The sequence below is a fragment of the Notothenia rossii genome (assembly GCF_949606895.1).
Source record: "Notothenia rossii genome assembly, chromosome: 4".
Classification (NCBI taxonomy): Eukaryota; Metazoa; Chordata; class Actinopteri; order Perciformes; family Nototheniidae; genus Notothenia; species Notothenia rossii.
In genome coordinates this window covers 55,785,557-55,912,206 of record NC_136902.1, presented here as the reverse complement: position 1 = coordinate 55,912,206, position 126,650 = coordinate 55,785,557, and the positions used below count along the sequence as shown (strand labels likewise).

General features: G+C 41.2%; 5 protein-coding genes and 2 long non-coding RNA genes across 14 annotated transcripts; 4 read left to right on the top strand and 3 right to left on the bottom strand.

Annotated features, from left to right (window-relative positions):
• Window positions 1-10,275: 10,275 nt before the first annotated feature.
• LOC307037412 (uncharacterized protein) lies at window positions 10,276-15,524 on the top strand. Of its 2 annotated transcripts, XM_079678262.1 has the most exons (6): window positions 10,283-10,702; window positions 11,717-11,762; window positions 11,944-12,035; window positions 12,929-13,039; window positions 13,299-13,575; window positions 14,407-15,524. In XM_079678262.1, exons 2-6 carry the CDS (start codon window positions 11,724-11,726, stop codon window positions 14,614-14,616), a joined length of 729 nt encoding a protein of 242 aa, XP_079534388.1. In that variant the 5' UTR covers window positions 10,283-10,702; window positions 11,717-11,723; the 3' UTR covers window positions 14,617-15,524. The 2 variants fall into 2 exon arrangements, with proteins under 2 accessions (XP_079534389.1, XP_079534388.1); XM_079678263.1 differs by lacking the exon at window positions 12,929-13,039 and having other exon boundaries at window positions 10,276-10,702.
• Window position 15,525: 1 nt separating this feature from the next.
• Window positions 15,526-17,105, bottom strand: LOC307037413. Its single transcript, XR_013807669.1, has 2 exons — window positions 16,554-17,105; window positions 15,526-16,223 (listed from the first exon to the last, which is right to left on the bottom strand). It is a non-coding gene; the product is annotated as an uncharacterized lncRNA (long non-coding RNA).
• Window positions 17,106-25,033: 7,928 nt separating this feature from the next.
• Window positions 25,034-31,059, top strand: LOC307035803 (uncharacterized protein). 6 transcript variants are annotated; one of them, XM_079675510.1, is made up of 14 exons: window positions 25,034-25,141; window positions 25,489-25,684; window positions 25,867-26,068; window positions 26,272-26,348; window positions 26,617-26,897; window positions 26,978-27,028; window positions 27,118-27,171; window positions 27,278-27,352; window positions 27,464-27,535; window positions 28,367-28,529; window positions 28,689-28,792; window positions 28,951-29,095; window positions 29,988-30,114; window positions 30,421-31,059. In XM_079675510.1, exons 6-14 carry the CDS (start codon window positions 26,997-26,999, stop codon window positions 30,819-30,821), a joined length of 1,173 nt encoding a protein of 390 aa, XP_079531636.1. In that variant the 5' UTR covers window positions 25,034-25,141; window positions 25,489-25,684; window positions 25,867-26,068; window positions 26,272-26,348; window positions 26,617-26,897; window positions 26,978-26,996; the 3' UTR covers window positions 30,822-31,059. The 6 variants fall into 6 exon arrangements, with proteins under 6 accessions (XP_079531636.1, XP_079531638.1, XP_079531637.1 ...); XM_079675512.1 differs by lacking the exon at window positions 27,278-27,352 and having other exon boundaries at window positions 25,489-26,068; XM_079675511.1 differs by having other exon boundaries at window positions 25,489-26,068; window positions 26,272-26,897.
• A 132-nt stretch (window positions 31,060-31,191) lies between these two features.
• LOC307035804 (uncharacterized protein) lies at window positions 31,192-33,401 on the bottom strand (the record flags this gene model as incomplete). The annotated part of the gene is made up of 6 exons (XM_079675516.1): window positions 33,002-33,401; window positions 32,835-32,880; window positions 32,351-32,442; window positions 32,134-32,244; window positions 31,709-31,985; window positions 31,192-31,398 (listed from the first exon to the last, which is right to left on the bottom strand). Exons 1-6 carry the CDS (start codon window positions 33,376-33,378, stop codon window positions 31,192-31,194), a joined length of 1,110 nt encoding a protein of 369 aa, XP_079531642.1. The 5' UTR covers window positions 33,379-33,401.
• Window positions 33,402-43,235: 9,834 nt separating this feature from the next.
• Window positions 43,236-48,155, top strand: LOC307037411. Its single transcript, XR_013807668.1, has 2 exons — window positions 43,236-43,723; window positions 45,580-48,155. It is a non-coding gene; the product is annotated as an uncharacterized lncRNA (long non-coding RNA).
• Window positions 48,156-55,950: 7,795 nt separating this feature from the next.
• kcnk6 (potassium channel, subfamily K, member 6) lies at window positions 55,951-119,796 on the top strand. 2 transcript variants are annotated; one of them, XM_079675517.1, is made up of 4 exons: window positions 55,951-56,419; window positions 68,382-68,774; window positions 111,841-111,997; window positions 118,500-119,796. In XM_079675517.1, the coding sequence occupies exons 1-4, from the start codon at window positions 56,104-56,106 to the stop codon at window positions 118,738-118,740; spliced, it is 1,107 nt and encodes a 368-aa protein (XP_079531643.1). In that variant the 5' UTR covers window positions 55,951-56,103; the 3' UTR covers window positions 118,741-119,796. The 2 variants fall into 2 exon arrangements, with proteins under 2 accessions (XP_079531643.1, XP_079531644.1); XM_079675518.1 differs by lacking the exon at window positions 111,841-111,997 and having other exon boundaries at window positions 55,983-56,419.
• A 1,609-nt stretch (window positions 119,797-121,405) lies between these two features.
• Window positions 121,406-125,304, bottom strand: sertad3 (SERTA domain containing 3). Its single transcript, XM_079677053.1, has 2 exons — window positions 124,768-125,304; window positions 121,406-124,297 (listed from the first exon to the last, which is right to left on the bottom strand). The coding sequence occupies exon 2, from the start codon at window positions 124,288-124,290 to the stop codon at window positions 123,277-123,279; it is 1,014 nt and encodes a 337-aa protein (XP_079533179.1). The 5' UTR covers window positions 124,291-124,297; window positions 124,768-125,304; the 3' UTR covers window positions 121,406-123,276.
• Window positions 125,305-126,650: the final 1,346 nt, after the last annotated feature.

Here is a 126,650-nt window from a genome sequence, read left to right as displayed (position 1 = left end):
AACATGCTTTAACCACTAGACGGTGCACACAAGGTACACACAGCATACTAATAATAACTTTGTATTATTAGTGTAGGACACTTATGTAAGTATAACATCTGAAGGTGTGTAGTTTACTAGTTTTATTCATATTTTTACATATCTTTACAGAATATTGCTATACTATTTCTCATGTTTTACTTCTACACATTAATATCTGATTTGTAAAACATCACAGACAGAAAGGTATATCCGTCATTTAATGTTAAGCTATTGAAATTGTGATTCCAGATCAGTCTCCCATCACCCAAAACCCCTGACTATTCTCTCAACTCAGTATTTACATTCTTATATTCAAAGAAAATTAGTAATATCTTTAAAAGCTGATAGAAAAGTCCTTTTCTATCAGCTGTGCACCGTTGTGGTGTAAATATAACCTATCTACCAATTGGATCAAATATAAAAGTCAGCCAAATTACTATTGATACTGCAAGGAGACGTATTTTTGTGAAAAGAAATGCAAGATGTTGTTTAATTGTTGATATATTTATGATCCACGTCACATATTCAGTTTTGGCGGCAGTTCTCCTGTTGGTCCAGAAGTCTTCTCATCAAGGCTCTATAAATAAAGAACTACGGCAGATGTGTAATATTTAATGCAGCCGAACCGTGTATTACAATGCAGTTATGTGATGACTTCCAAAGAGAAAAGCAAGAACACTCGGAATAAAGTATTATTTAATTTTTTTTAAATGTTTTCGGATATCATATCGCATTAACGTCATATCCCAACATGCATTGCGGCTAAAACATCCAATCAACGAGCTTCAAGCTGAGGATCTTGGGTAATCTGTTCAGTGGGTGGTTTGTGGTGTGTATCGCTCGAAATGTCCCTTACGGTACGTCCACACAGCAGCTTTAAAAAAATCTTCCAACGCTTCCAACGCTTCTCTGCCCATTGAATTTGAATGGGGATGACGTCACTTTGCCTCGCTTTTCGCCGAACTGCATTGTGGGGAAGCAAAGCGAAGATTTCCAGGTTTTCCAGGATTTTCAGGATTCAAAAGTTGAGCAATGTTCAACTTTTGAAGCGGAGCTGGAAGCGTCAGCCAATCAAATCCCGTTTATGCAAATCTGACAGTACAAGCGCTAGCCAATCAAACCGCGTGCAAGCTGGGAGAGCCAGACCCATGGATGTATAATAAGAGGACAGACCGCAGTTCATTTCCTCATATTCCAAACGAGAAATTACGGTAGCAAATCACCCGGTTCTTTACGACCAGAACTATTTACCGGGATACAAACCGGAGGAACCAGGCATGGAGGGAGGTGGCAGAGACAGTGGGTGAAACTGGTAGGTTTTCGCCTGTTTGAACAGATAGTTTTCATGGGTGATGTCGAGGGGATGTATCATCAGGTCAAGGTGGCTCCTGCCGATCAAGATTATCTTCGCTTTCTTTGGTGCCCAGGAGGAGATGTCAGTTTACCTCTTGCTGAGTACAGGATGACAGTACATCTATTTGGTGCCACTTCATCAGCAAGTTGTGCAACCTATGCTCTCACTAAAACCGCTGAACACAACAAAGATGATTTCTCTGCAGAAGCTGTTGACACTGTCGGAAGACATTTCTATGTTGATGAATGCTTAAAATCTGTCGCTTCTGCTGATCAAGCTGTGAAGTTATGTGAAGAACTCAAGTATCTTTGTTCAAAGGGATGATTTAATCTGACAAAGTGGACAAGCAACAGTAAAACTGTGCTGGCCTCCATCCTAAAGAGTGAAAAACCCAAAGAGGTAAAAAACCTGGACTTAGAGACCCAAGACAATCTTCCAATAGAAAGAGCCCTAGGGATACAGTGGCATGTGGAGGAAGATGTTTTCAAGTTTCAAGTCTGCTTAAAATCTCAATCAGCCACAAGGAGAGGCATCCTTTCAACAGCCTGCTCTGTGTATGACCCACTTGGATTTCTTACACGATTTATCTTCATTGCAAAGAATGTCCTACAAGAGTTGTGCAAACTCAATTGTGGGTGGGACGAAGAAATCCCGGAGGCTCTCAAGAAACAGTGGCAAAGATGGCTCATGGGATTAAAGCAGATAGAAAGCTTCAAGATTGATCGATGTGTCAAACCAAATAATTATGGACAAATTAAATGTGCACAATTGCACCATTTCAGTGATGCAAGCGAGATTGGATACACTGTTGTCACCTACCTTAAGATGACAAATAAAGATGAAGACGTTCACATATCCTTCATGTCAGGAAAGTCACGTGTCGTGTCTCCAATAACTACAGTGTCAAATGATCTAAATGACTTGGAACCTCTTGTAGTGGCAATTTATTGTGTTACCTTATATGCTAAAACTAAATTCTTCTGAAAGCATTGTCTAACACTACTGTACCATTTCTTCATATTTGCTCTTTCCTCTGCATACTCTAAGAGGTTTATTATTCTCAAGCGCTTCAAGGCCACAGGGCTGATTTGGGAGACTATGTTGAAACTACTCCTTTTCACACTAAGTTTGAACTTCCATATTTTGATGACTGTTGTACTTTCTATGGCTCAAGGACACAGGTGTCCAAATAGCAATATGAGACCGTGTGAAAGTGGATTTCTGAGGAGTTCCGCCATGCTACACAAAACTTTGTCTGCCCGCCCTATATTGTATATAAGCTTTGCTATTTTGTGACTATTGTGCACACTCCTGCAGACTACTCTACTCTGTGAGACTTGTACCTTTGTAGCTTCAAATAAATAACCAGAAGACAACGCTGCCTGCTTTCACCAGTTTATTATTGATTAATCTCATTGTACATCTTTATAGTATTGACGAGTTTAAAATATCCACAACAAATTGGTGTCAGAAGTGGGATCTCTGAAAGCTCCGTCGGGGACACCCAGGGACGCTGGTGGTTGGCCGCCGGGATCCTCGGATTCTCCTCTACCTCGACAGAAAGTGTTACGGGACAAGAGGACCAGCGCCTGAGTGAAACTGATTGACTTCACGAGATCCAACGAACTCAATTCCTCTAAAATATCTGGTGAGATGTACAAATTCTAATTGTTTAAAAGTAAAAGTTAAATAACCTCCATGACATTTATTAAATGGGTTGCTCAAAAGTAGGATATTTGGTATATCCGTAGGATATTTGATATATCCGTCGTAAAAGGTTTTACGATCAGTTTTTGTGTGATTTGTACTGAGGAACAAATATCACATCACCGACGGGTGAAAAATAGTGTTTTGGTAACACGGGTGTTTTGGTAACACTTAAAGACTTTCTCCATGGGGACAAAGCAAAGTAAGGGGGCAGAGCTTCCTGAGGGCCCAATTGTAGATGTCATGCGAGCAAAATATGGTGAAAGCAGTCTGTCTAAATTAAATATATGGACGGAAATGTTCGGATTTCCAAAGGGAGGATCTTTGAGTAAATAAAAGATCAAAGACCTAAAGGACAAATTACAAGAGTGTGAAGATGGAATGAGAAAGAAGAGTACAATTAAAGTAAAAGAGTTAGAAAAGATAGAAAGTCACGGAAAGTGTTTAAAATACTGGGAGGGTGAAGCAGAGCGCCGTGAAAGGAGGCAGTTGGCCTCGGCAATAAAGAAAATAAAGGTGGATGATGAAAGTGAAGGAAAAAGGGAAAATAAATGTCCGAAATCACACAATCCATTCCACCAGACATCCACTTCTCTGTATCCGTCTCTTACAGGTACGAGGGACCCTCTCCTCGACCACGGATTTCCGTTCCACCCTCAGGTCCATCCACCTCCCCCGGCGTATCGAGACCCAAACCATCTGGACGCCGGTGCCGTGGGTGGGGATCCAGCAGAGGCAGTTCCACCTGTCGGGGCATCTCCATTTCCACCACCCAAAACGGGGACACAACTCAGCCCGAACACCTTTTAAAAAATCATAGAGAAGGAAGAAAAACGACAAACGCCGCGACCGAAAAGACAAGGCCCAACTGACCATGGTCCAAGCTGTTACAACCGCCTGGTCACACCAACCCCAAGGATACGGCCGTGGCAGGGGGGGCCAAAGAGGCAGGAGAGGTGTCCGAGGCCGTGGAGGTTTCAGAGGAAAAGGCAGAGGACGAGAAGGCAACCACACTGGCAACAATGGTGCTTGTTTTAACTGCGGTGAAATGGGTCACTTTATCGCTGAATGTCCGAAGAACACCCAAAAGAAAGACACCCAATCTGCTCAAACCAATGACAATTCTTCAAACTGACATTGTCCGCGGGAGGAGTTGGAGGAAGAGGAGGGAATTCGGTCGACTGAGACAGGACCTCTGCCTGCAGCATCAAAACAGGGAAGTGCCACACACACACACATCATGCAAGCTATTGATATATTAGAAAAATTAGAAAACATGCCTGTGGTTAAAGAGGGTACATATTTGAAATATGACACTGAAACAGCATTTAAGAAGTTTCCCACACTAACTCTAGCTATCATGGGTGTTGATGTTACATTTTTGGTTGATTCTGGGGCTACACATCCTGTGGTAAAACTGGCAGATTTGCCAAATTGTAAATTTAGTGGTAGATTTATCCACTCAATAGGAGCTGCTGGTGTGACTGTAAAGGAGAAGTTTTCTGTACCAATTCAGTGTAGAGATAACGGTGATGCCAGCCATCCATTTCCAACATCAGTAAAACACAGTTTTCTTCTGTCATCTGTCTGCCCTATACATTTACTGGGCAGAGATCTTATCCTCCGGTTTGGCCTTGATCTAATTTCTACAAATGAGGGTCTAAAAGTCAGACGACCAAAACTCTAATTTGACGAAGAATTGTTGTATGTGTATCAATGGCTGGCAACATTTCCTGATTCTCAGAAACTGTTGCGTTTGGCCCGTCAGCGTGTCTCCTCACTGGCTGTGTTTATGGAAGCTCCTCATTTGCATTGCACTGCTAGTGTTTCTGATGATAAATGCAAATACTATGATGAACAGTTTCTGTTGGAATGTGTGAATGATGAAATCATGCTTAAAACGATGTATTGGAGCTCGCTGCGCAGCGCTATTTCTGTCACACTCACACCCACACAACACAAGCTGTATCAAATCCCAGGGGCGGTCCCACACATTTCACTAGCAAGGGACCCCACTGATAAATGGAGGGATTTGGGTCCATTCGTTAAAGATTGGGAATCTATTACTGATTGGACAGCCACACACACACCTCAGATCATGTACTCTATGTCACATGATGTGTTTAAGTATGATGTCAACTGTAATGTACACGCGCTGCGTACTCTGGCTCTGATTGGGGATGATTCTGTTAACCCTGTGCCAGGCCCAGGGGAGCCTGTGTTTTCAGGTTACTCTCATATTTCTGAGCTTCCTGCCGCGCTAAAAGATGTGCCTCCGACACTCTGGGCAGCTCACAAATCTGATGTAGGTTTAATCCGTTCTGCCAAACCTATTGTTATCACCCCAAAGTCTACCTACCGCCCAAATCAACCCCAGTACCCATTAAAGCGTGAAGCTGTTGATGGCATTCGGCCAGTTTTTACCTCTCTGCTTAAACAAGGGATCATTGTTCCATGTAAGGATTCTCCGGTACGTACTCCAGTGTTTCCTGTTAAAAATATCCGGGACAAACCTCCTGACGAATGGAGATTTGTGCAGGATTTACGAGCTGTAAATGAAGCCGTACATGCACTCGCGCCGCTCGTTCCAAATCCTTATTGTCAAGGAGTGAACTCTGAGGCATGAACTCAATTGCATGACTCAAAACTCAGACTCGGATAGTGTTTCAAAATAAAGACTTTATTGGGATTTGCACAGTAATGAAAACAAGGAAAACAAAACACTCTTTCGAGGAAAACTAGAACAGTGATCAATAACATAGATCCCTGAGAAGTCCGTGAGGTAAGCAGGAACGTAGGTCATAGAGAGACAACAAACTGACAATGAACAGGAGGGAGCTAACACCATATATACACAGGTAAAGGGGACACAGGTGGAAACAATCAGGGCGGGGGAAATAATCAAGGACGAAGGAGACAGAAGGGGGCGGGGAGCGTGGAGGCCTGAAATGAGATGGAGAATTAATTAAGGGAATAAACATAAAGCACAGGACAAAGGGACATGACAAAACTAGCATAAACAATAAACTTTCACTATAAGTTTCTTAGACATGACAGTACCCCCCCTTCTAGGGACGGCTCCTGACGGCCCAGGCTCCTCTGAGTTGAGGCGGTCAAAATCCTTAATGAGGCTTTTATCTACGATGAAGCGGGAAGGAATCCATGCCCACTCCTCAGGACCATAACCCTTCCAGTCAACCAGTAGCTGTCGCCCTCTACCCCTTTTCCGACTAGCCAATAGTGTCTTGACTGTGTAAACCGGACCTCCATCGATCATCCGGGGGGGCGGGGGGGGTTTGGCGGTGGGAACCATAGCGCTCTCCTTCAATGGTTTTAGTTTCCCTACATGGAAGGTGGGATGTACCTTCATGGCCCTGGGAAGCCGTAGTCTCACTGAAACCGGGTTGATGACCTTGGTGATGGGAAAAGGACCCACAAACCGGGGAGACAATTTACGGGAGAGTACGTGGAGGGGAAGGTCTCGTGTAGAAAGCCAGACTTTTTTGCCTGGCTGGTATACAGATGTAGCACTCCAGATAGGACTCACATGGGTGTGTCCCAGTCAAAAGCAATGCGGATCCCAGTGGCTGGGGGTGTTGCCAAATTGCTAAAGGGCGTTGCCAAATTTCCCCATTTGTTCAATTCATTCACAAATACACAAAGACAACTGGGTGTTGTAGAACTTATTCTGTTTGCAATGTTTGCAGCTCTACAGTTGTGTTTGCTGAATACTGTAGCATTTAATCACTTATTTCTTATGGTTTTCACAGGCTACTATAATGAAAAAACATCAATATTTTAGATCAAATAAAGTATATAGTTTGCTTTATGCAGTATATTTTTTTGTAATATTGTTGGGGTGTTTTTACACAGTACAGTAGATTGAAGTAAATCAATTTATACATTAAGATAAGATAAGATGGACCTTTATTAATCCCTGTGGGGAAATTCAGTAGTTCAAACAGCAACAGGGTAAGAGTGAAAAACAGGATAGCACAGATTCACACAGATTAATAAAATCTAAAATAAGATGAGCGATAAAAATAATAATAATGAGAAACTATGAAATAAGAAATGAATAAAACTAAAATATAATTATCATATCATATATTAAAATGTATTGTATTATTAAGTAATATCATACATTAACCCCATTATAGCAGATGCCACATTGAATGGATGAACACATTTATGCATCAATAATTACAACAGAGTATTTCTAAATACAAGTTGTAAAAATACAATATGTATTTAATATGAATAACATAATGATTAATTTCAGATGATAATACTTTTCAGGGTTAGGTCCGGTCTGACAGCGCTTAGCTCTCTGCTGAAGATCACTGCTGCTCTAAACAAAGTCAAAAATCCTACATCCAAAGGAATAAATATAATTAATTATTATTATTAATACGTTAAGTCTTGTTCATTGTTTTTCACTTTTATTAAATGTTTGATATTTCCGGCACAGACCCTTTCATACCGGTGTTACAGTATAAGTTGAGTCATGACAACTGGCGACATTCTATTATTTTCGTCATAGGAATCCGGGGCGTGTACATTGAGGACCCATTGTTGACTTACCAGGAAAGAAACATCGTTTGTCGTTTACGTTCATCTTTTGCTATATCTGCCTTCCTAAGATCACTTTGCTGCACATTCAGTACTCGTATGTGAGGTTGTGGGTGAGAGTCCGATATCGTGACGCTTACAGGGAGGTATCGAACATTACAAAGTAGGTGACTGTGTGGATGCCTGTTCAAAACATTGCAAACTTCAGTAATCATTTAAATTATATATTTGTTTCCGAATTTCATTTGTTCATCGTTCTTAATGTGATGTATAATAGCTTTGATAGCTGTCCATACCTTCAGACAGCCTAAAAGTAAAACACAAGTTGTTTATTCACAGCCCGAACGCTCATCGAGATGACTGGATCAGTCATGACAACTTGTGATCAGCTCCGATTAAATTGTGATATCAATTCTGTAGCTAACCTCCAGGGAGCACGTTTATTTTATGAAATACCTGTATCCCTCTCATCACAACAAGACTCTACACTGTGCAGGAAAAACAATTACATACATGAAAATAACCTTGATGCATGGGAATTAAACACACAAACTATCTTCCGTGGCTATACTGATATGTCACAGTAACGGTAAACCACAGAAAAGTAAGTCCAGCGGGGCACAAGTTGAATACATATAATACGGTAGTTCTATTATGCCTTTAAGCCTATACGTTTAACCCATAAGAACCCCGACCCATTTCTACTTTTGGGGAAATTAAGGGGAACGTCATTTAGACTAAATAGACACATTTCTGACAAGTAACCTCCCTAGTGTCAAATATCTGGGCTTTAATGGTAAAGTAACTTTTATTTATAACTTAATTAACAAGGATGATGTTTTGGTTTGCATTTGTTTGAACATACTATGAATTGAAGAATAAAGCATATGTTAACTAAATATAATTGAATCAGCTAAATTAACTGACCAGACCATAATCATATTTCTAATTGTGCATATATGTCACTCCGGGTTTACTGTGAATGTTTAGGGTTAAAGTCCCGATGTGACACCATGTGTCACAGCAATATTTATGGCATTTGTTTCATATCAATTTCATCAAGAAATGTTTCCATAACAGGTTAAATGTAATCAGAATCAGAATACCTTTATTCGTCCCACACAGGGGACATTTACATTTGTTCCAGCAGAAAAGAGCCGAAGACAGCTTAAAGTTTAACAAATGACATGTCATGTAAGCATTTTTATTCTTAAATGGCTTGAATATTAACTTTAGCAACAAAAAACCTTTCCAAATCTAGCTAGTTCTGTCACATGTTTTAGCCTGACACATGGACATCTTGGACATGTTGTTATGGGAAGACAAAAGCAAATGTCAAGGACCATGATGACCCCAGACTGTTCAGTGTGTGTCACTTTGGGACTTCATGAGATAAAAAAGGCTAAAGCTGTATAAGGAACTTTCCAGAACATTTAAATTTCATGTGACACCCGTGTCTAAGCAATTCTGTCTGCCTTCCGTGTTTCTGTTGTTATTTACTTCCTCTCTGCCTTCTTCTGATGATTTATCTGTTAGTTTGTGTGTTTAATTCCCATGCATCAAGGTTATTTTCATGTATGTCATTGTTTTTCCTGCACAGTGTAGAGTCTTGTTGTGATGAGAGGGATACAGGTATTTCATAAAATAAACGTGCTCCCTGGAGGTTAGCTACAGAATTGATATCAGAATTTAATCGGAGCTGATCACAAGTTGTCATGACTGATCCAGTCATCTCGATGAGCGTTCGGGCTGTGAATAAACAACTTGTGTTTTACTTTTAGGCTGTGTGAAGGTATGGACAGCTATCAAAGCTACTATACATCACATTAAGAACGATGAACAAATGAAAGTCGGAAACAAATATATAATTTAAATGATTTATTGAAGTTTGCAATGTTTTGAACAGGCATCCACACAGTCACCTACTTTGTAATGTTCGATACCTCCCTGTAAGCGTCACGATATCGGACTCTCAACCACAACCTCACATACGAGTACTGAATGTGCAGCAAAGTGATCTTAGGAAGGCAGATATAGCAAAAGATGAACGTAAACGACAAACGATGTTTCTTTCCTGGTAAGTCAACAATGGGTCCTCAATGTACACGCCCCGGATTCCTATGACGAAAATAATAGAATGTCGCCAGTTGTCATGACTCAACTTATACTGTAACACCGGCAATGCGCGATAGAAACAACAGAAAGTGCGACAGTTTAAAGAGCCTGTGACAGCATCCCAACAACTGTTGTGCAATGAAATATTGGGCTACTAGTCATCTCGAACCGTCAGTTTAAGAAAGAAGGTGCGATACAGTTCCGATAAATATCAATAATTTCGAACATTGCGGGTAAATTCCTTCGCCTCATTTTGAAGTTTTGGGGGAAGCCGGAAGTGACGTCAATGCGGGAACGCTTCACTGTGCGGCGAGAGAACCAAACACGGACAAAGTGTGTTGTCATGCGTAGAAATGGTGAATTACTGAGTTTAGTATGGAATCAAATTAGGGTCAATAATATTCACAAATTATTTCACAGTCTGCAGTTGTATATCACCTGTTGTGCGCATGTGAAAAGATTTGGTGCATGTGTAAAAAAGTTTTGTGCACCCAGATATAATTTGCTCGTGTAAAAACATTTTGCAGCTGTAGAAATATTTTGTGCGTGTGTGAAAAGTTTTTGCAGATATAATTTGCACGTGTAAAAAAGTTTTGCAGGTGTAGAAATATTTTGTGCAAGGATATTTACAACAGTGAGGTTTCACAAAGTCTGAGATACGGACACACAAATTTCCTATCTGTGTGTGCGAACCTGAAGTTACAAGCTACAAGCTGCTATTTACGAGTACGAATTTTGACCCTGTTTTTACGCCTGAGTATGCTAGCCAATCAGCACGTTGCCCACTGACTAGCCAATCGGGACGTAGCCCACTGACCATCCAATCATAGGACACAAGGTTCTAACGCGTTCGTTTTGCTGACCTGCGCCACTTGGAGCGTGCTTGCGGGAGTCAACATGGAGGAGCCCGAGGCGAACTCTTGTGGGACACAGGTGGGTTGACGGAACATGCCACTACAGTTTTAATTAACTAACGTTACATCGTAATTAACTAAATATATCAAGACAGCTGTGCGTGCATCCCTGAGTTACTTATATTTTATATTTAACGCTAGCTAGTTGATGTGGTCTTTGCTATTGTCTTAGCTAGCTACAGTCTGTTGGCTAAATTAACGTTTGTTGTTGTTGTGCCGTTTGAATGAGTAACGTTAATGTTAAAGAAATTAATGCAACACTTTTGTCGGGTGCTTCCTGACATAATGCCCCGGGCATTTAATATGGAGAGGAAGGTAACGTAACGTTAGTTAGCCAAAGGTCGAAAAGGTTCAGTTTCCAATCCGACTTGTGTTCACGTCAGCTGGAAAATAAGTGAACAGAAAAGGAACGGTAAAGTGGGCTAACCATACGATCTTCATAATCAATAATAAATAACTGTATGGCCTACTCAACACAAATGCTCCTTACAACCCGCTGCAATAGACGATGAGCGATTCATGTTTTCTTAAAAATCAATCAATCATATTATTATTATTATTATTATCAATCTAATTATTTTATTTGTTTAAATATAATTGTATATTTTTTTCATATACTCTACAGTCCATGCATTATACTTTTTTGCATGAAAAGGGTAGAACTTCAAAAGCTTTAACCTGAAACACATGCCTCACTGCTCGAGTTCAGGCCAAAATTAGCCTTACTTCATTCATTTAAAAGACCAATCAGCAATATTTAGGACACAAATAACATATTTATAACAATAAATGCTCTTCCTCAGCTTTGTTTTATATAATGTAAACACAAGCAGTATTGTAGCCAAAGATAAACATTTCACTATACATTGTGCGGGTCATCTTATGTAGGCGCCGATCACATCATGTTATTCAGCACAACACCACAAAAAGGGGTCTGGCGATGGACACGAAGATTATTTCAATCATCAAAGGACTTGGTGGGACAAGATGTGGTGTGGATACATCAAGCAATTAATACCTTTTTATTTTGCAGATATGGTATGGTAATATTTGGTGGAATTGATGGATTTTCAAGAAAGGTTAGTGCTTCCTGGAGTTTATTTTACAATTGACCAAAAGTGAATTGATATTAAATGCCATTTTTTAAAGTTAATTATCACGCACATACAGTATGGGGTCAGTATTTAATTCATTAATAGGTTATTTGAGTACTGTGTTTCTGTGGTGCTTACTTTTTCCTTTCTATAAATGCTCTCATAGATCATGTACCTACAAGTAGCCAATAACAACAAGGCTTCAACAGCTCTGCAGTTCTTCCTTGAGGCTGTGGACAAACACGGATTTCCATCCAGGTAACAGGCTATTTCTTGTTTTGTGTGTGTTTTTTTTTACATGTAAACATTGGATTATTGGAAATAGTGAATATGAAGAAAAATGTCAGGTGCACTTGATACAGTTAAAAGAACACTGATTTGTATCAGTCTAGGCCATTTTATAAAAATAAGGTAGACTTTTGTCACGGCAGCCGTATTGACATGAACTAGCAGGTAAATACAGGTTAAATTAATTAAGTTGATATAAGGTTCCATTCTATTTAGTGCAGTAGAGCCTTTCCAGTGAGCCAACATGCACAATAGCAGCACCCTGACTGTTTGATCTGAATGGAACAGAACATTAATTAGTATCACTGGTAACACCTGTGTTTACCCTACTATTTTATGTCAAAATGGCTGCTTTTCAAAAAGGTCTATAGGCCTACATGATCAACAGATTTTTCACTAAGTTTTACAAGAAAAGTTGTAAATTGATAGTTGGGGATATAGTGCCTATTAAGCAAAGGCCCAGGAAGCCCTAGCACCCCCTATATGTCATTTCTGAAACAACACTTTACCAGTGATGACACTTATGGGGATGGCCTTAGAATGAGATTGGATTATTCATTCCTTGTTTATATTACTTTACATGACCTCATGACATATTCCCAATATTATGTGTAGGTCTTTCCAGTGATGTGCCCATAAAGAATGTTTCAGTCTCATACTAAAACCTCTTGTTTCTGTGGTAACAAAATCTTTCAAACTGCTGGTTCCCTGGGGGATTAGCCAGGAGCCAATAGTGAAGCTTGTTAAATGGCTATAGCTGTACTTAGAAAACTGGAGATACAGCCAGCTCTAAGAGTACAGAGATTCAAATTTCACATTGTCAAATTACTTAACATGGTATCTGTATGGTTGTACATGTCAAGGGTCAGAGGAGACCAAGGTGTGGAAAATGTGGACATTGCCAGACATATGTTTGACGTTCGTGGGTGCAGCAGGGGAAGCATCATCTCAGGGAAAAGTGTTCATAATCAAAGGTAATATCAGTGTATGGTTGTAGCTTCTGTCATAAAGCTTTCTTTGGTCAAAATATCTTTTGCTAGTGTATCGCTTAATAGTGACGTGCTGCCATTAATTATGGTGCTAAAAGTTGTTGCTGAGATTAATGTACATATTAGTGTTATTAGGGATGGGGAAAAATCCATTGAGTTACTATTTGCATTTTTTGCAACGTAAAGGTGTGATAATTGTTTACGGACTGCATTTATTCATTTATTTTTGTCAACTGTCTTTCAGGATAGAGCGCCTGTGGCGTGACGTGTGGAATGTCGTGTCAAGTATTTATTACGATCTGCTCCACAGCCTAGAGGAGGATGGCCTGCTCGACCCAGCAAATTGCACACACCTTTTCTGTGCTCAGTATGTCTTTCTGCCCCGAATTCAGGAAGATCTTGACACATTCACAGATGGCTGGAATAACCATTCACTCCGAACAGAACGTAACCTCACTCCTAACCAGCTGTGGGAAATCGGGAAGAGTCAGAGCCCTGTCAGCCCTCCTGACAACTTCGAGGTAAAGGGGAAAAACTGTTTTGTAGTTCTGTGTTTTATTCACCATTGTGGAGGAAGCCAATGTTAGCACACCTTGCTTTCTTTTAGAAGTCATAACAATGTTAGTATTTGGTTATATGTTTATTTGACAAAATCCTTACACTGTTCTTAATATTATAATGAAAATGCAACACACGGGAACTGGAATTTAGCCTACCAGGACCACTGTGTTTCACTTTACCAGGCATCTTCCAATAGTACACATCAATAACCATATGCATAATCAGGCTACAGCAGAATTACAATTTGTGTCAAAGCCAACAATGGGCTATGCAACACAATGTAACATTGAGTTTCAGTTGCATAGAATAGTTTTGTTGATATACAAAGACATAGGCCACAATCCGAAAAATGTAAAACTAATGAAAACAACTACTGTTGTTATTTTTCTTTGAATTTGTAGGCCTCAAAAATAATATTGCAGGAAAAAAAGATGCTGACTTCTTTCACTGGTAAATTAACACCTGAAAACTGCAATGAATATGCAGTGCACTAGTCTATTTAGTCTGTACAAGGATAACATTTAAACTAAATAAATGGCTTAATAAATTACAGTTCAGTAATGCATGTCAAGTGATTGAAATCTAGTTTAGTGTTCATGTCAAGATTGACAAAACAACAATTTAATCAGTGGGGTGGAAATAATTTAATAATAAATAATGGACTGTATTAGTAATTTAGAATTTGTATTTGTTGGGAGCCAAATGATTTCTAGAAAAGGTTCCTGACCACTGTTTTAGGGTGTCATCCCATGTAATTATTTTTAACTAACCCGATTACTTTTTTATTTCAGGGGATCCATTTTCCAGATGTGGAAATTGCAGACATGGATCAAATTGGAGTACAGGTTCCTGAACTGGCATCTCGCCTGGGCATCGAAGAACTGGAAGGACTGAATCAACTTTTTAATCCTACTGCTCCTTCATTGTGTTTTGGGGCAGACATCTATAGTGCTGTAGTTCACTACATAGAGGGTGTCCTTGAATCAAGTCAGGAAGCATAAGGCATAATGCATACTAACTTTCAGCAGTGGAAGAAGTATTCAGTAATTAGTTGCATTTAAATCCTTTATATCCTGTTGGCTAGTTTAATCTCCATCAATGCATCATATTCTATAAGATCATCATGTGTTTGTATCTTTGTCTCTGTCCTGTGAAAACCACGTATCTCTACAAAGTCAGAAAAACAGCCTGTTTTCAGCTTTGTGACGACTACTTTTCAAGCTGATCCAAGAGGCTTTTTAAAGAGTTTATTTAGCTGAAGAAGAATTTAAGTAACACTTCATCCTTCAGTTGATCACAAACATTCAACACCAACACATCTGGAGATACGTGGTACTTTTGTGGGGGTGGTTGGGTAGAGGATGATGGAATATATATATATATATATATATATATATATATATATATATATATATATATATATATATATATATATATATATATATATATATATATATAGGGCATGACTGTTATATTCTCATTTTGAAAAGGGAAAATAAATGTATTTCAATTTTAGAGGCCTACTTTATTTGTAGTAACCTGAAATGTTACTCTTAGAATAACATGGCTTTCCACTAGCTAATGCAGTTCCTTGTTACATGAAAGATACTACAGTAGTAGTATAATGTTCTATTTTAGAACTCACAATAATGTCCCTACCTTTCATCCTGACATTGACTTCTGTTCATTCCGCTACGACTTGAAAAAATCATTTTCAGAGACTTCAACCTGCATTCAAAATAGTCCCCGGGGAAATGTTTACACAGCAAATGATCAGTTCTGTGGTTTATGAATGGAAATTACTTTTTTAGCCGCAGAACATTTTAAGGTATATAATATAATAATTCACATTTTGATTGTTGTGAAAAATGTAAAATGTGGGTAAATTGAAATGAAGCAAACATCCAAAGTCACTGGTCAATGGTTTATTTCTTAGAATCTTTGGATACAAGAGCTGTAGGATTCAAGTAAATACATCAGCAATAACAAGTACTGTAATAGACCATTTTCTAAATATTGACTCTATTAACAGAATGAATGATGCCATTGGTTACAACTACCTGAACCAGGTGCCAGAACTACATATGGCACAATCCAAACAGCCCTTCCAACAAAATGCAGTACAAAAAGAGTACCAGGCAAAGGTTATAGTATCTGTCACAAAATGTCATGTTCAAGTTCAATTTTGAGCTGACCACTGGAACAAATGAAGTAGTAATAATCTCAAAAGGTTTCGTTTCTGTGAGTCGATATTCTTAAAATGGAGATCTCTTTTCAGGTAAAAGAATACCAAAGACAAAATCCCTTTTTACACCAATGAACAAAAGCAGAAGCTCCATAACACTGAAACAATGTTTTTTTTGCAACAGAATCATACTGATGAGCAGTATCTAAACTAGACCAAAGCCTGTAACATAGGTTGCAATGCAGCTCTCCACATGCTTGGAAAAGTCCTCATAGTTTTGGAAGTGCCCAGGTACATGCAATGTGCCAAAACATGTGGAAGACTTCAGGTACGCCCCCTTCACAACTCGGACCTTCAAGGTGTCTGTAGGGATTTCCCACCCTACCCAGAATTTTGTCAGCTGTTCGAGTTGGGATGGAGAGGCTGCATTCAAAGACAACAAGAGGTTGTGGAAATACATCAAATAAATGACATTTGCGTTTTTAAAGATGAGCTGTATTTTACTGCTTTACCATGTTGTTTTATATATAGGTAAATGGAAATACTTTGTTGGGATAGTAGTGAGCCCAAAAAAGGAGGGTGGCACAAAGTAGTATTAGCAAAGACCACATCAACTAGCTAGCGTTAAATATACAATTTAAGTAACTCCGGGATGCACGCACAGCTGTCTTGATATATTTAGTTAATTACGATGTAACGTCAGTTAATTAAAACTGTAGTGGCATGTTCCGTGGTAGCATGTAATTAACCCACCTGTGTCCCACAAGAGTTCGCCTCGGGCTCCTCCATGTTGACTCCCGCAAGCACGCTCCAAGTGGCGCAGGTCAGCAAAACGAACGCGTTAGAACCTTGTGTCCTATGATTGGATGGTCAGTGGGCTACGTCCCGATTGGCTAGTCAGTGGGCAACGTGCTGATTGGCTAGCATACTCAGGCGTAAAAACAGGGTCAAAATTCGTACTCGTAAATAGCAGCTTGTAGCTTGTAACTTCAGGTTCGCACACACAGATAGGAAATTTGTGTGTCCGTATCTCAGACTTTGTGAAACCTCACTGTTGTAAATATCCTTGCACAAAATATTTCTACACCTGCAAAACTTTTTTACACGTGCAAATTATATCTGCAAAAACTTTTCACACACGCACAAAATATTTCTACAGCTGCAACATGTTTTTACACGAGCAAATTATATCTGTGTGCACAAAACTTTTTTACACATGCACAAAATCTTTTCACATGCGCACAACAGGTGATATACAACTGCAGACTGTGAAATAATTTGTGAATATTATTGACCCTAATTTGATTCCATAGTTTAGGCACGTTAATAACGTTTTAATGAAGTTGACTACAGTATATTCATATTTGTCAGTGCTTTCATTGCACTTCGGGGAACATAAACATAAATGATCGTGGTGAAGATGATGATTAAATTAGGATTAAAAATCGGTAGTGAGAGCTGCTGAATTTCCTCCCGTAGGATGTGATATAAAAACAAATCGATTATTTTTGTAGTTGTAAACTCAAGTGGATGAAACTACATTTATTCGTGCTTTCATGTCAATTCGGCGAACATATGAGACATTAAATGATCGTGAGGAAGATGATTTAAAAATCGTTTGTTTGAGCCGGTCTGCATTTCCTGATCAGAAAACAGTTGTAGTACACCAACATGGATTAAACGTGTGGTTTTTTTTACCACAATGTTGGGGAAATTAATGGATAAAATGCATGGATTATTATTATTATTATTATTCCCACTCCGGTCGGGACACTAGGTCCACCGTTCCCCCAGCAGCGAGGCTCCCCCCGTTTATAGTTTACGTGGGCTGGGCTGGGTGCAGTGGCGGACTGGCCATCTTGTCTGTCAAAATGCCTCTTACGTTTCTAACTTGCAATATCATTATTTCCGCTCTCTTCACTCCAGAAGAGCGATCTCCCTTTGTCTCTCTGTGTGCGGGGGGCGGGGCCTAACAGACATGCTGCAGCGAACACAAACCTACAGACTGGGGGTTGGGAGATCACAGGGGGGGGAGCTGTGGAATGTGAGCATCCCCCTTGGGAGACTTACTCCACACATTCCGATGGCCAATTAGCTTTAAACAAAGAGTTTGCAACATGGGGGGTGGGGGCTTCTCAAAAGAGAAAATGCAGATGTAATTCACTCTCTCGATTCGCTGGTATCTCGAGCTGAGCGCTCATTGGTGGTTTGTACCCGCTGCTGATGAAACTCTCCATTGGCTCGGCAAAAGCTTCTTTTGTGTCAGTTTTCCATTTTCCACTTCCATTCACATTTTTCATCATTGTTCCACAATGTTTATCATGAAATTAATATCCATATATTTTATACTATACTACATGCCAACCCTACCGATTTGGGCGGTACTCTACCGCTTTTGACATGTTTCTACCGCCTACCGACTTAGCTGGCTTTCCCTACCGATTTTCAATCTTCCCAAACTATAACAAATAAAAATGACACTCCATAGACACTGAACTCGACTTTTGGTGGATATCGTTTGCAGCGTGATCGCATCATACAAACAGTAGTCCTCTGTGTTTCTGAAAGAGAAACAACGTGCAGACCGGGGGTAACGCTGCGGGAAAGGCAGCGTTACCCCCGACGAGGCATTTGAGTCCTGCAGGATTTCCCCGTTAATATCAGTGTCTCGAAAACACATGTTGGCGACTGAAAGACATCCAGTGTTTGGTCTTTTCCTGAAGCATCCTATAGTGTCTCAACTGAAAGAGGACCACAAACACACACAAAATATAATACAATTTTGAGATTTGGGGATATTTATCTCCCATTCTTTCACTTTTTATGACATTTTCAACACCAAACATGTCGTTAATGTGTTTAGTGAACTCCAGCAATCTGAAAGCCTGTACATTATTTATATCACACGAGGGCATATGAGATCCACGCGAGCACAAGTCAAGCAGCCGCGGACATATATTATTTTCGCGAGCACTAAAACGGCACTCGCGCGAGAGCAATATTGAAGCCTGCTGGGGAGAAACATGCCTTGAGCATGTGCAGCATCTACATGAGCTCTCCTTGGTCTCCTGCGCTCTCGCGAGCAATTCCTGCTCTTCTGCTCGTGAAACTCTGGCCTGCTCTCGCGCGCGGAGAAATGTTAGGAAGTGGGCGTACCGTGTCCCAGTAACGCCAAATCTAATTGGTTACACCCCTCCTCTTTTATGATTGGCCGTTTTCAAATGAAGAGGGATATCGGAGCGGGAAAGCCCCGCAGAAGAAGAATGGCTGACGACAAGGAGGTACGTACAAAAACCTTACTTTTAGCTATGTATATAGAAAACAATGGTTTAACATAACTATCATTTTATCTGCTTGACGGGCATTTAAGATATTGACATTGCATTATTTACAAGCCACGGTATAAGAAGAAAGTGACACAGCTGTCTGCCCGCAATAATAAAAGTTAGCTAAAGTTAACTGTTAGCAGATCTGGATAAACAAGACGACATGTCTTTGCACTGTGATTGTGACAATCAATTTGACTATTTCTTGTTTGTGTCTGTTTTAGATAGATAGATAGATAGATAGATAGATAGATAGATAGATAGATAGATACTTTATTTGTCATTGTAACAAGGACAGCGAAATTACATCGACTCAAAGTCAAAGTGCCAGTGCGCAACAACAAGACAATAATTTAAAAACAGCAAGACAGTATAGACCAGGGGTGGCCAACCCGCGGCTCTCGAACCGCATGCGGCTCTTTGCCTAGTTTAATGCGCTCTTCAGTTCATATCGAGTCGTATATGTGTGAGTTTGGGGGAGTGACACTGACTCCTGACTAGTGTTGCACGGTGTACCGATACTTGAAAGGTATACCGCGATACCCTGCCGTTAAAAACCTTACGATTCCTCCGTTTCATTAGTATCGGCAGACCCGGCGTCATGGGCCCTATGGGGCCGGGCCCGCCCATCCAGGATTTGGGCCCGCTGTTTTAATCAGGGCTTAATACCACATTTTTATTGTTTTATTATTATGTTTATTGTTGTTATTTGTAGTGCTTTGTCCTAATATTTATTTTTGTCTTAGTTTAATATCATTTTTTTATTTTGCTAGGAAATTCTGAATGAAAGGCTGCACGCAAGACTGGTTTTTCGCTGGGTTGAGTCGTGTGGGTTTTTGAGTGAGATGCGGCACAGCAGCCTGTCAGTTTACTCTTGCTAGGTTAGTGGTTCACGAAAGGAATATGGCAACTCAGCACCAGATGCAGGCACATTAGAAGAAAGCAGTTACGTTACCAACGAGCAAGCAAGTCAACTGGCAATCAATTATAATTTGAAGAGAAATTGACTCTCAAGCCGGCTCTCTCACAAACTCCTGCTCTGTGCGCAAGCAGACCGCTGCACAGGCTCTCTGCCTTGCTCAATCTCCCTCTCTCCCTTTCTCTCCATCGCTCAACCTCACTCCACCTCTCCACCCTGTGTGCGCTCAAGTTTGCCTGCGTGCTTGCCCAAGTTGGCAGATCATTACAAATGTGCCACAAAACCAACCAATGGATGTATAAGACCGTCAACAGCCTTATGGCAACCTAAAACCCCTCTCTTTCCATAACAACAATTCTCACGAGCGCCTCCCTCCTCCCCCCCCCCCCCCCCGTTGACAAATCGCGAGCGTCTAACAGCCCCCCCCCCCCCCCCCCCCCGCCCTGGTAAATCAAATGCCCGCCCAGAGATGTATGTCTGCCGCCGGATGTGAGTATCGGTACTTTAAGAATGACGGGGGAAAGTACTCCGGTGAGAATGCGCCGTTTTAATAAGAGCCGTGTGTGTTCAGCGCTCTGCTTCCAATCCCTGCACTGCAGTCGTGCCTGCAGTGCCTCCCCTCTCGTGCACGCTAAAGTGCCTCCCCTCTCTCGTGCACGCGCTAGCTGGCTGCAAGTGGGAGTGCAACTGCCGCTGCGCCTCGGCTTGTTGACAAAAAAGATGCCAGAAGCGACATTTTGATGTATTTTAGCTATATCTCTGACAGTGAGGGCAAGCCTACGGACACCACGAGGCCTGTCTGTAAGAAATGTATTAATTTTATTTAATAGGAATTCTTGTCATTTATTTTATTTATTGTTCTCATTGTTTAAAAGTGTGTGTTATGGTTATGGTTCTGGTGTGAAATAAAGCACACTAATTACATTTAAGACTGTTTCCCTTTTTTAAAGAAAAGTATCGAAAAATAATCGGAATCGTAATTCTTGACTTGGTATCGGTATCGAAACCAAAATGTTGGCATCGTGACAACACTACTCCTGACAGTTAAACCTGATATTTAGTAGATCTGTTAAGTATTGAATGCTGACCATTCTGACGTAATTTGGCCGGTCAAAGTTGTTTGGGCTCGGATAAAATCGCTCCGTTACTTTCGTCCCGTGTTACTTTCGTCCCGTGTTACTTTCGTCCCGTGTTACTTTCGTCCCGGCTCTCCCTACGTGTGTATGTGTGGTGTCAGGTGTCAGTATGAGAGGATGACAGCGCGTCTAATTTTGATGTGGCCCAAGCGCCAATCACAATAATACCTGGATGCAGAGAACCAATCACCTTTGAGGGGGGGAAAACCTATCGTTGATTAAACACTATCCAGTGTTTCCCCTACCATTGTCTTGGAGGGGCGCCAACAGAGCCCTGCGCCCCCCCCCCTGAAATTCAAGGTGTTTAAAAAATATATATATAATTTTTTTTTTTTTAAATATATATATAGCACCAAATTGCAAATAATCTATAACTACTGTCACTTTTCACATTGAACATCCATCCATCCATCCATCTTCTCCCGCTTATCCGTGGTCGGGTCGCGGAGGTAGCAGTTCCAGCAGAGAGCCCCAAACTTTCTTTTCCCTGGCCACATCAACCGGCTCTGACTGGGGGATCCCAAGGCGCTCCCAGGCCAGTGAAGAGATATAATCCCTCCATCTGGTTCTAGGTCTACCCCTTGGTCTCTTCCCAGCTGGACGTGCCTGGAACACCTCCCTAGGGAGGCGCCCAGGTGACATCCTAACTAGGTGCCCGAACCACCTCAACTGGCTCCTTTCGACGCGAAGGAGGAGCGGTTCAACTCCGAGTCCCTCCCGTATGACCGAACTTCTCACCTTATCCCTAAGGGAGACACCAGCCACCCTGCGGAGAAAACCCATCTCGGCCGCTTGTACCCGCGATCTCGTTCTTTCGGTCATGACCCATCCTTCATGACCATAGGTGAGGGTAGGAACGAAAATGGCCCGGTAGACAGAGAGCTTTGCCTTCTGGCTCAGCTCCCTTTTCGTCACAACGGTGCGGTAAAGCGACTGCAGTACCGCTCCCGCTGCTCCGATTCTCCGACCCATCTCACGCTCCATTGTTCCCTCACTCGAGAACAAGACCCCGAGATACTTGAACTCTTTCACTTGGGGTAAGGACTCATTCCCTACATGGAGTGGACAGTCCATTGGTTTCCTGCTGAGAACCATGGCCTCAGATTTGGAGGTGCTGATCCTCATCTCAGCCGCTTCACACTCGGTTGCGAACCGATCCAGTGAGTGCTGAAGGTCGCAGACCGATGAAGCCATCAGAACCACATCATCTGCAAAAAGCAGTGGTGCAATCCTTAGTCCACCGAACTGCAGACCCCCTCCCCCACGACTACGCCTCGAAATCCGATCCATGTATATTACAAACAGTAATTCGACAATCGGCCTGACCCTCCTTTCGAGTACCTTAGAGTAAACTTTCCCGGGGAGGCTGAGTAGTGTGATGCCTCTGTAATTGGCACACACCCTCTGATCCCCCTTTTTAAAAAGGGGAAACACCAGCCCGGTCTGCCACGCCTTCGGTACTGTTTCCGACTTCCACGCAACGTTGATGAGACGTGTCAACCATGACAGTCCCTCAATACCCAGAGCCTTCAGCATTTCTGGGCGGATCTCATCCACCCCCGGGGCTTTGCCACTGTGAAGTTGTTTGACGACCTCAGTGACCTCCCCCCGGGAGATTAGTGTCGATCCCCCATCATACTCCAGCTCTGCCTCTAACATAGAGGGCGGAGTTGTCAGGTTCAGGAGTTCCTCAAAGTGCTCCTTCCAACACCCTAACACTCCATCAGTTGAGATCAACAACGTCCCATCCTTACTGTACACAGCTTGGATGGTTCCCTGCTTCCCCCTCCTGAGGTGTCGGACAGTTTTCCAGAACAACTTTGGTGCCGCCCGAAAGTCTTTTTCCATGTCTTCTTCAAACTTCTCCCACACCCGCTGCTTTTCCTCGGCCACGGCTGAGGCTGCTGCCCTTCGGGCCTGTCGGTACCTTGCAACTGCCTCGGGAGTCCCCCGGGATAACAAATCCCTGAAGGCCTCCTTCTTCAGTCGGACGGCTTCCCTGACCACCGGTGTCCACCAGGAGGTTCGAGGGTTACCGCCCCTTGAGGCACCTAGGACCTTGAGACCACAGCTCCCCGCCGCGGCTTCGGCAATAGAGGCTTTGAACACCGACCACTCTGGTTCAATGTCCCCAACCTCCACAGGAATGCCCGAAAAGCTCCGCCGGAGGTGTGAGTTGAAGGCCTCCTGAACTTGGGCCTCCTCCAGACGTTCCCAGTTCACCCGAACTACACGTTTGGGCTTACCAGGTCTATCCAGAGGCTTCCCCCGCCACTCGACCCAACTCACCACCAGATGGTGATCAGTTGACAACTCCGCCCCTCTCTTTACCCGAGTGTCCAAAACATACGGCCTCAGGTCCGATGATACGATAACGAAATCGATCATGGACCTTCTGCCTAGGGTGCTCTGGTACCACGTACACTTATGAGCGTCCTTATGTTTGAACATGGTGTTTGTTATGGCCAATTCATGACTAGCACAGAAGTCCAGTAACAAACCACCACTCCGGTTCGGATCAGGGGGGCCGTTCCTCCCAATCAATCCCCTCCAAGTGTCTCCATCATTGCCCACATGTGCGTTGAAGTCTCCCAGCAAGATTAAAGAGTCCCCTTCAGGAGCCCCATACAGGACTCTCTCCAGGGTCTCCAAGAAGGCCGTATACTCTGAACTGCTGTTGGGTGCATAAGCACACACAACAGTCAGAGTTTTCCCCCCCATAACCCGCAGGCGTAGGGAGGCAACCCTCTCGTCCACTGGGGTAGACTCCAACAACGAAGCACTCAACCGGGGACTTGTGAGTATCCCCACACCCGCACGGCGCCTCACACCTTGAGCAACTCCGGAGAAGAATAGAGTCCAACCCCTATCCAGAAGTAAGGTTCCAGAGCCGACGCTGTGCGTAGAGGTGAGCCCAACCAGATCCAACTGGTAACGCTCCACCTCCCGCACAAGCTCCGACTCCTTCCCCCCCAGAGAGGTGACGTTCCACGTCCCCAAAGCCAGCTTCTGTCTCCCGGGTCTGGTCCGTCGAGACCCTCTGCCTTCACTGCCACCCTTCTGGCAGCGCACCCGACCCCATCGCTGTTTCCCGTAGGTGGTGGGCCCGCGGGACGGAGAAGCGGAGGTGTTGCCCACGTCGCCTTTTCGGGCTGTGCCTGGCCGGGCTCCATGGCAAGCCCGGCCACCAGACGCTCGCCGACGAGTCCTCCTTCTGGGCCTGGCTCCAGAAGGGGACCCCGGGCTTCCTCCGGGCCGGGTATCCTCACTTTGTGTGTCGTCTTTCATGAGGTCTTGTGAACCAATCTTAGTCTGGCCCCTTGCCTGAGACCAATTGCCATGGGAGACCCTACCAGGAACACAAGGTTCCAGACAACACAGCCCCCAGGTTCATCAGGGCACACAAACCTCTCTACCACGGTAAGGTGCTGGTTCTTCAGAGAGGCACATTGAACATGTGCTCTTTTATTAAATAAACTAAACGCTTTCATTTTAAGTTGTGAGTTTAGTGTTTTTGACCCTAAGAAACACTGATGCATTAATCAATAACACTAATCCACAGCTCCTCTCTCTGCTTCAGAGGATTTAAAGAATATATATCCCAATGCCACAAAAATGCATCAGTGACGTGGTTGAAATCTTTTCTCCAGAAAACAAAAAACTGAAAGATGACGTATCAGTGACTGTGTTTGATGTGGCTCTTTGCAGTAACATAGAAAAAATGTGGCTCTTAACCTCTGACTGGTTCGCCACCCCTGGTATAGACAGTATAGGAAGACATGATCCACTTACACTTGAAGCGTTATTTGTCTAAAGTGTTCATTTATATGCATTGTCCCTATTGAAATAAGTGATTAAATGAAAAATGCTATCTATTTTAACAGATAGAGTTACAAAATGCTGCCAGGCGTGTCGTTGAGTTGCTGAGAAGTGCCTTGGCTGAACCAACTTCTCAAAATCGTAAGTGAAACTAGGGGGAGATCACTTGTCTTCACAGATTCATCTAATGGTCAGTCGTTTACAAAGAATTACAGCTGCAGTCTTGGCCGGCGGAAGCACGCCGAGGTGTTTCAGTGACAGTTTTACCAACCTATATTAAAACCAGAGTGAAAAACTGAATTTCCCCATGGGGGATAATTAAAGGTTCATCTTCTTCTTGTTCTTCTTCTATTTATTTTCAGGGCTTGTGACTATCTGGGTAATGTTTAATTAATGAAGCCTTTATATATTCTAATTACTTTACGTATTTAGTACTCAGTTTATTTAGATTCTAGGGAATCATAGACATCTTTAAATTGTGTTCACAGATGAAGTACAGGTTCAGGGAGAGCAGGTGGAGGTGGGCAACAGACAGCCTACTATACAGGGACAGCAGCAGTCTGCTCTTGGCAACAGGCAGCAGGCTGGGACAAGGCAGCGTCAGGCAGTCCAGGGGCAGAAGCAACAAAGGACCCCTGGCTTTCCTTCTACAGCAGGAAATACAGTGGACCAAAATATGGCCAGGTTTGGATCCGTTAGGAAACAAAGATAGTTCTGAACTGAATTGCCATTGTAATAACTCGGCAATTGACTATAATTCAGGGTATTTTTTCATAGAAATTAACGCTCTTCAGATTGTTTAGAATGAATATATTGTATAACAGCTTCTTAAATGCCTCTCTTACACATTGTTTTCAACTCCTCAGGACTTTCCCCGGCCTATTCAAATCGGGTAAAAGTTATACCCCATCTCCCAAAAGAAGGGCTGTTAGGTCAACCCCAATCCAGTTCTTTCTGCTCAATAAGAGCACAGAAAGAACACCAAAGTCATCGGATGAAATGGTCCTTCTCCAGGCTGGACTTGGCAGGAGGACTCTCAATATCCCCGAAAATGCTGACCACTCCCAGGTAAGATAGAACAAATAATAAGGGAAGGAGTCGAGATAATATAAGAAGCACTTTATTGATCCCAATTTGGGGAAATTTTTTATGTATTACTGTAGTTTCCCAATCCACTGAAGTACTACTGGTCACAAATCAGCTTCAACAGTGGTGACATGTGTGGAGGGTTATAGTTCTAACTGCACACTTGTTTTGCTCTTCCCACATAGATATCATATATACTTATGGAATCATATTCCAAAAATGGTACCATTGGAAGGGGCCTGGATGCTACATAAAGCTGCTGGTAAGATACAATCTCCCTTATTAAATTCAACTGTGGTCTAGTATTTCTGCAGTTAAATCCTATTTATACCCTCTATCTTCTCCTACAATAGCTGCTCTTATAATAGCTCATTAATGCCCTTGATGGTTAGCATATTTACCTACCCTCTTGTTTTTAGCAATCCATGAGAAAGCCTAACACTGCAAGTGTGCATCTTGTTAAAATCAACTGCCTCCCCTAGAACATTCTGTGCATTAAATAACATCAACTTGTTTGTATTCCCACATAGGAGGATCAGGTCAGCGGAAATTAAGTGTTTTGGCACCTGAAGCAGAGGGTTACACGGGGGCCTACCTTGCCAAAGCTTTAGGTGGAAAAGGCTGTCTCTATATAATGCCCATCCAGGACACTTTGGACACCTCCCCCTTGCCCTACTCATCGAAGGAGTTCGAAAATATGCCAAAAGCCAGATGTGCCACGTGTCATCTAAGCATGCCTATCCAGCTGTTGGCTTTACATGCACAAGAGTGTGAACCAAGCAGCTGTTCTGACCGCATGGATCTGGAACCGGTAATGTTATTCCACAAATAACTATGCAGGATCATTATCATCCTGAATCGACAGCTTTTTTAACTGGTTACAATTTTCAGGATCTGGACCCAGATTTAGATGAGTCTCCAGCTACAAGCAATCCTGGGAATGTAAGCTCACTAATATTGTAGGTGTTTGTTTCTAAACTATTTTCATTGTATGTGTCATTAATTGGCAGTCTTTCTACATTTTATTATAGGCTTCTCCAAGTGTGCTCCCGTGTAGGACCTCCTGTTCTAAAATCGATATTAAGGTAAAATCAGGGCATTATTTATCAATTACATTATTGCAGATGATGAAGGTTTCTGCGTCTCAGTAGTTCACTTGAATATTTGCTCTGCTTTTCTGTATTTTTAAAGGTGGCCTGTCCATTGTGCTCAAGAGTTATTTCCTGAGTATTTGGTTGAAATACATGCCAGCACTTGTAGAGAAAGGTTTTTTTTTCTCCTATTATGCACATTCTTTATATACTTTTTTCTTGCAGTGTTAGATATTGTAAAACATGATTAAGGCATGCCCCATTGAAATATGTTTTCCCTCATCAGTACATTGCAGTCGACACAAATTATCGATTTGGAAGAACATGCCAGTGAAGAACTGACAGGGCGAGAGAAAAGGTAATATGCTTAAAATGTACCTGTAATTGCTTATTTTAAACAAAAACGTCCTGCAGTTATTGTGTTCACTATTCGTGTTAATTGTACTGTTCATCAGTTGCCCTGCATTGTTATTGTTATGCCTTGAATATCATTTAAAAGACGCTACTTTACATCAGTCAGGGGTCGTCAGTTTACTCAATGATACAAAAGGGGTCTCTTAAGGGAAAACGTTTTGGATCCAGTTGTCTAATCAACTTCTAATTGTTTCCTTCAAGTCTTGCTGAAGCCATCGAAACACTTAGTGGACGAGTGGACACAACGACACTCTTTAATTTTAGTGTCACTAGAGAGGACATGTTTGAAAGGGGTTTAGGGCAGTGGAGACGTCAGAAGAGGTCTTCTCCCAAAAAAAACCTCAGAGTGGCTTTCATTGGAGAGTCTGGAATTGACCATGGGGCTCTCAGGAAAGAATTCTTAACAGGTATATTATACCTCCTTATAATAAATGAAAATATTCCTCAGTGTGTGGCGGTTCTCTGGTTGCATGCAATTTCTGTGCTTGCACAGGTTAAGGGCTTTGCATGACGCGTGCTGTTCTTTAACACATACAGTGGTCTAATTGAGATTATCAATGTATTGATCCACTTTTCCTTTCAATTATAGAAATGATGGCAGGTGTTGAAAGGAAGTTTTTTCAGGGAGGGAGTACAGGGAAAACCCCCAAGTACTCAATTACTGACTAACACAAAGAGCATTTCAAGTATGTAGAATTGTGTTCTGTAATGTCTTTTCGATGTTTATTTCATTTATTAATAATGTCTATGCATTGATTAAACTTTGTTAATGCAGGACAGCTGGAGAGATTATGGCAGTCAGTATAGTACAAGGTGGTCCTCCACCTAACTTTTTCAGAGAGTGGTGCTATGGATACATATCCACTGGGGAGATTGATAGAGATTCCATTTCCAAGGAAGATGTGACTGATCCAGAGCTCAGCCAGCTTATGGAAGAGGTAATATTTGTCTTCTCCTGATACTCCTTCATATAACATGACGTTTGTTTTAGTATGGTTGACACACACACCTCTTTGTAGTGTGAATATTTTCTAATTCTTAAAATAAGCTAAGGCTCCTATGACTTACTGTGTGATACTGTTTTTCTAATTGCAAAGGTTGAGATAGCTGAACCTGAAGCTATGTACGACCTTCTGGATCGGATAACAGCATGCGGGTACAGTGGTCCTGCAACGTGGGAGAGGAAGGAAGACACAATAAAGTATGTACATATGCTAAGTGATTTAACCCATAACAACCCATGTTTAAAACCAATCAATTATTCCTTTACACTCATACTTCATGCTGAGTGTGCAGTCACTCTTTCCCTTTTTTATGTATGATTTTATATTATTGCTGTTATCTGTTACTGAATTATAGGGCAATTATCTTGCACTCATCGGTCCGCACTCTACCAATGCTGCAGCAGATATGCTCAGGCATGAAGCTGTATGGCTTGTGTGAGATGATAGTACAACAACCACAGCATTTCAGGGATCTGTTCGTCGCTGGCCTTCATGAAAAGGTCAGTATTATGTCTCTAGCTGATTTTACCACTGAATTTCAAACCTTAACCCTTTAACAGCCAGCGCCACCATTTGGTAGAGCACATTTTGTGTCTTGATATCCTGTTGAAAAAATGTTTTAAAAGTTTAACTCTACCTGATTCAGCCATCTCTACCATTTGGTTGACATGTTATGCACAAAACAACCTCTAGATGTCACTGTGGTTAGAACAGAAAGCCATTCAGCTTTCCACTGAGAAAGTTGGCATGCTAAAAAATCACTGCTGAAGAAATCAATCTTTTTGGTCAACTTTTGTAAGGTAACCATATCATTGACATATTTTAATGTCAGAGCACTGACTGAACATAATTAGATAACTTGATGCACAAAAAAAGTTTTAACAAACTAAACTAGCAATATAACTTTTTCAGAGTTTCGGAGATGATTTCCAATACAATATGGTAAATAGATAGATTCATGGTAATATTACTACATCTTATATTACATTATTACTACATCTATACTGCCTTATGAGTCTCAGAGTGAAAGAGTGATAATAATGTATATAGCAGCTTTCATGCATGGCATACAGCCCAAAGTTGCACACAGATGAGCAAGTTAGGCCAACACAGGATATAGACATTTGCTGTTAGGCCAGTGGTTTCCTGTTAGGCCAATTCAGCATCTACAGTAAGATGAGCACGTTTTTTTTTTATCATGAAAAACACTTAACATTACTTTTTATATCAATATTGATACCTTTTTTTTTTTAAATGTGCTATGTGTGTCCCATTTGATAAAAAAAAGGAAACAAATAATTTTTCCATCGTTTTTTTTCTTGGTCTGGCAATTAAAGGGTTAAGCTCAACCAACTTTGAGCATACATCATTTTGTTTTTTCCTCTCTCCAAGCCGGATGCTGAATTCCTGATGGGAGCCATATCTCCAGTCTTCAGCGAGCTGGGCTCGCTGCGACGCCAGAGGGAATCGAAGATTGTTAACTTTTTACAAGACTTCATCCAACACATTGAAGAAGAAGGTGATACTACTGCCCTGACATTTTATAAACGTATTTGTTCTTGAATTTTACCCCCGATTACGACAGGCAACTCAATGACAGCTTTGCATACCCTTTTTATTCATGTTTACATGTCTCAGTTTAAACACAACTTTGCATCATGATGGTTGCGATGAAACAATGATAGCTAAAGCAGGACTGGCTAATGAAGTTTTCTTCTTCAAAATATCCACATAAAAAAACTATTTAAAAACAATAGCCATATTTATTGATATTGCTGAGGTGAATATATGCATTTCTTTGTATTCATTTTCAACTTGTTTTTAGAAGAAGAAAAGAGCTTCGTGGTTGAAGAGAGGGGGACCCCTGTGAAGATAACAGAGAGTGATGAAAGAGACTCAAGAGAGACAGAGTCTACAGGTGAAGCGACAAAAGATGAAGAGGAGATGAAGGAAAAACCCAAGATCACTGTTGGTTGCTTCCTTCAATGGCTTACGGGGCAGGCACACGTCCCCATCACCTCAACAGAGAGAGAGATGTTTAAAATCTTAATTGAGTTCGACCATGATTGCAGCGTAACCTATGGTACACACACGGTATGCTTTCCCGTAGTGAATGCATGCTCCAACTCCATTACCTTTCCGACAAGGCACCTCGGCTCATATCCAGAGTTCCTGAGCATCATAACACAGGCTGTTATGAGTAGCAGGGAGTTTAGCCGCTCATAAGAGTCATAGAATCGATGTTTTCTGGGTTAGGGTTAGACAGTCTTTATTGCACTTTATTTGACAAGGTTTTCATTTGTCTTCATTTGTTCAAGATGAGAATACAGTCAAACTTTCAAGTGACATACTGTTCTAGTCAAAATGTTTTGGAAACAAATGGTGAAGTTGGGGAACCATTATAGTTTTGAGCTGTATTTTGTATCAATTGTTTCAATTTAATGGAATAAAAACCCAGTCACCAGTTGTGCCAAGTAACTTTACTCTATCCTGAAATCGGCATCATGACTTATTTTACTCTTGGTACTTAAGTAACACTTTGAACACAGGAATTTTACTTTTACCTCATCTGTGTCATTCAAGGGAGCTGTATTTCTTAAGAGCCACATCTTTCAGCTACATACTCACGGCAGAGTAAGTACAGTTCCTTGACCGGAGTGTTTGGGTCAATTTGCTGAAATACTGATTGAAGTTCAGTTGTGTCTTCTGGACTCAAAGGGCAGTCGAATTCGGGGTCGACAATCCCTGTATCCTCTTCTTCTCCATCGTGGTCAGCAGTAATTTCCCAGTCAACATCTAGCTCCTAATAACCATAATAGAGGTTTTGAAGACTTTGGTGAAATAAATGTCCTATAAACAATGTGGAACAATGACATCAAGTAATAGTTTGTGTTATTTTTGCAGTTAAAATATCACAAACTGAATAAAATGCCCAGAAAATGGTCATGCCAAGAGTAGGGAAAGAAAGTAATCTTTTGACAATGTATATTACACAAAGTAAATGGTAAGTAATTACTATCGTGGGATTGCCCACAGTACTGAGTATGTAAGTCGCTTTGGATAAAAGCGTCTAGCAAGTGACATGTAATGTAATACTGAAACGAGATCAATACCTCTGGGCTCTCCGGCTGATCAATGTTTGTCTGCATCAGTCCAAGTTGCCATAACTGCTCTGGACATTGGTTCCGTTCAGTGCTGAGTGGATGATGGTTCCAGCCTTCGGTAAAAATCCCCAAGTCCATCTGAAGTCGGGGAAGAATGATGTAGTGCACACAGAAGAGGTCGTCTGTTGATGAGATGTCGAGCAGACCATCCTCTTCGAGGGAAAGCAGTATTGCAGAGTACTTCCTGATGACAATGACTCGTACATCACGCCAAAGACGCTCAATCCTATGGATGAAAATACATGGTTTAGGGAAAACCAGTTCAAGTGAACTATTTTCATGCTGGCCTAGCATGGGTTAAGTGCAAGGTGCTTGGTCTACACATCAGATAAGTTCACCTCACTAATTGAGTTACTAAAGATGCTGCAATTTACCTCTGGTTATGAACACTTTTACCAGAGATTAAGCTTCCACGGTCGGTGCCGCGAACCGAAAACATGAATCTCGCGATCTGTACGTTTTCTACTCCTTGGTCTCCTCTGACCCTGAAATGTACACACTTGACCAAAGGACTGTCAAAGAAGATACTCATCCAAAAGTGTCACAGTATTGATCTAGTTCTCCAAAGAGTGCTTTTTTCTGTGAATTCACCTTAAAGGCACTCCATGTCTTTGTGTTGCCTCTAAGAAGAAGCCATAGGCTGTTGACGCACGGTTGTTGGTCGAAGCACCCAAGTACATTACCTGCAAAAAAGCAGAGAATATTTAAGAATAGGGCAATTACACACAATAACTAGGCAACATTCTGTTAAACTGTGTATTATAGGGAAAAAAAGGTAGAGATTAAAGAATTCCTGTTGTATTAGAAATAAGCAAACAATACTGACATACAGTATACTGACTCATAATACTTGTGCAGCAAAAATAGGCAATGCACAAAATCTCCTTTACATCTACTTTGACTTTGCTGCTTCCTTTTTAGTCCATACACTTTCTCCATTTGGAACAAATTCCTTAAGCAAAGCCAGGACACAGCGTTGGGACCTCTTTTGTGGTTTTAAGTAGCTAGTCGTAAACTCGTACAAAAAATACATGTTTGTTTAATGTGTGTCTACTGAAGTGAAATGCAGTCTTACCTTTCTCGAATACCCGTCCACTCCACCAAAAAAGACAATGTTATAACTGGAAAAACCAAAGAACAAGCTGTTATAGCACTCTGGAATTGAAACATATGATTCTCCAAAACTGGGACATTACAAAAAGATTATTTCTTAATCACTTAGCGAAATATAAATACCACTACCGTATCAATTTGTGGTTGGTATCCACGTGCACAAGCGACAGAGGCCCTTGCACTGAATATGTTCTCCTCACAACACAGCCCAGACCAGCCAGTCTGGAGAGGATGCCTATGGAATCCACTCGATGCATTGAGGCAGCCATTCTTGTCCATTGTACACGTAGACCAATGGATAACAACCGTCCTTTGACCATTCGGTATCCAGCAGTGGGCATGTCATTCTTGATGGATATGACCACGTTATCCAACTCCTCATCACTGATGGAGCTATACATTTCTGAAACAGATAAGCCAAACTCTCTCATCCTTCTAAAGACTGTGCTGGAAGAAACACCTAGCAGCTTAGCAATGCAAGGCACCGATAGGTTTGTCCCCAACATCTCAACCAACTGCTGCCTCTCAATTTCAAACTTAGGACGTCCTCTTAGACCAATAACTGATCCCACTGCTGTATTTGGGGCTTCTGAATCTAAATATTGCCTAAGTAGTCCAAACAGCTCTTGAAGAGCTTGGATTATTCCTTGCGGTATGTCAACATATCTCGAAAGTGCTTGCAGGAGGTACAGCTCCTGGCGACATGCAAACTCCAGGAAATCCAGGTCAAGTGGTGCTCGAATGAGTGCAAGCTCAAACTTCGACAGGAGTCTCTCCAGGATCTGCCGTTTCAGAATATGCTGTGAAGAAAAATAAAGTATTAAATAGTATTTAATTATATTTTTAAGAAATGTGGTAAATCTTTATTGAAACAATTATGTCAAATACAGAATAAGGCACATAAACATCATCATAAACATTCCAAAAAATAAGCTGAGGGCATTTGAACAGAAAAAAAAGAGGTCATTCAGAAATGAAAGTGACTAGAAACTTAGAAAATTCTTGGGCTTTTTTATATTTGCATAATTTTATACTTTTTTTGTATAGTATTATTTATTTGAGAAAGGCAATAAAAACTGGGGACATTTTGAAAAAGCGACATTTGCGAATAAAATATTTTGCTAAAGTAATCAAAATTATTAATTCCAAATTCTGTTTTTGAAAGCTACATTTTATATTATCATATGTCAAGACCGAAAAGTTAATTGGTTCTTATCTTTATAATAGAATTGTTTGAATACTTTTGAAAAATATGTATAAAAATGTATTATCTAAAAAACTCAATCCATTTATAAGTAAGGACGGCTCTTGTGGAATAACCACAGAATACAGAAGCATGCCTTTTATTAAAAACAATCATTAGTAAAGTAAAGTAACTTACGTGAGACGTTTCCACAGCCATATTTCATCACGTTGGAGGTTGGAGGGACTTCCTGGTTTAGGTTTAAATCCAGACAACGGCCAATCATAAAAGAGGAGGGGTGTAACCAATTAGATTTGGCGTTACTGGGACACGGTACGCCCACTTCCTAACATTTCTCCGCGCGCCGAGAGCAGGCCAGAGTTTCACGAGCATAAGAGCAGGAATTGCTCGCGAGAGCGCAGGAGATCAAGGAGAGCTCATGTAGATGCTGCACATGCTCAAGGCATGTTTCTCCCCAGCAGGCTTCAATATTGCTCTCGCGCGAGTGCCGTTTTAGTGCTCGCGAAAATAATATATGTCCACGGCTGCTTGACTTGTGCTCGCGTGGATCTCATATGCCCTCGCGATTTATGACAGAGATTTGCCGCCAAACTCCTCTGGTCACTTTCACTTGTCCATGGTACTGTGAGAGGACATCGCTGTATTCGCCTGTAAATTACATCCGCAGGGAGATTCGGTTCAGTTGGATCACATAATGTAACGCAGTAACGCACAAATTTAAATCACAGTAACTATAACGGCGTTACTGAATGGGAATAGTTAACTAGTAACGTTATTAGTTACCACAAAAGGTAGTTGTGTGCGTTAGTTTGTAACATGTTAGTCCCAACACTGATAAACACACACCTGATCACCTGAGAGCTGCCGTTTCATTCAGACTGTTTAAAAAAAAACAACGGTCTGATTTTAACAACTCAATGTGTGATTGTTATAGCAGTAATATTAGACACTAATAATACAGTAAACTATTAACACTGTACATATTATTGTTTGCCCGTGGGATTAGGATTATCGGTAGTGAGAGCCGTGCTGCATTTTCCTCCGGTCGGATGTGATATAAAAACGAAGCGATTATTTTTGTTGTTGTAAACTCACGTGGATTAAACTACATGTATTAGTGCATTCATTTCAATTCGCAAACATATAATACATTAAATGATCGTGAGGATGATGATTGAAAATCGTTTGTTTGAGCCGAGCTGCATTTCCTGATGAAAAAACATAGCGATGGTTTTGTACTTACACCTACGTGAATTAAACAACATTATTTTGTTAAATAAAAACATGGTGATGTTTTGTAAATGATTACATGTCTCTTATTTAGCACAGAATATGATCCTATCCGTGACATATGGATCTTAACAAATATCCGCTATATCAGACACCTGTAGATCTATCAGCTGTTTATTTCACATGAGTTCCAGTGTGGCAGCTTTTCACGGCTCCCCCTGGTGGATCCATGATCCATTGCAGCTGGTTTCATTAAAATTACATTTATTTATCAAGGGGGCGTATCAAGTCCTGCGGGGGGGTTTTCCTTTTCAGCAGGGGCCCACCCCGTGCAGATCACGGACCCGCACGGGTAGGCGTCTGAAATGAAACGCTACATCTGTAGGCCTACAGGGGCTGGTCTGCGTTTTCGGTCTGCTGCTCTTTTTTATCAAGGGGGCGTATCAAGTCCTGCGGGGGGGTTTTCCTTTTCAGCAGGGGCCCATCCCGTGCGGGCGTCTGAAATGAAACGCTACATCTGTGCAGGGGCTGGTCGGCGTTTTCGGTCTGCTGCTCTTTTAACCAGTTGTGAATTCCTGCAGAGGATCTTCCTAGCCGCAGCCCACACGCGCCGACAACGCCTGACCAGAGCGTGGGCAGACGGGACCGTGACCTCTCTCTCCGTGGCTGGGAACAGTAGCGGCTGGTAGCCATAAACACAGTGAAACGGGGACAGGCCCGTGGCAGAAGTAGGGAGGATGTTGTGCGCATACTCAACCCAGGTGAGGTGCTCGCTCCAGGAGGATGGATTCTGGGACACCAGGCAGCGCAGGCAGGTCTCCAGTTCTTGATTTAGGCGCTCTGTCTGGCCGTTAGACTCCGGATGGTAGACCGTGGCACCGATTAGGCTGCAGAACTCCTTCCAGAAGCGTGACACCCGGTCGGAGACAATATCCTTTGGGAAACCATGAAGCTGAAACACATTATGCATCATGACCTCAGCCGTTTCTTTAGCTGAGGGCATCTTGGGCAGAGCAATGACATGTGTCATTTTAGAAAACCGGTCTACTACCGTGAGAACTGTGGTTTTACCTCTAGAGAGGGGCAGGCCAGTGACGAAGTCGATGGAGATCTCTGACCAGGGTCTGTTGGGAATAGGGAGTGGTTGTAATCAGTAGCGTGGCGTGGGGAAAAATGTAGGGGAAGCCAATTTTTTTGGAGGGGGGGGGGGGGGGGGGGGGTGGTCAATAACGTAACCAGATGAGTGATTTCAGCGCCCGGTAACATTTTACACACATTTGTATCATACAGATGCAGGACTTTTACACGCCTGTTATCTGACCGACAGGTCCGCACGCACTCTCCAGCTGAAACTCTCTCGTCTTATTAATTTAAGCATTTCTTATTAATGTATGCAGTCAAAATCCTCAAGTTTCTGCTTCAAGGAAGCACTCTGTGCAATGGTCTCTTTGTCCCATCCCGGCTCTGTCATTATCCTGTCAAAAGCGATACAGAGCGACCCGCGTCCTTCATGGATGGCCTGTACTGCGCGGCTTTTAAAGTTTCACCTCACAGCAGAACCCCCTGGTACACGCACAGCTCGATCAACTTCAGACAGTAGTGCTGATCTCTTACATGAACGTGAGAAAAAATTGTGGAAGGCATCGAGATTGGCAAAAAACAGTTTGGCTGCTTGAATGTTGTTTGTGCCTTAGCATAATGGATGAATAGCGCATTGGGGCAGTGTGCTTTCACTAAAGCCTGAACGCCACCGTGCTGTCCGCTCATGCAGACATGAGCTCCGTCATAAGTCTGACAAATCAATTTGTTTGTTGGACTGTAGTTCCCGATGGCTCTCATGACAACTGATGTTACAGCTTTTGCGTCTCTTTCTAAGCCGACATCAAAAAAGCAGAGGAAACGTTCACACACACTGCCTTTTTCATTCACGTATCTGATTATGATAGTGAGTTGGCACTTATTGGAGATGTCTGATGTGTCATCCACTTGTACAGCAATGAAAGGACAAATCTTTATTTCTTTATCAGTCTCATCCTTGATACAACGAGCTATGCTCTCAATGATGTCATTTTGTATGGAGTTTCATCTGCTTTAATTTGTAGTTGCTGCTGTAGCGGAAGTTTAGTGAAGTTATGCTTAATTAAGTATGCCAAATCTCCTCCCTCCATCATGCTTCATTTGCTTGATCATTTCTAACGGCGGTGATGACAGTTACAGTACTACGTAGTAAAACTGATGTCGATGCGATTTGATTGGATTGTGAGGAAAGGGATTTTGCCTCACAATCCAATCAAATCGCCAGCCTCCAGGGGAAGCCGGAGGCGGCCTGCTTCCCTTGGCATGGCCCTGACCAATCACAGATTGGCAGGGGCATGACGTGAGCCTCATCTGATTGGTCAATCCCTCCATTTTTTTTCACCAAGGGAAGCCAGATTTGGCTGGCCTCCTCTCGCAACACTGAATGCAATCTACTGTTTCACCATAACATCTAGAGGGGCGCTGTTTCACTCTTTGTAAAATACTCAATGAGAATGGGAGAGAGACGGAGAGACGGTCCGGCAGGAACACACAGTAAAGGAGAATTACCGAAACAAAACAAAGTGTTTTTATTTATTTATTTAAATTATAACTACAATCAGAAAAAACAGGGGAAGCCTGGCTTCCCTTGGCCTCCGGGAGAAAACGCCACTGGTTGTAATAGTCCTATTCGCGCCCTGGAAGAGGTCTTGTTTCGAGCGCAGACAGGGCACGCCTCCACATACTCCTTCACCTCCTTCTCCATGGATGTCCACCAGAAACGTTGTTTTATAATGAACATAGTTATGTTGCAAAACTGTTGCACTTTTTTACGAGAGTCAGGGGTAGGCCAAAAAGCTACTGCGCTAACATTCTCTGGGTCCATCCTAACCTGACCTGGAGAAATGATGAAGCCCAAAAAAGTGACTGTCTCTGCATGGAATTCACATTTTTCTGCTTTGACAAACAACCTATTCTGGAGCAGCTCTTGTAGGACCTAGCGGACATGTTGTTTATGGGTATCAAGGTCAGGGGAGTAGATCAGAATGTCGTCAAGATAGACAAAAACGAAACGGTTCAGAAACTCCCTCAACACGTCGTTGATCATAGCCTGGAAAACAGCAGGAGCGTTCGATAATCCAAATGGCATTACAAGGTATTCATAGTGGCCTGAAGGGGTGTTAAAACCCGTCTTCCATTCATCGCCCTCCCTGATCCTGACCAAATGATAAGCGTTACGCAGGTCTAACTTGGTGAAAACCTTGGCATCCTGAAGCTGCTCGAATGCTGACGAGATGAGAGGAAGGGGGTACCGGTTTTTAACCGTAATGTCATTGAGAGGTGAGTAGTCAATACATGACCAAAGAGACCCATCCTTTTTGCCAACAAAAAAAAACCCCGCTCCTGCTGGTGATGAGGAAGGGCGAATAAGGCCTGTTTTGAGGGAGGCATCAATATAGTCCTTCATGGCCTCTTTCTCAGGTCCTGAAATAGCATATAATCGACACTTAGGAATTGGAGACCCAGCAATCAGGTCAATAGCACAGTCATAAGGGCGGTGAGGAGGAAGAGTCAGAGCCTTGGATTTACTGAATACTTCACTTAAATCGTAGCAGGAAGGGACTGAAAGTACATCAGGAAAATATATTTCTGGGATAGTTCCCTGCCTAACACTCCCAGTGTTACCTCTCCTGTCAATCTCCGCTACCGGCTTAACACAGTGATCTATGCAATTCTTTCCCCACCCCTCCACCCTCCCAGATTGCCAATATATGTGAGGGTTAGGAAGTTTCAACCAGGGAAACCCCAAAATGAGTGGATGTTGGGCTGAGTTAAATAAGTGAAATTACATTGTCTCGCGATGGTTATCATTACATCTTATTTCTAAAGGCTCTGTTTGGTGAGTCACTTTAAACAACAGCCGCCCATCGAGAGCACTCGCTTCAAGAGGCTGGGGTAGAGGTTTAATTTTGATGTCCCATTTTTTAACTAAACCCCAATCCATAAGACTTTCGTCTGCCCCTGAGTCAATGAAAGCACCCTGAGTAACTACATTGTCTCTGATTTTTACCTGGATGTGGGTCAGGGTGCGACAGAGGAAGAGACCCGGCTCACCAACGTACTCCTCTTTATTGGTGAGCCTCCTCTTTTACCGGGCAAGCCGCTTGTGGATGTCCGCGCTGTCCGAAGTAGAAGCACAGACCCTCCTTTAATCGACGCTGACGTTCTGCCGTCAAAAGTTTGGCGCGGCCCAACTGCCTTGGCTCCTCCACGGAGCCAGGGGGCGCTGTTGTCCGGAACGCAGGTGGTGAGGGGTGGCGGGGCCTCCAAGAAGAAGTAGTATCCAGCGGCGAGCGTCTCCTCTGGAGAGGCGGATCAACCGCATCCTTGGATTTATTCCTTCTCCTCTCCGTCAAACGATTGTCTATCCTTATTGCCATGGATATGACAGAGTCCAAGTCAGTGGGCAGATCGAGAGGCGCCAGCTGGTCTTGTAGAGCAGGGGTTCCCAACCTTTTTCACCCAGGGCCCCCCTAAATGACTCCTGTTGGAATTTGCGACCCCCCAAAACTTTGAAACTTTAATTATCGCTGTTGCCGATCTGCCCCCCTGCCCGATCTGTACTGTGCATGTGCGAGATGGTCTGCCATACTAGACAACTCCGTACGGCAACCCAACTAGGACACTTGAGTGTCAGTGGCGTTTGCCAAAGCACAAAAAGAAAATGGATTTAACTTCTGTTTGGCAGTTATCATACTGAATAAATATTTACTGTGAATGTATGCAAAAATGTATGGCATATAGCTGTCTAACAGAAGTTAAATCTATGTCTCACTTATTCTGACAATGTACTTAACCCCAAATAAAAGAACCCAATAAAAAGAGTTGTTAAATAAAAGTGAAGTCACGTTGTCATAACAATAACTCATCTCTCCCGGTTTTTTTGTGTTCTTTTTCTGCTTTGCCAAACGCCACTGTGTGAAGTGTCCTATTACAGTTGCCGTATGTAGTTGTCCAGTATGGCGGACCATCTCGCACATGCGCAGTACAGATCGGGCAGGGGGGCAGATCGGGTAGTGACAGCCGTGCCTGGTAACAGCGGAAAGTTTAAAAGTCTCAAAAATGCTACAACTACTGTCACAAACTGGATGAATGTGAAGTATTTCATTAAAGGAGGATGAAAGCGTAATGAAGGAGCACTATTGGAGTGACTTTATTGGTTATTGGACTCAGGATTAATGAATTTGGATGCCCGCTGTATCAAGAAATTAAAGGACGGCGCAAGTGGAAACAATTCACAAAGGGATTCAACTGTTTAAAACACATGCTCAAAGTAAGCCGGATTTTGGCGATGTGTTTATGTGGATTAAAAAATCGTAAATAATCTACAAAATGGAGGAGACCGATCTGATCGGAGCAACTGTGACAAATAATCCAACTGAAACCGGCACTTTACGCGCAGAAGAAACATTTATATTAAAGAAAAAATGATACATTTCTGTCTTTGTATGCTTTTATTAGCTACTAACTTGCAAATGTATGCATCATATTTATTTCAAATGTCGAAGAACAGGACACTTCAAAAGAATATACTATGTCTCATAAATAAATGGTAATATGGTTGCATAGGCCTATATAAAAAAAAATTAAAAACTGGCATATTAAACAGGTAAATCAAATGCTTGTCTGCCATGGAACAGGTAGCAGAGAGAAGACGAGGTTCAAGTAGGTTCATTAATGTGAACCTTGGGCTTGCACGCCCGCAGCCAGGGATGGAATGTCCGGTGTAATGTGAGTGACAGCCAGTCTAAAGTCGTTGTGAACGTCCAGTGTGTTGCGTGCTTTTGTCTTGATGGCAACAAGTGCGCTGAAGGCTGTTTCTGATAGATATGTCGTACTGAATGGGAGTATAATCCTGGTCGTGGCATGCAGTGTGATCTTTGGAGCGAGGCTTGGTCCTTTGAGAATCCCAAACTTTTGTAATCCTTTTTCCTGGAAGTATTTCTTTGACAGCGAGTCAGCTTGGATGTCGGTGAGCTCATCTTCGCAATCCAGGTATTCCACATCCTCAACTTTGGCAATAAAGGGATCTAAAACCCACAATTCCTTGGAGACATACTCGTCTATGTCAGCGAACCGTGATTGCATTTCCGTTTGCAGTGCGTTCATATGGCGGATGAACTCGCGACGTACAGACACAGGCACCGTTTCAGGATTGTTTTGGGATTGTTTCAGCAGTAGTGGAAACTGTTGCAGCTCCCCCCTCTCCATTTTCCCGACCCTGTACTCCAGTTTGCGCACAAATGCATCATTGGAGAATGTTGGACTCCACGCCTTGCAGACGCTTGTTTGTTTCATTGTAGAGACTGAAGGTGTCGGCCAGGTATGCTGTTTTAATCCAGAATTACTCAGTCACTTGCTCTGACAGTGCTCGGTTACGAGTTTGTAGGAACTCTTCAATTTTTTCCTTCAGTTCTACAAAGTGTGCCAGCACTTGGCCGCGTGAGAGCCAGCGCACCTCGGTGTGCAGGAGGAGGGTTTGGTGCGCTTCATCCTCGCACAAGTCTGCGAATAGACGCTTGTTGGTGGGGCGACCTTTGATGAAATTGACTATTTTAATAACAGTTGAGAGTGTTTCGCTGAGGTCTTCTGACAGTTTCTTGCTGGCCAGGGCCTGGCGATGTATCACACAGTGAAATATTGTGCAGTGTGGGGCCTTTTCTTTCAAGCGACTGTTAAATCTCTTGTTTTTCCCCATCATTGAGGCAGCTCCGTCTGTGCAACATGCAACTAAATTCTCATAGGGAAGCTTGTGGGATGAGAGGTAAGAATCCACTGCAGTAAAAATTTCCTCACCCCGGGTGGTATTGGTAAGGTTGACTGACATAAGAATGTCCTGCTTCAAATCTTCCCCATCGATATATTGCACAAAAACGATCAGCACAGCCTCGTCGGCTACAGTTGTGGTTTCATCAAGTTGTATGGCAAATGGCCCCTTTCCAAGCTTTTCGAGCAGCTGCAACTCGCAGTTACTTGCCATCTTCTCAATTCTGTCTTTCACCGTATTGTTTGACAGTGGTACAGTTTTTAGCTTCTCCGCCACCTGCGGGCCGCACAGTTTCTCAACCATCTTAATGCAAGCTGGCTTAATGAGCTGCTCGCCAATGTTGTGCGGTTTCTTTGCCTTTGCTATTACAAGTGCACATTCAAAAGAGGCCTCGCTGCCAGCCCTAACAAACGCTGTTCTAATATCCATTGGCTTGTTTGCCTTTGCAAGGTGTTGTTTCTTTATGAAAAAGTCCCGATCACGCCCGACTGTTTCTGGGTGCATGGTCTGTTGGTGTCTCTTCATTTTGCTGGGTTTCATGCTTTCGTTGGCTAGCTTCTCTCTGCATATCACACACTCTGGGCGGGTTTTGTCCGTTCCCTCCATGAAACCGAAGTTAAGATAGCTCTCTAGGTAGGTCCTCATTTTCATTTTGATTGCAGATGAGCTGTCATCTCCATTACGTTTTTCAGACATTTTAAGACAAAAATATTCACCTTATGAAGTCGGTCGCTAGCTAGCAAGCGCAGCAAACTGTTATTATTATGAATAGAAAGCTGACACAGTAACGTCAATGTTGGCGCCAATCGGAGGAGTATTAGATGAATTTTTTGAATTTTAATTAATCAATTAATTTCTATATTTTATTGTAATGTAGACAAGGCTTTTAGCGCCAATCATGTATTGCGTTACAATATGTAAAAAAAAATATTTAAAAAAAAATGATATGTACATTCTTTTTTTTTTTTTATTCTAAATATGATATTAGGCCTCAAATCATCTGAGGTCTGGCGGCCCCCCTTCGATCTTTGGCGACCCCCCAAGGGGGTCGCGACCCCCAGGTTGGGAACCACTGAGGATCCGAGAGACCGCTGACGAAAGCGTCAAACAATGCAGCGGAGTTCCAGCCGCTGTCGGCTGCCATAGTCCGGAACTCGATGGCGTAGTCAGCCAGACTCCGCTGATGTTGTCGCAGATTGATCAGAGCCCGAGCTGCTTCCCTGCCCGGCGTGGTTTGATCGAAGATCTTTCTCATAGCATCTATGAAGTTTTCCAGAGACCCGCAGATGGGGGAGCCTCGGGACCACTCTGCCGTAGCCCGCGCTGCTGCTCGGCCGGAGAGATGGGAGATCATGAAAGCCACTTTGGAACTGTCCGTGGGAAAAGCAGCCGGTTGGTGGTGATCGTGTAGCTCACACTGCACGATGGACGGCCGGCAGCCTTCCGAGTCTCCGGAGTACTTTTCGGGTGGAGCCAGACGCATGGAAGTACTGTGCGGCTCAGTAGCCCGGTTGGGATCGAATCCGGTCGCCGTTGGAACCGGAGGAGTCTTAGGAGGAGAAACAGCCTGCAGGTGAGTGAGCACACGCTGAACCTCTGCTGCCAGTAGATTTACTTGGGTCGTCACCGATGTTTGTAGTTCCCCATGGCTGTTGGTTAGATTCTGCACTCCCTGCTGCATGGTGGCCATATGCTCCTCTTGTTGCCCAAGACTTTGGCCCTGAAAGCGGATGGCGTCCTTAATCTGATCTGAGTCGGCTGAGTTCATTTTGATGGTCAGTTCGTACTGTCAAGGAGTGAACTCTGAGGCATGAACTCAATTACACGACTCAAAACTCAGACTCGGATAGTGTTTCAAAATAAAGACTTTACTGGGATTTGCACAGTAATGAAAACAAGGAAAACAAAACACTCTTTCGAGGAAAACAAGAACAGTGATCAATAACATAGATCCATGAGAAGTCCGTGAGGTAAGCAGGAACGTAGGTCATAGAGCGACAATGAACAGGAGGGAGCTAACACCATATATACACAGGTAAAGGGGACACAGGTGGAAACAATCAGGTCGGGGAAAATAATCAAGGACGCAGGAAACAGAAGGGGGCGGGGAGCGTGGAGGCCTGAAATGAGATGCGGAATTAATTAAGGGAATAAACATAAAGCACAGGACAAAGGGACATGACAAAACTAACATAAAGAATAAACTTTCACTATAAGTTTCTTAGACATGACACTTGACACGCATTTTTCACTGTTGTAGACCTCTCAAATGCATTTTTCAGTGTCCCTGTACACAAAGACAGTCAATTTTGGTTCGCATTTGAATATGAGGGTAAGCCATACACATTCACACGTTTGTGTCAAGGCTACTGCGAATCTCCCACTGTGTACAACCAAGCATTGTGTACAAGTTTGGCCTCTCTACAAGTTTCCAAAGGCACCGCTCTCATACAATATGTTGATGACCTCATGATTTGCGCACCCACAGCAGAACAGTGTGAAGCTGATACCATCTCCTTGTTACAACACCTCGCAGCTGAGGGACACAAGGCCAGTTTGTCTAAACTTCAGTGTGTGCAAAAGACAGTTACATTTCTGGGTCACATCATTTCAGGAGAGGGAAAAACGCTTTCAGATAAGCGTATTGCATCATTGGCTGCTCTGCCAAAACCTGTCACTAAGCGACAGATGATGTCATTTATGTGTTCGTTCATACTGCAGGTCATTCATTCCTAACTATTCTCCGCTCGAACAGCCACTCCGTACCATCACGCATGTCACCGGTTTGAAAGCTGCAGATCGCCTTATATGGACGCCGGAAGCCGACGAAGCCTTCATTAACATGAAGCTGGCTCTCCAATCCCCTCCGACGCTAGGTCTACCTGATCCTACCAAGCCTTTTAAACAGGCAGTGGATGAACGCGATGGGTGTATGACCTCAGTTCTCCTTCAAGATCATGGGGGAAAACAGAGGCCTGTTGCCTATTTTTCCTCCAAGCTAGACCCTGTAGCTGCTGGCCTGCCAAAATGTCTCCGTGCAGTTGCTGCAGCTGAAAAAGCTCTCAACTCCTCACGTGACATTGTATGCACCTTTAACACTGTTGGTTCAAAATGCTGTTTCTCTCATCCTCTGCGAACAGAGAACATCACACCTCTCTGCTGCACGTTATCTTAGGTATCACACAAGCCTGTTAGACATGCCTAGTGTTGAAGTCAAACGCTGTACCACTCTGAGCCCAGCATCTCTTATGCCTCTCCCAGAAGACGGTGACGAACACGACTGTGTTGCCGAGCTTCTTATTGTATGTACTCCCAGATCTGACTTAAAAGATGTACCCCTGACCAACCCTGACCTCATTTTGTATGTTGATGGGTCCGCCTCTCGCGACCCTGTGGGCACTAATCGGGTGGGTTTCTCTGTTGTTTCAGATTCTGCTGTCCTCTGTTCCGGACCGCTCCCATGCCACCTCTCAGCACAAGCAGCAGAGCTCGTAGCACTCACTGAGGCCTGCACTTTTGCAAAAGGCAAATCTGTAAATATCTACACTGACTCACGTTATGCCTTCGGGGTAGTACACGATTTTGGGGCTATCTGGAAGTGTAGACAATTCCTGAAATCTGACGGTAAGCCAGTGCTTAACCATGTCCTAGTTGCAGGCTTATTGGACGCCATTCTGCTCCCGTCTGAGGTTGCAGTATGTAAATGTGCTGCACACACCAGCAACACCGACCCCGTTTCATGAGCAAATGCTGCTGCTGACTCAGCTGCAAAGGCAGCCGCTCTGATTCCTCTCGCACCACACGCACAATCGTTTGTTTAACATCCCTGTTTCCTCCATCACTGACAATATGTCGTCACTAACTGCCATGCAGCAGTTAGCTCCACCAACAGAAAAAGCACAGTGGAAAACTGCTGGTGCTACCTTTGACCCCACCTCCAGCATCTGGGTTGGTCCAAATTCCAACCCATTTCTCCCGAGGCCTTTTTTCTCACATTTTGCTAAATTGACACATGGGTTGGATCATGTGTCAAAAGGGGGTATGTTAGAGGCTATCAATCAACATTGGTAAAGGTTACAGGAACAGGTGCACACCCACCCCCAACTAGACCATTTGAGCACCTAATGCTGGATTTCATCGAACTTAGTCCATCAGAGGGTAAGAAACACTGTCTTGTAATGGTTGACATGTGGCCCAAATGGGTTGAAGCATTTCCGGTAAACGCACAGACAGCAAATGCTGTGGCTAAAGCCTTACTAAGGGAAATTATTCCTAGATGTGGGATACCAAGCCAGATCTCTAGCGACAATGGTTCACATTTTGCTAAAGAGGCCAATGCACAGATAGGAGAATACCTTGGCATGGACATCAGAAAGCATTGTGCTTACCATCTACAGAGTGGTGGTGCGGTGGAAAGAGAGAACGGTACAATCAAAAACAAGCTAGCAAAATGCTGCGCAGACACAGGTTTATCCTGGACACAAGCCCTGCCCATTGTGCTGATGTACATGAGAATGCGGAAACGAACACGGAGTCAACTCAGCCCTTTTGAGATCCTTTTTTGCAGCTCCTCCACAGATTGGGATCAAGGCGCCAGGATGTCCTCTCCCCTCCACAACTTTGTGTGAGGATGCTATGTTGTCATATTGTGTTAACCTGTCATCCAATTTAGCAGATATCAGACGCCAGGTAGCGGCAGCTCTACCTACCCCGTGCTACTGGTCCATCCACCGTATCCAACCAGGCGACTTCGTGCTGGTCAAGGACTTCCGGAGAAGGAGCTTGAGATCCAGCCGTTGGCAAGGTCCCTACCAGGTGCTTCTCGTCACCCAGACAGCGGTCAAGGTCGCCGAGAGAGCCACGTGGGTCCACGCCAGCCACTGCAAAGCTGTCATCTCCGCCCCAGTCTAACCGGTCCAGTAGAAACAGACGACGACAAATGACGTGCCAAGTCACCACCAGCACCACACACGCAGCACATACACCCTAGTACCACACACAAGAATCATGGTCGACGGCCAGCTGTGCTTTTTCATATGCCTCTGGTTCCTCGTCTGTGCCGTCATGGTGTGGGGTTTAATTGACATGGTCATGAAGGCACGGGCTCAGTCAGACTAGACACATCCACTAAGCAGACGACGACACCAACATAAACTTTGTGCCTGATCACTGGCGAGTGATTGAAGATGGAGCCCCTCGGACAAGAATTAGCTAACGCCCACCTGGAAAGTATGATCTCCTCTGCATTTTTACAATGCACCGCTCTCCCTCAAACCACTGACAATGTTATGGCCAACCCAGATTCAGCCCCCACTGCTTCCGACACTGAAGAGTCGGACACCGAACTGTAAAATTGTGTGTAAAGACTGCCATTCCCTCGTTTCAGTATTATTTTGCTTTCTACATACGGAGTCTGTCCTCCACAAAAACAGCCACTTTCCATGATATTTTTATGATGTGTTTACTTAAACCAGCGATGGAGTGTATTCATTGATGTGTTATATCAGTCTATCCTTTCATTTGTTTTATTTTCTTGATTGATCAAATATGATCAAAAGGGGGGGAATTTAGTGGCAATTTCTTGTGTTACCTTATATGCTAAAACCAAATGCTTCTGAAAGCATTGTCTAACACTACTGTACCATTTCTTCATATTTGCTGTTTCCTCTGCATACTCTAATGAGGTTTATTATTCTCAAGCGCTTCAAGGCCACAGGGCTGATTTGGCAGACGATGTTGAAACTACTCCTTTTCACACTAAGTTTGAACTTCCATATTTTGATGACTGTTGTACTTTCTATGGCTCAAGGACATAGGTGTCCAAATAGCTATATGAGACCGTGTGAAAGTGGATTTCTGAGGCGTGCTACACAAAACTTTGTCTGCCCGCCCTATCTTGTATATAAACGTTGCTATTTTGTGACTATTGTGCACACTCCTGCAGACTACTCTGTACTCTGTGAGACTTGTACCTTTGAAGCTTCAAATAAATAACCAGAAGACAACGCTGCCTGCTTTCACCAGTTTATTATTGATTACTCTCATTGTACATCTTTACAGTATTGACGAGTTTAAAATATCCACAACACTCTCACACCAAACCATTTGCTGCAGCTCAAGGTCAAACCTTCGTTGCCCCCAGGCTTATTCCGTCAGCAAGATACATACTCAAGACGCCGCTGGCGACAAGTGCAGTACATAGCAAATTTATTTTGGAACAGATGGATCAAAGAATATCTACCACCTTTGCAAGAAAGACAGCAATGGAATCGCATTAAAAGGAACTTCATACGTGGAAACATCGTATTAATTATGGATTCAAATGCACCGCGTGGATCCTGGTTAATGGCAAGAGTTATGGAGACGCGTCCTGGATCTGGAGGACTGATTCGGAGTGTTATTCTTAAGATAAAAACCAACACGCTGGAAAGACCAATAAGCAAAATATGCCTACTGGTGCCTGCCTTAGAATAAGGAAATAACTGAAGATGGACAATTAAGACACCCTGTCTATCTCAAATAGAATATGAAGACTGACTTTGTCTGGCTCTTTTTGAATTTGTGTTTATTGTTATTAAAGATGCCCATGACAATAGGGGCCGGTATGTTAGAGCCAGTATCTTTGCTTTTATAAGAAAGGCCACCTAATTGTGAAGTCTGTAGTCAACGCACTATAAAGGACTACAATTCCCACGGCGCCTGGGCTAACACCACAGTGATGGGCAACCTGTTGAGAGACGCCGTCGAGGAACAGTTTTTAATCGTACTCGTACCGTACACGTACATACAAACCGTAAAAATACCCTTTAAGTTGTGAAGGTATAAGCATTATCAAGAAAGAAAGAATACCTAAGTTGTTTGTGGTTTTATTTGAGTTTTGCCTATTTCTTTTGAATATTGTAAAGGCCTATTTTCTTTGTTGCATGTGCAAAAGTTTGATATTTTATTTTGAGCAAACACATCGCAACATCTTCTAAACCATCAGAGGCCAAGCGACACTTCAAAATGTGAGTAATTTAAAGGAAAGAAACAAGTTACAACTGTCTGTTTAAGGCGTCTAGTGGCTTGATGGAAAAACAAGGAAGGAAGCCACGACACTTAGTGTATTTTGCTCGGCTCAACGATCCGTCACAGCTGCGGAGCTGTGATAATGCAGAGCTGTGTGTTCTCCATCAGCAGCAGCTGATCTGCTCTCTGATATCTCTCCCGTGTCCGGTTATACTTCACTCGCGTCTATGTCCAAATCTATCAGATATAGCTAGTTCTAGTTAATTATATGACTGTCTGCTTTTCAAAAGGACCTAAACAATAAGCGTTGCTTGACAACGGCGTGTGGCCTCAAAGTATAGGGCAGCATGTTTATATTAGGGGTCAAAATCCCATGCTCATAAAATGCTCATATATTTTTTTCTCTTCATTCCCATAGCCCCAAAATAAATAAATATACAAATATACCAATGTTAGGAAAAGTAAGGAAGTTTGAGCAGTGTGGGTTTTATATGAACAGAGTTACACATATTTCAAAACGCGAAGTGTAATAACTGCAGATAGAAACTTTATTATTCACTTAATCACTGATTGAGATATGATGAAGCCAACTTAATCTCATACATTCATGGGATTTACGTATGTAACAGTAAAACAAAGAATGTAAGTGTGCACCCACACTTTTTTTGTTTTTATAATGCTGTTGTAAATACTCCTTGTTGTGCTGTGTTCAGACTTAAAGGGGACCTATCATGCAAAATGCACTTTGTGATGTCTTTTATATAAATATGTGTCCCCGGTGCGTCGGGGAACTCACGCAGCGTCAGAAAATAAAACCCTATCTCTTTTCCTCCGTACCCAAATCTTTTTAAAATGGGTGTACAAGCGGATACAGATTTCCATCCGCTGTGACGTGTCCATCCGCTGTGACGTCGGGGACCCACAGAAAGTTGCTATCAGAAACAATGCCTGACGTGTTTTGGGCGTAATCTCGTCTTTGTTTACATTAGCAAAATTCGCTAACACTCAGAGCTAACCAACCTGGTCTCACCAGATGGATCTGAATCGTGGACTTCGAGTCGTGGCTGAACCTGTCTCTGCGGTCCTGCCGGACTCTCACCAAACTACTTCCCTGATGGCTCCCACAAGATTGCTGACATCCTCGTGGATTCATCTTATTATTATAGACACATGCATTTCCAAACATTTGGACTACCTATGTTGTAAATGTATTATCTTTTCGATTTACACACGGCATTGCACGTCTGTCCGTCCTGGGAGAGGGATCCCTTCTCTGTTGCTCTCCCTGAGGTTTCTCTCATTTTCCCCTTTACACTGTGGGGTTTTCTCTTGAAGTTTTTCCTTGTAGATGTGAGGGTCAAAGGAAAGAGGGTGTCGTATTGTCATACTGATATTCTGTACACACTGTTAAGACCACTGAGACAAATGTAACATTTGTGATATTGGGCTATATAAATAAACATTGATTGATTGATTGATTGATTGATTGATTGATTGATTGATTGATTGATTGATTGATTGTTTGATTGATTGACCAGAATGCGTGACTCCACCACGACTCCTTAACACCGCATTGCGTGGTGGAGTCACGAACTTTGCTACATTTACGTGTCTGCACCACGCAAATAACGCTAATGTAAAGTGAATGAGGCTCCTTTGTCGTGGTTCACACAAGCATTTCCACAACGTCCAGCAGTGAGCTTTTATTCTATAAAACGTTTTTTTTTTTAAATCTACTTTATAGCTTGTAGTAACTCACGGGAGGCTTCTTTTATTTTATTTGTATTCATAATTATTTTTATTTTTCGTCAGAATGTATTATGGTGTATTAGTTACGAATTTTTGTTCTCAAAAAACAGTGCATTGTGTGTAATACAACTTTGATTTTTACTAAATTAGTTTTTAAGGAAGGCCAGAGCTTCAGCTGTGTCAAATAGATTGTTCCCTTTAGTTAACGTTTTTTAAAAGAACATTATATTCCGATTTGATCATGTCCCCTTTATTGTATTACGGAGAGCAATGTGAGCGTCCATTCCCATTGTATAACGCAGGATTTTACACACGGAAGTAAGTATTCTCTTTACTGTCGATTGATTTTACAGTGATATCTGCACGACTCATCAACTCAAAAACACCAGATTATCCTTGTTGATTGCACAACAATGATTGGTTTAAATTGTGTACAATGCTTATGTAATTTTCCCCTTCAATTCGGAAAAACGAATATTTGTTCAGTTTAGGATGTCCGAAGACACACTACCCAGAATCCTCAGCTATTGTTCCGCTTTGCCTCAAGCTCTGTGATTGGTTGACCTCCAACTGCATTCCATATGAAAAACAACGTTTCGTAAAAGATAAAATCATACTTTATTCAGCAGTGCTTGCTTTACTCTTTGAAAGTCATCACATGAATGCATTGTAATAAATGCTTTGGCTGCATTAAATATTACACATCTTTCGTAGTTCTTTATTTATCTACAGAGACTGCAGTCGAATAGTCCATTTAGCTTAGGAACCTTCCTAACCGAGTGAAATTACCCGGAAGTCCCTCAGTGGCAGCCATGATAAGTGCCGTTCGAATTCTCTAGAATGATAGGAAAGGAGGTTTCAAACTTCCTTTATAACCTCCTTTAGCTAAGGAACCAGTGGACATCCCTAACCGAAAGGAGAGGAGAAAATGCTGCCCCACAATGCCTTGCAGCCGCAGCATTTGACGTCACACAACAGTCGGCCGTTCACGGACACAAACGATTATGACGGAAAATTGTATCATGAAAGTTACGGTGCTTATTAAGCATTTTAAAACGTATGTGGTAAGTTGCCAAAGTGCTTTGTTTTGAACGTTCATCAGTATTATAATCAAAAAGAGAAATATGAACGTTAGTTTTTACTGAAAATGATCAAATAAAGTCAACATTTCACTGAGCTGTGTGGGGTTTGTTCAACTTTTAAAAGATGTTTGAATGGTGATATACACAGTGATAGGTGTTAAAGACTAACGTTTATAATAAATACATTTGTATTGATTTTAAGATCTTTTCATAGTTCATACAATCATACGTATTGGGATCATTTGTATTAATGTGGACCGGAGGGAGAGGTTGATGAGCATAAGTTTCACTTTTTTATTTCAATTCCAACTTTGGTCATGAAGAATATGTTTCTCTGTTGTTCATAAAGCATACAGCAACAGCATCAGAGCACGGTGCAGTCTCTAGATGAGTCCGTCGTTCTTATTATACGTCCATGTTGTAGTCCGCTGTATAGAAAACTGTAGTTTCCATAGTTTCCCCACAGCAGCAGACGCACAAAATGACGTCCGCTGGCGCATCATAAACACGTCGGATAGTGAAAGTGCAGTCGGATTCTCTAAAGTACAGCAGTCTCTCCTAAAAGCCTCCTAAATCCTTTTGAATTCTCCTATCCACTATCCCTTAAGCCCATGACATTTCACTCAGAGGTCAAGGAATAGGAGATAGGGTTAGAACTTAGGAGCTGATTTTTAAACTATCCGATCGCAACCCTGGCCTCAGAATAGACCGGAAACTATTCTTTTACCGCTCTGTTTTAATTTCAAAATAAAGTTAGTAGTAATAATTTTTTTTGATATTATTGTTTTATATTAACTACTAGACCGCTGGGTCATGTTAAGACCATCTTTTCTGTGTTGCTGTGGGTTTTTTCCATCGCTTTTGTGTTACAAATATCAAAACAATAACAGAATATATCCGTGGTAAACTAAACCAGAAACAGCAGTATATTTTATTTTGTAAACACTGTAAACTTGACAGCTTTTTAACCCGCACCTCCTACTGGTTAAAGCACGCTATTACACGTTTAGAGTAATTACAATGCAGGTAGATTGTGTTGCTTTTTAACCTGTTAAACGCATGGAACCAGTAATCACTAACTTTGTTTCCCCCGGCCCCTTATTGGAGAACACCCAGCTAGTAACCTAGCAACCAAGCTTCAGCTAGCGGCAGTCAGAAAGTCATGAATCTTCGAATCTACTTACAAATTAATATGGGGAAGTGTAAGTTCAACCGTATTTGGTTGGAAAACATCTAATTTAGTGATTGGTTGAAACCAGTGGAGGGAACGTGTTTGAAGCCCGCTGCACCTTTTGCAAAAGAAATTAGCGTTTGTTTTGCTAATGTAGCGTTAGCTAGTTTAGCGTTAGCTAGTGCAGCAGCTCCCGCAACAAGACCGGGGGACCTCCGGGCGACGTTTTGGTCTACGTCAACCCTCGCTAAACACCAATCATACAACAGCAACGATGAATAGTGTCGCCAAGGCAGCAGAGCTCTCAGCTCTGAATATAGCTATTGTTACTCTCTCTCTCTCACACACACACACACACACACACACACACACACACACACACACACACACACACACACACACACACTAGGGCTGCTCGATCATGGCAATAATCACAATTGTGTTGGTCAATAATTAATATGATTATTAAATACGATTATTCATTGACTTTGAAAACATCCATTTATTGAACTTTAAAACAAATAATAATTTGAACAGTATCTTTTTAACTGTTGATTACCCTGAACATATAATTCAACTGAAAAACCAATACAAAAATTAATGAAATAAATGATACATTTAAATAAATAATATCAGAATAATAAATACCAATAAACAAGAGCAACACATATTTTGGAGCGCACTTCCACAAGCTATTTAACATATATAAATATGATAAATAAATTAGTCTAAAATTAATTAGATCAAATATGTTGTAGTGCACTGTCACAACCTAACAAAGCAAAATAATCATTTTTTGTCATGTTGTTTTCGTAATTGTGGCAGGCCAAAATCGTAATTGCGATTAAAATACGATTAATTGCACAGCCCCAACACACACACACACACACACACACACACACACACACACACACACACACACACACACACACACACACACACACACACACACACACACACACACACAGAGACACACACACACATATACACTTTTTGTCTAACACGCTAAGACAGTTCTGTGTACTGTTATGCTGTTATGTTCAGTCATTGTTCTTATGTTGAACATGAATACATTTACTTTGTAAGTATGTAAGTAATTATGGGACGTATTTCTTCTTTCATAGCAATTTTCCTTCATTCTTTATTTTTTTTTCTTTTAAACTCATAGTTTTGCTTTATTCTGAGAAAGTGTTGCTTTATCTTTATGATACAAAACTAATCCCATAGAGGCATACCCCCCATCGTCGAAGCAGCCAATGAGAGGAGGAGCCAGGAATCAGATTTACACCCAGAGCACGGGGCTTGCTCGGCCCTTCCTTCACCCTCCTCCGAACATGGCGCTGTGTTTCTGATTTGCTCTGTCTGTTTCAAAACCACGTTACTTTATTAAATTACCCATTTGAACCTTTTCGAGACTACATTGTCTCTTTTTAACTTCCTCCTGGGCTTTAGAACAACGATCACGATCTTCACTCGATTAGATTCAACCTAAGTGGGTACACTCCAGCATACACCGCTGGTGGACTCCATGTAGTGCCAGTCCTCTCACTAACTGTGAAAAAGAGTGAATGCACTTATTTTACACATGTGCCATAAGATGCTTGTAAGGTGCTGATTAAGGACATTTATGTGCATTTTCAGTGATGTAGGCTACTTACTGTGGGCCATAATAATATGTGAGACATTTTCGTTTTCGTGGACCTTGATGTGAAGTTAAGATTTTTGATAAGCTTTAGGTATTGCAACTTCACACGTGTTCAAAAGTATAGCTTAATTCAACTGATGAGGGCTATGTGAATAAATGTAAGCGATGTGATGGAAGTAGCTCTTGGCCACTTTCATTTTTTCAAAGTAGCTCTCAGATGAAGAAAGGTTGGAGACCCCTGATATAGAGGAACAAAGACAGCCCACATCTCTCTGCCTCTCCAGGCCGCGTCAGTGTGGAGAGCTCCACCTCAGAGTCAGATGAGACTACATCACAGGAAGGGTGTGGGCCACATCTGGATCTGAAAACATGGATCAGAAACCTAAATGTCCTGAAAGGGCCTGTACAACTGTGCACACAGATACTTAAACAATTACTTAACTCTATGTAGTAATCTGCAACTCTGTGAATTTAACCAAACGAAGATGGCAGCCAAAATCTTCCTTGTTGTTTTGGATCAGGCAGAGCAAATAAAAGTTTATTAAAAATAAGGAAAATAAGATTAATAGTTTGGTAAATAAAACGGAGTATGAGCTTTTATTTTTACTAATGGCTCTTAAAAGAAAAACAAGGACAGAGCGGTGTAGTATATATTTAAGTGCTGTACCTTTTTACTTTTACTCCACTACAATTCAGTGGTAAATAGTTTACTTTTACTACATAAATGTATTACCTTCAGTCACTTTGTAGATATAGATTCATGATAAACAATATATACATAATATAGATTAGTAGAATCAAAACATATAATATATGATTGTGAAATTGGCTAATTTGCCTAATGAGTACTTTTACTGTTTGTACTTTAAGTATATTTTGATGCTAATACTTTTGTACTTTTACTTGAGTAACATTTTGAATGCAGGACTTTTACTTGTAACAGAGTATTCCTACACTCTGGTACTTGTACTATACAAGATCTGAGTACTTCTTCCACATGTGGTTGTCTTTGGCAAAAGGGTGTCGTTTGGGGACATTTGGAAAATAGATCATGTCTTTGAATAGCAGAAGGGTTATTTTCCAGTGGGACTAGTTACAGACTCCTCCAGGATCCAGGATGCAGCTCCAGGACTCTGCTGTGGACACACCCTGCTGTGGGAGGAGGATGTTGGAACAGGAGGGGTTCAAGTTCAATTAGGACAGCCCCCAAAATATGTTCCCCTAGCCGTCACACGGAGAGGAAGAGAGCAGTCAGAGAGGGAGTCCTGAGAGCAGATGTGATCCCTGAGTCCGCAGACATGCATTTTGTGGGAAGGTCGTGGCTGCTGCTGACAGGCTTCATCCTCTTCTATGTCATCTACCTGCTATTCGGAGCCCTGGTGTTCTCCAGCATCGAGCGGCCGATGGAGGACCGGATGCGCACCGAGCTGGAAGTCCTGAAGCAGGAGTTCCTGAACCTGAGCTGCGTTAGTGACGCGGCGCTGGAACGCTTTCTGCTTAAAGTGCTGGCGGCCAACAAGTACGGCGTCTCCGTGCTCAGAAACGCCTCCACCACCTCCAACTGGGACCTGGCTTCCTCCATGTTCTTCGCCAACACTCTGGTCACCACTGTCGGTGAGTGCAGCCCTGATTAAGACACACAGGAAAAGTTTTCTGAAAGTCACTTGTGACACTTGTTTTTTGCGCAGGACGCAGCCTCAGAACAAAGACCTTACTGTCATATTCCTCCATGAACAAAACAACAATCAGCAGTCCGATAAAGGGGGTCAAATGTTTGGAGATGAGACGGCACAAAAGTCAAATCCTGGTCACCCATTTATGGCGTTATTTTGCCACGTGTCGTGGATGTGACAGACAGGGGGAGGCCGGGTTGTTTGTGACAATTTTGAGCGAACTAGCTATTCATTATTTAGTTTGAGGTCTCACATTTTCATGTACAAGGAGTTTCACTGTTGCATCCTGCCCTACAACAACACAATTGCAACAATGAAAATTAAAAATGATAAATTAGATGAATCCACACTAGAACTATGGTCTCAAATAATCCACTTTTAGTAAAAGTCCTGATTTAAAATGTTACCTAAGTAAAACATAATTAGCATCATAATGTACTTAAAGTACTAAAAGTGATTATTCTGCACAATAGCGAATTTAGAATAATCTAAAGTACATACATATTATCAGCTTAATGTACTTCAAGTAAAAGTACTGGTTATGCAGAATGGATCTTTTCACAGTGTTTTATTATTTTGGGTATTATATTATTCTGTTTTTCTACATGTGAGTAACAGCATTTTAGTTTGGTAGTTTTCTCGATGTGGAACCAATTTGAATACTTAGTATTGCAATGATGAAATACTGTGTAGAATGTTAGAACAGTACTGCATTGCACTTTATCAGTACAAATGTATGTTTATGTATATCTACAAAGTAGCTGTTAAACTAAATGTAGTGAAGTTAGAAGTACAATATTTGCCTCTGAAATGTAGTGGAGTGATAGTATAAATTAGCATTAAATGGAAATACTAAAGAAGTGTACACGTGTGTATGTCAAAAGAAGTACTCAAGTGCTATACTTGAGTAATGTTACGTTGTAGTTACTATTCACCACTGCAATATGCACTATATGTTTATCTCTACATGTACAGTATATCTAATTGCTAATGTATCATTGTGGGTCATGTGTGACACTTTGTATCTGTGACCAGCAGCTCTGTAGGTCTCTTTGTCATGAGGTGAGTCTGGGGCTCACATTATAGGAGGCTGAACTTTAGGGTGAATCGGAAGTCTCATGTGTTGGTGTGATCTGTCTTGTTATGTTCATGCTAACTAGAAACCTATAGACAGGTTCACATAGCATGGCCAACCTAATGAACAAGTTGTAGTTGACTCTTGTGAAAGGCCTCATTTGTCTCAGCGGGGTGAGGGTGTCTCAATAGCATCAGTGGATATCAATACCAGGGAAAGACCACATTCTAAAAATTATAATTCAATACCATGGTAGAATACAAATACAAAATAAATCCAATGGACTTGAACATATTCTAATTCATTTTAGTTTGCATTCTGGTTCTTGTTCCAATGTCAAACAGGTCATAATTATCCCTCAAACATCTATTATTGCTGTAAAAATATCTCCTTCAAACAGCTGTCTTTATTCAGGTTTCTTGCCAAAATCTCAATATAACAAGGCTACATTTAAACACAGCATGCATTTACCTCTGACTAATAGTGTTTCTTATTGAATGAAGCTATGAACCATCATCATATACCTTGAGATTCAACCAAGCCCACTTCCGCATGACTAAGCATCAACTTCAGAGCGTCACCCTTGGTGTTTTCATCCCACAAAATATGAATTTGACAGCTACAGTCGCTTCATAGTGTCTTTTAGTAGATTGATGAAAATAGCGCTTTCTTTTTATGAAAGACAATCACAGTTATGCATAGCTGAGGTAATGTTAAATAATCTTTTAGTAACAATTCACCTTGAATTTAAATATAATAAACTAGCAAACAATGTGTAGCCCAATAGCTTGTTTTTAGTACAGTAATTGAGTATGTACTTTGTTACTTTCCAACACTGTCAAGGATAAACAATATTAAGTTTGCCCATGACCGCTGTTACGTTTTTCAGCATGGCTTCACTTGCACTGTCGCCAAAGGTAATTGCCTCAGCGGCCAGGAAGTGTTGACGTGATATAGTTCAGCATTGTTAACATGGGGACCACACGTTCTCTTTATACATCCATGACACAGTCGCGCAGATATACGCTAGTGCAAAAGTCGTGGTGGTTATATCTCAACTGAGTTGGAAAAATGATAGACGCCCCGGGACGTCTTTAGTCTGATGTCCTGGCGTTATCTTAACAACATGATACTGGCAGTACTTTGAGAAAAAGTCCCTTTCGGCATCGATTTGGTACTCAATACTTTGTTGTGAAATACCTACGGAGTTCCTGTGTCATTGGTTTGCGTTAGCCCTGTGCCCTACAGTTAACTTAACTTCATAACTTATGAACTGTTTGGCATAGACTTATGTGGAAGGTGTCATTGAACTCAGCAGAGTCAGACAATGTTAAGCTAGCTGTAGAACTGTAGGTGGTTTGAAATTAGCATTTATAAAATACCACACATCTTACATAAGAAACTACTCTCTAATCTAATACAAGTTACATCATTCTAATTTCAGCATAACAGGTTCAAAATATAGACTTTGTCGAAGAAATTACTTCAGGGAGTGGTCTGATGCCCCTCGTGTCACCCTATTTTGGTAAAGCCACGGTGTTAAAACCACCCCCGATCTCCCCTCCGACACAGTCTGATTCCGTTGTGTATTTTGTCCCAGTGGTCTGAACCCTGTATGTTGAGGCCTGACCTGATTATACAGGAAGTGACGGGTGCAGCTGTGTGAGAGCAGGTTGTTATACATCAGAGGTTTTTATGGTAGCTTCCAGTTCCTCCGCAGCAGTAACGTTGTGGTGTCCCTGAACTACTCGCACACCTGCACAGCCACATATTCCACACCATCATCACATAATCAGTGATCGGTGTTTTTGTTGACCTTTAGGACAGAAAGTAAATGTTCCCCAAGATCACTTCAAAGTATCATCAGTTTCAACTTTTTTTTTGTTTATAAGATTTGAATCAGTTCTTCAAGAATATTTAATTGTCAGTTGAAGTCTGTCTGTGCAGAATGCTGTGAAGGATCAAACATGGGAGTTTTACTGATCCTTCTCCCATTCTTTGTTGATTTTCACATATAGATATATTTTGCTAGGAATTTTGAAGGAGAATTTCCTTAATCCCCTCCAGAGGCTTGAAAGGTGACATTACTAAACCAGCATTTTACAGGAAATTATTACAATACAAAAATGCTGCCAAGTATGTGTGTTATCATTAAGCATGTAAACTTGAAGGGCTTGGAAACTTGAACGAGTGCCTTTTTGAAACGAAATGTTGCTCATGAAGCCAAGATTATTAATCAAGAGGAGGAATACTACCCAAAACATTTGTAAAATGTCTGAGAAAATGACCCTCATGCCCAGAGGCTTCACATTGATGAGAAATTGCTTTATGGAGTGGAGATGGAAAGATGTGGGTGGAATAAAATACGACATCAAGTTGCACCATGGGAATTGTTGGATTCAGTGTTCCTCACAAAAGTGAAATGTTAAATCACTGGAGATCACTGGCATTTTGTGTTAATGCCCTTGGTTACGTTAATACAATCATTAAGATCTAACCCACCATGGGATCGGTTACCATTCTCATCAGATGTTATGGAGAGGTTTATATAACCAAGCCTTGCACTTTTGATAACACTGCTCTGAGATAACCTCTGTCTGAAGTCTTTGCACTTGAGTCCCAAGGGTCAGCGGCATGGTCATAAGATCAAGAACTTTCTCTCATGCAAAATAACCATACGTTTATTTTCCAAATATTGTCTTTACCTAATTTGTGACTGACTATTTTATATTCTTTTGTGTGAGGTGTCCAGTGCAATAACAGCAGCGTGGCAACAGAGCTGTTCGTTGTTACTAATTCAGATTATCATGGCAGAATGTACTCTAATTGACCAGTATAAAGGCATAGCCTGTATCTACAGTATGGCTTTGTTTGTCATCCGAAAGGTCACAATGAGCCGCTACCTATGGCCGCTACCTTACCTTGATTTGAAGCGTTTCCTGTTGAAACAGGATGTTGTGTGAAGCAGAGTGATGCACAGGGCCTACTTGCTAATGTGCACAGTTTGCACAGTGCTTGCGAGAAAGAAAGAGACAGTATTTTTATATTTCTCTTTTCATTACAGAACATTGATTTTAAGTTTTGATTTGAGCCGCATAACAGCTTTGTACATATGAATGCATACAACTACTAAATTCTGTGTATGGATCAATATTCATGTTAAAACAAAAGTGCACAATTGTATCACTCAGAATCAACAGATGATTAGATTTATACAATTAAAGATATAACTAGTTTATATCGGATCTTGTATTTGGCCAAATGCTGAGTCATTTAGAACCTGGTAAGACATGAACTTTGTGGCTTGACAAAAGTTTTGGAGTTTGGGGAGTCCAAGTACCAAAATACTGCTGTGTCTATGTCATGATGACATCACACAGAGAAGATCCTGGAGGCTTTTTTCTAGCTTCTGTGCTATCAAAGCAAACCACTATGAAAAACACACGGCCACATTCACAGACGTGCTGACTCTCATGGGACATGCATGAAAAGAACAGAAGGGACCTTTGTGACCAGGTCAGTGGCGGTTCTACGGGGTGGCACGGGGTGGCAGCTGCCACCTCAGAAAAATGCCTTGCCACCCTAGTTGCCACCCCAGTTGGCAGCTTTGTTTTGAAATAAAAGTTTTGGCTCATCGGACATTTATGAGAGAAAATCTCTAATGTCCGAGTGCAAGTGAATGCAGCACAAGAAGCGAGCTTTGTAACACCTCCCCCGGCCCTGGCGCGAGCGTGGAAATATGATTGGTGGCGATTTCATTTGAACGGGGGGACAGCGCAAAACGAGAAGCATTTCGGATCCAAGTAGACGAAAGGAATGAGGTATTTGCGGTCTACAATGACAGAGAAGAGCATGTCAGGTTTGGCTGTACTCGGCATTGAATCAAAACGCACCATAGCTTTAAATCTTAATAAGTTTGTGAGGCGTTTTGCTGAACAAGATGGTAATTGCCACATTCAGCTGTTATATTATAGGCATGCCAACTTGATGTTCGGCTCACGGATGACTCGATGAGCATAACAAACTGTTAAGATGATGACCTTGCGTGTGTATAACATTTTTCTTCTTTGTGGGGGTCTGCCCCCAAAAAACAGTTTCAAGTCCTGAGAAAATCAAATGAGACTGTAAAACTTCACTGCCCAGCCAAAAAAAGTAACCACTTTGATTTAACTAGGCCAGTAGGTAAGGACTTTCCACTGGATAATAACTGCAGCGATGTTTATGTTTTAGCTAAATACACGTTTTTTTTTTAACCCTAACTGATGCAGTTAGTCACTTCTTTAATGTTTGTTCTTTCTGATGTAAAGTCAAGGTTGTAACTGTTTGCAGTAAAGTTGTGGGGCACTGAACTGTTCCTTTGATTCTTTTGATATATGATATAATTAGTTGTCTTTCAAATTTGAAGGAGGGTGAGCAAGCATCTTGAGGAACATTCATCATTAACTCCTCCAACATTTTTTGTTTATTCAATAATAAATGAATATGTGAATCATAACAGGGATTGACAGCTGATAGAAATAATATGATTGTTAATATTATCATATTAATTCAGACAAACATCGATGAGACAGTTCATTAATTTACTTATTGCAGCAGTCTGCATAGATTGGTACCCCTGCTGGTCTAAGAGTGAAACAAACTCATTCAGTTATTGTTCAGTTAAAATTCATTCAATTATGTCTGCCACCTTATATATGTAAGGCTTTACTGATGTGCCACAATAATGTCACCTAATGTTATTGAATTAAAATCTCAATATTGTGGCTTTCCAAGTTAATATTGATTGATATGACTGCGATTAAATCGGCATATACTTCTGCCAGGGGATGCCACCCCTCAAAATCTCCTGCCACCCTCTTGCCACCCCATGAATGTTTTTGTCTAGACCTGCCCCTGGACCAGGTGCCTCATTTATAAAGCCAAGTTGTGTAGGATTGGTGTGGGAAGGTTGCTTACGTAGGACAAAGCAAATAAATACGCACAGACATTTTACGATTCATAAAAGACTGCGTACCGGCACAGGACTTGCGTACGGCACATCCTACGCCGGTTTCCCTTTTTTACAAATCACAATCAACTCGAAATGAGGCGCAGCTTTTGCGGGCTTCACGTAACGCCCATATTTGCCTATAAATAATCAAAGAAACGTTCATTCATTCATTAGAGGTTTCTCAATACTCAAATTTCCCCTCCTCGACTCCTCGGTCCTCCGGTAGTGACCCGGAAATAAATTTCAGTGCGCCATTTTGAAAGACATCTAATTTCTCTAAATGCACTTTGAGGACCGAGCATCGAGCATCGAGGAGGCTCTCTGGAGGAGCTCTAACCGAGGAGACACTGATGCATCCTCCACGGATGCATTTCCGGGAATGGTGGAGGCATGACACACGGCCGGACTTATCTCAGCCAATGAAGGCTCTGCAAGCATCTGCTGGATATTATTTTAGTAACTGCTTTCATCGCGAGTGAGAACAGCTGTGAGGTCCATGCAGAAAGCAGAACAGTGTGTAAAATATATATCACTCACAGTATAACAGGCCTACATTACTTTCTGTATTTGTATGCTGTAGTTTAGTAGATATCTACAAACAAAGAGTCAACATTTTTCTAAGACCATTTAGTGCTTCACATAATAAAATACACAACGGCTGTAGCCTGATTATGCTTTAGGAGCAGTAGGTGTGTGTGTGGTACAGTGTGTAGGGTGTGTGTTGTACAGTGCATAGGTGCGGCAGACAGACAGGTCTCAGTTGGTTTGGTGTCCTATGCTTACTTTTAATACTTGTACAACTTTTGGCCCTTAATTTCAATTCCCCATTTCAGCGACCAGAGAGAGAGGGGGGGAGGGGGACATATCCAGTCTCTGATTGTGTTACGTTATTATGAGTGCTCTCATATTTGTTTAATTCTTAAATTGTAGCCTGTGTGTGTGTGTGTGTGTGTGTGTGTGTGTGTGTGTGTGTGTGTGTGTGTGTGTGTGTGTGTGTGTGTGTGTGTGTGTGTGTGTGTGTGTGTGTGTGTGTGTGTGTGTGTGTGTGTGTGTGTGTGTGTGTGTGTGTGTGTGTGTGTGTGTGTGTGTGTGTGTGTGTGTGTGTGTCTCTCTCCGCATCTGTAGCCTGTTATTGTCTCATTATATCGCACTGTCAATGAATTAAAAGTAAATATATAAGTCGTCATGAACACATCTGTCCATCAGAGGGCTGCTGTGCCTCCTGTCATCATTAATGGACGTCTCTTTAAAATGACCGCTCAGAGGAGAGGAGTTCTCATTTCTCTAACCGCCTGCTGCTTCCCCTCCTCTCTCCTCGGCTCCCCTCCTCAGTCCTCCGCTCGCATCTCCTGTGGGCGGCACCAAGTCTCGAGGAGAGGAGTCGAGGATAGGAGTCGAGGAGGGGAAATTTGAGTATTGAGAAACCTCTATTCTGACTGACTGCATGAAGAAGATAGCAGAAAATGACGACAGAACAGCTAAGAAAGACATCTCACACTGTGTCAGATTTTGGTTATTTTGGGAAGGTCGAGATAAATTGTTTGGTGGATGCAGTTTGAACCAGAGTAGCAGCATGGAGGTCGGATCGTCACCAACATAAATAAATAAGTGGTCCGAAAAAGTCTAATGACCAAAAAAATACACATAGCCTTCCTCAGGCAGTGTGTTTGTACCGGGGACAGGAGACACCCCCTTGATGAGAAACTGTAAGAAGTGATCGGGGAATCCCTCCGGAGTGGAGTCATGACGACTGGATCTGAATTATTGTTTTGTATTTGGTGGTTTTGGTTCCAGCTGTCGATCAGCAACTATATATCCATAATCCAACAGTTAAAGGAAATACAACTAATGTTTTGTGTTATATTAGCTGTACAATTGACCACATGTGTTTCTTAGTTTCCATACCTCCTGTGTTTTACGAGCGACTTATCAAGTAGGCTATTGATGAACGGCATAAAACATGATTAAACATGATAGTATATAAAACCATGCTATTATCTATACAACCTATAGAAATGCAAAACGGCGTCAGTTTAAAGTAATTCTGTCCTTCTGTTTACCGCATCATTTATGAGAATATACAGTATTTCTTAACAAGAGAACATAATCGAGGGCTGATCAATAACATTTCCGTATTTATTTATTTCTCCAAGTTATGTTTTTGTGTGCACTGAGGAGTCTCAAACAGGCGTTTGTTAAATCATTTTAAGGTTGGCTTTAATCAATTTGTGAAAATGAATTCTTCATAGGCCTAGCCTATATGATAAACGAGAGGTAACATTCTATTTATGGTATTATTTCCACATATTTCTCTCCATTCTTCCTTCTACCAACGGTGTCGCAGTTTCTCGTCCCTCCCGTTTTTGTGCTTATTGCGTACGCATGGGTCAGAGTTTGCGTGGAGGACCGCGACAATTATATGCCTCGGCCCGCGGCAGATAATTGGATGGCCTACCTGCCTGTCAGCCTTCCATCTCGTGCACAAACTTATCTCGTGCCTTCATTAGTCATTTGCGTGTTCGTGTGTGTTGGAGGAGGGGCTCTGTAAGAAAGTCTGAAGGAAGGGGTGGATTTATTTTGGTTGTGTACTTTCAAATTCTAGCGCACTCTAGCTGGTTTCTCCGTTCTTACCTGCCCTACCTTTTTAAGGCTTGAAGAAAAGCTAAAAGAGCATGAAGCTAGAAAGTAGCTGACACAAAAATAAGAACAAAATGTTACGTTTGCCTCTAATGAGAATTAAAGTTGAAAAAAGTGTGTCCATGATACCACATATTTTGCCACAAAGCAAACTTTCATTGGAAATTAGTGAATTAATAAACTGGACAATTTTATCAAAACCATCAACTACAGTAGATGCCATCAGCCACAGAGAGAACTTGGGCCAGGGGCATTAAACATTATATCTCAACTATCCACTTGTGAAGTAATGTGAATGCATATATGCATGTGATTGTCTATTGTGGTAACACATTTGTTCAGACGGACATCAACAAACTCAAAATAGTTTCAGTGGTAGTTCTGCTACAGTGAGTGTTTCCATGATGTTTTCACACACTTCACAGTAATGAATTGTACAAACAGTTGAGCTGAACTTGTGCATGTTTTGGCAGATGACTAAAATCTGCAGTCTCCTTAAAGTACTCCACCAAATGGAGTGGTGCAGGAATTAGTCCTAAAACCCAGAAAAAACTTAGCATTGAACCACTTCCAGTTTTCTAGTCTTGAAGTCAATGTTTTTTGTATATGTTTGCCTGAAATAAGGTCTGTGGTTAACTCAAGCTGAAGAGATTTTCACATTTGTTTTACGTATTAAAACTTCAGTAAAAACTTCACTCATGCATGTCCGATGTTATAAGTGTCAAACAAATGGCGGTTGCTAACAAGAGACTAAATGTCATCACACCGACACAAGTTCGCTTTTAGCTTGTCATTTTAAAGACATACAAGGATTCTTTTTTTTAACAGAGGTTAGGAGATAAATGAAACATCTAACCACAAAGTCTGTCATAGTTAGCAGTGGTTAAGCGCAACCATCTGGCTGTGCTGTAGTTCGTTTATAGCCTCACGTTTTTTTTTTCTTTCTTTTTAATTCTGTTGATTGCATTTATGCTTCAAAAATCATGAAGTGGTGTAAATATGTGGAAGTTATCCTGCTGAACGGAATGTGTTAGCTATCATAAACTTGTATTGGTCACAGACCTTATTTTCTGCAATATACAAAATATGGGGGAATCCCATTACTTTTTGTCGAGGGAGCCCTTGCTAACTTCCCAGTCGTCCTATAGAAATACATCATCAACTGCACCACTCCAATTTTATATTTTTGTATTATTAATGTAGTTAATACTCTGCTGTAAGGGGGCATCACCATCCCAGTCTTTCTCGACTCAAAGTGACATCAATGTATTGTGGCACAGATGTAAAGGACTGGCTTATCTATAGCCAGTTGAGTAGCACTTGAAATGTTTGGTTCTATGAAACTTGATGTACTTATATGATTCTGTTTTCTTCAAGGTTGTATCTTCCTGGTCAAATGTACTTATTGTAAGTCGCTTTGGATAAAAGCGTCAGCTAAATGCAATGTAATGCAAAGTTTGTGTTTGAATTATGATTTCTCAGCCTCACTTGCACAGACGTGTTATCTCCCAGACATGATTCTCAAGGTCAACAAAAGCAATGTGATATAACCATAGACTGTCAAGCTCAAAGTGTCTTGACAATGCCAGTATTCCTGGCTCATCCAAAAATAGGCGGCCGGTTCACTTTTAAAAATGTGCTCCATTCTTCCCCCAGCCCATTTCTGTAGACAAACACAAGTGATCACAGAGTTAGATCCAACCAACATGACTGTCTGCTCCTGTGTGTTGGTGATGACAGACAACAACCTGTTGCTGACTTTGATAAAGGAAGCTTTGTTCTGACTGAGTCTGCTATCTGACTCCAATGAGCGCCAGCCAGCACCGTTTAAACACATCGCCCAAAATCAGTGATGAGCAGAGCTTCATTATATTAAGGATGTCATTGTTTTAATTCTCAAAGTTCTTATGTTGAGTAACATTATCCATCCTACTTTATAGTATTTTCAGCATAGTTCCATTGAGTAATCTGATTTGATCCAGTTTAAAGCGATAATTTCAAAGGATTTAAACTCGCTTACTAAGTAAGCTGATGTTTCATATTAGATCCTATGCAAATCAAATTATATTATGATATCAAATGCAGTGACTCGCTTTGTGCTCTTCTCAAATGTCTCTGTGGCAGTGTAATGTCTTTCTTTCGAAACTGCGGCTGTTTTTGTTTTCATGACTTATTTGTAGTGTGCTTATAACTTTAATCACTTTACCTTAATGTGACAGTAGAAGGAATGACTCCTGGACCAGTCAGTGGACCCTTTTTATTAAAATAGTTTCAGTGCTGTCTGGTAGATATTGTCTACCCAGAATTATGATTGATACTTTTAATTTTTTTCATAAAATGTAAACTTGGAAGTGGCTAATCTGCATATATGAAAATGTAAAAACCGTGAATTTGCAATTACTGCAACCGGGTACACGCATCCATTTATTTATCTGTGGCTTGAACATTTTAGATGATACATAAAGGATATCTCCCTGTAGGCAGGCTGGAAAGGTATTTATGTGTGAAGTAATGTTTGGTTTTATTTTCTTCATCCCAGCATTAGTGTGCTGATAGTGAACAGTGTTACTGATTTTCAGTTGTTCTAACCCGTAAGGCTGCTGGCTGAAGCCTACCATCGAGACACAATTACAGTATGTGCTACTGTTCCAACCTGACTTACAGACCTAGTGGCTTTACTGCTGTGTCAGAATTTGAGTTTACTTGTTTTTTTCTGCTACTACTGAAATCTAAAATAAATAGTTTAGCACTGTACCAGTAATCACATTCAGTGGTACCAGACAGAATATAAATGAAATGTCATGTAACCTTAATCTTTACTATTTTTAATTTAGGACTTGCTTCAAAATCATAGTATTTCCTAATCTAAGGAAGACCTATATGCAATTTGGGCTGTGTATTGGAAACAAATCTGGTGGTAAAAGGATAACCATGATACAAGGCCAGGGTAACAATTTAAAATGTTGCTTTCCTAGATATTGCATTGGTTTAAAAAAAATCTTATGTAGGAAAAGTGTAAATTATAAAGAATGTGTATGCACATTTGCATCTAATTGGAGTAAAACAATTAACAAATAAGGATCCGTCTGTCTGTCTCAGGGCTCAAGGCTTTAAGACATCTACAGATAATTGAAATACTGCCGGATGTTTCACCATTTGAATGTTCTTCCTCTTGTGCTTCTCCTCTTCCTTCCTCTGCAGGTTATGGTCACACCACTCCTCTGTCAGACACTGGTAAAGCGTTCTCCATCCTCTACGCCCTGATCGGGGTCCCCTTCACCATGCTGGTGCTCACGGCTTGCGTGCAGAGGATCATGTTCCCCCTGGTGCTCGCCCCCGTCGGGCTGCTGCAGCGCTCCGGCCTGGAGCCTCGGCCTGCCACCATCGTCCACTTCCTGTTGCTGCTGATCCTGGTGGTGATGTGTTTCTTCGTGGCGCCGGCGGCCGTGTTCAGTGCGGTGGAGCTGTCTTGGTCCTTCCTGGATGGAATCTACTTCTGCTTCATCTCGCTGTGCACTATCGGACTGGGAGATTTTGTCCCGGGAACGCAGCCCAATCAGCAGTACAGGTCGCTGTACCAGGTCGCTGTCATGGGTGAGTGCAGTTGTTAATATTTCCTTCCTACATCAGAAATTGTGTTCGTCCATTTACACAACTATAATCCAGCCAAACTGTAGATATTATTATAAAACGGTACAGGAACAGACTTAACCAAAGAACATCGAAATTGTTACAACGTCATTTTCGGCCACTAGGGGCTCTCAATCTTACAATAACAAGAGTTGTTTTGGTGTCGTAAGGTAGTGTGGGATTGTCAAAGTTTGTCATTGCAGTCTGCTCTCAGTTAGGATTACGTAATTGTTCATGGTTTGGGAGGTTTTTAGCAAGAGCCACATTTTCCGCAGATGTCTCCTCTTTAATGAGTCCACAAACTGACCAGCAGATTCAATAAAAAAAAAGAAGGAAAATAAAGTACTTTCACATAAAAATATCAGGGTTTCAGAGTTTGCTTCTCACAAAACAAACAGCCAGGAGCCCATTTGCTGCTATTGTTAGTTCAGCTTGTTTCTCTGACAACTTCAGATCCAGGCATTCAGGGCAGTGGCGCCGGTGGTAGGGGGGCCAAGGGGCCATTGCCCCCCCCCCCCCCCCCCCACACTTTACAGCCCTGCCCCACATTTTCGCAGTGGCGGATGCAGCAGAACACTACATCCCGTTTCAATAATTCCCCCCTACTCTATAGTCGCATCTAAAAAGAACACGATCTGATCTAGCTGTGTACATTTTTTTATTTTTGCAAATTGAGGAGATAAGACAATCTCATTAGCTACAGGCTCAGCCACGGAGGCTCTCATATATTGCATTAGGTCAAATAAAGCAGGCATACATAACAGGAAGAATATGTACATTTTAATCCAATCAAAGAGGACATTGTCCCACCATTAAAATGTATCCACTGTACATTACAACCAATAAAAAAGCTTAGATTTGTTTCTTTGTTACGTTGATCTTTGTAAGCCCATAACCTATCTAGATAAAGGTAGCTATTGATATCATGTCAAAAGAACCAGCGCATAAGAAAAGAAAGTACAGTCAAACAATACTGAACTTCAACAACTTCCATGTCACATCCCTGACATCCACAACTCCAGAGCCTGGCCCTTCAACCCTAGAACCAGCGCAGCCAGATGAACCCCAAAGCCGCAGCTCTGCGACCACTGAGACTGTCAAAACCGCCGGCATTGTTGAACCGAAACAGGATGGTTCCGACTGCGGGTAGGTTTATCGTCGGGACATTGAGACGGGTAAAGCTCATATTATATATATAAATGGACGTAGTGTCCGTGACGTCACCCATAGGATTCTGCAGAGTTGCCGAGAAGCCCTTAGTAGGCGGAGTCGGGCACTAACGGCTTGACAGCGACGTCAGTCTAAACCCGCCTGCTCCAAATAAGGGCAAAGAGGCGGAGCCGAGGCGGGACCTGGTGCCTCCGAACTGGAAGTAAACAGAGCTAGCTCAGGCTAAGAAGCTAAGCTAACATGAAATACATGCATACCAAGTTACTGCTAACGGTGTAGTTCCCCTATATAAACGTTACATTCATAATCAAATGAGACAATCTGCAAGAGAATTGGCTATATTTTGTTATTCTTAATGTTTGTCATTGACACGTTAAGAAAATAAGTACCGATACATAGCAGAACAATTGTGGCGATGTTCAGCTAAATAAGCCTTGTTCAACATAATTTATTTAGCTAATACTACAGCAGGCGAACCAAGTCTGCGTTTCGCTGCATTTCTTGATCTCCAGTTATAACGACGGACTCCACCGCCCGGACCTAACGAAGGCGCAGTGGGCTAGCTCCGGGACGCCGGCTGGAGCAAGCCCCCTGCGGCTCCGTTAGCTCCGGCGGCCAGCACTGGGATAATTGGGTCCCCTATTAACATTTGCTCCCGCTTAGCATTATGGGCGACATAGCCATAGACTATAAAAGTCTTACCCAAGGCTGAATCATAAACTAAAATGTATATGTATGTATAAAGGGATATGTCCTTAGCTGGCTAATAAGTAACACGCTAAGCTACCAAGCACACAAACACCTGCGAACAGGGTTAACCTGTATAATATTATAATTTTAGACTTCTTGGAAGTTCTGTTAGTACATTCAAGCGCACAGCACGACATTTTAATTGTCTGATATTTGTAACAATATTCCCTAAAAGGCACAATCACCACGAACACGGCTAAAGCTAAAGGGTCAAGTACAGTACTATGACTAACTAACGTTGTAGCCTAGCAGAGTGGACAAGTTGCTGTTAGCTGACAGTGAGGCATGTACAGATGTAGCGTTTCATTTCAGACGCCTACCCGTGCGGGTCCGTGATCTGCACGGGTGGGCCCCTGCTGAAAAGGAAAACCCCACCGCAGGACTTGATACGCCCCCTTGATAAATAAATGTAATTTTAATGAAACCAGCTGCAATGAATCATGGATCCACCAGGGGGAGCCGTGAAAAGCTGCCACACTGGAACTCATGTGAAATAGACAGAGCTAGATCTACAGGTGTCTGATATTCACAAGTTATTGAGCCGTTTCCGCTCTACATCCTGAACTCCTCCCTTCGATGCAATGCACTTCCGTTTTGGCGGACTGGGTTTGTTTTGCTAGCTAGCTCCGTTGTGCCGACAAAGCACTGATATCGCAGAGACAAAGAGGATATAACAATTACAACATGAAGAAAAGTGGTTCGGGAACTACGTGTGCGGTAGTTGGTTGCAATCACTCGAGAAAGCACCTGAACGAGTGGTTAGATAGAGAGTGCTACGACCACAAACCAGCACCCAGCCATGTTGTTCATTAAATACAGATAAACACAACAAATACTGCATGCATTGTATTTTTTAATATTATATATGAATATTTTCATAGTGATGTAATTGTGTGGGCTGCTTTTATATTTTAATTTGTAATACCTGTTAGGATTAAACATGTGATCTTTCTTGTTGAAGCCATTTCTTTAGTTTCCTCTCAACAATTAATTAATTCAGTGTTATTTATGTACAGTATGAGCTTAATATGAATGATGAACTGTGTTAAAAGAAATTGTAGCACTCTAAGGAACATATGAAATGCAATAATGCAATAACAGTGCAATAATGAAATTAAATTACATCAATCAATCAATCAATCAATGTTTATTTATATAGCCCAATATCACAAATGTTACATTTGTCTCAGTGGACTTCACAGTTTGTACAAAATATCAGTATGACAATACGACACCCTCTGTCCTTAGACCCTCACATCGTACAAGGAAAAACTTCCAGAGAAAACCCCACAGTTTAAAGGGAAAAATGGGAGAAACCTCAGGGAGAGCAACAGAGGAGGGATCCCTCTCCCAGGACGGACAGACGTGCAATAGATGCCGTGTGTAAATTGAAAAGATAATACATTTGCAACATAGGTAGTCCAAATGTTTTGAAATGCATGTGTGTATAATAAGAAGATGAAACCACGAGGATATCCATCCAGGACTTATGATCCAGGACCGCAGCCACGACTCAAGATCCAGGATCCAGTTAATACTTTTAGAGACTCTAGGAACAACCAACAACCCTGCATTCTTGGAACGCAATGCCCTAGTAGGACAATAGGGTATAATGAGTTCTTTAAGGTAAGATGGCGCCTGCCCATTAAGGGCTTTGTAGGCGAGAAGAAGAATTTTAAATTCTATCCTGTGTTCTATAGGGAGCCAGTGTAAGGCAGCCAGAACAGGAGTAATGTGGTCCCTTTTCCTAACTCTGGTTAGTACACGAGCTGCAGCATTTATTTATTTATTTTCACTCAAACAGTACAGGCACATATGATATATTGCACAGCATAAAGAGATCATGTAAATTGTGCATTATGTAAACAACAGACAACTGTTGGCTCCTGTGGGCATGACCTAAATAAGGCAGTTTATTTTGGTTTTAAAATGCTGAGATATTTACTGCAGAACTGTAACCTTCCCTCAACAAAATCGTCAACAATTTTCGGGAGCATGTGGGCAAAGTAGAATGTGCGCAGCCTTATGATATGCCTTCAGACTGTCCATTGCTTTTCCATCTATTGCCATGGATTGAACGAAGTAGGAGCAAATTTTGCTGTACGTTATGCTGGGCCACGTCGTCATGTTATCCTCCCAGTTTTGCACTGAATTCGGGTGGGGGAGAGTAACGCCATCTCCAGTCAAAGAAGTAGAATCGTGTTCCCAAGCTAGCATCACTGTTAGCATCGAAATCGCTGTGTTTACACCAGTGCCCATCTGACTGTTTACACCGGTTTACACCGACAGACGCTGTGCAAAAGACTTCCGGCGGAAATGAAGTGCATTTGTGTAGGGTTATGGCGCTACCCGTGTTTTGGCGCGTAAACTTGTCTATAGCGGATATTTGTTCAAATCCATATGTCACGGATAGGATCATATTCTGTGCTAAATAAGAGACATGTAATCATTTACAAAACATCACCATGTTTTTATTTAACAAAATAATGTTGTTTAATTCACGTAGGTGTAAGTACAAAACCATCGCTATGTTTTTTCATCAGGAAATGCAGCCCTGCTCAAACAAACGATTTTCGATCATCATCCTCACGATCATTTAATGTATCATATTTTTGCGAATTTAAATGAATGCACTAATACATGTAGTTTAATCCAAGTGAGTTTACAACCACAAAAATAATCGCTTTGTATATCACATACATGGGCGCGGGAAGGGGGGTGCTGAGGGCGCTGCAGCACTCCCTAGCGGCAGGCAGGGGGTGCGTAGCTCCCCTGTCTGAATTATTATTTGACGGTTATTGCTGCTCCCGCTGTGCATAATCTGTGTAATATGTAGCCAATAAATTCCACATTGTTGGTAAATAATATTTTGGCCTGCCCCGAATGTTTTTTCTGTAGCCCCGGACAATTGTACCTCATTAATATAATACATTAACTGTGCTTTACGTGAACCTCATCAAGACACTAGAAAGGACGGCAGGACTGTAATTTCCCATGTTCAGTGAATGCAACAGAGGCAAGACACCAGACCAATCAGAGAGTTGCATGGAAATAAAAGTGTGCTTGTGTCATTCAAGCTCGCGGCTCTGTGTGTGTGCGGAAATAGCGCATTTAGTGTGTGTGAGAGAGGGGGAGAGAGAGAGGGACTGGTGCCAGCAGCAGGGACCGTGTTGTTAGCATCTGGTTAGCTAGCTGCACTAACGGACATACGGAGCTGTTTGTTCCACAACAAGCTGGAGGAGAGCTCTCCTCTCAGACTGAGAGAGAGTCCTTTAGCTCACCCGAGCCTGAGTGTTTAGATAGTTAACTTTAGTCTAAGTTATCTCAGTGGGTCTCAAACGGTTTGGTCAAAAATTATTCAAAAGATTATTTCTGCGGCACACCTTCATATGATCATTATAGTTATAAAAAAAATAAGAGAATAAAGGAAAAACAGTTATGAAATACTATATGGCAGTAAAACAAGAATACAGTTTGAAAGGGGAGTGATTTGTAAAATATCCATAAAGAAAAAGAACATCTGCTTTCAGTTGTGTTTCATCTGGGTGTTGAGAGATGTATCCATAGATCTCTTAATGTTGCTCTCAAAGTGCACCAGATTGATGCTTTTAACTGCAATATTAAAAAAAAATCTTCCCGGGGGAGCATCCACCCTAACCCCCCTAAAGGAGGTGAGGTCCGCTTCCCACTCGTAAAAAATAGCACTTTACCCCTGCCTAGTAGGGATGTGCATCTCCATCACTGAGGCCGATGCGATGCGCATCTCGATACGTTGCCACGATACGATACATTAACGATACCTTTGAAACACCAGGCGATGCGATACGATACGACTCACCCCTGTTGCGATACAGTTCGATACGATTTGATTCAACATTATGCGATTCGGGGCGATACGATGCGATTCAACACGATGCAAAAATAATGATACTTCAATATGGTACGACAGAGGATTTTTGTTGTATTCCTTATATGCAGCAAATCATACATTAACAAAAAAGTGCTTTACATATTTGGTAGTGCACATCCCATCATGCCATTTATTTTTTTACCTTTAAAAGCTTGTATATTGTATAACACCTCACAGTTAAACAATGTAAGGATGCATTGCTCATGATTAACAATGGGGAAATAACAGCTACCATAGAGCAATGCCCATACAGCTGCCAGCCTGATGTGCTTAACACTCAGAGGCTAACTCACCAGTGAGCAGAAAGCAGTGGTTTCTATCTGAACAATAAAGAAAACAAATAACCTTTCACAAACAGGTATTTCATAACTGCTTACAGTAAGGAAGATATTTAAATTATTATTGGCCGTCACAGGCTGCTGTAAGCTAAACACCTCTCTCTGACAGAACACCTCACTGAGTGATTTAACTCATATGTCTCACTTTCAGGTTTCTCTTTTCAGCCGCAGACCCCACGTCGCCTCTTTATGTGCGTCGCTAAGTTCCTCGTACTACTTGTGTACTTTAAAGCGGCTCGGCATCGTTAACAATTTGCGAGTGATTTTTCAAGTTGACCGTCTGTAGTAATAGGGCCGCGCACATATACCATCAGGACGTTACTGATGGGGTGCGGCTGCGGATTGATACTGTGTGTATGCAAGTCCGCATCTAGGACGGATCTATGTATCATGGCTGTAGACCTGTTAAGTAATAAAGATACCTCATACAAAGGTCTACGGATACCTTATTACTCTCCATGACCTGCGGTCAACTATATAGCATAAATGACTATTACACAGTCTTCCTTGAACAATCCGAAGTGTTACCAAACATTTGATTTGTAGGTATTTTTCGGTGCGCTGTGTTTCTCTTTCTCCTCAACTTCCGTGTGTGTTGATAACTGAGACTCTCGTTCTCCGTAGTGGCGAAGCAAATATCAAAGATCGTCTCTGCTGAGCGTTGACAAGATGAGGGGATTTTATATGAATGAATCGGTTTTTTACCGATGCAAAGACGCTACGCAATCGATGCATCGCGAGTTCAACCCGGTTCAACCCAAACTGTAGCCGATGTGCACTCTTTCAACCGGTGCACTCGCATCTTGAACGTTTATGCCGGTGCACCGATGCGAATCGGTGAATCTTAACATCTCCACTGCCTAGCCTTCATTGTAACAGTCGCGGGTTTACTGTATGTTTGCGTGTGGGGAGTTTTTGTGTGCGTGCTCTATAGTGCCCGTAATAGTGTTCACTGGAGTCCAGCACCTCAGCACCCCCACTCAAAATACCTTCCCGCGCCTCTGATCACATCCGACCGGAGGAAAATGCAGCACGGCTCTCACTACCGATAATCCTAATCCCACGGGCAAACAATAATATGTACAGTGTGTTGTGTATTAGTAGAAAGAAATTAATGAAACAAGGGACAGAGGATACGGGTACTCAACTCTTTACTGTTCGTTATGCTTAACTGCCACAGCATCAACTCCCGGGCTTACTCTTCTTCTCTCAACATTGTATGTATACTCTGGTTACACTGCGCCCCCTATTGGCAGGAGTATATTAGAACACAACATTTCCCCCCTTCTTAAAAAGAGTTACTTCTCCCCTTGAACAGCATGCATAACATTAGCATTTTAAACAGACACTTACGTAGTAACCATGAAACCATCTGTAATGATAATAACTTCACATATCACAATATGCAGAACATTTTCAAACATTAATTCAACCACAGTTTAAGTGACATAGTCCTCAATCCAAACAGGCTGCTTTCTGATTCGCTGGTTCCTGCTCTGAGCACCATGCACTGTAGCTGGCTCAGCAGGCCTCACTTCTTCTGATGGAGGAGTGAATGTTTCTGGAAGCACCGACAGGTGTGAAGCATCCCAGGTTTATCCATTATCAAGTGTGCAACTGTGAGGTCCTTTCTGCTTGGTCACTTTCAGAGGCTCACTGAACTTTGGCTTTCCCTTTTTGACATGCAGCGGGTTTCTCACACGCACCAGGCTTCCCGGATGTATTTTGGGAATCTTGGCATTTCTTTTTGCATCAGAATATGTTTTCATGTGCCACTGTTTCTTTTCCACTCTGTCTCTCAGTTCCTGATCCTGAGTATCCGTAAACTGTGGCAGGATTGAGAGTTTGGTTCGCATTTTTCTTCCATACATGAGCTGGAACGGAGATGTCCCTGTAGTGGCGTGAGGTGTAGCTCTGTAGACCTGAAGAAACTCAGCAACGTGAGCTTTCCACGGAGCGTTCTCTCTCTGTGCCGTGAGAATGCTTTCCTTCAGCACTCTATTTAGCCTCTCCACCGCTCCATTTCCTTCTGGATGGTAGATTGTAGTCCTGATGTGTTGGATGTCTCTTTCTTCTAGGAAAAAGGCGAGTTCTGAGGATGTGAATTGTGGACCGTTATCTGTCACCACAGACACAGGGTTCCCTTTTTGGCTGAACACTGATCTCATGAAGGTGATCACTGTTGCAGTAGTGCATCTTGGGGCAAAACACACTTCTGGCCATTTTGAATAGTAGTCAGTCATAGTAATAGCAAACTTACAGTCCACCGGACCAGTCTCAAATGGGCCCACGATGTCGAGGGCAAGCTTTTGCCATGGCCCCTGAGGCAGAGGGACTGGTGTCATAGGTGCAGGGTTAGTTTTAGCTGTTTTATCATTCATCTGGCAGGACACACAGGCGGCGATAACCGATTGTACCAGTGCATCCATTTTAGGCCACCAATACAAGTCTCTGAGTCTCTGTTTTGTGCGTACAATGCCTTGGTGGCTCTCGTGTGCTAAGGATACCATGTGTGAGTGTAGCTTTACTGGAACAACTAACCTGTGACTCCCTCTCAGAATGAGTTGTTCATGTGCAGAAAGTTCATTTCTCACCTTGTAGTACGGCAACATGTTAGCAGGCAGGCCTTTGGATGAAGCTGGCCACCCGTCTGTCATGTAGTTGCGTAGCTGACGTAACTCTGGACAGGAAGTGCAGGCATCTGTGAAGTCAGACGAGGGAACAGCAGTCAGCAGGGCAGAGACAGCAGCAACCATCTCTGGTTCCGTGTCTGAGGTGCAGTCCTGTCCGTGTGGCAGTGGCAGGCGGGAAAGGCAATCTGCTGCATGGTTCTGAGCACCGGGTCTGTAGACAATATCATAGTTGAAGCAGAGTAGCCTGGCCGACCAGCGTGCTACTCTCATACCAGCTCTCCCCATGCCTTTTGTAGCCAAGAGTGTGGTCAAAGCTTGGTGATCAGTCCTTAAGGTGAACTTTGTTCCCCACAAGTAGGTTCTCCAACGCTCTGCAGCCCACACACAGGCCAAAGCTTCTTTTTCTACCACAGAGTACTTTCTCTCTGCAGCACTAAGAGAGCGCGAAGCAAATGCCACTGTTCTTTCAGTGTTGTCACGATGTATCTGTGTCAGCACCCCACCTATGCCATAGTCTGAGGCATCTGTAGACACTATGGTGGGCCGTGACGGGTCAAAAAGAGCGAGTGATGAACTGTCTGTGATGAGTAGTTTAACCTGCTGAAAACTACTCTGTGCCTCATCAGTCCATGTGAATGTAGCTCTGCGTAGCACATCTCTCATTGGTTCCACCACAGTTGCATAGTTCTGTATGAACTTGGAGTACCACGATGTTAGGCCAAGAAAAGACCTGAGAGTCACTGGATCACTGGGTGATGGAGCATCCCGAATAGCTGCAATGTGGTCATCATCTGGCAGCAGACCTTCCTTGCTTATGCTGTGTCCTAGATACGTTAGTTTGTCCTGGTAGAATTTGCATTTATCTGTGTTGAGACTTAGTCCAGCTTCCTGCAGTCGGTACAGTACTGCTTTCAGGCGGGTTTCATGCTCAGCACGGCATGAGGAGTAAATGATGATATCATCCAGATATGCCTGCACTCCAGGTAAATCTTTCAGCACCATGGACATCATCTTCTGAAATGCTGAGGGTGCTGATGCTAGCCCATAGCAAACTCGCTTGTACCTGAAAAGTCCCTCGTGAGTAATGAAAGCAGTCAGATCTCTGCTGTCCTCATGCAGTGGAAGCTGGTAGTATGCATTAGCCAGGTCGAGGGTTGAGAATATGGTAGCTCCTCTGAGTTCTGAGAAGAGCTCCTCCATGTGTGGAATGGGGTAGCAATCCATTATGACGGCCTTGTTAGGCTCCCTGAGGTCTGTACACATCCTTATTTTAGATGAGTTCTTTCGTTGAGTCACAACGATCGGTGATACCCAGGGAAAGGCATCTATTTTTTCAATGATGTCAGCATCAAGAAGGCGCTTTAACTCTGCAGAAACAGCATCTCTGACTGAGAATGGAAGCCTTCTCAATTTCTGCTGCACAGGCTTCACCTCATCTTTCACTCTTACTTTGTGTACTACGTTCCTAACACAGCCCATAGGTAAAACTGTATTAACAGGTGCAGATGCAGTAGGTGTCGGTGTAGTAGGAGTTGCAGGTGGGTTTGTTATCTCTCTGACTGTGTGCTCTGACTTCAGTACCACTCTGTTTCTCATGATGACCATTTCCAGTGCCTCAAACAGGTCCAGGCCCAGCAGTATTGAACCTGACTTCACAATGAAAAGGGTAGCTGAGGCAGTATTTCCGTCATGGAATGCACGTAAATGCAGTTTCCCTAGTAATGGGATTCTCTGTCTTGAGTATGTGACTAGAGGAACCTTTGTAGGTTTCAGTGGTATGTGACTGAAATAGGTCTCGTACACATGAGCCGGCAGCAGTTCTGGAATAACGACCTCCCTCACTTCACGTTTTTGTTCTGAACGACACACTTTGGCAAAATGCCCAGTTTTTCCACAGGATTTGCATATTTTGTTTGTAGCCGGGCATTGTGTGGAATTGGCCATATGTTTATCTGAATCACATCTGTAACATCTTCGTGCTTGCTCAGACTTTCTCTCACCTTGCCTTTGTTTACTTGCAGCGGGATGTTTTTGTTCCCATTTTGGCGCGCTGATCTCTCTCACAGGCACTTCACTGTTGGAGAACTCGGCCACGTTGCGCGCCGCCATTTCCACCTGATTTGCAATCTGAATGGCTTTATCCAGTGTCAGTTTGTCTTCTAGCAGCAAGCGTTCACGTATGCGTCCACTGTAGGCTTTTTCCACGATCTGATCACGCAGCATATCCTGTTCTGCATTTCCAAATTCACAAAAAACGAGCATTTCACGTAGCGCAGAGACGTACTGTGCAATTGTTTCATCATGTCTCTGGGCTCGTTGGCGGAACCTGTGTCTCTCCGCAATTACGTTTACCTTCGGCACGAAATGCGCCCGTAGTGCAGCCACGGCATGGTTGTATGTAGTTCCCGTTTCAGTCAATGTGTAGAATATCCTCTGTGCTTCGGTTCCGACGCTGTGTAGCAGCGTTGCACGTATACGGGTATCCGGCCACTTGGCTCCTTCCACGTCGATCACTAGCAGATAGTTTTCGAACATTTTTAGCCATGTTCCAAATGGCATAGTAGGTTCTCCCGGACACTGAAGAAAGGTGGGAGGTAAAGGAGTAGAAGCCACGGCCATCCTCGTCGCCAATTTGTTGTGTATTAGTAGAAAGAAATTAATGAAACAAGGGACAGAGGATACGGGTACTCAACTCTTTACTGTTCGTTATGCTTAACTGCCACAGCATCAACTCCCGGGCTTACTCTTCTTCTCTCAACATTGTATGTATACTCTGGTTACACTGCGCCCCCTATTGGCAGGAGTATATTAGAACACAACACAGTGTTAATAGTTTACTGTATTATTAGCAGTGTTGGGACTAACGCGTTACAAAGTGTAACGCCGTTATTTTTGTCAGTAACTAGTACTCTAACGCGTTATTTTTTTAATTCAGTAATTTAGTTACCGTTACTACATGGTGCGTTACTCCGTTATTTTTTTTATATAGTCTCGGCTCCCAGACGTTGGTGAGCGGCGCCAACAGCGAGGCGAACAGAGATGAGAACTGTACTTAAGTACAGTCAGTGGCGGCACCAGGGTATGGCTGGGGTAGGCTACAGCCATACCAAGAAATGGCTTAGCCCTACCTTAGCCCGACCATGAAAAAGTATGTTAAAGTAAGCATGTTGTTAACACGGATTGCGAAAATCTACCGGTCGTGTCCACAACACACAAACTGATCCTGCTGTAACAACAAGTGCACGTTACTGACGCAATATGGTTGATACCATTCGGGCTTATGCTAGAGGGGTGCAAGGAATAGTCTAAGTAGTGGGGGAGTTTTATACACTAGGTGTGGAAATTATTTCGCGTTATAATATCAGCGCGGCCGCGGTCAGATCAAAATGCCTCCGAATGCAATTTGAATAGACCTACAGCCAATCAGAGCAACGAAACGTTAGGTCTGCTCAGAGTCATAGAGATATAAAATGTATCTAGGGATCTGGGTCTGCTGCGTCATGCATTACTGATACGTCACGTTCACAGTGAAAAGTCCCCAAACTCGCGACGAGTAAATTGCAGACAGACAGCAGAACTTCTAGGATTAATTGTGATATAGTGTGTATGTCATTACATTACAAATACTGACTTGAGAACCACCACTGTATTGGTTAGCCCTACCATAGATTACCCAACAAAAATAATCTGGCGCCGCCACTGGCTTGGGACTAAGCTAGTAGGCTAGCTAAAACCACAGACCCAGACTCATCCGACGCCACTCCAGCAAGAGTGACTCTGCTAAGCAACAGCGGCTGGATTTTAACCGAGGGACTGCTAGCCAGGGAAAATTTGATAAAGCCATTGCCAGGTATGTTTTAGAACACATGCAGGATATTTCTACTATTTCTATTGCTATTTCTTGATCAACAGATTGTATTATTCTCCAATGCAATAACAGTACTGAAATGAAGGCTATAAGGGCATTAATGGGAGCCCCTTTTTTAAGTAACTAATGCGTTACTGTTCACAGTAACGCGTTACTTTTGGGTGTGAGTAATCTGTGAAGTAACTGAGTTACTTTTGAAGTGAAGTAACTAGTAATGGTAACTAGTTACTGGTTTTCAGTAACTAGCACAACACTGATTATTAGTGTCTAATATTACTGCTATAACAATCACACATTGAGTTGTTAAAATCAGACCGTTGTTTTTTTTTAAAACAGTCTGAATGAAACGGTAGCTCTCAGGTGATCAGGTGTGTGTTTACCAGTGTTGGGACTAACGTGTTACAAACTAACGCCCACAACTACCTTTTGCGGTAACTAATAACGTTACTAGTTAACTATTCCCATTCAGTAACGCCGTTATAGTTACTGTGATTTAAATGGGTGCGTTACTGCTTTACATTATGTGATCCAACTGAACCGAATCTCCCTGCGGATGTAATTTACAGGCGAATACAGCGATGTCCTCTCACAGTACCATGGACAAGTGAAAGTGACCAGAGAGGAGTGATGATTGGTTAACGCGGGGTAACATTTCAGGGTAAGCCAATCAGAGACAGAGTTGGGCGGGTCTTGCCTTATGGGGAAAATACACACACACAAACACTTGCTAAGGCTAACACACACATACACGGCAACGCCCACCACCAGCACACACACACTATGGCAGATGCAAGTATCAGCGAGAGCAGCAACGCATTTACAACTTGGAGATATAACCACTATTTTCAATTTGTGGGGATAAAGGACGCACAAAATATTACGGTCAAATGTAAACTGTGTGCATGACAGAAAGCATTGTCCACATCGAATAACAGCAATGCCGATCTCCTGAAGTCGCCAAAGACCCCACCGTCTCAACCACCGGCAGTGACCCAGATGGAGCAACACCATCTAAACAGCCAAAAAACGATTTTTTAAAATCGCCACATGTCACCCAGAGTCAACTAAACAGATTGATTGCTGAAAATAGTTTGTTTGTCTTCAGTGTCAGTCTGACCGTTTATTATTTATCTAATTGTTACTGCCAAAAGAGTGTAGTTCTTGTTTAATTGTTACACTGCCAAAATAGTGTAGTTGTTGTTAATGCGTACACTGTGGTGATTGACATTATTCACCCACGGATCTATGGGTTGGGGTATTGTTCTGCACGGACATTTTAGTGAACCGGACTTCCTGTTTCCGCCGGTCTTCGCTTCCCGGGCATGAAGTTGTTTACAATGGTTTTCAGATGCTAAATAAAAGTCTAGCTTGTACCTTTGATACCCCGCCTCCGACTCCCATCTCTCGGCACCACAACACTGCCAAAAGAGTGTAGTTGTTTTTATTTCATATTGCACTACCTAGAACTTGATTGTTGAGGCCACAATAAAGATGCCTGCTTTATTGTTATTGCACAGATTACAGGTACTGAGACAACGAAATGTAGTTTAGCTTCTAACGGTGCAACAAGCAGTAAAGTGAAAAGTAATGTACACAATCTACAGAATAAAATATAGAATTAATTGAATGATGAATAAACAGTGAGGGGTATGAATACACTAGATATACACAGCAGCCTGTGAGCAGTATTAACAGTGTGTATGAATATGCTAAGATATATAAAGTATGAAAACGGTAAGCAGTGCAAGTATAGCCGACATGCCAACCTTTCCAAATCCAAAAGAGGTAGGTTTGCGCGTGACAAATGTGCACGCCCAAATTAGGTAATCAGAAGAAATGTAACCCCAGTAATTACATGTTTAAACCATATATTTAACACATATTGCATCATTTTAAGCATTTTTCAGAAAAAATGGTAGTTTGGTAAACCGTGACATCAACGACATGTCTGGTCTGTAAAATGCCCGAAAAGTAAAATAATGGGAGATAAATATCCCAAAGTCTCCACATTTTATTATATTTTTAATGTGTTTCTGGTCCTCTTTCAGTTGAGACAGTGTAGATCAGTGTTTCTCAAACTCTTTCATACCAAGGACCACTTAACCCTTTGGAGTCCTGGGCTAATTTGGCCGTTTTCGCATACTTTTGATTTGTCTTACTAAACCCCATTAAGAAATGTTTGGCATGTCAATGTTTGATATCTTTTTTTTAAGGACAACCTCACCTATATAACCTGATAGTTATTTCTTTCATTTTGAGATACTATATGAACATTTTGGACCCAAAATCACAAAAAAAAACGTAAAAACAGATTTTGAAAATGATATTATTTTTCATATAGGTAACACAAACATACACAACGAAACCATTTGAAAGCTGGAAATAGATGCATGGGATGTCACTATGATAATGTGAAAGTTTGATTGAGGTAGCATGAACCTATATACACATTTTATGAACAAATAACAGGTGTATCCATAGGCTTTTCCCCCTCATTTCTCAAGTTGTGACACAGTAGGCACAACAAAACATTTAACATGGGATTTCATTCTGATAAGGCAAAAGTGTTATTATAAATATAATACAAATATATATATATATATATATATATATATATATATATATATATATATATATATATATATATATATATATATATATATATATATATATATATATGTGTATATATATATATATATATATATGTGTATATATATATATATAGATATATATATATGAACAAAAATCTGTTTTTTCTGTCTTTATCTGTGCCACGCTTCAAAGCAGTTTCTGTCAACTACGACAAGAGGGCAACATAACAGGCTCCTCCTCCTCCATGTCAAAAAACAAGCTCATAGCTTGACTCACGTTCAGAGTTCTCTTCATCATAGTTGAATCTTCAAAACTCAAAATCTATCTAACTATATCTAAATTCTCAATGTTTGTCCGTCAATTTACTTCAATCGCAGTCTCCCACCGTCTCTCTTTGTCTCCCGCCGCCTGTCTTCGTATATCTTCGTCTCTCTCAATTTCCCGCCGTCCCTCTTCGTCTCTTTTCGTATTGCTTCGTATCACTTCGTATCACCGGATTACCTCACCCCCTCCCTGGTAAATACATCCTGTTGAGCAGAATCTACAGTTTCCAGTATTTTCCGTTTCGTAAAATGATAAAATACGGCGAAGATATTAAAATATGTGCTTCCATTATTCATACTTTTGAAATATATTTGTATTAACTTTATATCATCGTATCTCCGTGTTTATTGGGTCTTTTTGCATGAAACAAAGACTGGCATATAGTTTCAAGCCAGTACTTTCGACAGAAATACACATATACATCCTGTTGAGCAGGATCTACAGTTTCCAGTATTTTCCGTTTCGTAAAATGATCAAATACGGCGAAGATATTCAAATATGTGCTTCCATTGTTCATACTTTTGAAATGTATTAACTTTATAGCATCGTATCTCCGTTTTTACTGGGTCTTCTTGCATGAAACAAAGACTTGGATATAGGTTCAAGTCAGTACTTTCGACAGAAACACACGACAATGTTGTCCGGACTGTTGTTTTTATGCGGCACAGGCTTGAACAGGTCATGTGATCTGATCACGCCGGCGTGACGGTCGAGTCCAAAGGGTTAACCAATAAAAAAACACTCGCGGACCACCTGACTCCACAAATATCCAAAAACTCATCGTTTTTAAAAAATCGCCTGAAAATGGTACAAACAAGTGGCAACATGTATGATGAAGGTGTTTATCTGGGCTATATCATGCAATCGAAAGTGAAACTTAAGCTCGCTCCACTGCGGAGATATTCCCGCGAGAGTGCGGAAAACTGAAATTCATTAATTTATTTCAAATGTGAAATTTTACCAATATACTCACGGACCACTTGGGGGCGCTCACGGACCACCAGTGGTCCGCGGACCACACTTTTAGAAGCACTGTAAGGATGTGTCAGGATGTACAGTAGAACTCTTGTGTGAACATTGGATGAAGCCAGGTTCATATTCTTGTTTCATGTTGTTTTGCAAGGTTTGCACAGAGCGAAATATCTTTGTGTTGCGCCACAAATCAGAAAATACTACATTAAAAAAAGTCATTTCCTGAATTTTTCTACTGATAGCGTGATATAAATAATGTACAGGCTTTCAGATTGCTGTAGTTCACTAAACAGAGACATTAACGACATGTTTGGTGTTGAAAATGTCAGAAAAACACTGTAGGTGAAGGATGCTTCAGGAAAAGACCAAACACTGGATATCTTTCAGTAGCCAACATGTGTTTTCGAGACACTGATACTAACGGGGAAATACTGCAGGACTCAAATGCCTCGTCTCTGTTCTCATTTGGGAGTGATTGCCCATCAGCCCCGGGGGTGCAGGAAAGGCAGCATTACCCCCGGTCTGCACGTCGTTTCTCTTTCAGAATACTGTTTGTATGATGGGATCACAGACACGCTGCAAACTGTGTCCGCCAAAAGTCGAGTCCAGTGTCTATGGAGTGTCATTTTTATTTGCTATAGTTTGGGAAGATTGAAAATCGGTAGGGAAAGCCAGCTAAGTCGGTAGGCGGTAGAGACATGTCAAAAGCGGTAGACTACCGCCCAAATCGGTAGGGTTGGCAGGTATACATAACCTGTTAAACTAATAAAGTATGCGCAGTCATTGTTCTTCTCTCATCCATTTATTCAGGGACATGAACCAGCATGTCAGTGCTGCATAATCAACAAAACACAAGACATATAGCGCTTACTTATGACGTCACAATGGGACGTAACATTAAACATGGAGTAAGGGTGCACAATCGGACGTACCATTAAACATGGAGTAGGGGTGCTATTACAAAGTAATACTTAACATGGGACATTGAGAGGGGTAAAGCTGCAGCTAAATGTAACTTTCTCCAAATTTGGAGATGACAGCTTTGTAAATTCCGGAGCTAATAACTGGAAAAAGTGCCCAAACCTCATGGACAGCCACGAAAAGTCTAATTTTCAGTGTGTTCAAAAAAAAGTGCTTGAGTGCATAAATTAATTTTGTCGTCTTCTGTTTGCTTTAATACAGGCTACGTAGTTATGCAGCGCCCCCACTGCCAGTAAATGTAACTACTACAAGGAACCCTGTTTAATTATGTGCAGTTATTTCACGGCTTTTATTATATACACATTGAAAAAATTATCTCAATGGTGGATACGGCCATGCCTGTAGCCAGAGGCGGAGTGATTACCACTCCGCTAGTGCCTGTAGATCTAGCATTTCTTTGACCATCACATACACGCGCACTTTTTGGACCCCACACTAAATGAATCCAGCGCCGCTGATTCAGGAGGTTTGCACCGGGAGCCAAATTATCCACAGAGGTGTCCAAAACAAAAACTCAGGCCCGCCCCTCCCCACACGCAGATCACGCAGACTGCGTGGGGCCTCATCTTGCGGAGGGGGCTTAATCTCATGTGCAGATGCGGCGCAATTCGTTCTATTCGCAAATGCAGCGCAATTATGCGTGCAACAGTTTCCCCGCTGCGAGGCTCCAGCGCAACCGAACGTGCTCCACTAGTAGACCCCTCCGTCAACGCTCGCGACACAGACCCGTGGGCCTCGTGAAACACCTTTTGCGTGGGGCCACAAGTTGGCCAGGGGCAGCCCAGCTAACTGTTAGCTAACGGCTAACATTTGCTCAGAATGTTTCTCTGAAAACATAGCATACTGATGTCTAATGACTGAAATCCTTCATCCTGTTAAATTATAGTTAGAAACGACCAAGTTCCTTAAAAATGACATATTTCTCTAGGATTGAAAGTATTGAGAAACACAACTCAAGAAAACACCTAGCATTAGTGGTTTATTTCAGAATATTATATAATATTATATATCCTTAAAGTCATGTTAGCCCTTTGAATGTTTAACAACTTTTAAAACTAACAGGCTATTCTCAGTATCGGTATCCTCACTATAGCGATGACTTAGGCACGTTTGTTTGTGGTGTGTAAGTGGTTTACGTTTAGTCTAGAGTTTCTACAGTCTCAGTTTCAGGCTCACACACTTCCTCATTTTAAGGCTTGGTCATCTGATATGTTTGATAAGAAGGTGTTGTCTCATCGTGATCCGAACCTAATGAAGTAACCATCCGCCCCATTTACTCGGGCAAACAAATGTACTTTAAATGCTAAATTGTGGCTGAGGGATTAGAACTGACAGATAAAATATACCGTAGACATGTTAAAAAAAAAACGGTGAAATGCCTGACTTACTTACTTTCACTACCTTTCCAGTAATGGTTGCACACTTGGCTGTAAAATGTTTTGATTAAAGTGCAGAGTGATGTGCTCCTGCTGCCACTTCTTGGGTTTTAGGTGAGTCACATGTGTTTACGCTAGCAACGCTGTGGTCTACGCATCATTAAATTACATTTAGCTGACACTTCAATCCAAACAACTTCTAATAAGGGCAATTAATCATGATATAAGCCCAGAGGGGGCAGATAATCCTGCAGTTACATTAGCTAGCAATGAGACAAATAATTTCAGGTGCTATCTACCTCTTGTCACTAGTTTGAAGAAATTCATTTACGTGTGAAATGTAAACACTGTTGCCGTCTGATCTGTAACAGAGTAAATGGATACTAAAAAACGGTATGGAGCTATTTCAGGGTCATAAGTTTTGATCATTCAAAAAAATACAATTTATTTGAAAGTTCAAGTTTTTATCCTGAACTTTGAAAAATACAATGATGTATTCAAAATAAAAATAAGTATTTGAAATCATTTTTCAGGCTGAATATTATTTTGATTCAGTTCAGCAATTTTTTTTAATAAAATATTTATTTTTCAGATTTCACTTTTATACATATTTTGATATTTGAATCCTTATTTTTTTCAATTACATTTTTATCGTTTTCAGATTCAAAACAATAATTTTTTCAGTTTCAAATCTTGTTTTTTCAGGTTTCACATTGCTTTTCACCTTCAGATCTTTTTTTTCGCTTTCAGATCTTTTTTTTTCGCTTTCAGATCTTTTTTTTCGCTTTCAAACTTTTGACCCTGATTTTGCTTGGGGGGGCGGGGCTTAGCAAAGAGTAGTTTGGCATCCTGAGTGACAGGCCTCCCTCTGTCATGTTGCCTTCATTGATGTTAGGTAGCGCGAGAAATATAACTCAATACTTTCTATACACGATACTCCCGTGATAGGTGGGAAATAAAACTGATACCAGCATCAAAGTTCCGTTAAGCGAGCTGTTGAGCATCGTAGTTGGCAACAATCAAGGTATAAGCGCAATAAACTGTGCTAGAATGTGAAATTACGTATCCGCAACGTGACGTGGATCATAAATATATCAGCAATTAAACAACATCTTACATTTATTTTTCACACAATACATCTCCTTGCAGTATAAACACTAATTCGGCTGACTTTTATATTTGATCCAATTGGTAGATAGGCTGTATTTACACCATAAACGTGCACTCCTGATATAAAGGGACACCTAGTGGTTAAAGCATGTTATTGAATTTCATTATTTTTATTATTAGATATTAATAGGACCCCTATAAAGTATATTCATTACTCGTTATTCTCTACTAATAGTTAATTAAAGACTGTATATAATGACTATTTTGCACATCCCTTTCAAGATTTCCTAAGGTTTATTGACATATATACACAAACGGTGTAGTTATGCAATGAATGAAACACTTTGTGTATACCTCCAGCAATGTTAACTATGTTGAAGCACTTATTTTAACTGATATTGTATATATGTATTATATTCTTATATAAGATGTATGTAGATGGTATAAGAAATGTGCAGAATATGACAGTTTAATGGTGGAGGTATACACAAATATTGATAGATGTCTTGTGATGCACTGTTGAGGAACCTGCGACCCAAGTTTTTCATCTCCGGCCTTGTCAGGTATTGAACAATCAATAAATAAAGAACACAGAATTATTAAATATAAAACACAGAATTTGTGTGATTATATTAAATGATTTACAAATAAACACCACTGCATATTTACAACTGTTACACGTGCTGATGTAACGCAAATGTTTCCAACTTGGGATCAATAAAGTATACCTTATGTTAAGATGATCAATGGCTACTGCCATATTTGCAAAATTTGCCTCTGAACCTTGACAAGTGCATGTTACAGGCTTATCAATTAACAACAAGAGGGGTCACAAACATAAGACCAGCTGTTAAATAAAGCTCTTCTGACCTTAGCTGTCATGTGGGTATATGATAATGCTGCCCATTATGGGCACAAGCAATTTTCACCCATTTATTAATTATATGTTTTAAATTTGAGTGTTTCCTATCCCCTAAACCTCCAGGGATGTACACAGTTTAATACTGGCAACTTCTTACTATGGGAAATACAAAAACGTCTTTTAAAACTACAACTCCCAGTAGAGACGTGCCATAGATAGAGAACATGTTGCGAAACACAATAGCCAGCATGTGTAGTTCTGGGGACAGGGTGGGGGAGGGGGGGGGGACGGGGTGGACCCGTTCAAATCCAGTTTTGGACAGTCTGCCGTGGTTCCATCCCATTTCAATTGCTGTTCGACGCTCGGCGTAACCCTCGGAGCACACTCTCCAATCACAGAGCTTGCGGACTATCACGGGGTTTGTCAAGCGAAGCGGTGAGAATACTTACTTCCGGGTGTAATATTCTGTAAAGCAAATGAGCTGCTCCGACCCTCGGTCCTGACTGACTCCAACTTGTGTTTATTAATCAAACAAATAAATAAATACAAGGATAATTATGTGTTATTGTTGAGTAAATGGAGAATTGCACAGGGGAAAATAACGTATCTATTGTGGTGATTGACATTATTCACCCACGGATCTATGGGTTAGGGTATTGTTCTGCACGGACATTTTAGTGAGCCGGACTTCCTGTCTCCGCCGGTCTTCGCTTGTGTTTTGAGATGCTAAATAAAAGTCTAGCTTGTACCTTTGATACCCCGCCTCCGACTCCCATCTCTCGGCACCACACTATGCCACAATTTTAGATGCGGATTTTGTTAAACTAATGCGTTGACGCTGTGGACCAACACTATGCATTGACGGTGAAGGGGGTAGCAATAAAGATAACAACATATTACACAACATAACAGAAATAACATCGATAGCAGCGTCCCTAGCAACCACCTTGGTAACAATGAAAACGTTGTATAGACACAATTTCCTGAAGTAATCTTCATAATAACTAGCAAACTAAAGATCATCTACATCCACTGCACACATAATCTGAAATAACAACTCATATTTCTCGCATCAAATGACATCAAAACGCATTTTAATGGCCAAACTAACTTTAAAATAGGCATTTTACACCGAGAATAAAACAAAGTTCGGCCATGTTTTTTTTTTCTGCAGGGAGAAATGTGAAGACCACGTGACATAGACGTAGGGATCTTACCATTTCAGAGGCGTTTTTGTAGAAATACTACGTCCTACGTTGTGGACCAACCTAGTTATTACACGTTTTTTTGTGGGACTGGGTTGGGGAGGCCTGCCACTCAGGATGCCAAACTACTCTTTGCTAAGCCCCGCCCCCCCACGCAACATCAGGGCCAAAAGTCTGAAAGCGAAAAAAAAAGATCTGAAAGCGAAAATAAAGGTCTGAAAGTGAAAAACGATCTGAATGTGAAAAGCAATGTGAAATCTGAAAAAACAAGATTTGAAACTGAAAAAATAATTGTTTTGAATCTGAAAAAGAAAAATCTGCAACTGAAAAAAATAAGGATTCAAATATCAAAATATGTGTAAAAGTGAAATCTGAAAATAAATATTTTATTCAAAAAAAATTGCTGAACTGAATCAAAAATAATATTCAACCTGAAAAATGATTTCAAATACTTATTTTTATTTTTGAATACATCATAGTATTTTTCAAAGTTCAGGATAAAAACTTGAACTTTCAAATAAATTGCATTTTTTTTGAATGACCAAAACTTATGACCCTGAAATAGCTCCATAGATATGTTACTGCCGGGCCGCGAAATAGCTGTGGGTTTATCGTAATATTTGCAGAATTATAAATATTTAAAAATATTTAATCAAAAAATATATATTTTTTATTTTTTATTTTTGCACCTATACCAGTCATATTATTTCATCCAAAACATACAAAATAAATCAAAATTGGTTAGCATAAGGTCTCAGCCTCTCGTGCACAGAGAAAGTTACAGGTGCGCCAATAGGAAGTGGAGCACACAGGAGACAACCGTTTCATCGCAGACTGTTATGTTTATGTGGGGAAATGGCAGTGCATACATTATTTGAGATATATTTCGAACTCTGACTTCATTTTAAGGACATTGCGGCCAGGGGTGTAGAGCTATTTTTTTTATTTGTAAAACCTCCTTAACTTCATGAAATGGCTACAGCATCAGGAGGCAGCCTCTGAGAAGTGCAGCACCAGCACATACACACCGCCTTCACTGTGTTCCCCACTGCAGGCTGCTACATTTCACACACACATCGAACGGCCTGATTATTCCCCCTATTACTCATTGTATGAAGGAAATGTCCGGTCACAAAGGTGTGTGTGTGTGTGTGTGTGTGTGTGTGTGTGTGTGTGTGTGTGTGTGTGTGTGTGTGTGTGTGTGTGTGTGTGTGTGTGTGTGTGTGTGTGTGTGTGTGTGTGTGTGTGTGTGTGTGTGTGTGTGTGTGTGTGTGTGTGTGTGTGTGTGTGTGTGTGTGTGTGTGTGTGTGTGTGTGTGTGTGTGTGTGTGTGTGTGTGTGTGTGTGTGTGTGTGTGTGTGTGTGTGTGTGTGTGTGTGTGTGTGTGTGTGTGTGTGTGTGTGTGTGTGTGTGTGTGTGTGTGTGTGTGTGTGTGTGTGTGTGTGTGTGTGTCCAACAACAGCAGCATTTGTTTTCAAATTACCATGAACAGTAATTTACACACATCTGGCCAACTCCATAGGTATGTGGGTGTTCCCAAAAGAAGTTAGTTTAATCTTAATCTCGATGTAGTGCTAAATGCTGTCGGAGTGCACCGGAACTAACGCCCTGGTGTGACGTTATTATGGCTGGCAAACAAGCCCAGGGGTCTCCCTGACATTTCAGTTATATCAATATGTGTACAGTGGTCCTAATTTGTTTTAATTGTATCCTGGTTTTAAACGTTGTTAATATATTTTGGATGCATATTGTTCTATTATTTGTTCAGGTTGTTACATACAATTAGCCTCTGTTGCTACCTGCTGGTGAGTAAATATTAAAATCGGCTAAAACTGACAACCGATCCGCAATTTTTTTTTAATGTATCTGCCAGTCCTTGGCACAATAAAGGTTGGGAACCCCTTATATTGTTTGTGTGGCAGCTCAGCTAATGATCAGTCAGAAACAAACTGTATTCAACACATGCCCCGAGGATACACAGTGTATTATTGTGACACCTTATGTGAACATGACTTTTATTTCGTTTACAAGAAAACTCCACAGGGCAATTTCTAATTAGTAAAGTAGTTTAATGTGATCAGTTAAGCTAACACCCATGAGCTAAAAATTTAGCCTTCCTTTCTTCCCCCTCCCCCCTCACCAAACACACACTTTTAAAATATTTAAAGGACAAAACAGGAACAGCAACTTTCTTTAACCACATTCCTAGCATCTATTGAGTGCCACTAAAACCCAAAAACATCATATCGGGGCAACCACATATTTACAATGATGTGTCCTGCAATACAACTAGAAAAAACGTTTAGAGGAAATAATTGATAGTAGTTGGTCATATCATACTGACGTAGGTGTGTCATAATCATGATTCTTTATAATTTTTCTTTCTGATGTGATTAATAAATGAAAATAAGTACCAAGTTTTTTTTTGGCAAACCCTGCTCTCAAACTAAAACCTTCCTTTTCTGTTTTAAACAAGCTTATTATTGAACTGGCTTGAAGCTGCTGGGGATATGTTGGTGGGTTTGACTTAATCCAGTAGTTATTATTATTATTATTATTATTATTATTATTATTATTATTATTATTATTATTTAGTTCTTTCAATATAACTGATCTCATAATCCCTTATTTTCATGAACATGTGTTTCTACAGTCTCAAACATCGAAACATGTTTCAAGGTTCAACTAACCCTGGGTCATTGTGGCGTTTTTACATTCTTATCTAATTTGAGGTATCTGTTAAGAATATAAAACCTGCTCCACTCCTGGGCGTGTGAAAGTGAAAACTAGCATGGTCACATGACTCAGTGAGCCTGCTGAGGCGCTGAGGTCACACAGAGCTACTACATGCCTGCAGAGGAGAGGTTTATTAAAGATGAACCGGCAGAGACACAGAGAAAGGTGTCAGGAGTGGACAGATCACTCTGACCTCACTGCAGGATCCTCATCTATCTGCTGCAGAAACTTCCCTTCATTGAGAGGGGGAGAAAAAGGCAGCATTTTGTTGTAGCACAGAGAAAGCAGGAAATCCCCTGAAAAGGCAGCTTTTAAACCAACGTGACTATGACTAGTCTGTGCAGATGTTTTTACAAGGTTTTTCATAAATATTCGAGAGGAAGAACCGTTTGAAAAGTTTGTTTTGAGAGGCTAATGATGAATGATGTTTTGTGATTGTTCTCTGAGGGCAATCTGACCGTTCCCACCCCCAATGTGAGAAATAGCACCTCTCACTGCTCCTTTTTCCAGGAAGAGCAGGTTGAGAGGTGGGTTCCTTAGAAATGAAACTGTCCTCTTGAGTTATTTGTTAGCTGTCACGCTTTTTATTTGGTGCTCATTGGGAGTTCCCCTGACTGCAGAGAGTTTCATGGAACTGAAATAAATGTGCCCAGAAGTATTTTTTTTAATTTTTTTTATCAATATGTTTATTGATTTTTAGCTTACAAAAAATCACATACATAGGACGAAGACATAGAGCCAAAAGCAATACATATATACACAGGACAACTAATTTACTTTACATTAAAGAAAAATAACAACACTAAATTAAATTGGTAAATACAACAAGGGCACTCTAATACATCGGCAACCATCCAGTTTTCCAGCAATAGGACCTTATTTCTAAAAAGGTTATCACAGTAATTTACATTTTAACATTATTATAGCATATTATCGCATTATCCTGCCCCAGATTAATTCAGAAATTGAGATAGGTCGTTGTTCTTGGTATACTCTATAAAACGTCCCCAGACCTTCTGGAACAGTTCTTGTTTGTCTTTGAGAATGCAAGTGATTTTTTCTAAAGGCAGACATAAAGAAAGTTCCCTAAACCACTGTGCAATACTAGGTTTGCCCAACTTTTTCCATGTTAAGGCAATCACTCTTTTTGCTTGTAATAAGCATATATCTATAAAAACTTGTTTATAACGTTGTATGTTATGTCCCTCCGGATATAGGCCAAGTAGGAACATTTTTGGTTCCAGCTTTAAGCTGATCACTAAAATATTCTATACTGTTACCCTAACCTCTTCCCAGAATTCCTTTATTCTTGGACATAACCATAGACAATGGAACAGTGTGCCTTTTCCTTCCCCACATCTGGTGCACGTGTCTGGGATATTAGGGTTACATTTATTCAGTTTTTCTGGTGTAATATACACTCTCATTAGCCACTTGTATTGCAGAAGCTTTAGACGCGTATTACCCGTCTGTGTTTGGGCCGTCTTACAAGCTGTGCTCCACTGTTCCAATGTTAGATCTTCCTGTAAGTAATTTTTCCAGGCATTAAGTCTAGAGTTATTTTGAGAGAATTCTGAGGAGAACGCCAGCAGGAGATCATAGAATTTAGATATGATGCCCTTCCCAAAGGGGTTTAAAATTACTAAACATTTTCTTCATTCTAGGAAAAAAATCTGGTGAGGGTGGCAGGGGGATGTTTTGAAATAAATATAACAGCTTGGGGAGAACATTCATCTTGAGTATATTAATTCTACCCATTAGAGAGATCGGAAGGTTTGACCATCTATCAACTGATTTGGAAATTGACACTATAGTCGGATTATAGTTAGAGTTCACAATATCTTCCAATTTGGGAAAAATCTGAATACCCAAGTAAGTGAAAGTATTTACTGTTCTAAAATGGCCAACATGTTTGGGTGGGTTAGACCTTTCCTCCGAGTTAAGGAGCATGATGTAGGATTTTGAATTATTTACTTTGTAACCCGATATATGGTTAAAGCCTTTAATCAGATCCATAAGAGCCGGTATAGAATTCTCCAGATTTCTAAGGAAGAGAATCACGTCATCAGCGTAAAGAGCCATTCGATGGTCAAACCCTCTCACATGTATGCCTGAAATCATTGTGTGCTCTCTCACAGCAATAGCAAATGGTTCAATTGTGATTAAGAAAACAAGGGGGGATAGAGAACAACCTTGTCTACAGCCCCTACCGATCCTTATCGGCTTTGATATGATATTATTGGTAATTATTTCTGCATACGGGTCGTTGTATAAAAGTTTTACCCAATTACAAAAATTCTCCCCAAAGCCAAAGCGGTCAAGAAGTTCAAGCAAATAGGACCATTCCACCCTGTCAAAAGCTTTCTCAGAATCTAATGCCAAGAGAGCTGTATCCGGCGCCCCCCTTTGGTCATGTAGAATGTTCAAAACCCGTCTCACATTGTGAAATCCCTGACGGCCAACCATGAACCCATTTTGATCCTCTTTTATAATTTCCGGCAGCAGGCCTTCCAGTCTTCTTGCCAAGATCTTACAAAGTATCTTCAAGTCTGAGTTTAGGAGGCTTATAGGGCACATATTTTCGCACTTATCATTTGATTTCCCAGGTTTTGGCAGGAGTGTGATCAGCGCCCCTCTCAGGTTGGGAGGAAGTATGCCATTTTGAATAGATTCAATAAACATTTCCAAAAGGGGTGCCTTTTAATTTCACTTCAAATTTTTTATAGATATCAATGGGCAGGCCATCCGGTCCTGCTGCTTTCCCCGATTTCATGCTCTTCACTGCCTCAGAGATCCCCTCCAAAGACAATACATTCTCTAATTTCAAACTTTCCTCATCCGATAATTTGGGAATCGTGAGGCTATCTAAGAATGGACTCTGGAGCAGTGTCCCCTCGTCTATTTCAGAGCTGTATAATCTTTCATAATAATCCCTGAAAGCCCCATTTATTGCTACAGGGTCTGCAACGGTCTCCCCCTTGTCGTTATTCAGCAGAGTGATAGTTCTTTCAATTTGAAGCTGTTTTATACGCCATGCCAGGATTTTACCTCACTTTTCCCCTTGATCAAAGATGGATTGTTTAAGCTTCAGTAAGTTAGCTGCTGCTTTAGAGGCTGCCATTTCATTATATTGTGCTCTCAATAGTAACAATTCTTGGTGTAATTTAGGACAGGGATTTCTAAAATAGTTGTTTTCCATGGCTTTAATTTTGGACTCTAATAATAGTATTTTTTGTTTGGCTTTTTTAGATTTGGAGCTCGTAAAGTTAATAACCTGACCCCTAATATAAGCCTTAAACGCTTCCCACCTGGTACTTGCTGAAGTTTCAGAGGTATTAAGCGTAAAATATAGATCAATTTGTTTTCCCAGAAAGGCTATTAAGTCTGAGTCCTGTAACCATTTGTGCTGGAATTTCCATTTGGGGGGGATCCCTCAACAGCCCTGGGTCTACATACACAATACTATTCGGGGCATGATCCGAAATCAGAATACTGTCATACATACAATCCTTAACTTTGCATACCAAACTTGCAGAAACTAAAAAGTAATCAATTCGGGAGTATGTTTTATGAGTGTTAGAAAAACAGGAATACATTGATAATCTATCCATCCATATGTCCCTCAAATGTAGCTCTTTAATGGACTGGTGAATAATCGTCCTACTTTTGTTGTGAGTCTTGTCTATATGTGAAGCTCTATCTTTACCGGGGTCTAGAGGACAGTTAAAGTCTCCAGCTATAATGTATTGGCCTTTGAGAGATGCCAAGATAAAAACCAAGTCATTGAAAAATTGTGTGTCGTCCTTATTTGGTGCATAAATATTAACCAGATTAAGACGTTCTGTATAAAGAGTACCCTGAATTTTCAAATACCTTCCCATTTTATCTGCGATTACCTTTGTGACATTTAATGGAATGGACCTATGTATAAGAGTCATGACCGCTCTCGCCTGGGTAGTAAAAGGAGCTGAAAATACCTCGCCCCGCCATCTCCTCCTTATTCTGATATCTTCATTCAAGACCAGGTGTGTTTCTTGGAGAAAAATAATTTTGGATTGTAAATCCGTTAACCTTCCCATAACCTGCTTCACCTTTTTAATCTTTTGCATCCCTCTACAGTTCCAGGATGTACATTTAATTTCTTAAACTATCCACTCCAAATGGACTCTTGATTTAGCAACATATTAGAGTACCCCTAGATCAGGGGTTCTCAAAGTGGGGGTCGCGCGATGATTACAAAATAAAAATGGAAAATGAAAAAAAAAAAATTATTAAAAAAAATTGATTAATTTTTTTTATATTTAAAAAAAATATATATTATTAATAATAACGTTTGCATAGACATTTTCAAGGGTGGATTAGCCATCTGTATAATTTCCCCGCAAAGAGGCTCCCCCTTCGACAATCCACTAGCGCAGTGTTTGTGCGGAAAACTGAAATTAATCCACTAGCACCCCCCCGTCGACAGGGGGTCGCCAGTCTCTGCCACTGTTATTTCGGGGGTCGCGGGCTGAAAAGTTTGGGAACCCCTGCCCTAGACAACAGTAACACAAATAATAACAACATATACAACATGGATGCTTCTAAGTGCATCAACCCCAAAACACATACCCCGAAGCCCATAACCCAGGCTTCTTCCCCCCTCCTTACTGTACACTCCAGTATAGCTTGATACCACTCCACATTTGGTGAGGAGTAGTCAAACAACGCCATCCACCCCAACGTGTAATCTTTCCCTCCTGTATTTAAGGTATAACCAAACTATTTTCCTTTTTTTTCTTTATTCAAAACCGTGCACAATTGAGCAGAGATGTCAAGGCACATCCGGCTGTAGCTAAGATTGTCCTTAAACTAAATTATAAGTATTCATGTTTGTGCCTTAGAACACAGAGTAACGAGGTTTGTAAACGCCACTCTGAATCACAGAACAACACTGTGCCATGATTGTACTGACCCGGAATTTAACAAAGGGATCTAGCGCTGAGTGCTTCATGGGGTACCGGTTTAAAACAAAACAAATAACCGATGTTCAGCTAGAACTTTACTAACGTAATGTTTTCCCAATCATTCTAGTGATTATACCGTTGCAACGTGTGCATACCCCTTTAAACATAAGAAAATAAAGTTGTCACAATTATATGCTTAACGGCTACCTGCATTGAGGTGAAGCAAAAACAAAGAGATAGCAAAGAGTAGCTTAGCCTTTAGCTATCTGTTAGCCCCCAGTCTGGGAGCTCCGCTGGTTTCCTTTCCCACACGAACCATAGCATATCAATAAGTCCGTGTTACATATATATCAAGGCACAAGTTTGTAAAATAATATAGAAAGTATAGAAATATTCAGTATTTTAGCGATTACCTTGCTCAACTCAAATCAGAACGTAGCAGCAGAGAAAAGGTGGCCGTTTTTAAATTTGGATCGCTTCTCTGACCAATTCTGTGTGCACGTACCAGGGTTAGCTACGAGTTTAGGGAGGGGATGTCAAGGGCCTCCGGGATCCACTTTTCCAGAAATAAGCAGGCGTCGTCGCCTTCCGCTTTTTCCGGCATATTTACCAGCCTTAGGTTAGAACTTCTGGACCTTGCTTCCAAGTCGATAACTTTGTCCTCCATGACTTTGTTTTTACTCTCGAGACTCTGTACCTTAGCCTGTAGGTGGATGATGGTGTCCTCTGTGCCAGAAATGCGCAACTCTGCATTCTTAACACACTCCATACATTCTCCAACCTCCTTCCTCATTCCAGCAATTGCAGCCAATACTCCATCCTGTCTGATGGAGAAGTCTGTTTTTAGGTCTAAGTTGATAGCCTCGAGAATTGGCAAGTTTCTAGTTACTTCATCTTCGGCGTTCCCAACATTCCCATCTGCCATTGTGTTAGCATTAGCTGTAGGTTATTCACCCTGTGTGGACGGGCCAAAATCTATTTTAGATTGGGCTTTTCCTTTTCCGCGACCTCTAACGGATTTTTTTGGGGGCATCAGGGTCTTCTTTAGCAACTAAATTGCTCACTTTGTCGTAGTTTGTTGGTTTTATATCAGGATTAGTAAGATTGTGTGGAGGAGAGAGAAACACGTCTGTCTAGCGCGCCGCCATCTTCGAATCAAGTCGCCCAGAAGTATTTTTAGTTTTTTATAAGCTTTCTGAAACCTGGAAATCATTGGTGTAACATCATTCATGTGTGGCATGGCTCTATGGCGAGGCTCAGTCAGTCTGTTACTTGTTCACACCACCTCTAATCTGCTAATCTTCATTTTAAATATCAACACATAATATTTAAATATACAAAGTGCCCAAGTTTACTTTAAATTATCTTCTTTTATTCAACAAATAGTAACAGAGTGCTGCACATGAAGATATTTGGATCATCAGTTCTGCAGAAAACTACACAAAACTGTTTGACCCGGCTGGACTTTGGTTAGTGCCTGCGTTGAACTGTGGGAGTAGGATCATCAGAACCCAAACCACAAAGAGGCCACGTCCGCTAACAGCCACTATGGGACATAGAAATTATGTTTATGGACACCTCACTAATCCATAATTTGACTATTGGCTTCGGTTCAATTTCAAGATTTTTTTTTTTTTAATATTGAAGTTAAAAGCATCAATCTGGTGCACTTTGAGAGAAAAATTAAGAGATCTATGGATACATTTCTCAACACCCATATGAAACACAACTGTAAGCAGATTTTCTTTTTCTTATATTTTACAAATCACTCCTTTTAAACTCTATTCTTGTTTTGTCATATAGTATTTCATAACTGTTTTTAATGTATTCTCTCTGGCTGTCCATCTCATAATGTTCACATAGAAACTAGCTGTCATTAGGAATATCATTCAGAATAATTATAATTTCATGCAAAAATCTGTCTCAAAAAGAGGTTGCACATTTAAATTCAGGTGTTATTATTAGCAACGTCAGTCACAGCCACATGTACTGCTGCAAATACGTTCAAACATGCTGTCGGCACGTAAAGCAGAGGCATGCCACCATTTCAGCTGACTTTTTCTCAGAAATACTGTCACATAACATCCATATATTTCAGTGCTAGGTTGATGCTTAGTAAAGCTAACTATGAAAAACTTTAACTGACAGGACTCAGGATCAACTGTGTACTGTAAGGTAGCTTCTAGCTTCATGTCGAACAGGAAGTCAACATTTTCCAGAGCTTTCTTTGAAATCACCAGGTAACGCTAAAAAACATTACATTTAGATTGTATGACAAAGTGTTTATTTAATATCTCTGGCTAGATATACGTAGCTGTTATTTATGTTTTGCTTAGGCTACATGTTCGCATAACTTGGAAGTCTACTGGCATTAATGGCGCATTCACACTGCACTACGGAGCTCGCTTTAAGCGTGCCGAGCCGTGCGGGGCCCGTTTTTGGTTGCGCTTCCACTTGGCCTAGTTTTGGCCCGGGGCTACTTTTTCACCTTTTTTCTGGCCCGACTAAATCGTGGTTCTATCGAGGCCAACAAGCGGGGCCAACAACCGGGCGGAATATGCTACACTAGTGACGACTGCTGATTGGTCAGAGAGAATCGTCACAATTCTCGCGCGACTTAATTCCTAGTGTCGCATATATTAAGGGACGCTTGCAGCATTTTTGAAAACAGTGAACCTTGCAGCATTTTTGAAAACAGTGAACCTAAGAAGAAAAAAACACATACCAAGAAGCAAGGACACGATGGCTTCCACATCCTCCATTGTTGTTTTGTGAGATGTGTCGCATTGAAGATGACGTCACGGCAGTTGTATGCAGCGTCGCTCCGCCCGCCAAAAAGCTGATCGCCCCGCCTACACTGCGTTGCTATAGTAACTACCCCAGTTCCTAAACTGTAATGTGAGCGCAGCATTAAAGTGAGCCGGGCCTAATAAGGCCTAACCAAACAGAGCGAGGCCTGCAGTGTAAATGCGCCATTACATACCTTGTTTACCTGGCTCAAGTGGTGGCTCTGGGGTTGTTCTGTGAGCCAACACTTGAGAATTGTCGTATTTTTTAAGAAAAAGAATTCTTATGTTCATGTTCAAAAACTCTGAGTCCGACTGATAGTTTAAACATTGTTACAGCTCACAGGTCCATTCAACTCTCTGGTTGGTCTGGTGTCTTGCCTCTGTTGCATTCAATGAACACGGGAAATTACAATTCTGCCGTTCTCTCATGATGAGGTTCAGGTAAAGCACAGTTAATGTATTATATTATTGAGGGAGAATTGTCCGGGGCTACAGAAAAAACATTCGGGGCTTTGGTCCTGTATAATAACGTCATATCAAATGCAGTCATTTGGTCTTTAGCAACAGATTTTGAGAGCAATGCATTCATCGGTGTTCGTTTTAATGTTGCCAGTTTGTTGACCGACTGTGTGTTGATAATGGATGTATAATAAGAACTGGATACAGTGTGGGAAGCGGTGCCTCATTCATTCCTATGAGAGTTGCTCATTGGCGCCATGGATGTATAATAAGAACTGGATACAGATTACCCGGCATGCCTGAGATGTACCCGTATGTGCGCTCATAGGCATGCGCAACTTTAACCAAAATGCTTGTTCACACATCAAGCACGTCAATTTGCGTACACGTAACAGCACAGCACGTTCATGACAGCATGGTAATAATTTGTTATTATGATGGATTTGATATTAACGAGGCGGCAGTTAGCAGCTAGCGGCTAGCTAGTAATTATGCTAATGTACACATCAATCGTTATGTACTTATATTACGCTGTAACAGGATCTAGTGATATCCAAGCTACAGAGCTTCATTTAGCATGAAAGAATGATTGCACTGTGTATATATATATATATATAGTGCAATACGCTTCTAGTGCAATAAGAAGCTACAGGGACGTTAATCTAACGTCGGTAATATTAACTTTATTTAATACAACATTTATGGTACAAGATTTAATCATACAGCCCATGTAGTATGATAATGAATTACAACTCCGTGGGATGGCAGTAAGACGATATGGGTCCGTTCTTATTGTGCATCCATGGGTAAAGATAAACGCAACTCACATTGGTTTCTCAAACAGCATCTCTGTAAACTACGTGTATTCACTGAATTTCACTCTCTGCCTTTAACGGCTCGTTGTAGCTCCAATAGTTCAAATAGCTCCAGCCCCCACCCTCCCTGTGAGCACAGTGTGCTCTGATTGGTCGGGACACGTAACATGAACGTGCAGGGCGGCGCGGTCCCGTGGGTTAGATGCGCGTTCATAATGCAGAGGGAAATAACTCTCAGAATAACGTTATTAGCACATTATTACAACTTGAGGAACGAATGTTGTTAATAAGGGCTATACAAGTGTTCATACTGAGTAGTTTATTTAGTTTAAAAAAAGATATCCAACGATTTACAGACCACTCTTTCCCCATGTAAGCCAATGGGGAAAAGTGTTTCCTGGCCTGGCAACCAAACGGAAGTGTAGTACCGCCGTTTGGCCACCACGAATATTTTCATCTGATTGCGGCGCACTTCCTGGGGGCTTGGTGTTGATGGGACTTCTCATGCTCCCTAAATGTTCCCCCTGCCTTTCGCCAGTTCTTAAATCCTCCTTTCACAAAACTCCCATCCCTGATCTTGTCTGCACTGACAAGCTTATATAGCAGAGCAACAGAAGAAGCACACCGCATTATTTATATTATGTATAAACCGCTTACACTAAAATGCCAACCCAGTCTCACAAAAAAACGTGTAATAACTACGTTGGTCCACAACGTAGGACGTAGTATTTCTACAAAAACGCCTCTGAAATTGTAGGATCCCTACGTTTTTTTTCACCATTCATTGCAATGGCTGGTACGGAGCCCCTAAAGGGACATGGGAGAAAAAAAAAATGGAGAGAGAAAAAAAATAAAGTCAGGAAAACGGATTCGTTTCTCGTACGCACGAGAAACAACTCAGTTTTCCTGACTTTATTTTTTTTGAGAAAGTTACCGATGCACCAAGGAGGAAGTGGAACACACATTAGACAACCATTTCATTGCAGACTGTTATGTTTACGTGGGGAAATGACAGAGCATACATTATTTGAGATAGACTATATTTTGAAGTCAGACTTAATTTTATGGACATTTCGGCCAGGGGTGTAGAGCTATTGGTTTAAGCACCGGATTGGCAAAACAGGAGAGTTTGTAAACCAGTCTGCTTTGATCTATGAATTAATGTCCATGACTCGCAGAGTACCTGCTTCCCCCGCAGCTTTTTTATAGGGAAACAAACACTCAGAACACACACACAGAGCCAGTGGCGGACTGCCCCCCCCCCCCCCCCCCCCCCCCGTTGACCGTTTACGTCGGCTGGGCAGGGTGAGATTCCCGGACTGATTTTTAGTCCCAGTCCGCCCATCACGCGTCCTGATGACCGGCGATCTCCTTCATAAAACTAATAAAAGGGGGAGTAATCGGGCAGTTCGGTGTGTGTGTGTAGAGGTGTGTGTGGTTAAAACGGCCTGTGGTCACTCTTTATAGCTGTTCAATGAAGGTAAACTCAGAAGTCGGTGCGTAAAAGCTCTTTGAGCGCTGGTGCTGCTCTTCTCTGAGTTACACGTCCCGCTGCCTCCTGGAGTGACCACACACCCCTGGCCGAAATGTCCTTAAAGTGAAGTCTGAGTACGAAATATATCTCAAATAATGCACTGTCATTTCCCCACGTAAACATAACAGTCTGCAATGAAATGGTTGTGTCCTGTGCGCTTCACTTCCTCCTTGGCGCACCGATAACTTTCTCCCCGAAAAAAAGTCAGGATAACGGGTTAGTATCTCGTGCGCACGAGATACTAACGGTAGGCCCTACGTCTACACTACAGGCATCAAAAAATGCTTTCAACGCTTCGCCCATTCTCTTGAATGGGGTGACGTAGAAGATTTTTAATCTTCGCCGAACTGCATTGTGGGGAGCATGGCTTTGCAAGCATCACGAGCATCTATCGGCATCAAAAGTTGAACAATGTTCAACTTTTGAGGCTCGATGCTTGGCATCAGCCAATCAAATTCCGTTTATGCAAATCCCGCCAGTGCAAGCTCAGCCAATCAAACCGCGTGCAAGCTGGGAGAGCCAGACCGCAGTTCATTTCCTCATATTCCAAACGAGATATTACGGTAGCAAATCACCCGGTTCTTTACGACCGGAACTATTTACCGGGATACAAACCGGAGGAACCAGGCATGGAGGGAGGTGGCAGAGACAGTGGGTGAAACTGATAGTTTTTTCGCCTGTTTGGAGAGTTTATATCCAGTTTACTTCGTTTTAACATTGCTATTGCTTTGTATGTCGGGGGCGGGAGATTCATGTGATTGGTTGCTCGCAAAAAATCGCCAAGCTTCAGACACGCCCAGCTTCAAGATTTTTTCATGCCTGTAGTGTAGACGGGCCGTTAGTCTTGCGCTCGAGAAAGTATCTCGTACGCACGAGATACTAACCCGTTATCCTGACTTTTTTTTTTCTCTCTCTGTTTTTTTTTTTTTTTTTTCATGTCCCTTTAGGGGCTCCGTAGGCTGGCGTCTATGTCACGTGATCTTCAACCGATTCAACCTGTTCAAGCTAGTGCCGCATAAAAACAACAGTCCGGACAACATTGCCGTGTGTATCTGTCAAAAGTACTGGCTTGAAACTATATGCCAGTCTTTGTTTCATGCAAAAAGACCCAATAAACACGGAGATACGATGATATAAAGTTAATACAAATATATTTCAAAAGTATGAATAATGGAAGCACATATTTTAATATCTTCGCCTTATTTTATTTTACGAAACGGAAAATACTGGAAACTGTAGATCCTGCTCAACAGGATGTATTTACCAGGGAGGGGGTGAGGTAATCAGGTAAACGGAGTGATACGAAGCAAGACGAAAAGAGACGAAGAGGGACAGCGGGAACCAAAGAGAGGCGGCGGGAGACGAAGAGAGACGGCGATTGAAGTAAAGTGACAGACAAACATTGAGAATTTAGATATAGTTAGATAGATTTAGAGTTTTGAAGATTCAACTATGATGAAGACAACTGAACGTGAGTCAAGCTATGAGCTTGTTTTTTGACATGGAGGAGGACGAGGAGCCTGTGATGTTGCCCTGTGTCGTAGTTGACAAACTGCTTTGAAGCGTGGCACAGATAAAGACAGAAAAAACTGATTTTTGTACATAATGTGTATATATATATATATATATATATATATATATATTTGTATTATATTTATAATAACACTTTTGCCTTATCAGAAGGATATCCCATGTACATTATTTAGCTTTTAAATGTTTTGTTGTGCCTACTGTGTCACTGTTGACAGAACTTGAGAAATTAGGAAAAAAAGCCTATGGATACACCTGTTATTTGTTCATAAAACTTTCACATTATCATAGTGACATCCCATGTATATATTTCCAGCTTTAAAATGGTTTCGTTGTGTATGTTTGTGTTACCTATATGAAAAATAATATCATTTTCAAAATCTGTTTTTACGTTTTTTTGTGATTTTGGGTCCAAAATGTTCATATAGTATCTCAAAATGAAAGAATTAACTATCAGGTTATATAGGTGAGGTTGTCCTTCAAAGAAAGATACCAAACATTGACATGCCAAACATTTCTTAATGGGGTTTAGTAAGACAAATCAAAAGTATGCGAAAACAGCCAAATTAGCCCAGGACTCCAAAGGGTTAAGTATGTCTCTGCTACACTTCTTCCTGAATGGACCTACATTTGGGAAATCCCAATTCAGATGTAATGTTCGCACAGAAAGTTGCTGTATTTTGCTCCGTCTGTGTCCTTGGATAATCCCTTGACTTCAGTAAGGCCTGGCAGTTCACACAGTGCAGCCATGTTGTTTTCTCATACCTCAGGCTGTATTATATAATGATGATGTAGAGTCACATTAACCCAGGCGCTACTGCAGGATTAGTGATTAGGGATTAGTAAAGTGTGGCCTTCTCATGAAACTGATGTTTCCCAGACTGAAGTGCTCAATCAGATCATATGTGAATAAATGCATTCCTGTACATGCACATTCCCCACTGTAGTGGTAATGATAGCCAACTTCTCATAAGTGTTTTTGTGTTCTGATAATATGATTCACCGGTTACCAGCCATCACTTTTGTAGGAGGTAGGAAGTGGAAATCCTACTAAACATTGAAACTCTTGTTTCCTATAATTTCTCAACAATAATCCCTACATTGTCATCATATAAAATGTATTCTGATCCTGAAGTGTTGCAATGAAAAGGGCACAACCATGTTAAAAGTCCCTTAACATAAGATTGACCAAGCAAAGTTCAAAATACCTTTTTTAGAGGCTTTTCCGGCAAATAATTTCTGGTGTTGCTAAGAGGCAAATACTTTGAGATTGTAGTTCGGAGTTTAGACAGCCTAAATCCTTGAACTCATGTTCTGTTTTTCACTAGAATGAGTGCTTCACAGAGGGAAGAGGGATTACAAGTGATAAAAAGGAGGTGATCTGTTGTTCTTTAAATCTAATTCCAGGTAGCTTGCATTAAGGCTTACTGTTAACGTGGCTTCGACTTTACAGATGGATTTCCCCTTCCTCACTTCCTGTACACCTCCCACAGTAACTGTAATGTTGTGCAGCTGCTGTAATCCTACACTGTTGTTGTCCTGCAGTACAGTGAGGGACCTTTGTCCACGACCGGGCTCTGTGTGTAGTAGTTTGTTGCATTCATGTGACTGAAGAAAACCACGTGGCATTTCATGAAGGGAAACACGAGAAAGAGAGCAGAAATAACAAACAACTTGAGGCACTTTTGTCTTCCTCTTTGGATGAAATGGGTTTACTCAAATAGTCACTGTCTACTGACCGTTATAAGTCAAACTTGGACATTAATTCCTTAACTCTTTATTGTCCACATGCTCCTAGTTTAAGCAATCTTGAATGGAGCAGACATGACATAGAATAACATTGTAGTTTCTGTCTTTTTCTAAACAATTTTCACAAATAAAACAGACATTTAAAAAGAATATTAATTTAAATTTATCTCATAATTCTGTTTATTTTCAATTCAAAGATGCCAAACATTTAGCTGATAAGCATCGTTTCTCTTAATCACTGTATTTTTCTCCAACTTTATTTATATAGCACCTTTCAACACAAGGCAATTCAAAGTGCTTTACAAAAATTAAAGACATTAAGAAAATGGCATTTAAAAACAGTCATTTAAAAAGCAAAGATAAAAAATAAATATTAAAAGAAAAAATTAATGAATAAAAGTTACAGTGCAGTTTAAGATATTAATAGTTCAATTAAAAGCAGCGGCAAAAAGAAAAGTCTTTAGTCTGGATTTAAAAGTAGTCAGAGTTGCAGCGGACCAGCAGGTTTCTGGGAGTTTGTTCCAGATATTCGGAGCATAATAACTGAACGCTGCTTTACCATGTTTAGTTATGACTCTTGGGACAGAAAGCTGACCAGTCCCTGAAGACCTGAAAGATCTGGATGATTCATAATTTAGCAGTAGGTCAGAAGCAGTATTTTGAAATCTATTCTTTGACACAGATGAAGCCAGTGTAAAGACTTCAGAACAGGAGTGATGTGATCCACTTTCTTAGTGTTATGGCGCGTTTCCACTGCAGCGCGGAGCTCGCTTTAAGCGTGCCGAGCCGTGCGGGGCCCGTTTTTGGTTGCGCTTCCACTTGGCCTAGTTTTGGCCCGGGGCTACTTTTTCACCTTTTTTCTGGCCCGACTAAATTGTGGTTCTATCGATGCCAATAAACAGGGCTGAGTTTGCTAAACTAGAGAGAGAATCGCTGTCAAGGGGGCTACAACTACAACAAGATGAATATATTTGACCGTGACTTAATTGTAATACACATTTCAAAATGATGCCGAAGTAACAACATACTGATACCGGTTAGTAAAAACCATGAATTAATGCTTTGACAAGTCTGCAGACAGACGGCAGGCGAAAAACCTTTTAAAATGCGTGATCTTATTATTATAGACACATGCATTTCCAAAAAGGTGGTCTACCTACGCTGTAAAATGTATTATCTCTTCGATTTACACACGACATCTATTGCACGTCTATCCGTCCTGGGAGAGGGATCCCTCCTCTGTTGCTCTCCCTGAGGTTTTCTCCCATTTTCCCCTTTAAACTGTGGGTTTTTCTCCGGAGGTTTTTCATTGTACGATGTGAGGGTTGTTAACTGTGTTCGTTATTCTCCCGACCAGGAGAGAAGCTTTAAAAGGAGACTAAATGGAGTCTCTGTGAAAGTTCAATTGGGTACTTTAATTAAAAAAGGCGCGGGTTGGTCACAAGCATGATATTGTTCAGTCAGACAAACAGCTGTGATCCGCTCCTCGATAGGGAAGAGAAGAGAATGGATCTCTCCTCCGGTGCTGTTATATATCCTCTGCTGGCTCCTCCCCGCCAGCCGGCTCGCCTCGTCTCCAATGTCCGTTATTGCATTTAAACAGAGGATTGGTTCTTTTCACATCCAATATATGCTTAACACGCCTTTTCTCCTCATATTCTCTTTCATCACTTTTCATTTAACACATTCTAAACGCTGTAATCAATACTCTAAAAAATACTTCTCGGCTCGTTTGATTTCCGGTCATTCCGGATGTTGTCACATGCTACTCTCGTCTGTAAACAATAATGTATTCAAATAAACTGTACCTTCATTTAATATTCAGCATGGTAGTATCTCGACATCTATAGTTGTAGTGTTAAGTCAGTAGGCTTCGGTTTGCACCACTCCATATCATTTCGCTACTAAATTCACCTCTTCAGGAAATCGTATATTAGCCACATGCTAAATGCTAACCGTAGATGAAGGATTTTCAGAATAAAAGCTTAACTGCTTGTGCACAAGAATTTCTGGTTTTTCAGTATAAAAGAGCATTACAACTGACGGCATGTTTAAACTACATTTCCCCATTAAAACATTGATTTTAATTTCTAACAGTCCCTCCTTACACACCTAAAAGGTGTGTATAATACTGAAATCAATGAGTTATTCATCTGAACTTTGCATATTACATATCTCATATTAACAAACATACAATCAAATGGAATGGTTTTACAGCCGGCTTTACAAAAATACAAAATAAATTCTTGTCTGTGTTCAAACATAAAAGTTTTCCCTTGTGCATAACTTCTAGTGTTTACATTCAATATCATTCTTCAAAATAGCAGCAATGGCTTGGTATCAGAACATTTCTTCGTCCCTCCTTTCACAGAAACCGTTCTCATACCACGCTCAGTGTTAAGGCACTTGTTTTTACAAAGTGAAAAGAAACAAACCATTTTAGAATAGCAATGATTTTTACAACATGAGATCCACCATATTAGAATAGTATAAAGTAATAAAGAATAAAATAAAATATCTTGGATTGGCAAAGTAAATTGAAAAATAAAAATAAACTATCTTGGAATAGTGTAAAGTAAATTGAAATGGATTCACTCCATTTTAGCATTTTATTTTGCTCACTTCTTCACATGATTTCATAATGTAAAGAATCACATCAGCTGGACATTCATTGATCAATCTCATCTCCGAACATCCATATCATTTAAACTAACTCATCATTGTCATCAACATCTGTATACGGGGGTTGGTCGTCTTGTTCTGCTAGCATTTGTAATTATCTCCTCATGAGAAATGTACCCTCCCTCCTTTCATACCATTTAAGGTATGAAAGTAATATGTTCTCTAGAAGGGGCCGTCGTGATCAATCGGTACGTTCTACTCTGGGGTACGGCATTCTAGACAGTCATTTCTGGGAGAAGATTTTGGTCAGTTACAACAGTTGTAGAGTTTCATCACTTAAAAGTTCCTACTCAGTACCTTTGGGTGGTCTGTTCTAATGCAGTGATAAAGTCCCTGAAATGGTGTGAGAACCGGTGGAATATCAATAACTCATTATACTAATTTATTTTCAATTCTTGTCTACTTAAATAGCTATGCTAACCCCTTTAACAGTGTGTGGAACCTTGGGTGCTAGAGCATGTGATAATTACTCCCTCCTTTAACAAGAACTTTAAAACAGAAGTCATTTCATTAATGGTTTGCAGTTCAATTCAGGAATTTACACCTATGGCAGATATGTTTCTCCTTTAAATAACATCTCTAAAAGTCAGGTCATCACTGATTGAATGGATGACCTTTAGGAGCTGGTGGCGCTTGTCTTTTAAAACTCATACTCTGGTGCCGTGCGCTCCCTCTGAAGCTGCAAGTAAGATTTAAAACATCTGCAGGGTGGATCGAGCGACCCCTTCTCCCTGAACGATATTTGTTGTAAAATATGCACCATCACAATGAGTGATCCAAGGCCCCCCATGTATTACTCCCAATTATATTAGTTTTTTTTAAATTAAAATGTGCAATCTCTCTTTTGTCTTTTTAAAACTCTACATCTTGGACAAAAAACAACTGTTATTTCCACCTTAATCTTCCCTCCTGAGGTAATAACCATGCTACAATGGAGATATCAATACTCTAGATTGGAATACTATCTTTGGCTTGGTACTAGCTCTACCTTTAACATTTTCCATACAAATACAGATTTGTCTGCTTTTATAGAGTGGTTACTAAAACCATCCCTTTAAACTGTAGGTCTATACTGTAACAAATTAAATCTTACCCAAATTCACACATGAATAAAAAAACTCTTAAAGAATAATTTGTTCATATGATGAAAAGATTGAATAATATGTTCTACCCTCAGTGTGTTTTTAGGGTTATTTAATAGTTTCCTCTTTCTTACTTTATAAATTCACCAATTGATTAATTCATGGCTAATAAACCTTTTTCTTTACGTATTTCTCGTTGGTGAATAAGTGTGTTTATGTGTAAACTCACTCACTCCCGTTTTCCTTCTCTCCCCCTCTGGTTGTCAAGCCACGACCCCCTCACGTTCTGCCGGACCATGCCAACTCCTCCGGCCTGTCTTCTCCTCCGTTCACCTTCTCCTCAGTCCATCTGCGCTTGGATCCTTCCGCTGTAACTCTTTTGAGTGGCCCAACTGCTTTGCTTTTCATCTCCTCCTTTACAGTCTCTACTTTGTTGCATGGAGGGCGTATTCTGCTCTCATGTCCCACACTCTGCTCTTGTGTCCAAATCTTGTGGCTCAGCTTGGAACTTCATGTCCTGTGGGGGACCGATGAGAGTGTGCCTTTTTATGTCACCTGTAGTTCTGGATTCCTCAGGTGGAGATGGTTCTGGATAAAGTCTTGTCATTGTTGTTTCAGCTCTGCTTCTCTGTCTGTTCGATGGAGGAGGAGGAGTCTTCCGTGGTGAGGTCTTTTGTCTGCTTGGAAGTTGGGGTCGTAGCGTTCTGACAGGCGGAGAGATAGAGAGAGAGAGATCTTGGGACGCATTATCTATAGTTAATTCTAACACACTGAGGTAAAATAAATCCAATCTTTCCCACTCTATTTTCCTAACCATACTATCTTTCTTTGATGTTAAATGTCATCTAAGCCCAGTTTATGTTTTCTAATAATTGTACCATATCCCTAAACATTGTTTTCACCCACTGTAACATGTTTACTCCAATTAACTCTTTCAGGAAACCACTTTCTTCCATAAATTTAAATACCTAGATGTTTCAAGCACCACATATTTCACACACTATAAAGGAACGTCTCCATATTTTCTCCATCACTTTAAATCTCACTGTTATTTAGAACATAAGTAACTTTGGTGACTGGACATATCTGCAATGTCGCCACTGTCTGCTAGGAAATTTTGTTCCTAGAGTTTGTACGTACAAAGCTGTACTTTTGGGTTAGTAGCCTGTTTCAACTGTAATCATTTTCAATAATTCTACTCAGGTCACCGGTCGGTTGTTCATAAACTTAACAGGGGGTGTTTCTGCTACAGACTAAAACATGGATCCAGTGTATTTAGAGATTCCCCTAATCTGTAAATCCCCATCACTTACATATCCCGATCACTTAAACCCATCTCATCATTTGATACAAGAACTGCATATAGGGGGGTGAATCATCTTGATTATAACCGCCTCTTGTTTGGGACCGAGTATTTCTAACTCCTCCTCTTGTTGCTCAGCTGATCTTTTGGCTCTGAGGATAAGTGAAAGTCTGTGAAACACAGCTGGAGTCTTGTTAGTGATGTGGGCATTCTCTATGAGTGAACTAATGGTTCCATGTTTTACTTGATATTGTACTCCCCTTCCAACCAGAAAGGTGCCAAGTGTAATGAGCACAATCAACAATGCTATTCTGACTCTTATCCCTAGGGGACCCCACAATTGGTTTGGCTTTGTTCTCGTCATCATCTCTATTTTATCCCTGGTTGTGTCCGTTACAGAATTTAAATAATGAGTACAAAAATAACATACAAAAAATTAGACTCTTTTTCAGATGTAAAACAAAAAAATAGGTTTTCACATTAATGTACAATCTATAAAAATCTATAGACAATTTGTCTTTTGAGCTGTTTCTATCTTTATCTTATTTCTATTTATTGTTTTGTTCCAGCTCTGCCAAATCAGTCCTAACTCCCAATAATGTTCTGGAAGTCGCCAGTGAAGGGTGACAATGTGTGAGGTGGTGTCAATTTGCTCCTTTTTCTTTACCTTTAAACCGGAGCGCGTGTGAAGTTTGTTACAACCTTTCACGCTTCCGTCCACCGGGGATGAGCCCACTGTCTTTTGTGAACCTTCACCCTCACCCAATCACCTGGCCGAACAGGAGTCTCTTCTGGTGTCTCGTCTGGTATCTCTGTAGTTTTCCTAGCCTGCTGTGTAGACAAAACTTGCATAATATTACTCAGAGTTCTGACATATTCATCCACTTCTATTTGTCTAATATCTAAAACTGGACCACTCCCTCCTTGGAGAAGGCCCAAGCTTCGGCATACCTCTTGTTGTTATGAGACCTATTGTCAACTACATGTTATTATTTATTAACTACGTCACTGAAATCAACATATCTGTATAATCATGACACTCCCTCCTTTGAGCATAAAATGCTCAATTAATATTGCAATGATTACCCTATTATGAACAGGACATGTAAAACCCATAACGTTGCATTAAATAAATATAAATTCTCCGTGTACCCACAAGGCGTACAAAAATATCATATGATGTATGGCTTTCCGATGGCATAAATGCATATTCACAAAACATTTCCCATTAGCACTTCTAATAGTTTACTTGTTTCAATAATGGCTTTTGTCATGGTATTATGCATCATCGTTGCTGCGAAAAACAATACCCCTGGTGTCGCTAATGCGTCTCAATAACTCTAGGATTAGAGGATTGGTTGACACTGCTGAACTAACATATGATAAAATAATCATTCTCCAAACTGGAAGGAAAATATGAACTATTCTCACAGAGGGTGACCTGCATGAAGGGCTGGTGCCCCTCACTCAAATGAGATATTGCCTTACGCACTACACTATAAATCAGTAAAGTTACTCAAGAATAAATAAATAAAGACTGATTCTTGAAACTGTTGTAAAAACCCTACAACTTCTTCATCAGTGTTATGTTATTTAATCTGGGCTCATGCCTTAAAACAGATACTTCAGACCGATTATAAAATTGTGTTTATGAGAAAAATGTAATCTGACTCCATAAATCACATAATTGTTTGATTAAAAACTGCACTTCTGGCTAAGAATAAATGAAGTTCCCCTTTAAACACAGCCCCGGTCTTCTGACGGGGTCTATCTATGTACTGGCTGGAAAATGTTGGGCCAGTCTCTGTCGCTCCGTCACAGTTCTCCCACTAACAGTCACTCTCTAGTTCAGCTGGGTTCTTGTTGACTTCTTCACTGGTTTGAGACAAGCGACCCTATCGGACACCTCCCTTTGTAGCCAGACTTCACCACAGCAGAATCGAGTTTCTGTTTTCAGGTCTGGACAGCTTCACGTCAGGTGTATCGCCGCCCCTTGCATATTTTGGGTGGAAGCCCGTCTTCTTGACCTCACTAGTTGTGTGGACACAATAGTTTTCTGTGTGGGGGAACAACATCACTTGTAATCTGAATCCTTCTCATAATTACAAAAATAGTCTGCTAAATGTTCTACTCTGCTACTTCTAATTGGTGGATGCTCTGTGTAAGTGCAAATTCAAAGCAAAAGGAGCAAATTGAATTTGCATTTCACGAAATGGCGATTGCCCTGTCTTTGTTTTTCCACATGTGGGGTGTAAACAAGATGGCACCCGATTATTTCGCACTCTGACCTGTAGACAAAGAGATTTGTCCATGCGGCTCTCAGGTGGGAGTTTAAACAATGACGAGGTGATCTTTAAACGAACCGTAACAAAGTAAACCACTGGTGTGGTATTATAAACCCTCAAATCCAAGCCAAAACAACGCTTAGTTTAAAATAACAACATTTCTATCTAGTTTACTATGAAAAAATGGGCTTTATCTTATTGATATCATCACTTAAAGTTAGGGACCCTTACGCACTAGCTATAAACCTGTTCACGTAATATTTGACTTTATAGTCGACTATGGTTAACTGTTGCTATTTGGACACGCCAAACCGGGACCAATATGGAGACCTATCAGCCACTGATAATAGACCGTCGTCTTATTACTGCACTGCTGTTGTAATTCCGATTACCGTAACCCACCCGCAATATCTTTTTTTAAACAGAACAGTTTTAACCACTGATAAAGGCTTAGACCTTAACCAAGCCTTTCTTGAAAAGGACTTTCTTTAAAGCACTGACTTCGGTCTTAACCCTGAGTTGATTCACTATGCCCCGCTGGTTTTCACTTACTCGGCCCTTAACCGATTCGCTATGTCTCCAGATCTTAACAAAAATCGTCAAATGGGCTATATACCCTTACGTCATAGGCTAACTAACTATTAACGTAACAAGAGACACCTATGTGAAAGCAGCAAGGCACCTATCCGAAGTACAATGTCCACACACTATATATTTAAAATTCAACACCCACACGTGGTTAATAGCATGCAGGGTTAATGGAACAAAAGAAAGTGTGAACTCACCCTGCTTGTGACAAAACAACGCCTCGTGGTTTTAGAGTGATTATTTTATCAATTTGGGTTGTTTTAACATTAAAATGCACAGCTATTTTCAGGATCAGCCGGCTGCCGTCAAACACACAAATCTAACTTTGCCTAGTTTAACAAGTGAAGAATCTTTGTCATAACAGGCATCTTCTTACCGATTGATTTGAGCTCTTGTGTGTCGAATGGCTGCAAGTGTCTCCAGGAAACAGCCGGTTGGTTTTCTCTCCTCGGTCAGCGGGATCACGTCAGGGAATTCACCAGATTGTTAACCGTGTTCGTTATTCTCCCGACCAGGAGAGAAGCTTTAAAAGGAGACTAAATGGAGTCTCTGTGAAAGTTCAATTGGGTACTTTAATTAAAAAAGGCGCGGGTTGGTCACAAGCATGATATTGTTCAGTCAGACAAACAGCTGTGATCCGCTCCTCGATAGGGAAGAGAAGAGAATGGATCTCTCCTCCTGTGCTGTTATATATCCTCTGCTGGCTCCTCCCCGCCAGCCGGCTCGCCTCGTCTCCAATGTCCGTTATTGCATTTAAACAGAGGATTGGTTCTTTTCACATCCAATATATGCTTAACACGCCTTTTCTCCTCATATTCTCTTTCATCACTTTTCATTTAACACATTCTAAACGCTGTAATCAATACTCTAAAAAATACTTCTCGGCTCGTTTGATTTCCGGTCATTCCGGATGTTGTCACATGCTACTCTCGTCTGTAAACAATAATGTATTCAAATAAACTGTACCTTCATTTAATATTCAGCATGGTAGTATCTCGACATCTATAGTTGTAGTGTTAAGTCAGTAGGCTTCGGTTTGCACCACTCCATATCATTTCGCTACTAAATTCACCTCTTCAGGAAATCGTATATTAGCCACATGCTAAATGCTAACCGTAGATGAAGGATTTTCAGAATAAAAGCTTAACTGCTTGTGCACAAGAATTTCTGGTTTTTCAGTATAAAAGAGCATTAAAACTGACGGCATGTTTAAACTACATTTCCCCATTAAAACATTGATTTTAATTTCTAACAGGGTCTAAGGACAGAGGGTGTCGTTTTCTCATACTGATATTCTGCACAAACTGTGCTGTTGTATTTGCTGTAAAGTGTCTTTACTGTAAGTTATTTGTATTATATGTACAGCACTTTGGCTTGACCAAAAATCGTTTAAAATGTGCTATATAAATAAAACTTGATTTGTTGTGTAAATGGTGATCGGCTAAGCTAACGCAATAAGCTATATGCTCCGACCGTCCACACTCACAACGGCCTATACAGACATAAATAAACCAGCGACTGTATTCGCCATGACACAGACAGTCGGTGGTTTGTACTTGTTTAATTTTTGTCTAGTTACTGAACAGATATGAGGAGCTTGAGTGCTAACACCTAACGGCTGATGTTGTTTTTTGCTCATTGAAGATGATGACACGGCTCCGCCTACACTGCGTTACTATAGTTACTGCAGCAGCTCCTAAACTGTAATGGAAGTGCAGCATTAAAGTGAGCCGGGCCTAATAAGGCCTAACCAAACCAAGCGAGGCCTGCGGTGGAAATGCGCCATTGGTGAGGACTCGAGCAGCAGCATTCTGAATTAGCTGCAGCCTTCTAATAGATGTTTTAGTGAGACCTGTAAAGACACTATTACAGTAGTCGAGTCTACTGAAGATAAAAGCATGGACAAGTTTTTCCAAATCCTGCTTTGACATTAGTCTTTTAATCCTAGATATGTTCTTTAGGTGATAGTAGGCTGATTTAGTAACTGTTTTAATGTGACTGTTGAAACTCAGGTCCGAGTCCATGACTACACCTAGAGTTCTGGCTTAATCTGTTGTTTTGAACATTGCAGACTGAAGCTGAGCGCTAACTTTTATATGTCCAAAACACATTACCTCAGTTTTATCTTTGTTTGATTGGAGAAAGTTCTGACACATCCAGTCATTGATTTGTTCAATGCACTTACTCAGTGTTTGAATTGGAGCATAGTCTCCTGGTGAAATGGTTGTGTGTGTCATCCGCATAGCTATGGTAACTTATTTGGTTGATTTTCATTATCTGAGCCAGTGGTAGCATGTAGATGTTAAAGAGAAGAGGCCCCAAGATGGAGCCTTGAGGTACCCCACATGTCATATTTGTGAACTCAGATGTGTATTTACCTATAGAAACAAAGTTTTTTCTGTCCTTTAAGTAGGATTCAAACCAATTTAGAACTGTTGCCAAAAGTCCCACCCAGTTTTCCAGTCGGTATAGTAATATTTTGTGGTCAACAGTGTTAAACGCAGCGCTGAGATCTAATAATACTAACACTGAAGTTCTGCCACTGTCTGTGTTTAAGTGGATGTCATTGAAGACCTTTACAAGAGCAGTCTCAGTGCTGTGGTTTGGTCGAAAGCCTGACTGGAACACATCGAAACAGTTATTTAAATGCAAGAAATTACTCAACTGTTGAAAAACAACTTATTCAATGATTTTACCTAGAAATGGCATGTTTGATATGGGCCTGTAATTGTTCATAACTAAAGCATCTAGATTATTATTTTTTAAGAGCGGTTTGATAACTGCTGTTTTCAGGGCTGGTGGATAAACACCTGAGTGAAGAGACTTGTTTACTATGTGAAGTAGATCTGAGGCCATGCAATGAAAAACATTTTTGAAAAAGCAAAAAAAATGTCTAGCTTTTCACTACGGTTTTGTCAATTCACTGTTTACCTGGACTTTCCTTTTTTACTTTGTTCATTCAAATACATACATGCGTACAAAGTATTACAATCTGAAAAAACTCCTTACATAAATGAATTTTAAATGGAGCAGAACAACTGTTTAGCTTTTTTCCCACATAATCTTTTTTTTTCTAAACTTTCTTATCATTCCCCCCCCAGTCTACCTGTTCGTGGGTCTGATGATGATGTTCCTGCTGCTGCGCACCTTCCACAAGATGGCCGACCTGCACGGCCTGACCACCTTCCTGCAGCTGCCGCGCTGCGAGGAGTCCGACCTGGAGGAGGACAGGGAGCCCATGGTGGAGGTCGGACCCAAAGACCTGACGGAGAAGGAGGCCACAAAGCCCCTGGAGCCGGGCTCCCAGCCCTCCTACAACACCATGAACACTGGATAGGCTGAGGCAGGGGAGAAAAGAAAACTCTACCTCTGGCACGCAGACTGTCGGCTGAATCTGAAATATGACTTCTTTGTTTAAAACAACCCAAAAGGACAGCATGATGATGAGGAATTGAGATGAGTTTTAAGATGCAGCCTTTGTGAGTGGTAACCACAGCGCTCTCTGGAAGTATGAAAGGACTATCCTGACTACGTTACCCTGCCTAGGATAAAATATGTGGTAACAATTGTTCCTTTTCCTCCTCCACACCGCTGTAACTGTGGTGCGTTCACTGTAAGGGTTTTGCTGCTGCGTTCACAGCCTCAGGAACACACATTCACTTTTGGACTAATGGTTTATTGTTTTCAGATCCTTTGCATGCATTTCTGTCACTTTGTTTTATGTGTCACAGGTTTGCTAACAGTGCTTTAACACCTTTTCCTTCATTTGTTTTTATTTCATTGTCTAGCTCCTACCCTTTTTATATTTAATGTATGCACATTATCACCTCCAGCAGTCCAGTTGTGCAGAAAAAGGATTGTCCTTACTCACTTTTGCACCACTTGAACTCATCTTCCAATGTGGTCCTGAACTGAGCATTTGAAAATGCTGAGGATGTGTTGGACCAGACTTCCTGTGTGGAAGAAGTAAGGCACAGCCTTGGTACAGAACCCTCAGCCAACACTGTCCTCCTTTATGGTGCTGCCCCCTGCTGTTTACAGGTATGAAGCACAACATGTTACTATAGGAGTCATACTAAAGGGTTGGAAAAGAAAGACAAGACTAACCTTTGTTTCATTGTGGCGATGCAGGAAGTAATTAATTTCAATGGAAAACCAAAAACATATTTCTGTGTGATTTAGAGATCATGAACACTTGAAATGCACTCTAATGTTCATGTCTGTTATTGTTCTTACCATCGAGGTTGTCGTTGAATGAGAAGGCTAAGTATATCCTGATACTGTGAAATAAGTTGTAAAAAAATAAAAAGTTTTTGTTGGTGTATATAGATGTTAAGTCGTATAGTAGTTTAACATATATTCACTGTTGATGTAAATTAAAAATACTTTTTGCCTGTGTTAGGTTGTCATGTTTTGTTCTGTTTTTCTCATAGGCATGCACTCATAGTTCTCATTCAAAAATGTTATTTGTTGTTCAGTCACGCATTATCTGAAGTATTGTAACAGTCCCTTGCTTTGCTCACTGATAAGTGCTCTGAGAGCAGAATTAGATTAGATTATTATTTTAGATATACTTAGTTGATCCTAAATTGGGAAATTGTTTTATCACAGCAGCCTGTTAACAAGGCATTCACACAAATTAAATAAAAATAGAATGAAATGATGAATGCATGCGAATGCTGTAAACGGTGAACATTTGTGGCTGAATTTAGCTGAAAATGCAGAAAAAGCTGAATATGGTAGCTGCTTTTAGCTACACAAATGCAGAAAAAGCTTAATATTTAAAAGAAAAGGTATAAACAACATGTATAGCCTTGATGTCCCGACATAGCTGAATAATGTAATAGTTGAATGGTTTCTGCAGCTGAAAATAGGCTGAAGGATTTAAATATCAGATGTAAGTAGTAGTGAATGAATGTGTATTAAGAGAAAAGAAAGTGAAAAGGCTTGGGAAAGCAGCAGAATATTTTGACTGCAAACTTTTTGACAAACCATACGTCACCAATAATGTATAACATGTGGAACCTGTTGAAGTCAGTATGAAGTCTCCATCAGACAGAAAAGAAAAGGCTGAAACAGTCTGTTAAAGTCCAGTGTGTTTGTCAGTGTTTGTTTCTGTGCTGAGCACCTAATCATAGCACGTGTGAGCCCAGAGATCAAAGCTTTCAATCTGCCCAGCAACACCATGGTTACCAGCTGCAGCACTGAGTGTCATTAAGAATACATTGAGGATTATATCTGACAATTTTGCCACCTGTTCAAAAACTATGGCTTCTATCAAAAAAAAAATTGAAGAGTCGTCCCATTGACTTCCATGTTAAAAAAAGAGTTTAAAAAGCTGAATATTTCCAAAAGTATAACATTTTTTCAAAGTTGAAGTTTTCCCATCGATTCCTGAAAAGGCTGAATAGTTTAACATTTGAATGGTTTCTGTGGCTGAAGTTATGGAGAATCAAAGTATTGGCTGAAATAAGTGGAAAGAATAAAGATTGCTGGAAACAGCATTCACTCTAAATATATATCAACAGTAGAAATAGATTCGTAATTATAAAAAATGCAAGATACGTAATATACATAAGTTAATACAAATATATACATTACACAAGTGTGCAAGTGATTTTCACATTTTTGAAATGTCTTAAATGTAAGTCTAATGAAAGAATCAAACAGTGGTTCTGTTTCTTATTCAGTGCATTTAATCAAAAACATCTCTGGTTGGAGATACAAAATGGTATGCTCCGACTGTTGTGATTCTAAATTGAAAAAGGAATTGAACTCAATGTTTCAGAATATTAAAGCTTCAAATAAGATTGAAGGAGTCGTCATTGTTTTAAACGTTGCATCTTTTCTCCTTAGCAAAATAAATACTGCAGATTCCTCCGGGGCCATAAGTGAAAATACTGCAATTAGAGTTCCATTCACAGAATGCAGTTTGCTTTCAACCAACATGTCAAACCTCTGCCTTAAAGTTAGTGTACTTCATGTAAAGAATGAAAATACAGCATGGTTTCATTTCACATTTTATTCAAAATATCAGTATAGTTAAACAGCATTTGCATTTATAAAAATTACATCTACCGTAAATACATAGTGTCCAGGCATTCTGCCCTCAATTAAACATAACCATTCAAATATTCATAGAGAAAATACAAGTCAATAAAATAACTGCCATGACTGTACATTAATAAACCATTAGAAAATAGAAAAATATGGAACGACATAACTCATCTTGTTCACAAATACTCCATTTATAAATAGACTGCAGTCCAGGTACTCAAAAAAGCAACTGATCTAAAACAGGATCAAAGTACAAACGCCGGACAGAAAGGTATCATGTGTTCCCAAACTATTTATCATTATTTACCATTTCAACAGAGATGGATTACATGCTGGATCAACTGTTACGATGCAGTTCAAAACACCTGACCAAAGTGGTTTTCTTTGAAAGAATTAACATAACATTGGGCTTCACTTCACGGGTTCAAATTAATTATTAGGTTTAGTTTTACCACTGCTAAATAGATTTACAAAAGTGCAAGAATTCAGATATAAACCAGACAACACGAGTGGACCCCCCTAAACTGACCTAATGGTAAACCAGTGTTCACAGGCTGTCAGGCAGCACCACCTACACTCCATCAGCCAACATGGCTAACAGCGTGCTGCTCCACACCCAGGAGGACGGATCAGTAATATCACATCTGTACAACAGAATCTGTGTAGTGGTTGTGACACAGTGGCTCTGAACTGCTACATTGAATCCATGACAATGTGTTAGCACAGAGTACTGTAAAGCTATTTGAATAGAAACATCTGTTGAACAGTCCGCTGGTAGAGAGGCAGGAGATTTTCACTGAGCATTATTCTTTACTGCTAAAATAGGATACATGAAAATATACTTTACCTCCGGTTGGTGAAGTGTAACTGATAATGAACTGATGGATACAAAGAAGAATCTCAAAGTTAACAATAACCTTAAATAATTATACACATTGAAAAGAAAATACCAGTTCTTGTGGATTTCTTCTGAATAAAACTCAAATTTTCTGGGCGCTGCTATTCTTAAAATCCTGACCTCATCTCTTAGCACCTGATACCGGGCCCCCTGTTCGATCTCAGTGATAAATATGAGGCTAAAATGTTTCTTCATAGAAGTTTGAACCATAATATACTAGTGTATCAGTTATTCTCCTTCGAATACCAGCCTCACCACATCCTCTCACATTGTACACGTGTTATAAGGGATTTATCTCATGTGTTCAGTCCACTGTTCACAACAACAGTAACTGTAATGGTTACTGATTTTTTCCCCTACTCTAGGTAAACCAGGATGTTCAATGTGAACTCAGTTTTACTCGAAGCTGTGATACATTTGACAAATGTTCTGTTATGTTCCTCTTACATCTTCTTATTTGCTGTATAAATCCTGTTATATAATCTGACACCTCCCTTCCCCTCCCTAGTTCCTATTAACTTAGTCACACTGGACACTGTAGTAAAATGCTTTTCAGCCGTTCCTTATAAGCTGACTCATTAAAAAACAGCCTTATCTGGTTTACTGCCCACATAGTTTTCACCGTGACTTGACCTCCATTTTTGCCAGTGAAACACTAACGCTTTATGTTTTACAAAAAGCTGCCAGATGCTTCACAGCTAATCTTCATGCTAGCCCAATTTTAGCTTTTCCTGTCTTAGACGCCAACCGTTTCAAATTCTAACTACATTCTAAAACCCATTATACACTTTTCATTGAGGAATATATAAAAACAAAGTGAATATTTGATTTGTTTGATAATTCAGTCTCTTTGCCTTTCAGTTCACTGTTCACTAACTTAGTGAATGCTGTTCAGGCTATTTATTTGCAGAATCACGAGGCGATCAGGACTCCACCAGGATCTCCATCAGATGCTCCAGATCCAGTCCTTCTCTCACATGATTCTGACTCGAGAAGTGTGGCGACGAAAGGGAAGGTAGAGAGGAGGACAACGGGCCGAATGAGGAGAGCGAAGGCAGGCACTTCAGATTCTGGTTGAGAGAAAGGGAGAAGGGGTGTGAGGGGGAGGAGGAGAAAGGTGGCAGATACCGTAAAAGGTCATCCCCAGTCGGGCATCCACCTCCACTGCCTATAAGCCCAAGAACTTCCATGTCCCTCTCCAGCAGGGATGTGTCTATATCCTGGAACAGGTCCTCCACAGTGAGCTCACTGAGGTAGCTGCACCTCATCAGCTCTGTGCTGCTCTCCCACTCCCTCCCCTCTTCCTGCTGCTCCCAGCCTCCACCATAGCCTCTGAGTCCCTGCTTCACCCACGCCACACCTCCATCAGAGGGCGCCGACAGGTTCTCCAAGGACCTGAGAGGCGTCCGGGGAGCTGCCTGGGAGCAACTATCAATGGTAGAGTCCAGTGCAGTGAGGATGGATGAGATGGCAGCTGAAAGGGAAAAATCAGAATCCTTGGACAAGGATCCCCAGTCCTCATCTTCATCTTTTAAAGACAGAGGGGCATTTGATGCAGGAACACAATATGACAAGTCATTTAAAGTAACCGTAGGGCAACTTACAAGAGCCGAGTGGCTGTTAGAAAACATCTCTGCGGGGTGCTGTTTTGCGGTGACAACACTCTTGTGAAGTGCAGATGAAGAGCTACAGGGTGGTGGTGACACCTCCATGTCCACAGAGGGCGCTGCAAAAGCTTCCAGGCTGACCTGCCGCAAGGTGTTGGCGATAAGGACGGACCTCCGCAGGCTGGGCTCAGGCAGCTCCTGGCCATGATGATACTTGTTCAGGGAAACTGAGAACACTAACTGGCGCTGGCTCTCCCACATTGGGCTGCTCCTGTCTGAGACCTCCACCTCCTCTGGTGGGTGTTTTCGCTTCTGCCCCTTCATGATCATCTTTATACTGTGGAGGAAGGCATAAACGGTTTAGTGGACAGTATTGCTACCAAACATTTACAAGTAAATAACATACAATTTCCTCTGTATTTAAACGGATTTACTGTTTTGTGATTATTCAAATGTAGCTGAATGCAACTAATTGCATGTCGTTAATACTGTAAACATTTTAGATATATCTTGAAAACATTATAATACGCTTAAATTAAATAACCGTGATACATAGAGGGATAATGTAATGCGTAGAAGTTTTCTGTGAACACGAGCTTAGTCTCAGTTAGCTAGAGTTATATGCGGGTTGGGGGTTGTTAGCATTGTCGGTTCAGGAGGGAAACGGAGCCCTTCTCGCCCAAGGCCATTGAAAAGCAACAAACGTGATAACAGACACAACACGAGTTAACTATTTTAAAAACTGGGCTTGTTCTGTCATTAAACATTACAAAAACTGAAAGTTAGTCATACATGTAGCAAACAGACCTGTTGAATCACTCCTCGTCCCTCTCCAGTACCGTAAGGTTTAGTAGTGGATACCGTTATTGTTTCTGTTTGTTATGTCGTTTTCCCGCCTCCTCTTCGACCCAAACACAGTTTCCCGTCTCATTAGGAAAAAGTCGGTAGCTATAAACTATTAAAACTTTCAGTTTCGAACTCTTAACACTACAGTTTCACTTCAGCCGACTGCTTCGGTGTTCTCCCGCCTGTGATTTGAGCAGAGTGAGTTTCACACCAAAAGCATTCCAGTTGGGGGTTGGATGTTCCGAAAGGCATTGTGGGTAGTTTATGTACGTTACATTCAATCAGTATAATTCCACGTTACAAACACTTGTAACTGTTTATGAGACATTATGATAATAATACACTTCGCAAAATATGTACAGATGGCAATTCACTGATTAATTTCCGCCCATACCGGAAAGTCAAGCTTGTTATTATGTAATCTTCATTGCATTGTACTAATTCCTTAATGATTACATCACCGACAGGAGGATGTCCATCCACATATTGTCTTTTTGTACAAAGCATGACAATTTGTTTGTAAAACACTAAGAGTTACATAAAAATATGGGTTCTAATTGTCTCGTGTTATTTCACGTTTGTATTAAAGTTACTGTAATAAAAAAGGAAAACGTCTTCGAGGATATTAGACTACTGGTCCGGTCATAAATCGAAACTAGAAGATATCATTTAAAATGCACACAATTCACTGACATTTAAATACAAATAAAGACAAAGCAAAAATAAAAAATTTAAAAGTGTGGATCCTGAAATGTACACTTCCACAGAAAGTCTTTGTTTAACTATAATAAAATATACTATTGACCAAAACCTATTTCAGAGACTGTGTTATTTACCTGGGAGCAACATTCGCCAGGGAGGTTTTTCTATGGACACAACTCGTCTGAAGTAAACTTTCAATCTGTCAAAGTTTACTGTTTCGATTTAAATTCCACCATTACGCCACCTAAAGAACCAGTCAACTTACAAAAAAAAAAAAACAGCTTTAGCTCCACCTCGGCCCGTGTGTTGGACGACGGAGAAAAACAAGTTGACAAAATAAAACAACTTCCTGTACTCTTCCAAAAATAAAATCAGTCGCCTATAGGCAATGCCACAATAAAGAGGGTTTTCTGTGTTGATATGTAATGACATGCCTAATAAAAACACAACAGTAAAGAAATACATACAGTATAATCACACTGTTACAATAACAGGTGTCCGATTTGTCAGACTTCATTATATTATACTATTATATTACATTGGCCCTTATATTACATCTTGTATTATGTTAACATGTTGTACTGTTTTACTATATTGTTGTAGATAATATATTTATATTATGTTGCTGTATTAACACAGTATCACTTACATATCATTCTGGCGTACAGTGTTTGTAGACTTGCTGACTGGCTGCTATTGTCACTTTTACTTTGACACTTTGTCTTTTTTATGTGTTTCTAATTTAACACATTTTATTGTCTTGTATACCTGTAATTATGATGTATTTGTTTCCGCTTCTCTGCTCTCCTTACTTATGTCTGTGTGGTGCTAAAGAACACCTCCATTAGCTTTTATTATTTCCTCCTTGCAAGATATTTATTTTCCCTTATAGAAAAATCCAGAAAATGGTTATTCAAATTGAATTTACTTTCAAAAGGTTAAGTGTTGGACACAAGATGTCTCCTACACTGTTAAGTATTTAGCTAGTGAGCTTTCGCTACAAGTATTCACATGCAAACTCCAAACTAGACGAGATGTCATAAATCAAGCTTGCACGTGCGCATGTTAAACTCAGAATTAAACTGAGCACAGTTTAACGTTCACCTTCAGCAAATTAATGGGAACATTTTGAGAATTGTGAA

Excerpts from the sequence above, each read along its gene's own strand:
- sertad3 (XM_079677053.1), bottom strand. The coding sequence starts at position 124,290 with ATGATCATGAAGGGGCAGAAGCGAAAACACCCACCAGAGGAGGTGGAG.
- kcnk6 (XM_079675517.1), top strand. The coding sequence starts at position 56,104 with ATGCATTTTGTGGGAAGGTCGTGGCTGCTGCTGACAGGCTTCATCCTC. Across the intron at positions 68,775-111,840 it reads GTACCAGGTCGCTGTCATGG|CTCTGCTTCTCTGTCTGTTC; the intron begins GTGAGTGCAGTT and ends TTGTTGTTTCAG. Across the intron at positions 111,998-118,499 it reads GTTAATTCTAACACACTGAG|TCTACCTGTTCGTGGGTCTG; the intron begins GTAAAATAAATC and ends TTCCCCCCCCAG.
- LOC307037412 (XM_079678262.1), top strand. The coding sequence starts at position 11,724 with ATGGTAATATTTGGTGGAATTGATGGATTTTCAAGAAAG. Across the intron at positions 11,763-11,943 it reads TTGATGGATTTTCAAGAAAG|ATCATGTACCTACAAGTAGC; the intron begins GTTAGTGCTTCC and ends ATGCTCTCATAG. Across the intron at positions 12,036-12,928 it reads AAACACGGATTTCCATCCAG|GGTCAGAGGAGACCAAGGTG; the intron begins GTAACAGGCTAT and ends GTACATGTCAAG.
- LOC307035803 (XM_079675510.1), top strand. The coding sequence starts at position 26,997 with ATGAGTCTCCAGCTACAAGCAATCCTGGGAAT. Across the intron at positions 27,172-27,277 it reads GTTCTAAAATCGATATTAAG|GTGGCCTGTCCATTGTGCTC; the intron begins GTAAAATCAGGG and ends GTATTTTTAAAG. Across the intron at positions 28,793-28,950 it reads AGGAAGGAAGACACAATAAA|GGCAATTATCTTGCACTCAT; the intron begins GTATGTACATAT and ends ACTGAATTATAG.